Here is a 139,129-nt window from a genome sequence, read left to right as displayed (position 1 = left end):
CAATGGATTATAGTCACCTGTAACACCTTCTACTGATGTGCTTATTACCATTTGTGATACAGCTGGGCTGTTGGTGGCCAGACTTCTTAGTTTGAGCCAGAGTCTGCAGTCATAAAACAGGAGTCAAGAGTTGGCTCGGTCAGGCTACTGGGAGATCAAAAGCAGGAGACATACAGGCAATAGGAACTATGAGTTATGAACTAGGATCAGTGGCAGAAAACAAACTGGAGGTCAGGAACCACAACTCAGATGCTAGGAGTCAGGTCAACTCAGACTGCCAGGAGATCAAGCCGGGAAGCAAAAGTGGATAACAAGAAGTAGGTAGCACAAGACATGCAGTCCGGGGCCCAGTTGTTTTGACAGCCTGCTGCTGGCTTACGTAGGGCCAGTGGGCCAATCGGCAGCTCTGGGACTCCAGCAATCAGACCTCAAAGGCAGAGCCTCACGGTGAGGCTGGGATTTGTGGGTCTCAGGTAAACTATTGCCAGCAGGCTGCCAGGTAGATGGTTGGAGTGAGGCCTGAGTTTGAGTCCCATAGATTATGACACACCGTCTGCCCTAGGAGCGCCTCTGGGCAAAGTGAACCCAGGTTTCTCAGGATAGCTCTTACAGGAAGCCCAAACTATGTCAAGAATATGAACATTTTCAGCTGCTCCCAAGTATGTTCCTCTGATTGGCAAGATTACAGCCCAATCAGGTACCTTAATTTGTTCCACTTAATCTTAGAATCTTTTGACCTTGCACTTGCACCATTGCGGGAGGGGATTGAGTTCTATGGGGAAATGTGTTCTTGGTGTACAGCTAAAGAAGAAGTGAAACATGGAATACAGGGTGGATTCTAAAATGATCAGGGGAGCTGGATCTTGAAGGTGACTGGGTTGATTTGTCACCAAATCCAGTATGAGTCAAGGAACGGATAGTCTAGTTTCTGAGAGGGCCTGTATATGCAGAGGTGTTCTGTTGAAAGCCATACCTTTTGTCTAGTGGAGTAAATGTGCTCCTGTTGTCTACCTTTGTCTGCATGCCTTTTGTAGCCCTCCTTCACGTTTTCAAGGCGTCAACCTCCTTTTGGATATGATGCGTGTGTTGTATTAGGTCTGAGGCAGATGGGTTGTGGAAGGATGTGGGTGAAAGCAGGGGTGGTATCCATAGTTGATAAAGGCAGGGCTGTGGATGCCTAGTCCTCATTATTGTATGTATTATCTGCATAGGGTAACAGTGAAGACTAGCCGTACTGGTGATGGTTGATGGAGCATCTTATGTATTGTTCAAGAACTTGTTTGATTCTTTCTACTTGGCCATTTGAAGACAGATGGTAGGCAGAAGACAGATATGTGTTGACTCCTAATAAATGCCTCATGCCAGAAGCGTGCAGTAAACTGAGGTGACATGATCTGGGAGTCCCGAAGGGAAACTATGTTGTTTATTGAGAGCTGGGCTACTTCCTCCAGGGAGGGTAAACGCATGCAGGGAATGAAGTGAACCATCTTAGAAAAGTGATCTGCCACTGTTAGGATGGTTGTGAAACCGCTCAAGTCTGACAGTTCCACTATAAAGTCCAAAGTAATAGCCTCCCAGGGCCAAGATGGGGCATCCAGAGGCTGGAGGAGACCACAAGTTCTCTGGCCAGAGCACACACTTTGCAGGAAGCTTCAAAGGTCTCTATCGTGAAGTGCATTCAGGACCACCAGTTGAAAACATTGGATTTTATGTCACCAGAAGTGTCCCTCAAGGGTGGAGTCTGGCAGTTCTTCAACTGTGCCATCTCTTACAGGTTCTGGGGAAGCACAGATACAGTCCCTTATGAATATGATCCTCCTGAGTGTTGTGCAGTACTCTCATTTGATAATGGCTCTCTCATCAGGTGGCCACTCTGGGACTCTGCCAGTCAGATCTCGGGGCAGACCCTGACAGCATGACAGGGCTTCGTGGGTCTCATGTAAGCTGCTGCCAGGTGGAGGGTTGAAGTGTGGCTGCTCTCATGAACCTTGTGGGACTAGGTTTGAGAACTGTTGGTCATGACAATCTGCAATGCAAACTCATGTCTGTAACATGCTTATAAAAAAAATCTATGAAATACCTATTAACCTTTTAGAAACCATTTATAAACAGACCCTTAACTTGGTTATACTTTATTTTAATGTCTTTGGAAGAGGTCCATGTGATGTGCTCTTCAAAGTCTGTGTTCAAGTCATAGGCCACAAGAGAGGCTGCACCACAGCCAGGTAGCTCTAGCAGAAGAGGAGCTATAGGTCTCTGACACCACCATCACAGTCCCTCTTTCCATGGATAAATACAGCCAGAGCCAGAAATAAGGAGAAGTGAGATCCTGACCCCAGTCTCTGTGCTCGTCCATCCCTGCTTTTTGTTCCCTGCATTATCTCCTCCCCTCCACCCACCGCACGTGTGCCCCCACACACAGATTTTTTCAAAGACCCAACAAAATGATATCTTCTGTGGGAGCCCCTTCTCCCTAGAATTCCCAGTGACTAATAATTAAACAATGGCTTATGCCCTTCCTAGAATGCTGGGATATAAATGTAAACGACAAATATAAATAAACAAATCTTACATGTCTCTTAGCACATTGCCTTCCAAAGTTCCCATAGCCATTTAAAACTATACACATACATCACCAGGGAAAAGCACCTCTCTGTGGGATAGAGGGATCCAATCACCCAGTTAATAGCACCCTTCACAAATTGTTTGGAGGAGGCAAAAGTTTGCCCAAGCCCCTAACTTGACCAATAAAGCACAGCTTATTATAGCCAGAAATTATATGAACAAATTGCCACATGCCAGAAATAATTTTCTGCTCTCATTACAGAAACCAATTTTCAAAGAAAACAAATCTGTTGCATGTCAAAAAGTGATAAACAAAGAACTCAGTTCATATTAGACAAATGCCTTTTCAACCATGATTCCCAGGGATACAAAAATTGGAAGTAAATGATAAAATAAAGTCAGATTTGGTGGAATTATGAGGAAATCCATTCATGTCTATATTAACCCCTTGGCACTGGTAGTCCCTTTCATACATGGTCTTCAGGAAATCCTGGCATTAAGAGATTAAATATTGCAAATGAACTAATCAATGGTACACCCATGTTGCATTAAACCACTTGAATCTTTTGGACCAAAGAAACAGAAAGGATAAAGCATACATGGATTAGTCACGCCTGAGTGTGCCAGGAATTAACATTACAACTTTCATTCCTGTTTACATTTTCTGTACAAAAAGAAATGTGAACATCCACCCACTCTCTGACTATTCAAAGAATAAAGTGTTGCATCTTCAGTTGTCATCTGTATTGTTAAATGTGACAGTGAATGTGTACAACCATTTTGTAAAGAACAACACTTTATTTTCCAGAATTCTCACCCTTGACCTTGACAAAGACTCAATTATTTCTGTTACTAGTCTTATAAACCCTACAGGGACATTCATTATTTCTGGGTTAGATATGACAAAATGCAACACCAAGCAAAATTCCACCTTATAAACTCAATTTTATTAAAAAATATGTATCAGTACAATTAATGACTAAAAATGGACATAACTGCCTCTATTGTTTTTATTCTTTTATGCACTCACTAAAAAAGAGCATCACTTTTAATGTTCGTTCTCTGAAGATATATCCCTGGATTTGATCTCTTTCTGGTTGTTAAATCCCAGTAGTGCAGATCCTATGCAAATGGTATCTTTGGAGAAAGTCAGCTTTCACAAACACTGAAAGCAATAGCATTCTCGTCCCCTGTGCCTGTGAGGGTTGGGGTGTATAATTCCTCAGGTTGGGGTGTTCACCCCCCAAAATTAGCAGAACTGTCAGGATCTGCATACATCTCAGGGGATCTAAGAAGGCACAGAATCATCTCACAGGCCCCTTGGTAGCAGGGCTTCTGTAGAGTGGTGAGATAAAATGATTTCTCTCTCTAGCTACTGCCTGTGGGATCCCTCCTCCAGGTGGGTTCTGTGTCACAGAGGAAGAAATTAAAGCTAATAGGGTTAGTATTAGCATATTCTACAGTATGTTGGGAGGGCTACATTGCCACAAAATCTTCCTGAAGCCATGCTTCCTCCTAAAATATGGAGGCAATACCCCATGGAATTGTTTCAAAAGGATCTGAAGAGGATGCCACTGAGGCAGTAGTCTCACTTTCTGTGCTCCTCCCTCCTGCTTTAATAGGTCACCTGTGGAAACCTGATATGACCCTTCCACTCACTTTTCAACCTTAAGGTCTCAATCCTGATCCTCTTGGAGTTGACAGGACATCTGCTATTGACTCCGAGAGGAATATCAGAGCCTAAATTTGGATGCTCAATTCGGAGTAATCAAACAGGCATTAGATCCCTTGAAAGTGCAGCTGGGGGCCTAAGTGCCAATTTGAGTATGCAGATGTAGGATTTGAACTAACTAGGATGTCCACGTTTGAAACCTGGGCTTTTCATTCTGAGCTAATTTAAAGCAGCTACCTTAAAACACAGCAGCAAAGAGGATGGAAAACCAGTGTTACCATCTTTTGTGGGGAGGTAAAGTAAAAGCAAGATTTATTCTTGTGCCTTTCTTTTGCATATTTTCTCAGAAGTTATTAAACTTAAGTTTTGCAAAGCAATTTTCCAAGTTGCACTGTAAAACAAATCTGATTTGAAAAATCTTACTTCAGCAGGGTTGGTTTGCAGATGTTATTTGCACCATTTATTTATCAAAAATAACTAGAAAATGTTTTTAAAACATCATTCCAAACTGTACAAATAGAAATGTGACATGCTTGGCATGGCTGTCTGTTTTACTTATACTGTTTTACTGTTTCATATTCTGAGCAAACAGAGGCTATTTTCCCCAAGGGTTCAGGAGGGCATACTATTTCATTTCTTCAGAAAATTGTTTCTCAGGATTTCAATCTTTTTAGCTAGATATGACAAAACATAATAGCAAGAACACATGCTTTTTATCAGTTCTATTTTCAAAGCATAAATAATAGATCAGTATACATTTAAGTCAGGTGACCAAGACTTATCTAGGAAATCAGATCAACAATTCAGAATGCTTAAATGATATTGTCCATTTTCATACTACACCTTGTAAAAGGCCTTCAAAAGACCAATTTATAAGGATTGAGCAGTTCCGGAGATAGTTCATACCCCATTCTAGTGGCAATCAATTTTTTAAGTCTTAGGGTTAATGAGGCAAAAGAATAAAAATTAAATTGGCCTCACATTTTGGTTTAAATATTTTTGTATCTGTCACATTAGTAAAACTAAGGATCCTTTTGGTATCATTCACATTGACTTACATTATTTTGGCTCTCGGCATCATTACACTTCTGTTTATAACAGATCTTTTGAAAACTTTAAAATCTCAAATGCTTTACGAAGAGAACAAATCAGGCAACAACGGGTAGATGAGCATAATGCCTTTCTACGATACACTAGGAGTATCTCAGCTAGTTGCACACAGCTTTAGCTGAGCAATTCCCATTAGCATTAATATAATATACCCCTAAATTCCTACTCTCCTATCACTTATGCAGCAATCTGAGCATCAGCTCAATTTCATGGGGATTTCACTATTATAAACCTTTGTAATTCTGCATTGAGACTTCATAAAACTTCCATAGATTTTGAAAGGTAACTGAACAAAAAACTATATTAAAATATCATCAGGTTTGAGACAAGCCTTCAAAAGACAATGCCTTCTGCACCCAGGCTAGCACAACCTCTCTCTTAGCAATAGACACACACACACTCCAGAGATACTGGATATAGGATCTGTAGCAAAAGACCTCGTAGTGCTGCACAGTCTTACATAACCAAAGGAGTCCTTCACAAATAATACTGCAGTAGGAATGCTGAAGCAAATATCTATATGAATCCCTACACTTAATACATAAGAGCATATTAAAGAAAAATACTTGTCCAGTGTTATGTAACACTTCTGTAAGACTTCCATTCTTGCAAGGCCTCCTCTGCCTCAAATGCTTTTTAAAGTGGTTTATATTTTATGTAGTTATCTATAGGACAGAAGAATTAAAGCTGGACAGAGTCTATAAAAAAGTCACTCATTCACGGTATGCAAACAACTAAAATGAAATATTGAGTTTGGCAAGTTCTCCAGCATCAATTGCCTTTTGCAATACAACCTTTTCCAGACAGTGAAATGCAGTTGTCTATGCTAAGGATATGGTTGCCAACTGTCTAATCATGCAAACCCAAACCCCCTTGCTCTGCCCTTCCCTCAAAGCCATACCTCTGCCCCATCCCTTTTCCAAGGCCCCGCCCCCACTCACTCCAGCCCCCCTGCCTACATTGCTCACTCTCCCCCACTCTCACCGAGCTGGGATTGGGATGTGGGCTCTGGGATGGGGCCAAGGGGTTCAGAGTATGGGAGGTGACTCTGGGCTAAGCCGGAGGCATGGGGTTGGGGTGCAGGCTCTGGGAAGAGGGTTGGGGTGCAGGAGGGGTCTGGGATAGGGGGTTCTGGTGCAGACACCGGCTGGGCAGTGCTTACCTCAGGTGGCTCCCGGAACCAGTGGCATGTCCGTCAGTGGCTCCTAGACTCATGGGCGACTGCATACTGCCCGCCTGCAAGCATCATCACTGCAGCTCCTGGGAGTAGCACAGAGCCAGGACAATTAGGGAGCCTGTCTTAGCCCTGCTGCGCTCCCAGACTTTCAGTGTCCTAATATCTCCTGGTCTGACTTCAGTAGCCTCCGGGAGATTGAGCCCAATTTCAGGAGACTCCCGGCCAAACCAGGAGGGTTGGCAACCCTAGCTAAGGATCAAGGACCTGCACTATTTTTTCCCCTTTTAAAATGAATGCAATCTTGAAATTGACCTTCTCCAAAATAAAATGAGTAATAATCCTTCATAACTCATTATCATAACAAATGTAACATATTCTCTTTGTTAAACACACACACACACACACACACACACACACACACACACACACACACAGCAGCATGGTCTGAGACCTTAGGGTTTGGGCCGTTGAGATGTTGGGCACTTTCCACTATTGTTTCCAGTCATTTTTACTTTTCACTCACTCACTCACTCATGCCCGTCACCCCAGTCGGGGTATGGGCCACCAACCACAGATCTCCAGAGTCCTCTATCCTGGGCCATTCACTCTAGCTGGTTCCAAGTATAGCCCATTTTTTTGCTATCAGCCTGAAGGTCGCGTCGCCAGGTGTTTCTTGGACGGCCTCTTTTCCGTTTGCCTTGGGGGTTCCACCGCGGTGCCTGTCTGGTGATGTTAGTTGGCTGCTTACGTAGTGTATGTCCTATCCAACCCCACCTTCTCCTTCTGATTTCTTCCTCTGCTGGGAGTTGACAGTTCCTCTCCAAGAGGTGGATGTTACTGATGGTGTCTGGCCAGTGGATCTGGAGAATCCTTCTGAGGCAGCTATTAATGAAGGTCTGGATCTTCCTGATGGTTGTTTTGGTTGTCCTCCGGGTTTCAGCTCCATACAGTAGGACTGATTTCACATTGGAGTTGAACAGTAGAATTTTTATTGCCAAAGACAGCTCTCTGGAGCTCCAGATGTTCTTGAGCTGTAAGAAGGCTGCTCTTGCCTTACCAAGCCTTACTTTGATGTCTGCGTCTGTGCCACCCTGCTGGTCGATGATGCTACCTAGGTAGGTGAAGGACTGCACTTCTTCCAGGGGGCTTCCATTCAGTGTGACTGGGTCATTGCTGATGGAGTTAATCCTAAGGATCTTGGTCTTGTCCTTGTGAATGTTGAGGCCAACGTGTGATGACGTGGCTGCCACTACGTTGGTCTTCTCTTGCATCTGCTGTTTACTGTGCAAAAGGAGCGCAAGGTCGTCAGCAAAGTCCAGGTCATCAAGCTGGGTCCACAATGTCCACTGGATTCCGTTCCTATGCTCGTAAGTGGATGTCTTCATAATCCAATCGATGACGAGGAGAAAGAGAAGTGGTGACAACAAGCATCCTTGCCTGACTCCAGTTTGCACCTGGAAGCTGTTAGTAAGCTGCCCTCCATGGATCACTCTACAGTGTATACTGTCATATGAGTTCTTGATCAGGTTGACCACCTTTGCTGGGATGCCGTAGTGCCGAAGGAGCTTCCAGAGGGTCTCTCGATCCACGCTATCGAACGCTGTCTCATAATCAACAAAGTTGATGTACAACGAGGAGTTCCACTCCATAGACTGCTCGACTATGATGCGAAGAGTTGCTATCTGGTCCGTGCATGATCTATTCTCCCAGAAACCTGCCTGTTCATCTCGTAGCTGTGAATCGACGGCATCCTTCATTCTCTCTAAGAGGACTCGGTTGAAGACCTTCCCTGGCACCGACAGGAGTGTGATTGAGGAATAATTGGCACAGTTGCTAAGATCTCCTTTCTTGGGGATTTTGATGAGATATCCCTCTTTCCAGTCTACCAGAATCACTTCTTCTTCCCATATCTTCTCAAAGAGGGGGTACAGCATTTCCACTGAAGCATCCAGGTCTGCTTTCAGGGCCTCTGCTGGGATGTCATCAGGTCCAGCTGCCTTCCTATTCTTCATCATGGTGATGGCTTTTCTGATCTCATCTCTAGTTCGTTTATCGCAATTAATTGGGAGGTCCTCATTGGCTGGGTTGATATCTGGTGGATTTGGTGGTGCTGGTCTGTTCAGGAGTTCCTCAAAGTGCTCCGCCCATCTGTTCATCTGTTGTTCTATTCCTGTTATAGACTTTCCCTGCTTGTCTTTAATGGGACATTCTGGCTTGCTGAACTTTCCAGACAGTCGCTTGGGAGTATCGTACAGCTGTTTCATATTATCGCTGTATGCTGCCTGCTCCGCTTCTGCTGCCAGTTCATCCACATACTTTCTCTTGTCCTTCCTGATATTCCTCTTCACTGCTCTATGGGCTTCACCATACTCTTTTTGAGCTTTGGCCTTTGCTGCTCTAGTCCTGCTGTTATTGACTGCTGCCTTCTTCTTCTTTCTGTCTTCTATCTTGATCAAGGTCTCTGCTGTGATCCACTCTTTCTGCTGGTGTTTCTTAATTCCAAGCACTTCCTGGCATACTGACCTAAGTGTCTCTCTCACTTTCTGCCATCTGTTTAGTACACTGTCTTCCTCAGACCGATCCTGTAATACTGAAAACTTATTCTTCAGCGTCATTCCAAAATCCTCCTTGATCTTATGGTCCTTCAGAAGGCTGACGTTGTACTTCACTCTTCTGTCTAATGCGTCTATCCAGTTCTTTTTCAGCTTCAGCTTCAATCTGGCCACCACTAAGTGATGGTCGGACGCCGTGTCTGCTCCTCTTCTAACTCTAACATCCTGCAAGGATCTTCTGAACTTCTTGCTAATGCAGACATGATCGATCTGATTTTCTGTCATGCCTGCTGGTGATACCCAGGTACTCTTGTGGATCCGCTTGTGAGGAAAGATGCTACCTCCTATGACCAGGTTGTTAAGTGCACAAAGATCCACAAATCTCTCTCCATTCTCACTCATCTCTCCCAGAGCGTGGGCCCCATGACTTGTTCGTATCCTGTGTTGTCAGGTCCAATTTTGGCATTAAAGTCTCCCATAAGGATGATGATGTCTTTGTCTGGGAGAATCTCTAATATTTTCTGGAGTCTGTTGTAAAAATAATCTTTGTCCTCCTCTTCGCTTTCATTAGTTGGAGCGTAGCACTGAACAACATTCATCTTAATCCTCTTCATTTTAGTTCTGAAGGATGCTGTGATGATCCTGGGACCATGTGCCTCCCAACCAATCAGTGCTCTCTGTGCCTGCTTGGACAACATGAAGCCTACTCCCTGTGTGTGGGGTGCGTCGCTCTCTTCATGTCCTGAATACAGCAACAGCTCTCCTGTCAGCAGTCGTCTCTGCTTGCGTCCATCTTGTCTCGCTAATGCCTAATAGGGTCAGGTTGTTGCTCCTCATCTCTGCTGCAGCCTGCGCCGTCTTTCCTGACTCGTACATGGTCCTCACGTTCCATGTGCCTATGGTAATCCTCCTGGTTGCAAGAAGGGTAATCGGCTTAGTGGCTTCCTCACGGCTTTTACCACCCAGCGTCATGCATCTTCGAGTTGAAGACCGTTCTTTTTCCAGGGTAAAAGTCTCTGTTGTCTCTATTGTTGGCGTTTCTGTAGCAGGTTGATTTTTTACGAGGTGAAGTTGCTAGCCCCACGCCCAACCCTCCTCCTTTATCCTGACTTGGGACAGGCAGATGGCCCCAAAGGACCTCTCTGGTGGAGTTATTTTTACTTCCGGTTCTCATATATCAGCAGGATGCTTCAGTGTCTGGATTGTAAATATTGTGTGGACAAATTATTCCTTTGCTTTGTGTTTAAACAAAATCTAAATTGGGGCCTAGATTGTCATACTGGAACCCCATTAAGAATCCTAGCTGCTAAAACAGACCCCAATCCTGCACACTGCTACATATAGGGACACCCCTGCACCCAGACTTTATAGGATTGGGGCCTCAGGGCTAATTTATGCAAATGTAATGACATGCTTTATCATCTCTTACTCTCCTTTCTTCCCAAGGAACAAACAATATTGCAGGAAAAACCTATTTTCATTAGCATACAAACTGCCCTCTGCCAGGAAGATGTGCTGTTAGGGGTCTGAAGAAACAGACAGTGAGAATGTGCTGTTGCCTCAGGAATAAAGAGCAAACATGGACAGCAGCTGTGAATACTTACCAGCTGGAGCACAGAAAGAAACTACCATCACTTATGCAATGACCGCTTTAGTGCTTGGCTCAGCCAGATTTAAAGGGCCACTCCTCTGAAAGTAACACTGGGAAAAGTCCTCATAAAAGGGAAACTCTAGCATAGGGAGACCATGGTTATTGTAAAAAGAACATGAGTACTTGTGGCACCTTAGAGACTAACATTTATTTCAGCATAAGCTTTCGTGGGCTACAGCCCACTTCTTCGGATGCATAGAATGGAACACACAGACAGGAGATATTTATACATAGAGAGAACATGAAAAGGTGGAAGTATGCATACCAACTGGAAGAGTCCAATCAATTGAGATTATTGTGTGTGACATACCCAGGGTAAAATCTAGCGCAGTGAATAGCTGTGACTGTCATCCCTTCCTTTTAACCTGCGGTGCCCTTTACACTGCTTTACTGTTGTTGCCTTCATTTCAGGACTGCTCACAAGCAGTCTCCAGCATATAAGTTACTCCCAGCTATGTCTGCCTAAGACTGCAACCTTCCAGCCTGAAGGTGACCCCAACACCTTCCAGGCCCAGATTTCCCCCAGAAACATTTATCTTGTACTGTCCAGCCCTCCCTTGGAAAGTACAATCTCATATGAAGTCCATTGTTTCATTAATAGAAATTATATGCACAAATCCTGTTATTCCCAAATGGAGTTTCCCAAACCCTTCAATCCAAATACACTGGTTTAGATAAAACAATAAAACAAGTTGATTAACTACAAAAAAAATCTTAAGTGAACACAAGTAATGAGATCGAAAAGTCAGAAATGGTTACAAGAAAAATAAAAATTAAATAACTAGTGTCTAACAAACTATGATAAATTCAAAGTGAAGTTTTTCTCATCACATGCTCTCAGCAGTTTTACTGGCCAGGACCCCTTCTTCTGTGTGATGGCTGCTTCTTTTGTTCCTTCTGGTGTAGTGCCTCAATGGACAGAGAGTGAGAAAGGAGAAGAGGTTCTTTGGGATGTTTTCCCTTTCTTTTTATAGTTCTCTTCCCCCTTTGATAAGCATCTCCAGCTGGGATCATGGCAACAAGCAGTCTGTGTGGATGGGAACTCCATGCTGTTTCTTTGCTAAAATGTAGACTTTTCACCCACACCCCCTTTCCTGCCAAAGAATGGCTATTTAGCAGATAACGATCCATTGACTGTGCTTAAATTGGCTGAGGTGTCAGCTTGCCTTGTGTCTCTGAGGAACTGGTTTGGCTTGGGACAGGTTTTAGTAATGTCAGAGTGAAATCTTATAACTCCACATACAATGTTGCTATACATATTATACCAGGACAATGATCGCATATTATGAGTTTTCAAATGATACCTCACACGGCTTGCTTTGTACAAAGATTATTACAATGTGTGCAAGGAGTGAATACAGGGGTACAAATTATTACTATTATTTAATATCTCCTAGAGGACAGTTTTATAAAGCTTCACACTTAACACCCAGATTTGTCCACTCTTAAGCAGTTACCAAAAATAGCTGCCTTCAAAGACTCATTGTTTTACATAAACGCAAATGTGGATTTATTTTGTTCAGCGTCCCAAGGGTTGCATCCCTCCTTGTGTGTTCTATCCTATCCCGAGTCCTTCAGCTTATCATCAGTGTGCTTTGTCTTCAGTTTCATTTTTGCCACCCCCTCCTTTGGGTGATGCCCTGCGCCCACTGGTTTATAGGTAGGGCCCTACCAAATTCAGGGTCCATTTTTGTCAATTTCATGCTCATGGGATTTTAAAAATAATAAATTTCATAGTTTCAGATATTTAAACCTGAAATTTCATGGTATTGTAACCATAGGGTTCCCAACCAAAAACCAGGGTCATGGAGGGAGGGGTTGCAAGGCTAGTGTAGGGGGTCACAGTACTGCCATCCTTCTGTGCTGCTGCCTTCAGAGCTGGGCACCCTGAGGGTAGCTTCTGGACAGGTGTCCAGCTCTGAAGGTACCGCCACCACCACTAGCAGTGCAAAAGGGTTGCAATACCATACCATGCCACCCTCACTTCTGTGCTGCTGCTGGTAGCAGCGCTGCCTTCAGAGCTGGACTTCCAGCCAACAGCCACAGAGCTTACTGCAGATTTCCAGAGATGGGTCTGACCCAGCCTCAGGAGCGACCTGTGCAGAGGAAGAGGAAGTCCGGGACTAGCAGCTGGAGCCCAGCGCACACTAAGAGCCCTCGGCTGGGGCACCATCACCCTGCTCCTTCCCAGTGCTTGGTAAACAGGCCTTGAGCTGCCTGTGTGTGACCACAACACCCCCCTGACCACGAGGCCCTGGGAAGTTGCCTACTCGCCCACCTGTAAGGCCAGCCCCACCCCGGGGCATTTTTTATAGCCAGGAGTGTGATAGAGTCCTACTTACGGATGATTCATCTGTGCACAGATGCAGGATCCAGGTCTTAGAGTTGATACTGTAAATACTTACATATGAGCTGTGTGTTATGCACAGCAAGTAGTAGATCTGAGGTAATAATAAAGAAGTGTCTTATATAAAGGTGTGCTTAGGCTACTTACTGTGCATTGAATGTAAATGTTTTATTTTCTTTCTGCAGATATTATGCACCCAGGGGCAACTCCAAGCACCAGCACTCCAAGCACATGCTTGGGGTGGCAAGCCACGGGGGGCGCTCTGCTGGTCGCCGTGAGGATGGCAGGCAGGTTGCCTTCGGCAGCATGCCTGCGAAGGGTCTGCTGGTCCTGCAGCTTTGGCAGACCTCCCACAGGCAAGCCGCCGAATCCGCGGCACCAGGGACCTCCCGCAGGCAAGCCGCCGAAGGCAGCCTACCTGCTGTGCTTGGGGTGGCAAAATACCTAGAGCCACCCTGTAAGCACCAAAGTTATTTGAACCACTGTGGAAAGGGGACAAGTTTGGATAGGTTTGGGGTTAAGGTTCTGGACTAGAATTCAGGGGGTCTGGATTCAGTTCACAGTTGTATCAAACTCCAAACCTCTATTGAGGTTGATGAGAATTTTGCAATTGAGTTGAATACAACAAGGATTTCACTCAGTGTGCGATCTTGGGCAAGGCACTTCTCTCTCTGTGCCTTAGATCCCAATCTTCTACTTATACAATGTATTGCTTTCAACCAGTCTTTGTTGTGTTGATTTAGAATATAAGATTTTCAGGGCAGAGACTGTCTTAATATGGGTTTGCATAGTGACTAGCATGATGAGCTCTCATTTTGGTTGGTGAATTTAGGTGCTTCTATCTAAAAGTATTTGAAGGCCATCACTGAAAAGTTCAATACAGTTCAGATGTGCCTGTAATGCTGAATGCCCAACTGGTGAAGGAACAGGCAGCTCAGGAGACTGATAACACTGCTCTACAGCCAAAATGCTTCTGAAATAAATGTAGTCCAACTTTACTAATTCTGGGTCATTGAGAATGAAAATGATGCTTAAAATTGTTGATTGGCTCTAGTTTTCAAGATATGCTATTGGGTCAGTATATATGACCCTTGACTTGGGAATGGCAGAGGATAAGTGAGTTATAAAGGGAAGGGATCTCAATTTAAACCAGAAATGACTAAAATACATCTTTGACTGGATCTAGGAATAAATCTATGACTGGGTTTGGACAGTGCTTGCTTTTTAGGCAAAACAATGAATGATGCAATACCAGCTTCAGATTGCATCATATATGATATGAATTGCATCATGTTATTCCTAGAAATCATGGATGATGCAATCATAATGAAGCTTACATCACTCTGCTGAACAAATTGCCCTATATCAGCTCTAGAAATCCTACAGTGTCGTGCTCTCTTATTTGTCAGTGTTTGATTTTGCAAAGGGATACATTTCTGTTTGGCCAAAGTGAGCAGAGATGCCTCGTACTTGTGTGAACAGTGCAGATAACTTCTGCTGTTTGTGGTGAAGTGACTTTTGCATCACAAAAGTGCAGTATAACCACTATGGTTAAGGAAGCCTATCACCTTTATTTTGACTGCAAAATTGGAGATCAGGACAAGAGGTGGGCCCCACACATATGCTGCAAGACTTGTGCAACAAATCTTCGCCAGTGGTTGAACAGGAAAAGGAAATCTATGCCTTTTGCAGTGCCAATGATTTGGAGAGAGCCAACAGATCATACCAGAAATTGTTACATCTGCATGGTGCCTCGAGCTGGGAAAGGTGTGTCAAAGAAGAAAAAGTGGACTGTGCATTATCCAAACATTCCATCAGCTATACGCCCAGTACCCCACGGAGAAGGACTGCCGGTTCCTGATGCACCAGAATCATTCTCACTTGAGTCAGACGAGGAAGAGGAAGAGGATGAAACTTCTGGTCCTGAACCATCAATGTCACAGGACCCACATTTTCTCCCATCCTCCTCCTCTGAACCACACCTCCTAACCCAAGGTGAACTGAATGACCTTGTCAGGGATTTGGAACTACCCAAGAGTAAGGCAGAGCTGTTGGGCTCCAGACTACAGAAGTGGAATCTCCTGGCAGGCTATCAGGGCATATGGAGCCCATCAGTGCTTGCAGACTATTGCTGGACAGTGACAAGAGATGCTCCATTTAATGAACACAAGAGACAAGCCAAGAAGCGCTGAGTAGACACTGAATAGGACTAAACTATGTAAAGAATAGTTTTTTGCCTTTTGTTTCATAATACATTTTATTTATATAACCCTTTTGCTGATTTTTAAAGTGTTACATAAAGAGGACCGGTCAATTATCATCATGTAAAGCAACCATAAACACATGAAAAGATCTAGGTTTACAATTTATGATTAAAACTCTACTATCTACACAATATACATAGACATAAAATGTAAAAACTGAAATATCTTAGAAACAGTAGCCAATCAGTTGTTTTAATTGTCATATTTGAATTCAGCACATCAAAATACATAATAAATATCACATTTTTATCTCTGAAGCAGACAACTTCTCAAAAATTGTAGACCAGTGTAATGGGATTTTCTTCTAGATCATCACTTTGAATTTTGTCCATGACAGTAGTGATAGAAAGGCACTGACAGTTATTCAGTTGCTTGTTTAAAATGACCTGGTGATCTCAGCTTAATTCTTAGTGGACAGGTGTCCACAGTATAGAAGCCACCCCGGCACTCATTTTAGAAGTGTCTAGAAACGGTTAACTCTTTGGGGCAGGACTAGCTTGTTATGTATAAACATACAGTACCTAACACAGAGGCACTAGGACCAAGAGGCGCTATCACAATACAAAAATAGGTTAGGGAAGGAATAGACACAGACATTAAACTAGCTTCCTCCTGGTTGGGGTAGGTTAAAGATGAGACGTTGCTGTGGCAGCTTATAGTGCCCCCGTCTATGTTTTTCTTCAGTCGATCATTGAGTCCTAAACATCACTTAAAAAATGAAATTCACCTTAAAATAAATAGGAATTGGTCTTTGGAAACGTAAGGCCTTATCCTGCAAACACTTGTGTATATGAGTAACTTGACTAGCGTGAATCATTCCATTCAAGGCATACTCGGGCAGCTAGAATTGCAAGTGTACGTGCTTGAAGGATTGGCTTAGCTGGGAACCAGAGTATGGATAACACTATAGAGCTTTTCACTGTATTGAAACAATGGCATTAAATAGCCTAGAAAATTACCTCTCAGAAAACAGTATTGCAACAAAATGCCAACTGCACAGGAGCAAGAGCTCACATCTTTCTGCTACTGAACTATGTTAATTTAAAAGCCAGGATTCTCTTGAAAAAAATTCACCCTCACATTATGTAAATCAGAAAGTTTCCCAAGATTGTACCCATTTCTGCATTTGCAAAATATATTTAACTTAGACCCTCTTTTTTTTCCTGACATAATTGGTTACAAGAGGAAAGCTGAAACACAATCTCAAGTGTAGTAAAGGTAATTGCTGCACTTACTGCTCATGTCATGTTGATGTATTACTATGTATCAAAGGTCACAGTTCTGTACTCATACATTATCAAATTTGAAAGAGCAATATTCGGTTCTGACCAACCTTTAAACTGCTCACAATGTGTGTGAAAATGGATGGAAGGCTGCCTTGGGTTTAGAAAAAAAAATAAACCCCATGTTTTGAAGCTGAGAGGTCAATGAGCCAGACTGACAGGGTTAGATGGCAGTACTATGAATCTAATACTCTCTTAGATTATCAATGAGTTGCAGTGCAATGATCACAAGCTAAAACGGCTACGCTAATGAAAATGAAACAGCCTACAAAAATTAGGTGTTACAGGCCTGTGACACAGGGCAGAACCTTGTGGACAATAATGCAGAAATAAGGACATAAATCACCATTTAGAGACAATAAAACTGATAATACCTACCCTGAAATGTTTACATGTCTATTGAAAGAAATATCCCAGGACAAAAGCCTGCAGCTTCACAGTGCTGTACTTTCTTGGGAAGTTCCGCTAAATAATCAAGGCAGGTGACGTTCTTGAATGCCCCTACCCCATCACGCACACAAAATTGAGCAGTTTTTTTCCCATTCTTACCTAAGAGGGTAGGGGGCTGTTCATGCCATGATCCAACAATTTTCACAATTGTTTGCTGTACAGATAAATTGTCTTATTAGAATCTGCTCAACCCTGAATAATTTCTGTATTCTACCTATACCTCCAATGCAATGGCAGTGGTGTGGGATGGGGAAGTCAAGGGGAAATCCCCATAACTCTGTCAATAGCACATATAGTCATTTTAAGACATGAGATCTAATTGTATTTGATCACACACAATTAGAGGAGAATGGATTATTAATAAAGAACCACATCTCCCCAGAAAGAGACCACAGATAATGTGAAACCATTGAAAGGGGAACTAAATAATATGCCTATGAAAAATGTGGGCAAATCCCTTATTTTGTAGCACAGATAACTATTAAGCATGTACAGTGCATCAGTTTTGTTTCAACTATAACCATAATTCAGATCAGATAAAACTTTCAATGGCCTTTCCAGAATCTTTGTTCCTACAGTAAGATGACAGAAAAAGGAGAACACACATTTACACAGTGGACTAAATAATTCTACCAAGCTATGCATAGGGGGATAGAAAACCCTGTGGCTGGCCCAGGCCAAGTGACACGGGCTCATGGGGCTCAGACATAGGGGCTGTTTTATTGTTGTGTAGACTTCTGAGCTCAGGGGTCCCAGAGCTTGGGCTCCCGCCGACCCTAGAAGTCTACATAGCAATGAAACAGCCCCACAGCCCGAGCCCCATCAGCCCACGTCTGCTGGCAGAAGCATGTAGGCTGATGAGATAGCAAGTGTCAAAAATTGGGCCAGGAGGTGGGGGTAATAGGTGCCTATGTGAGAAAAAGACCCAAAAATCGGGACTCACTCTATAAAATTGGAACATATGGTCACCCTATGAGCATGGGCCAGCCACGGTTTTTTTCTTTGCTGTGTAGACATAACCTAAGGGGGGACTGCTCTGGGCTACCTGGGCCTGAAGGTACCCTGAGCTTTGTTGGGGCCTGATAGAGGATAGGTGTTCCCTATAGAAAGCCAGAGAGGAACAGGTAATAGGGAGAGCCAGCTAGCTAGGCTGAACTGGCTGGTCAGGGGAGATGAAAGTGATACATTATACTGAAAGCAGGCTAGAAGATGTGGACAGAGAAAGTATTGAGGATAACTCAATGCAAACAAGGAAAAAGAAAAGGGTAGATTCTGTAGAACCAGCAGAAGGAACAGCAAGTGGGAAGGAAGGAAGGAAGGAAGGAATGGGACATGCAGAAAGTGATACAGTAAAATCCCTCGCTAAGGACATAAAGCTAGGGGATGTCAGCTCCTGAGGATTGCAGAGTGGGTAAAAAAAAAAAAAAAAAAAAAAAGCATTGGAGATATAATAAAAGCTAGGAAACTACCTGGTGGAGACTTGTCAGCAGAGTTCAAAACCAAAGAACAAGCAGGGAAGCTCCTTAAAAGAAAGGTGCTAGGAAAGCTGAAAATAAGCTGTCAGTTCTCTATGTTCCCAACTGAAATGAGAAGGGTAGTATATGGTGTGCCACCTGAAATCTCAGAAGAGGAAATAATGCCAGGAGTTGGTGAAGATGAGGGGATATATGCTAAGAGGCTAATCAGCAGAAGTGGAGGTGATAGCAAGCCCCCCACAGTTATGCTGGTCACATTTAAGACAAGGATGGATCTAGATTCTCCAAATTATCTGATACCCTAAAGTTACTAAGATGTACATACCTCCTCCACTGGAATGCTCTAGGTGTCAAAGGTTTGGTCAAACAGGAAATAATTGCAAAGGGAAATTAAGGTGCAGCAAGTGTGGAGGAAACTATTCATACGATGGATTGTGAGGAAGGGTCAGAATAAAAATGTTGTAGCTGTGGAGGAAGACACAGCTCAGCATATAGAGGATGTACTGAGGCAAAGCAAGCTAGAAAAATTCAAAAAACTAAAATTAATAACTTCTCAGACGCAGAAGCTGCTAGGAAACACCTTACAGGAAAGAAAAGGAGGAAAAAAGAAAATGCAAGATGAGGACAGGGATTATAAAGCAACAAATTACTGGGAAGAAGGCAATGAAGGACATCAGGGTAAAAGCAGATGACATGCTACTTATAGAAAGAGAGACGTTGCATTTATGACTGAAGTCATAAATTGTACTTAGACAGGAAAGAAAACAGAAAATGAGAATTATAGGTAAGGCTGCTGAAAAGAACCTACAGGGGAGCAACCTATCAGCAGAATAGTTTCCTAAGGAAAGGAAGTATTCAAAGTTAAGAGAATGGGTATGACTATTTTTTAGCTGGAATGCACATAGCATTATAGCACATGGGCAGAAATTAAAGACCCATATTACTGATATGACAACAAAGCTTGGTATAATACGCATACCAGAGACTTGGCTAATACAAAAAAAACCTATGGATATAGTATCGATAGATATGATAGAGAAATAGGACAGTGCATGGGCGTCTGTACCCTAGTTTGGGAGAACCAGAACTACCTTGAAATAGATGTTAAAAAGCTAAATCTCAAGTATAATGCTGTTGATACACTGACACAAAACAACTCTGCATCTCTTAAACCACATAATGCTTCTAACCCATGCAGAAAACTAGAGGCTACAGAACTGAAAGAATTAATTGCAGATGTCACACTCCCATACATTATCTGCAGTGATCTGAACAGACACAAAAGATTGTGGGGAAACAGAACAAATGATAAGAATGGAAAATGTCTAGAGAATATTTTTTTTTGAAGATAATGTAGTAATATTAAATGATGGAACATCTACTAGGTCCAATGCAGTGGATGGAAACCTCTCTTGCCCAGACCTGAGAATAGCTTCTAGTAACATAGCAAGCAAATGCTGCTGGGTAATTTACAAAGAGGAGGGAATGGGTATGTTAATTACATATCCAGGAAAAGGAAATACTGAAGACAAGAATACCACCCTCCCACCGGGAACCTAAAAAAAGAAAACTGGAAACTCTTTAGACACAAAAGTGAAGAATATGTGGGCAAGCAGTATGTAAGTGAGCATATTGAGGAATTCTGTAGTAATATTACCAAGGGAATTATAAAGAGACAGCCTGGCTATTCCTAGGATACCAACTTTAATTAAAGATAGGAAAGGTGTACCGTAGTGGAACAAGGAATGTGACAAGGTAGTTAAGGGAAAGAACAAGGCTTATGAGAAAGCAAAAAACTACACTATATGGTGAGGAGTTAATTACATATAAAAAAGTAAGGTAGTTGCACAGCTGGCTATAAGAAGGACGAAAAGAAAAGCTGGAGGCAATACTGTGGAAAAATAAATAAAAATACCAATACATCAGAGGTATACAAGCAACTCTGGAAAATGAATGGAATAAAGCATGAAAGCAACACAATACCAAGCCTTGCGGTGAAAGGCCATGGAGAAGATAAGCTCCAGCAAAGAAAAAGTGGAAATTCTGACCACTGTGCTTCAAAAAGTCAGTAATGACAAGGATCGAAGGATAGAAATTAGGGAAAGGAAAAGAACATCACTTAATGATAATTCTGAGATGAAGAGCTGGGAGGCCGATGTTGGATCTTATTTTAAATGAAAATTTCAGTGTGAAGGAACCTCAAAAAGTGAAAATAAGGAGGAAAAGCACTGCCCCAAGCAAGGACGAAATAAGCTTTGAAATGCTTGAACACATAGGTGACGAAAGTCTGAGGGTAATACTAAAATTATACAATAGCATATGGAGAAAAGGGGAAATACCTGAAACATCATCATGGTTTCAGTGAGGAAACCAGGCAAAATGCACTGCAGGTCTTTAGACATACAGGCCAACTGCCCGCACAGCATGTTTTGGTAAAATGGAGGAAAAACTGGTGACAGAGATTAGTAGCCTACTTAGAAGGAAAAAGGTTCATAGATGGAAGTGGGTTCAGAAGAGGTAGGAGTGCAACTGACCACACTGCAAAGACACACAGAAGAAAAAAAAGATTACATGATAGTGACCTTCCTGGACATAGGAAAAAAACCTACGTGTTACAGAGAAAGGGATTATTATATAAACTGAAAACCATGGGCATTGTAGGAAGAACGTACATATGGATCAGGGATTTCCTAAGCAAAAGAACTATGCAAGTCCAAGAAGGGAAAGCCTTTTTCCAATGTATATCCCATTACAAATGGAACTCCATATGGGAGTGTCATTAGCCCATTCTGTTTAACATCATGATAATGATCTTCCAAAGGGGATGAGTGCAGGAATAGGCACCACATTATTTGCTGATGACTGTGCCATACGGATCAAAAGCTGAAACCTTGAAAATGCCACCAAATGAGTCAAAGATGTCCTTCAGGGGAATACAGAAAGAGAAAGCAGAAGTGCGGCTTCAAGTTCTCCATTGATAAAGCTACGGTAGTGATCTTCACAACTCGGAAGATTCAAAAAGACATACAATTATATCTATATGACTAGCAGATAAGCAGGGGCGGCTCTAGGTATTTTGCAGCCCCAAGCACGGCAGGCAGGCTGCCTTCAGCAGCTTGCCTATAGGAGGTCCCCGGTCCCGCGGATTCGGCGGCAGCCTGCGGGGGGAGGTCTGCCAAAGCCGTGGGACCAGCGGACCCTCCGCAGGCATGCTGCCAAAGGCAACCCGCCTGCTGACCTCGCAGTGACTGGCAGAGCCCTCTCCGTGGCTTGCCGCCCCCAGGGACACTCTTGACGTGCTGGTGCCTGGAGCCACATCTGCAGATAAGGGTAGTGAAAAGGTACAAATTCCTAGCTATAATATCTGATAACAAGCCCATTTGGATGGAGCTTATTGCAAATATTATAGGTAAGTGCAAAGGAAGAATCATCTTACTTAAAAGTACATCTGAAATCTCCTGGAGAGCAGATAAAAACAAAATCCAGTGATAAGGCTATACAGAGTGCTAATCACAACTATTAGTGAGTATGGCTGCCAGGGCTATAGGTCAGCATCAAAAACCAATCTGAGAAATCTAGACTCCATCCAAATTTAGGCATTGTGTATAGCAAATAGTGTCTTCATTACTGTGCCTGTGCATGTAATGCCTATCATGTTTAGAATGAAGCTCCTAGACTTACCTTTTATGCCGAAGTACTAGGTAGTAGTGATGATAACACACTGAGCTAATATATACTGATTGCTGAGAATTAAGTAGAGAGCGGGTAGGACAAAAACTCAAAAATCCTCCAGGTAAGTGGGGTAAATAAGTGGATAAAAGGTGCTCAATGAAAAGAAAAGCTTGAAAGAGGCCACAATCAATAGCTATGGGAAACCATCCCCCGCCCCTTAGATAGACATGGAATTATATAATAAAATAAACAAAAGGAGAAAAATGATGATGATACATGATATAGCAAATCAATACATCTGTGTCAGATGACTACTGTAAGTGTACATACGGTACTGTATGTAATGATGGTTCCAAACAGGAAGGAACAGGGAGAGTGGGAACAGCTTTGTGTGTGCCTGCATTCAGACTCACAAGAAAGCTATAACCTAACAGGGACATTGATGGCACTAATCTGGGCCTTAGATGTAGAGTCAGACAGGACAGCCATGGCAGCCGATTCCTTATCAGGGCTGCAGGCACTATACAATGGCAAGTCTGACAGCAGAAACAGTATACTTAATGAAATACTAATGCTAACAACTGAATTGGCACAACTGGGTAAGACCATAGTAAAAGCATGGCTCCTGGTGCACATAGGGACAAGTGGTAACAAATTGGTCGATAGGCAAAAAATCCTATTAAGCATGAATGAATTGACCTAGAGATCCCCTTAAGTAAATGGGAATTTAAACACTTCATCAAAAATGAGCCAAGGAAGGAGTGGCAAGAACTGTGGGCACATGAAATGAAGGGGAAAAAATTCCATGAAGTATGCTCAATAGTTGAAAATGTTAATGTTATCCAAAGCCCTGAGAGGAAGAGTGAAGTGGTTTTAATTCAGAATTTAAACAGGGCACTGTGGATTAAAGTAGTAATCTATTTCTAATCAACAAGCATAAGGATGGACTTTAAGAAACATGTAATGTCCAGGGAACAATAGATCATCTCTTATGGAATTGTTAAGACTGGATCAGTGAAAGGAGATATTCATACGGGGAAAAAAAAAAAAAAAACTTGGAAACCTTAAAAGTAACATTTTTTTCTTTGTAACACCTATACAAAATACAAGGAAAATGGCTAGTCTGCAATTCTTTAAGAATACTGGGAAATTACAAAATCCAGTGAATGGCGGTCATAGACTCAGGAAGCGAGTCTGCTGCACCACCCCCAAGAAGGGCCAGGGAGAGGAAGCTTGGGAAACTGCAGAGAGTGAGAAAGACTCCTGGATGGATAAAACAGCAGGAGAGTTCGGAAGGCAGAGCCAGAAGGCTGAGCTCCAGCCTGGGAGAGACAACTGAGTTCTGTTTTGACTGTTTCTAACCTGAGTGGAATGGGTGAAAGGCACATCAAAGGGACCAGGGAGAAGAACTGCTCAAACCCCAGGAGAGCTATGGGTTCCATTAGTCAAGAGGGAAGGGTTTGGGTCTAGTGGGCCACTGGAGACTGTGAGCAAGATTAAATAAGTAGATCCCACCCAGGAGATGTAATTTTATTTGAAATACTGTGGGCTCTGTAGTTCTTAAGAAGCCTAGATCAGGAGGAAACAAAGGCAAGGTGCTTCTCTGGCCATATGGAGGCAGCTGACCCTATTACATAGAACAACTGAGCTTTACTGAAATATACCAGATCTCAACAGGTAAGAAAAGCTTAACATTTTTGCATATTTCAATCCACAGAAACTAAGAGACAGAGGTATTTCATGGTAAGGCACATCTACTTTGATGATACATTCAGAGCATGTGCTGGCAGATCCCTTTGCAACTGACTTTATTGGGGCTCCATTTGAGCACAGACGTTCACTTGTATATGATCCACTCGTATATAAGGACTGAGCGCCATAGCGAACCTGAATTACTTTTCTGTCGTGTTGAAAAACCCCATCTGATTAAAGCTATTGTTTATATAACGTTCTTTGAATGCACAAAACTCATACTAATGCAATGTAAAGGCTATTACAGCAACATGACTGGGCCAAACTATACATATCTTGTATTTTCTATTCCTGTTTCTCTGGTTAGAGATATAGCTCAATAAATAAGTGTTTAAGTCCATACCATCATATATCCAGAATGTGTAATATAGTTGACTTAACATTGCACTAGGAACCTTAATATTTGCATTTCTTGACTTTTTATCCTAAACCAGGCAACTTCAACATTATAGAAAAAAATTAAAATTTGATTGTCTTGTTTTATTAAAAAAGTTCATATGCACAATATTAATAATTAAATGGCTCTAATTAGGCTTTAAATGAATTCACAGCTCATTAATGTGAATGGGAAGAACAACTTTCCTCACGGAGCTGAATGGAGTGGGGCAGCATAGAAGTCCAGTCTTCATTCTTCCCATTTTACCTGAGAGTCTTCTACAAGTTTAGGTTAATGAAAGAGATGCACATCCATTTTCTTTGGAAATGAGACACAACCAAATTTCATTTTTAAGTTTAACTTTAAAATTTACAGAATGCAACAAAACCGTGGAGAAACCTCACAAGGTCTTAGGATCTCCAGTTTTTACAACCTCAATTTTCTCTTATCCTGACTATTTAGAGATAATTTTGCTGGGTATATTTCAGTCAGCCAGTTGCAATCACTCTTGTGAAAGCTGTTCCAGCAAGGCAGGGAGAATGCCTAATGATATCACAAAAGTGGAAGGCTTTGTTAGGCTGCGCTGGAAAAATATTAGTGACTTCTTACTGAGCATGCTCCCAAACATAGCATGGAAGCTTATAACCATCTAGCCAAATATTAGAAGTTTGCTTATTTCAAATACAGTGCTCACTGTGCCTTGAAAAGGAGAGAGAAATGCATATAATGGGAATTGTAGTTCACATAATGTACTACTATTGACCAAGAAGTGTATCAGCTTTTATTAATTCTCTTTGCAGTCCTGCAGAATCTCTTTGCTGTTTTGGTATGTTCCAGAGTAATCCTGAAACATGCTAGTCTTATACTGGTGGCAGGCCTTATGCTGAGTAAAAAACGTGTTAGGATTAGAAATAGTATTTTATTTTTATTTTATTTTACAAATAAAGAGACTGATTGTAAAATATTATTATATAACCCAGAGATGATTAAAGTACAATGAAGTGATTTAGGTTTTGCAGTGTCGCCAACTCAGGATTTTATCATGAGTCTTGAGAAACTTCATTTTTTAAACTGTCCTAATATTCTGAGGTCTATCTGACCTGACTGTGCACAAAAGTGTAAATTAGAATTTTCATGCCAAACCTGTGCACCTGCATACTTCATTCTCAAATGAGAATGAAATCAATCTTAACGCATTGGTTTTATCATCCTACCTGCTGTGGTTTTTGTGCAGCAAACAAAGTCACTAAACAGGTAATGGGATCAGTTTGACCCTCAATATTAATCAATAGGGAAAATGAAAGTACTATGCTACCAAGATCTTTTGAAGTCTCTTGGACCCCAAACAAGTACAAACATTTAAATAGAACATAATAGTCTTAGACTCAGACTTTAAGGCCAGATGAGACCATCATGATCATCTAGTTTGATCTCCTGCACATTGCAAGCAACAGATCACCACCTATCCAATACTGAAATAAGACAAAACCTCTGGCTGAGTTACTGGAGTCCTCAAATCATGATTTAAAGACTTCAAGTTACAGAGAATCCACCAATTACATTAGTTTAAAGCTGAAAGTGACCCATACCCCACTCTTCAGAGGAAGGTGAACCCCCACCCCCCTCAGGATCTCTGCCAATCTGACCAGAGGGAAAATTCTTTCCTGAACCCAAATATGGTGATCAGTTAGACCTTATGCATGTGGGCACATCAAGACCCCAAACACAAATATTTAAATAAAACATAATAGTCAAACCACTGTCTCTTCTAAGTGTTCTCAAGCTATAATGAGGACAACTAGTCAGTAGTGGTTTTGTCGGTATAGCTGTCACAATTTTAATATAGCAAAAATGTCACTCAAAAGATATTGGTGTCAGTTAGATCCCAAATTAATTACTGTACGTATTCCAACATCAGATAGAAATGATGATAAAAACAATGTTTTTTGTTTTTTCAAAAATGTGCCAAAAGGATCTCAGGGGACTGAGATGTCTGATAACACTTGCCTCATGTATCATCACAATTGTTCAGCAAATTGAGTTTCTTCGAAGATAACGCTGTCAAATTGAGTTTCTGGGATGCCTATACTTGCTATGAAGAGCTTCTGGGGAAGCCACAATTGTCAGATACGTTTTCTGGCAAGCCCACCCTTGACAGCTACTGTTGCTGGGGCAGAGTCATTGCATTGCACGTGTACACTGCATGTCTGAATGCACACACAGTGTTTGGATTTTGTTGAATTACACACAGCATAATAAATACCTGAGTAATAAATCTCAGTGACCTGGATACCAAAATGGTAAAACCACTGGTGCAGGTAAGGAACACTGCAGCTGTGCCTCAGGTTTCCAGGGAAGCAGCATCTAGTATGCTGGGTACTGAACCAGAGCTTAAGAAACCGGAAGATGTTACATCTGTTTCAGAGAATGAGACAGAAAAACACAACAAAAAATGTTCAAAGTAAAACCCCAAAGTAAGACCTGTGTACATTCAGAACATGTCACCTGTCATTTGTTCACAGTAGAAGACCATTTACTGCCACTTTGCTGTTGCCATCTAGTTTCATTGTCTAAACCTCGGGTCAATTAGACCTCAACACTTGTATAGTGTATAGCATTTTTAAAATGTGTTTGATCATGGGGCCTCTCTCTTTCTCTTCTTAAATTGGGGTTTTCCCTCTTCATGACTTGGCCCTCTGGCCAGGTCACTGATATTGTCCTCTCCTTCTAGGGTAAAAGTCTTTCTGGACCAGCTGTCCAGTGGCATTTCCAATGCTCCTGTGCCTGCTAGGGGAACCCCCTGCCCGCCACACCGTGTTCCATTCCAGGGACCCTATAACAAGCAACCAAGATCTGTGCAGTCCTATCAACTACTTTGTTTCCACGTGCTTCTTGCTACCTTGCCCTCAGGTTTTCTTTCACCACAACTCTTCTGGGAGTGACCCTTCTTCCAGGGCTAGAACCACAATGTTTATTCTCCCTCTTGGGTTTTCTTCTCCTCTTCTCTCTGCTCACACAGAGTTGCTGCAGACTCTCTCCCTGCAGTCCCCTTCCTCTGCAAACACTTCCCAGGCACTTTTGCTGACAGTATGAAGGAATTAATGGGCAAATTATTCAGTGATGCCATTGGGACGGGGTAAAGTACAGTACTAAGAAGACACAGGATATATCTACACTGCAATTAAACACATGCAGCTGACCCACGTCAGCAGACTTGGGCTCATGAGGCTCGGGCTGCATAACTGCAGTGTAGACGTTCAGGCTCAGCCTGGAGCCCAGGTTCTGTGACCCCATGCGGGGAGAGAGTCTCAGGAACCTGAGCTCCAGGCTGAGCCTGAATGTCTACACCACAACTTTACAGCCTTGCAGCCCAGGTCAGCTGCAGGTGTTTAATTGCAGCATAAATATACCCAAAGGGCCCCTCTTTTATCCCTGTAAGACACAAAGTAACTTGTAAAGAGGAGTTATTTTAACTTCCAATTTTCTTTCACGATTCTCATTTTACAGAGATCAGAAACAACTGCATGATGGCAGCAACTGAAATTTTTTTATGAAATAAAATATTTAAATTACAAAATAAAGGAGGTACAGAGTCAAAACACACTAAAGGAGAGGTAGTTGTGTTTTTTGTACACCTGAAACTTACACCGGAACACCACAGCAATTAGGACTGTGGACTAATTACTTTTTGGTATTGAAATTTTTCTTAAAGTTTTCAAACAGCCAAAAGCCATTTTTTTCCAAGCTAAATATCAAAGATGTTTGAGCTTGTTTTTTCAATGAAAACCCAAAAGCTTTCATTAAAAATTGACATTTCCCTTGCAAATATCAGTTTAAATGAAAAAGCCATTTTTCTTAAAAAAAAATTTTAATGAAAAATTTCAACCAACTCTACTTTTTATAACTATACCTCCAACCTTCAGTTCCATGGACAGGCTGTGCATGCAGCCCTAACAATTACTATTTTAAGTAGTTCTAAGACACCAGGTAAGTGCTCCATGAGAACAGGCACCTGCAAGAGGAATTAGGTACTTTGCATGCAAGGACCTAAATGTATGTCATTTTAACTTCTGAAACGCTATCAACATTCACCTGTTGGCCACTCCACTCATGAGGGTTATAACCAAAGCGCAAACAAAATCTTACCTGTAACAGTGCTAAAGGAAGCTAGAGAAAATGTATGTCTCAACTTGGTTAATTAATTTGTTATACCTTGAGCTTCCTTTCTGAAAAGTAAGCTTATATATATATATATATATATATATATATATGTTTATTTTTCCCAGTGGCTTGTGTATAAAGTAAAGCAGCAGATATAGGTATGCACTTGTGCCAAGATAACACACTTGTATTTTTAGATCACTTTCAGCCAAATAGTTCCCATAACACTTTACAAAAAATTAATTGATATTTTAGGATGGGAAATTTAGCATGTTGAACATATTACTAGTAAGATGTATGTGTATCCATCCCCTTTAGCACTTTGCTTGTATACTGTATCCCTTTTCTTCACGCTCTGGTCTGAGGCAGTACATTCTTAAGACAGAGACAGTTTCTCTTATTTGGGAGCACATTTTGGATGCCAGCATAGACTAAATCAATATCTGCATATTGTGTACATGTGCTAGTGAAATGACGTGAAGCCAGTCATATGACAAACATGTAGTATGTTGACTAACTCATCTGCACTCTGCCCACTGGGCCTACTTCTAACAATCCACAAGCATCTTAAGGCAGCTGCAACTAACATGTTCCACAAAAATATTTCCCCGAAATATGGAGCTTCCCCTCAACAAAACCCCTGGTCAATGACAGGTTCAAGTTTGATATCTTTTTACCATGATCATCAAAAAATAGCATATAATTGAAGACGGAAAATTACCAGCTTTCAAATGAAACTACTTCTGTCTCTCTCACTTGTCAATATATGAAACCTAAAATCATATTTAGCAGAAAAGTACACTGTTTTTTGGGATAATTTAATTTATCCTCCTGAGGTGTACAATTGGTTAAAGAGAAACTGGTTTTGCAGACAGAAAAAGACATAAAAAAATGTTGTTTGCAGCACTGTTGTGTTGACCCCAAGATACGAGAAAGACAAGGTAGGTGAGAGAATATCTTTTATTGGACCAACTTCTGTTGGTGGACAGGACAAGCTTTCAAGGTTCACAGAGCTCTTTCTCAGGTCTGCAGAAGGTAGCAGAGTGTCCAGAATAAATATAAGGTGGGACAGATTGTTAAGCATAAGAGATTCTCACATGATGCAGGAGACCACTTAAAATGGAGTAGAAAAATGCACCACGAAACTAACAATATACATCAATGACATTTTAATCCTCTGGACAGATGACCTGAACTCCCTCAGACTTCCACCACAAGGACAACCACTACCACCACCCTCCAATGAACTCTCTGGAATACTCCAACTCTAGCATCAACTTCCTGGACACCACAATAAAAGCTTGAGCAATGGAACACTACACACAACTATATACAAGAAACCCACGGATCACCATACATCCAGTGACCACCCCAGATACACCAAGATATTTTATGTACAGACAGGTACTCAATTTGCTCAAAAGAGGAAGTCTAGGGTACACACCTAAACTCACTAAAAATCACCTCCACCGAACAAGGACTCAACCACCAGAGAAGTAGATCATATCATGGAATGGCCACCAAATACCCTGTGAGAACCTGCTTCAATACAGAAAAAACCCCACTGACTGCACACCCCTAGTTGTCACCTACCACCCCAAAACAGAACCCATACAGGGTATCAAATAATTACAATCCATACTTGATAGGGACCACTTCCTGAAAGAAAATTTTCCCAAAACCTCTTGTAGCCTTCAAACAACTGCCCACCAACCTGCCAAGTTCATCATCAAAAGCAAGCTTCACACAGACCAGGACATACCAACTCAAAGTGGAACCAAACCCTACCAGCACAAACAGACACAACACCTGCAAGCCTGGACACAAAAACTGCTACAAGGATTAATTACTCCCCCTGCAAAACACAACTTTCAGGATCCATGGGTCCTACACATGCCTATCACAACATGTGGTGTACCTCATTCAGTGCATCAAATGTCCCAACAACTACTATGTGGGTGAAACTACACCATCACTAAGCTCTCAAATGAACTCTTAGAAAAAATGATAAAAAAGACAAAAACAATTGCAATACCTGTCAGCGAACACTTTTCACAAAGCAATCACTCCATGTCTGACCTCTCAGTCCTCATCCTCAGAGGAAATCTGCACATCTTCAAGAGAGCCTGGAAATTTAAAATTAGTAACTCTACTAAAAAACATGGACCTAACAGAGACACTGGCTGTATGGCTCATTATAACAATTTGTAACACGCACTACTGCCTGCTAACACTTAATTGCCCACTTCATTCTAAGTTGTCTCCTATAGCATGCATGGAACCCCTTATGCCTAACAATATGTCCCAACTTCTATTTAATTTGGACACATTGATTACCTTCCCCAGACCTGAAGAGGAGCTCAAAAGCTTGCCCCTTCTACAAACAGAAGTTGGCTCAATAAAATATATTACCTCATGAAAATATTAATATTTTAACAATACTTGAAAATATTTTTTTCTGTGCAATGAGGCATATGCAGAGTACATGATGGTGCGGAAGAGGTTGACTGACAATTATTTGGGATGGCCTGCATTACTCTGTGTCAGACACAAATGGTTTATTCAGGCCATCCCAAACATGTCAGTAAGACTTCTAATATAAGAGAATACATAATAGTCATACATTCTGCGTACACAAACCAATGAAATATCACCACCTCCGAGGTGAAATGGGACATTAGCTTAACAGTGTAAAGCAACTAATTAAAACTCCAAGGATAATTTTAGGCAGGTAGAATATAACTAGCCAATATGGAAATTGGTTAGGCTGATGTGGATCAAAGTACTTTCTGCAAGTAGTACATGGAATTTTTAAAGACCACCAACTACCAGGATCTCTGTTTTACATGCCACTCTTAGGAGGGCAGCTCCAGCAATACAATCACTCAATTGTGCTACAAGGTTTTTGTTTTTAAAACATAATGGCAGCTCTGCAGTAATCTGCTAAGTGGAAACAACAAAGGCCTTGTCTACAGTACCAGGATAAGTTGACTTAAGTTATGCTACTCCAGATACTTGAATAACGTAGCTGGAGTTGGCATAGCTTAGGTTGACTTACTATGGTGTCTACACCATGCTGCATTGACAGGAGACACTGTCCTGTCGACTTACTTTATTCTTCTTGGGGAGCTGGAGTACTGGAGTCGACTGGAGAGCGCTCTGTGGTCGATTTAGTAGGTCTTCACTAGACCCTCTAAATCGATTGCAGCAGCATCGATCCCTGGTCAGGGTAGACATGGCCTTAATAATTCAATGTGCTATTAACCAAAAAAAATGGAATTGTAAACTAGGCACATTTAGAAAACAGTGGAATGTACTAACATAATTCTACAAAAAGTTTCTAGGTTAATTACCAGCCCAGTTCAATTCTACCAACAAATTCACATAAGTACTAAAATACATGCTCTTTATAAAGCAAGTTGACATATTCCTTCAAGAGTCTCTGTTATAGTTGCTATATAGCACACAGTTTTCCCATGATTTCTGGAAGATACAAAGCAAATACTGCTGCTAGATAGTCTTTATTTTCCTTTAACAAAAAACACAAAGGCACAAAATTCACTTATATAATGTCACTATTATACAGGTATAAATAATGCTCAGTATTCAAGTACAATCAAGTGCAGAGACTTCCTATACCATATGTAAACACAAACTAATTTTGTATATCATGTGCCTTCGGCCCATCTGCCAAAGGAGTTACCGTGCAGCTTAGTGCTGTTTAACTGCATTCTGTCAAAAAAAGTTAAGATAATGACTAAGCTGTTACAGTTATGACGACACTTTCATACTGCTTAAGCTGAATGCCTAAAGACATTTTAGCCTGTAAACATCTAGATATTTAAAAGTCACTCAATCCATTTTAATGGGTAAACATTAAAAAAAAGAATACTAAAAGTTCACAAAACCAAAACTCCACTAGACAAGTAGTTGTCAATTACTGTAGCTTATGTTCAATAACCTAAAACTCAGTATGCATTTGGTTAGTATGCAAATAGAAAATAAACCTGTAGGTAAATTTTAGTTTTCAAATATACAAAACTAAGCTAAAGCGACCTGTGATTGTGTTAGACTTCAACCAGCTGTACATTCTGCAGGGCATTAGCTCACTGAAAGAATACATGCTTTATCGTCAATATCCAGTAGTGCACATAGCTTCGACGTACTGTGGTAGTGAGGCAGTCTGAGCTCAAGAGAGATTTTAATTTGCACCATTTTCAAAAAGCCCACCTGAAGAGTAACAACTGGCATGAACAAAGCTAAAAGAACTAGCTAAAGAAGGCACTTGAAGTACTTATTCTGCTTCTGGGACAGACTCATCACTTTGTTCAGTTGGAACAGCAGAATCAATTTTCGTAACTGAAGGTTCACTTTCATTTGTTGTTCCTTCTTTCACAACCTCTTCAGATAACTCAACCCCTTGCTGCTCAGTACACGATGCCTTACCATCAATCTGGTCAGCCTCAATAATACGTGTAACTTGTTCTATGAGTTCTGAGAAAAAAAATAAAATGATTAAATCAATCACTTGATCACTTCCAGAAATACTGAGTACACAGTTGACGTTTGTAAGGAAGTGTGGGACTTAGACTTGAACATTTTCTAATCATAGGTTTAGAGTACTGTCATTGTATATAAGTTCTTTATAAATATCAGGACCAACTTGCAATGGGTTGATATTTCTCTAATGGTAAGGCCAAAAGTAAGAATTTGCAGAGTTTTGTGGAGGGAGAGAAAAGTAGACAATGAGAGGAAGAGATATTGAAAATTCATAGCTATCAAGGTAGGCATTTATATATTCTAGCATATTTGATACAAGATTACACGCAAGAACGTTATTATAATTGCAAATTTAAGTACTCAGAAGTTAAGTATCAGAATTAAGGTTTTCCATGCAACCTTAATTCAGTACCCTTGTGCATATGCATTATGATATAGTCTTTAATTACATGTTCACATACCATTTTTTCCACAGGACCCCTGCCTCATTCCATGGACAGGACAGCCCTACTCTGGAACTGAATCAGAGCTGGGCAATGAAGGAGGCTGTTTGTAGGACCCCTTGCAGCTTCTGCAAGAGATGATCTGATTTTTCTGTGTTCCCACATCATTTTTTCCACAGGATCCCTGCTTCATCTCTTGCAGAAGCTAGAAAGGGTGTAATATTTATAGTACTGGAGGCAGAGGTGGATTAGGCCTGCCTATAACTATAGGCCCAACCCCTCAACTATGGGGGAGGAACCAATGAGCCCAGACTACAGTTGATTTCTGGGGATAACAAATGAAAAAACAGGCATGGGAGTGAGGTCAGAGGTAAAGAATAAGAGATTCAGAGGGGGACACAAAGCGGAGAACCCCAGACAGCACCCACTGCTTCTCTAAGGAGTTTAGGGAGTCAGTGGACACTGCGCCCAGAGGAACTCTGCCCAAAGACGTGAGTCGAAAAAGGACTGAAAATAGGTCTCACAGTCACAGAACACCCCTCTGTCTAGCTTCCTCCTCCTGGAATGATAGATGGCCATCTTGGCCAGTACCAGGAAGAGGTTGATGAGGAGGTCCTGCAACTTTGTTGGGCCATGGATGCGGTGTGCATAGATCAAGAGGTGCTGGAAAAAATGTGGCCAGAACCAGCTCCTTCAGAGCCTCTTGCTGAGGAAGAGGGGCTGCAACCCGATGTACCCCACAGAGATGTGCACCAAGGTCTCCTCCTCGTTGCAGAAGGGGCAGGCATCATGGGATTTTGTGAACTGCCCCAGGTACATGCCTGTGATCACAGCTCTGCAGAGGAGCCACCAACTGATAACCCTGCCAGCCTGTGGGACCAGACTGGAATATAGGCTGGCCCACCAGGGTTCCTCGCCCTCCTCTGGTGGCAGCAGGTCCTGCCACTTGGTATCACGGCAGGTGTCATAACACTTTTTCCCAGATCTGGACCTTAGCGTCCAAAATATGGGTGTTAGCATGAAAACCTCCAAGCTTAGGTACCAGCTTGGACCTGGTATCGCTGCCACCAGCTAAGAATTATACAGTGCCTAGCTCACTGTGGTCTCCCCAAAACCTTCCCTGGGGGTCCCCAAGACTCAGATTCCTTGAGTCTCACAACAAAGGGGAATAAATCATTTCCCTTCTCCCTCCTCCCCTCCAGGTGTTCCCTCCCTGGGTTCCTGGAGAGATATACAGAAGGAAGCTCCGTGAATCTAAACGGAGGGATTCCACCCTCCCCGTTTCAAGTCCTTGAAACACAAGCACCGAGAGCACTAACCTCTCTCCCCCCTCACCCAGAGGGTATGCAAAGTCAGGCTTAGTAAATCTAACACAAAGATTTTCCCCCTGACTTCTTCCTCCCATCAATTCCCTGGTGAGCTGCAGACTCAATTCCCTGGAGTCCCCACTAAAGAAAAACTCCAACAGGTCTTAAAAAGAAAGCTTTATATAAAAAGAGTGAAAAAGGATATAATATATAGTCTCTGTATCAAGGTGACAATATACAGGGTCAATTGCTTAAAGGGAAAAAATGAATAAACAGCCTTATCCAAAAACAATACAATTCAAAACACTCCAGCAACTACACACACGTAAATACAAAAGAAAAACAATATAAACCTATTGTCTTACTATCCTTGTACTTACAACTTGGAAACAGAAGATTAGAAAGCCTGGAGATAGAAAAATCACTCTCAGAGCCGAGAGGGTCAGACCCAAGACAAAGGACTCACACCCAAAACTTCCCTCTACACAGATTTGAAAAAGTCTTGTTTCCTGATTGGTCCTCTGGTCAGGTGTTTGGTTCCCTGTGTTAACCCTTTACAGGTAAAAGAACATTAACCCTTAGCTATCTGTTTATGACAGCAGGACATAAAGGTGAGGATGTGGACAGTATGGAGCACGAGCACATACAGATGTTCTCTGGGCAGGGTTCGGAGGCAGTCTAACTGGATGTTGTGCAGTTAGCTCAAGTAGTATGTTGGGAGTGGCTGGGGAGGCTTGCAGAATAAGGGTCCAATGATGAGTTTTGGAGGGGCAGAGGTGAGGGACTCACTTGAGAAAAGCGAGAGAAGCAGGAAGCAAGACTGCCCTCAGCTCCTGGAGTGCACAGCAGTTAACGTGCAGGATGGAAAGCCCCATGCACTGGCCAACGGTTGCAGGGTCCACCTAGCCTCTCTGATCAGAGTCCAGGTGTGTTATGAATGAGGCAGGGGATGCAGGAGGAGAAAGGGTGGTCTCACAGTTAAGAATGCTGCCCGGGAAAACACTGCATTCTATCCCTGCCTCTACACAAAGTTCCGGTGTAGTGCTAGGCAAGTCACTTAAACCAACTTTTCACAAGTGGTTATTAATTGTGTGTTCTTTATTTTCTGTATGCACAACTTGAGATCCAGATTTGAGTCTGATTTGCAAGACTGAGCACTCACAGCTGCAACTGAAGTCACAACTGTACTTTGATCATATGAAACTGTTAAGTACTCTGAAAAAAATCAGATCCTAGTCAGCTAAAGTTGAGCACTGAAAGTTAAGGTCAGAAGTGTCCATTAATCTCCAAGCTTCCCATCTCATCTCTCACAGGCATTATGAAGATACATTAATGTTTGTGATATACATAGATACTATAGTGATGAGCACCACAGAAAGGCCCGCAACCAAATTAATAATTTTGTCTTCAGAGGAGAGTTTCCATACAGCACAGTAAAGGCATGGGGACACTAACTGAACAATGAGGAGAAAACAAAATATTTAATACTTCTCATTAGCTGGGCATCATTTAACCTGCACATTGAATGAAGCAGGGATCCTCTGGACAAAACTATATGGGATCATATAATAAGGATATCACAAGGGAGCAAATTAAAGTTGGACAGACAACCTTAATTCTGGCTATCATAACCTAGTCCCAGATTTGGACCTTAGCGTTCAAAATATGGGGGTTAACATGAAAACCTCCAAGCTTAGTTACCAGCTTGGACCTGGTAAAGCTGCCACCACCCAAAAAATTAGAGTGTTTTGGAGCACTCTGGTCCCCCCAAAAACCTTCCCTGGGGTCCCCAAGACCCAAATCCCTTGAGTCTCACCACAAAGGGAAATAAACCTTTTCCCTTCCCCCTCCAGGTGTTCCTGGAGAGAGAGACAGAAGCAAACTCCGTGAATCTAAACAGAGGGAGTCCACCCTCTCTATTTCCAGTCCTGGAAACACAAGCACTTTCCTCTTCACCCAGAGGGAATGCAAAGTCAGGCTAGTAAATCTAACACACACAGATTTCCCCCTGACTTCTTCCTCCCACCAATTCCCTGGTGAGCTGCAGACTCAATTCCCTGGAGTTCCCCACTAAAGAAAAACTCCACAGGTCTTAAAAGAAAGCTTTATATAAAAAGAAAGAAAAATACATAAAAATGGTCTCTCTGTATCAAGGTGACAAATAAAGGTCATTTGCTTAAAAGAGTATTGAATAAACAGCCTTATTCAAAAAGAATACAATTCAAAGCACTCCAGCAACTATAGACATGTAAATACAAAAAGAAAAACAATTGAAACCTTACTGCCTTACTATATTGTACTTACAACTTGGAAACAGAAGACTAGAAAGCAGGAAACAGAAATCACTTCTCATAGCCGAGAGAGTGCAGGCAGAAGACCCAAGAACAAAGGACTCACACACAAAAAACTCTCCACCCAGATTTGAAAAAGTCTTGTTTACTGATTGGTCCTCTGGTCAGGTGTTTCAGATTACTTCTTTCCAGGTGAAAGAGACATTAACCCTTAGCTATCTGTTTATGACACGCCCCCCAAATTGCAGACAGTGGGGAAGCTCACTGGCGGCGATTTCCTTTTAGAACTTGAAAATAAACAGATTAATACAACACATGCACCTTTACATATACCACTAAGTATATAACTAACAGACTTCTACATTTTAAGAACACTTTTTAACTACTGGATTCTGGGAAACTCTCACAGGAGAGTGCATCCGCTACTTTGTTAGAAGCTCCTGAGATGTGCTCAATTTTAAAATTAAAATTTTGGAGAGCTAAACTCCAACGAAGAAGTTTCTTGTTGTTCCCCTTGGCAGTATGAAGCCACTTTAGCGCAGCATGGTCAGCTTGTAGCTGGAACCGCCGTCCCCAAACATATGGGCGTAGCTTTTCAGGGCGTACACAATGGCATAGCATTCCTTTTTACTGACTGACCAGTGACTTTCCCTCTTAGACAGTTTCTTGCTGAGAAACACGACAGGATGGAAGTTGTGATCTGTTGCTTCCTGCATGAGAACGGCTCCTATACCACGCTTAGATGCATTTGTGGTTACTAGGAATGGCTTGTCAAAATCCGGGGCCCTGAGTACAGGGTCAGACATGAGCGTTGCCTTAAGCTGGGTAAAGGCCTTTTGACACTTATTAGTCCACTTAACTGCATTTGGCTGGGTCTTTTTGGTCAGGTCGGTCAGTGGGGTAGCGATTTGGCTGTAGTGTGGTACAAATCGCCTGTAGTACCCGGCCAAGCCTAAGAAGGATTGGACCTGTTTTTTTGACCTTGGGATAGGCCACTTTTGGTTGCATCCACCTTGGCCTGTAGGGGGTAAGTGCCCCAGGTAAGTCACTCTGTTTTGGCCTATTTGACACTTTTTGGCCTTAACAGTTAGTCCGGCCTGCCTGATGCGCTCAAAGACCTTTTCCAGGTGTAGTAGGTGTTCGGGCCAGGAGTCTGAAAAAATGGCCACATTATTGAGGTAGGCAACTGCATATTCTCCCAGTCCTGCTAGTAGACCATCTACCAGCCTCTGGAAGGTGGCGGGTGCATTTCGAAGGCCAAAAGGAAGGACATTAAATTCATACACCCCCGCATGGGTGACGAATGCTGACCTCTCCTTGGCAGGTTCATCTAGCGGTACTTGCCAGTACCCCTTGGTTAAGTCTATTGTAGAGATGAACTGGGCCCGTCCCATCCTTTTCAATAGCTTATCGGTGCGGGGCATTGGATAGTTGTCCGGACGAGTTACCGCATTTAGCTTACGGTAGTCCACGCAAAAGCGTATTTCCCCATCTGGTTTGGGTACCAGAACCACTGGAGATGCCCATGCACTGGTAGATGAGCGGATTATACCCATCTGTAGCATGTTCTGGATTTCTCGTTCTATAGCAGCTTGGGCATGAGGAGACACCCGGTAGGGTGGGGTTTTAATGGGGTGAGCATTACCTGTGTCAATGGAGTGGTATGCCCGTTCAGTCCGTCCTGGGGTGGCTGAGAACAATGGGGCGAAGCTAGTGCACAGCTCCTTGATTTGTCGCCGCTGCAGACGTTCCAGGGTGGTTGAGAGGTTCACCTCTTTCACGCCACCGTCTTTTTTTCCGTCGTAGTAGACACCGTCAGGCCACTCAGCATCATCTCCATGGACTGTAAACTGACAAACCTGTAAGTCTCTGGAATAGAAAGGCTTGAGAGAATTAACATGGTGTACTCTGGGCTTTAGTGAGGAATTGGGAAATGCTATGAGGTAGTTTACAGTTCCCAGGCGCTCTTGGACCGTGAATGGTCCTTTCCATGATGCTTCCATTTTATGGGCCTGTTGCGCCTTCAAGACCATAACCTGGTCTCCTACCTTGAAGGAACGTTCTTTGGCATGTTTGTCATACCAGGCCTTTTGCTTTTCCTGAGCATTCTTTAGGTTCTCTTTAGCAAGGGCTAAAGAGTGTCGGAGGGTGCTTTGTAGGTTGCTTACAAAGTCCAGAATGTTAGTTCCTGGAGAAGGCGTAAACCCCTCCCATTGCTGCTTCACCAACTGTAATGGCCCCTTAACCTCGTGACCATACACAAGTTCAAACGGTGAAAACCCTAAACTGGGATGTGGTACAGCCCTGTAGGCAAACAGCAACTGCTGCAACACTAGGTCCCAATTATTGGAGCATTCGTTGACGAATTTACGTATCATGGCCCCCAAAGTTCCATTAAACCTTTCCACCAGGCCATTGGTTTGATGGTGGTACGGGGTGGCAACCAAATGGTTCACCCCATGAGTTTCCCACAGTTTTTGCATGGTCCCTGCCAGGAAATTAGATCCTGAATCTGTAAGGATGTCCGAGGGCCAACCTACCCTGGCAAAGATGTCTGTTAGGGCCAGGCACACAGTGTTAGCCCTGGTGTTGCCTAGAGCGACTGCTTCCGGCCATCGGGTAGCAAAGTCCACAAAAGTCAGTACGTACTGCTTTCCCCTGGGTGTCTTTTTTCGGAAAGTACCCAGAATATCCAGAGCTACTTGCTGAAATAGGACTTTAATTATGGGAAGTGGCTGGAGAGAGGCCTTGACCTGGTCTTGGGGTTTTTCCACTCTTTGGCATACCTCACAAGACCGGACATACTTGGCAACGTCCTTGCCCATCCCCTCCCAGTGGAAGGACTTCCCCAACCGGTCCTTGGTTCTGTTCACCCCAGCACGGCCACTGGGATGATCATGGGCTAAGCTTAAGAGCTTCCCCCGGTACTTAGTTGGAACCACCAACTGTTTTTGCAGCTGTCATTTTTCCCGGTGTCCACCAGAAAGTATCTCCTTGTATAAAAGTCCTTGGTCTATAACAAACCGGGATCGATTAGAAGAGCTGAGAGGCGGTGGGGTGCTTCGTGCCGCCACCCAAGCTTTCTGAAGGCTGCCATCTGCTTCCTGCTCAGTCTGGAACTGTTCCCTTGAGGCTGGGGTCACCAGTTCTTCTTTAGACTGTGGACTTGGGCTTGGACCCTCTGGAAGCGATGTAGGTGATGGGGTTGTTTCCGTTGCTGGTGAACTGCTCTCCGCTGGTGCACCTGAGGGTATTTCAGGCTCTGGCTGAGCCTTTTGGGTATGGCTGTCTGTTGCTTTTGCCAGTTTTGGCTCGCTGGCGCGCTCTGGTGTTGAGTTTGAAGATGTGGTTAAACTTGCTGGTGCTGATTGCTGTTCCAGTTCCAGGCCTGGGACTGGAGGTGCTGTGGCTGTTTCAGTGGTTGGCATGGTATCCAGGTCCACTACCTCTGTCTGGGTCTCTGGTAACACAGACGGGGCGTCTGTGGACGGCTCAGGAACAGGAATGGGTCTGGAAGCTTGTCTGGTTTGGCTGCGTGTAACCATTCCCACTCTCTTGGCCCGCTTCACCTGGTTGGCCAAGTCTTCCCCCAGTAGCATGGGGATAGGATAATTGTCAGACTGCAAAAGTCCACATTTCTGACCAGCCTTTGTACTGGACAGGCAGTTCAGCTGTAGGCAAGTCTACAGCTTGTGACATGAAGGGGTAAATTGTCACTTGGGCCTTTGGGTTGATGAATTTGGGGTCTACGAGGATTGGTGGATACCTGACACTTGTGCCCCCGTGTCTCTCCACGCAGTAACCTTTTTTCCGCCCACTCTCAAATTTTTCCTTCGCTTCAAGGGTATTTGAGAGGCATCTGGGCCTAGGGATCTTTTGTGTGATGGTGGGGTAATGAACTGCACTCAGATGGCGTTTTTTGGACAGTTAACCTTGATATGTCCCAGTTCATTACACTTAAAGCATCTTCCATTTGATGGGTCACTGGGTCGAGGTGAGTTACTGGAGACTGGTGAGGTGGAAGAATAGTGTGTCTGTGGCTTTACTTGGGTTGTATGTGGGGTCTTTGGCTGTCCTCGGTTGTAGGGTTTATGGTCAGTGTGCCCCCTGGGGTATTCGTTTCCCTTGACAGTAGCTTTCTTGCTTTTTGCCACTTCCATCCATCTGGCTCCAATTTCCCCCGCCTCAGCGAGATTTTTGGGTTTTCCATCTTGTGTGTATTGTGTTATGTCCTCAGGAACACCATCCAAGAACTGCTCCATTTGTATGAGGAGGTGCAGTTCTTCCAAGGATTTAACATTGTGTCCTGATATTCAGGCCTCATAATTTTTCCCAACGTAGTAGGCGTGTTTGGGAAATGACACATCTGGTTTCCACTTTTGAGTTCTGAAACGCCGACGGGCATGATCCGGGGTTATCCCCATTCTGTATCTGGCCTTGGTTTGAAAAAGTTTATAGTCATTCATGTTCTCCTTAGGCATTTCAGCTGCCACCTCTGCTAAAGGTCCACTGAGCTGTGGCCTCAATTCAACCATGTACTGGTCTTTAGGGATGCTGTACCCAAGACAGGCTCTTTCAAAATTTTCCAAGAAGGCCTCAGTGTCATCACCTGCCTTGTAGGTGGGAAATTTTCTGTGATGTGAAACCATAATTGGCGAAGGGTTGTTAGGATTGGCTGGCGCATGCAGCCCAGCTTGCGCTAAGTCCAGTTCATGTTTTCTCTGTTTTTCCTTCTCTTCACTTTCTTTTTGTTGTTTTTCCATTTCTCGGCGGTGGGCCATGTCTTCTTCTTCTTGTTTCCTTCTGTGGGCCACCTCTTCTTCTTCTAGTTTTCTTTTGTGGGCTGCCTCTTTGGCTGCTTGTTCTCTTTTGTAGGCTGCCAGTTTGATGCTTTCTTCCAGCTCCAGTTGTCGCCTGTGTTCAGCTTCTTTGATTTGTTCTTCTGCCTCCCTTTTTTCCTTGGAAGTCATGGTTCCTGTTTTCTTCTGTTGGGGTGCCCTCCGGTGTTTATCTTCTGAACTGCAGGTTCTGTTGCCTCCTGGGGTCTGCCTAGCAACAGTGCCTTTTTTCCTGTCTTCCTCTAGCTAATATTTTCAATGTAAAGGAAACCAGAAAAACCACTTTATTTGCATGTGTATAGTGCTGGTAATGACTCTCAATGGGAGTGCTATTGTCACAAAAGACCCTTAATGGTTGCTTGCTTAATATGCAAGCCACAACTGCCAGAGAGAGCAGAGAAAAAAAAAATTCTCTCTGGTTCCTTTTAAACCCAAACCCTCTCTGCTAAAAAGCCCCTAGCAGAGAAAAGAAAAATATAATATTCCTACTGGCTTCTGGATTCTATCTATTCCACCACTGCACACCATATCATAACCTAGTCCCAGATTTGGACCTTAGCGTTCAAAATATGGGGGTTAACATGAAAACCTCCAAGCTTAGTTACCAGCTTGGACCTGGTAAAGCTGCCACCACCCAAAAAATTAGAGTGTTTTGGGGCACTCTGGTCCCCCCAAAAACCTTCCCTGGGGTCCCCAAGACCCAAATCCCTTGAGTCTCACCACAAAGGGAAATAAACCTTTTCCCTTCCCCCTCCAGGTGTTCCTGGAGAGAGAGACAGAAGCAAACTCCGTGAATCTAAACAGAGGGATTCCACCCTCTTTATTTCCAGTCCTGGAAACACAAGCACTTTCCTCTTCACCCAGAGGGAATGCAAAGTCAGGCTAGTAAATCTAACACACACAGATTTCCCCCTGACTTCTTCCTCCCACCAAATCCCTGGTGAGCTACAGACTCAATTCCCTGGACTTCCCCACTAAAAAAAAACTCCACAGGTCTTAAAAGAAAGCTTTATATAAAAAGAAAGAAAAATACATAAAAATGGTCTCTCTGTATCAAGGTGACAAATACAGGGTCATTTGCTTAAAAGAATATTGAATAAACAGCCTTATTCAAAAAGAATACAATTCAAAGCACTCCAGCAACTATAGACATGTAAATACAAAAAGAAAAACAATTGAAACCTTACTGCCTTACTATATTGTACTTACAACTTGAAAACAAAAAATTAAAAAGCAGGAAACGGAAATCACTTCTCATAGCCGAGAGAGTGCAGGCAGAAGACCCAAGAACAAAGGACTCTCACACAAAAAACCCTCCACTCAGATTTAAAAAAGTCTTGTTTCCTGATTGGTCCTCTGGTCAGGTGTTTCAGATTACTTCTTTCCAGGTGTAAGAGACATTAACCCTTAGCTATCTGTTTATAACACTGGCATTTCCTAACTTTTGAGTGTTAAACTTTGCAATCTTAATATTCTTTTAATGTAGTTCTTTTAAAAATATAATTCATTAGGTCTTTAAGAAAGCCACCTATAAAAACAAATTCCATTATATGGCACCATACTGACACTCATGAGGTTCACCAGCAGGGTTGGAATCTTTAAAACCACTACACTCATCGCTGCCACTTGAGCTAATGTTGTAAATGGTAGCAGTAGAAGGCTGTTATCCTCTACATGGATCAGCACCACAGTGGTAAGACACACTGATGAGGGGTTCACAAGTATTTGCTGACAGCAAAGGAATGGGGAGATTCAGGCATCTTGGATTCCATTCCAGGTTCTAGAGGGGAGTGTGGTCTAGCAGGCACAGGCTTCTGCACATTCCCTCCAATTTGACTCTTCCTGCTCTGTCCCTCTAACCAGTCCCTATCTAGTCTCTTCTCCACCCATCTCACCATCCCAGCCTCATTCCCTAACAAGTCTAAGACTCCACTCCTCAGGCTTCTCATCCCAACTCCAGTTTCCTGGCCCAGCCAGTCTGTTTCATCTCCCAGCTCCTCATTCAATCTGTCTCTCTGCTCCTCCTTGGCCTCTAGTCCTTCTCACTTGCCCTGGTTTCCAGTCCCAATTATTGTCCCCAGACTCCTCATCTAGTCTGCCTCTCTTACCCCCATCCACCCCCTGGTTCCTTGCCCCAGTCAGATTTTCTTCCATACCTTACCTCAGTCCCTGTCTCAGACTCCTTGTTCCAATCTATTCCTTTTTTTGCTCAGTTCTTATCCTTTCTGCATTCAAGTCAGGTACCTTTCTTCTGCATGGGCTCTGGCCCCAGGCTGGGTGGGAGCGCCACTGAAAGCAAAGGAGAGACACCCTTCCCCTGCTTTCAGTTCCAGTGCCCAGCTGCACCGTAGCCTGGAGATTTTAGCAGCTCCATCAAGAAGTCTGAGTATGTGTGAACTGCAATTTTTCGAAAGCTTATAGCAGCCAAATTTGGGTGGATTTTCAAAGGGAACGCAAAAGGCACATTCTTGACACAGAGACCACTCCCTCGCCAAATTTCAAGCCCCTGAACTGAAGCAAAGGGGCACACCAGAGGTCTCAAAAGAAGATTCCAAGAATGTGAAAAGGTAAGTAAAAAAGTTTTTATCATATAAAAATAATTCTGGCAAAGGGCTGAACTGTTTGGGCTGAAACTTTCAAAAAATATTCAACTTGAGGACACACTATGCATAAAAAATGTCAGCATAAATGCTTAAAAGTTGGCAAAAGTTACATGCAACTAAAAACAGGGTCTTATAACAGCTCCACCTATTATATAACAAACTCTGATGTTTAAAGCTTTTATGTGCAAATACAAGGTTTTAATTTTACATTATAAAAATTGGTTATGATTAATGTAAATGTCTAATATTTAGATATCAGTAACAATTTAAATGTTAGGAAAAGCTGTAATTATAGAGGGATAAAACTCTGAAAATGAAATTGAAAAGGACAAAACATTACAATGCAAATATCTTATTTACTTGAAGTCTTTGGGTATTAGCAATTAGCCTTGATTGATTTAATTGAACGAAAATACACCTACATATATCAGCCTTCCACACAACTGTTATAGACCATTTAAGATGGATTTTAATGTGTCAAAGTCATTACCATATTATAGCGCTCTTAACAAAAACCTGATTCCAACAGCCATGCATTTCTTAACATCCTTGCTTAGCATTTAGTATTTAACAAAAACATGTAAACAGAGCCTTCTTCACAATCAGCTAATGAAGTCAACTGTCCTACCTTTGCAGTACAGAATGTTTCCCACAACAACCAGCGAGTTAACAATAATATGATTTCACAGTTTGACTAAGGTGGTAGGCATCTGTTATTAGGGAGTTCATGAAAATCATGTAAAAAGTAAATACCAAGGGGAAACGAATCCCCCTACAACCTAACATGCAACTAGTTATTTTTTAAGAAGCTGTGGTAGCAACACATGAAACCAGATTCTTAGATTTTGAGTGTGGGGAGGAACAGCAGGAGGAAGGAGAGGGAAAAAGGAGAGAACAGAAAAACAACCCATTGCCTAGTCTCTCAAATTCTAAAGCAAGAGACTTTTTTTTTTTTTTAATAAACACTTCTGCAGCAGTGATGGCATCCAGCCACCTGTAATTCTACACTCAAGGAATCCTAGCAGCACTAGCAGCAGAATTTCAAGAATTCTGGCTTTTCATAACTCTGTTCACAAAGGCTTAGAAGTAAGGGAATTTAACCCTTTCTGAACTAGAAAAATCTGTATATGATTAAATGGTTTCAAATTCAAAAATTCTCTGAAAACTTGGGTTATCAAAAGTGAAACAAGTTTATTTAATTCAATTCAACCTAGAACTCCACAGGATATCAATTCTGTATGACAAGAATGGAGCAGCAGAATTACAGTTCAGGGATATACATAAAAGATATGTGAACAAGTTACTGTATACACAAGCTTTTCTGCATTGTACTGTGCTTTATCTGGTATTAACAGTATTTCACGCTAAATAATATAGGTCATCCAAATAGTTAGAGTCCGGGGATGCATGTGTCTTACTCACCAAGGGTGAAGTGTGACACAGGAAGGTAATATTTGAAAGTTTTCATCTAGTTACACACAAAGCAAAAATGTCTATTTTCAACGCAGAATGCCAGGTTTCAGTTTTATAGACCACGTGACATCAGCATTGTGTCATGTAGTCAGCTCCATGGTGTCACATTTAGATCGACTGGCAAACCTCATACTACCAAAGTGCACATTTTGGGGAGCTGTATGGAGTCTCTTTACTAAGTGAATTTTAAATGTTCTGAAGAACCAGCCACCGGTTAAATAAGGATTACTGGGTTAAATCAGCTCTTCAGCTCCCAGCTTTAAAGTGTCTCATACCCTGACTTGCAAACTACAGAACTTTTACTAGTAGTAAAAGGATGAAGGGCAGTGCATGCGTCACCTAGTTTGGAAACATTCTGAAACAGAGGCATAACACTAACACATACCCCAACCCTCTAATCATTTCTTTAGTTGTTCCTTCCACTGACAGAAGTGATCTCAGAAACTTCATCTGCTCTTTGGCATTGGGCAAACTCATTGTTATTTTTAATATTCTTGGTACAATGCAGGATAGCTTAGCAACCAAAGGTCTTAAAGTAACTTCAAGTTTTTGATCTTTATATGAATTTTCTCAAAGGCTAGGTTTTCTTCTCCACTGTAGCAGACCCAGTGAAATAATCTGACTTTTAGAAATGTGCACTAGTGAAGTATGCACTTTCCAGTGTCTCAAATACCTGCCTGAGGGATATTTGTCTCACAGGTATTCCATGTGCATGGCTTTTATATCATGAGGAAGGAAGGAATACATGCATTTTAGTTTTTCTTGAGGGAGAAAGCCTAACATTTACACAGCAATTGCATCCATATGCCCTCTACAGTTCTGCCAAAGAGGTAGATGAGAGCTCCTCAGCAATTCAGACTGAACTGAGTGAAAGGGTCAACAACTTAGGACATTTTTACTCTGAAAGAGTCATATTAGAAGTAATTGAATCCAAGAAAAGCTGATTCATCTCCTCAGTCCTCTGTACCAATGTCAGGAGGTTTGAAGAAAAAAAGCACATAAGACATCTGGGGGCAGAAATGCTATTCTTCCAAAGAAAATAACTTACGAGTTTAAGAAATGGTGCCATAGTGCTATTCTCTTACAGAGCTAGAGGGGATGTTAAGCCTAACTGGTTAAGAGACAAGTCGATTCTTTGCCAACAAATTTTGCTTTCAGATCCAGTTTCTTGATCAGTCATTCTGAGCTGTCATTCAAACCAAGCTAGATTTATTCCCCTATAGTAGTTATGTCTCTGTTGCAAAGTATCTCAAAAAACATCTGACATTTGAACCAGTGTCTATTCTTCTAGAGCATCTGGTGGGTAGCCAAATAATGGGGTCAGCAGTTTTAGAGACATGCATGGTGGTCTGCTGAACTTCAGTCTACATTTCTGAATCTCTCTTTTGAAGGGTAGGACTTTTTTTTAAAAAAAAAAAAACAGGTAAAATAGATGAGTCTGGAAAAAAAAAAAGATATCAGATCATCTGCCACATTGGCCGATCTCCTGGCCTGCCCTAACTGCCATTAAAAAAAAAAAAAAACACACACTTTGATTGAGCATCTTTTTGTTTCTAGCAGTCACTTCATGGAAGATAGTCTTCGCGATCTCGAAACATCAGATACCCAAACCATGGTCCCCTTTGCAGTGAGGCAGGATTTCTGAACTTTGGCAGTGAATTGTATGGGATGTGCCCATGTGTGGGCGTGTATACAGATTTTTGAATTGAATGGTTTTTATTCCACTTTTGATATGTAAGAAAAGCAACAAAATCTCTAAGGAAAAAAAATTTCCATCCTAAGATAGGATAGGGGACCTAGAGCTCATATGAAACTCCTCGACTTTCTCTACCTTTCTGGATTTGTTCCAATATTTTCCAGCACTATAATCATCTTTGATAGATAGGTCTTGGAAGTTAAAGTTTATACTGAGTTAATGGCACATCAAAACCTAATCTCCTTTCCGGGATCCTTCTTATAACAAGTTTCTAATGGATAACTCATGTCCCTGTCAGACAGAAGCCATGGAACTAGAGCCAAAGCTTTATTGGGGCAGAAGTTTTACTCCAACTGTCTTCAGAGAAAAAGGTCTCTGTCCCATTTTTGAGCACTGAAAATGGAAAAAACAGTGAAAAACGGAAGTTTAGGACAGCTTCTCAGCAGCTAGTATGGCTTATCTGCTTTCTCCCATCCCTTAGTAAACTGACTCATTTTCATCTCCCAATTTATAATCCTATCAACCCTTGGAACACTTGTACGGTTCTCATTAATTTTACATGTTTCTTTCAGACACATTAACAATACTACTAAGATTACTGGGTTCTTCTTCAGCCTTACACTATTTTTCCTAAAGACAACATGGCTTTAAATCCTCAAGACACATTTTTGTATCCAAGGTGGTCAGAAACTTCTACATAAATCAATGTATTTTGCTTCCACTGTTTCTTCCAAGACATGATTTCCTTGGGGAGAGGAGATTAGATCTCTGTTGTTAAAATGACTCAATTTTGTTTTATTTAAAAACTCAAATTTAAAAGACTGTCCACCTGGGGCTACGGGTGCCTTTACCATCAGCTAAAAGTACAATACAAAAGCCAATTATAAAAAGAAAATCAAAATAGCAGAATTCTTCCACACACCAGTCACTAGTCAGCATATTACATATTATCGGCCAAACAAAAATCCTACAATCACAGCTCTACCCAAATATCAACTCAGAGGAACTTTGTAGGATGCTTGGGTCAGATCTGAGTTATTTTAGAATGAAGCTGTGTACCGGCAGGGTTGAGAGGCGGATGCTTTCCCAAAGGACTTCAGAGAATGCCTTGCCAGCAGCCTGTTCTCTAAAGGTTCAAATTGAGTACCTAAGCAGATCTCAAATTGTGGCAGTATGGTATAAGGAGACAGGAAAGTCCTTCGCCATTTTGGTTTAGGTCCTTATAGGTCAAAACAAACACCATAAACTCTGCCTCGAAGCCAATAGGCATCCAGTGCAGATACCGGAGTACAGGTGTCATGTGTTCGCCACGAGATACCACACTTATGAAGCATGCTGATGAACCATGCACTAGTTTCAGCTTCCAAACAAACGTTAAGTATGACCACCTTGAAGAGCACATTACAGTACACCTCCACCCCAATATAGCGCTGTTCTCAGGAGCCAAAATAAATCTTAATGCATCATAGGTGAAACCACGTTATATTGAACTTGCTTTGGTCCGCCGGAGCGCGCAGCCCCGTCCCCACGGAGCGCTGCTTTACCATGTTATATCGGGGTAGAGGTGTAGTACAGGTGACAAAAACATGAAACAAAGGACAAGGTCAGCATCAGAGAGAGGACTTCTATCTCTTGATCAAATACAGAGAGGAAAAAAAAACCCTTATCACTGCCACTAGTTGATCATCCAAAAGCCGCTGGTAATCTAATCAGACCACCAAACTACAAACCTTGGTTACAAGTTTTGTAGATTCACACTCAATCAGGGGTACTGATTACTTCCGCCAGCTTGTCTGCTTCCTTATTGCAACTTACCATTACCACCTGAGTCTTCTCAGGACTGAGTCTCAATCAGCACACTCGCACTGCACCCAGACACTAGGAAAAACACTGAATTGCACTCCCTGGATTGGTGAAATACAAAGTTGGGTGTCACTAACTCTAGCAGCCTCATATATGCAATGAATAAGAGGGATGAGAATGGGGTGACCAGATGTCCCAATTTTATAGGGACAGTCCCAATATTTGAGGCTTTTTCTTATATAGAAACCTATTACCCCCCTACCTCCTGTCCCGATTTTTCAAACTTGCTGTCTGGTCACCCTAGATGAGAAAGTAGATCCTTGTGGTATACGATGACAGCACTTGGTGGGAGGGGGGGAGGTTAAGAGCAAATCCAATACTATCTATCAAGAACAAACAAACTAAGGCTATGAAATGCAGCCCTGTCCATTCCCTCCAGAGATCCTGGGCATGTTCATCATCACCTCATGATTTAAGGTACTGAAAAGCAGATTGAGGCCTATCTTACAATGAACACCTGATCTGTTTGCATCAGGTGGTTGTCAATGCAATAAAGCATTCTGTGCCACGCTCAAGTTGAAATCCCAGTTGCTCAAGGTCAAGTAAATCAGAGCCACAGATCTTTCAAGATTTGTCACATTGCTGCCTTTCTACATTTTTAATTGATATAATGCTCTATTTTTGGTTATCAAATATTTTCAGCGTCAGGATTTGGCTTTTTCTAACAGGGACTAAATATGATGCACTCAAAAGGAACATTTGGAGACACAGAACAACAGCTGCTGATCCCAACTGACAGGAAAAAGAGAAGACTACACATGATTACTTTAAAGCACTCTGTGCTCAGTCTTCAAATGAAACCAGATGAGCAAAATGGATAAAACTGTGCTCTGTAGCTTCTTTTCTGTTGGAGATTTAGTACTAAAATGACTCAGGTTTTAATCTACTAGAGGGAAGAGAGCTACCATGGTTTCCCTAATGAATTACTCAATTACTGAGATATATTGAGGCTGCCATTTGGAGTTCAATTCAAACATTTACTAAGCACTAGTCTTTTGATTCAACTGCAAGATAAGATGGTAGGCATGTGAGAGCAATTTGCTCAACTAGTTTTCCTCAGAAACATCTCTGCTGGCTAATCTCTATCGAGTTGAGATCTGCAGAAGCAATTTCATGGAGAAAAGAAGAGCAATCACCTTAGTGTTTCAGTGTCAACAGGTACTTTAACTCCATCCTCCTATGTCTGTGACCATAAAAGATTATGCAGTAGACTAGTGAATACTTGGACCTGGTCATCTTTACTGAAGGTGGTTAGTCATTTTGCCCATGTGACTGTGGTTTTGCTATGTTGGTAATGACATTAGCCTTACTCCAAGGCTATGGTTTAACAAGGTTACTGATCCAAATCATGTTTCTGAATGGTGCCAACATTTTGGTAGAAGTTACTTTCCTGTTGCCAACATCTGTTGTAATTATAATTAAATATGCCATTTTTTGCCAGGACAGAACCATCTTAATAGCTGATCTGTAAAAGCCTTGCTTACAGTTTATACCTCATTAAAAGGAAAGCTTAGTAGTTTAAGTTTACAGAGTCACATTAATTAAACCCTTTAAAACAAGTATGGGTTAAAACTACCTGTAAGCAGAGTTTATGCTATAAATTAGATCTGACCAAAAAAATGGCTTATTGAAAATGCTTTTTGACAGATTGAGAGTATTATTTTCACAAGACAGGGCTGCTCAAACAAAATGCCTTGAATCAAGTCATGGTCAGTTTGTGCATAATGACAAAATTACAAATTAGCATCAACCTATAGTGAACCATCTAATATGGATACAAGAAAACATTTTCTTTTGGCTAGTACAGTTAGAGAATTAATATTTTGTTTTATACATTATAATGTATTAAAAGACAGTAGGTACAGTATTTATCTAGTATATTATGTCAGAAGATAAGCAAATTAGATGCCCACATTCCAGTAATAGTGGGTGTTGGGAACCTAACTCCTTTCTTCTGTAAATCCCAGCCTGTTTTAAAAATTTAGTACGGTGCACATATATTATACTTTCATACTTCACTTATTGACAATTAACTTATTGACAATCTGGATTGCATGTTTGGTTTTAGAACACCTTAATCCTTTTTCAATTATATCAATGACTTCCCTGATTATCTGCATTCTACACATAGAGAACTTTGGAAAATAAGACATGGTTAATACAAGGAGGGATACTTTACAATTTTATGTGCAATAGCAGCAGGAAGATCTGAGTCTGTGTTCAAGAACGAACTCAATGTTTAACTAATATAACTCAAGATCACACTAGTAAAACCAAACTGATGGCCATCATGACTTTCATGATCAAAAAAATCAATTGAAAGATGATCCATATTTAATACATTTCAGTATAATACAGGGAATATTAATGTAACATACCTGAGAAAATGCAAAGAAAAAATACTTTTCAGAGAAGCAGAATTACAAGGTACTATCTTTAAAGACAGTTTGCTTCACCAGCAAGATTTTCCCTCTTTGAAGATTGAGTTCACAGATAAGAGCAACTACACCCTGAGCTGCTCTAATCTGTACTTGGGACAGTTACAGTCCGCTTCAAGAGCAAGAGGGAGCTGTAAACAGCTACTTTGGAGTTCCTTCACTTTGCTGCATCCAGAGTTTATTGGGTGCAACTAAGGATTGAGCCTGAAACCTCTTGGCTAAAGAGATTAAAAGGTAGGAAAGCTAGGAAGACTAATAAAGCCAATATGGCTCCATCAGGCACTCTTTAATTATATGAAAAATCAAAAAAGTATCCTACACAAAGTGAAGAGATGGACAAATTGCATGTGTTTTTTTCCTCCTTGTTGTTAATGTTAATTGGTAAGCATCTGGCCACAGTTACCCTTATTAGTGAATGCTGAAGCAAAATAGGCATTAAACACTTCAGCCTTTTTGATGTTACCAGTTATTAGCTCTCCTTCCCTGTTAAGTAGAAGGCCTACGCTTTCCTTAGAGTTCATCTACACTGCAACGTTAAGACCATGCTTGAGCCCGGGCTGAAGCCTAACCTGACCAATGCAAAAAGGTTACAAAAATTTGGCAAGTTTGGCTCGAGAAAAGAAGACTGAAGGAGGTTCTAACAACAGTCTTCAAATATAAGGACTATTATAAATAAGATGAAGGTTCCTAACCATTAGAGGAGTGAAGTTCTGGAACAGCCTTCCAAGGGGAGTAGTGGGGTCAAAAGACATATCTGGCTTTATGACTAAGCCTGATAAGTTTATGGAGGGGATGGTATGATGGGATAGCCTAATTTTGGCAACTGATCTTTGATTATCAGCAGGTAAGTATGTCCAGTGGTCTGTGATGGGATGTTAGATGGGGTGGGATCTGAGTTACTACAGAGAATTCTTTCCTGGGTGCTGACTGGTGAATCTTGCCCACATGCTCAGGGTTTAACTGACTGCCATATTAGGGGTCAGGAAGGAATTTTCCTCCAGGTCAGATTTGCAGAGGCCCTGGAGGTTTTTTTGGCTCTCTCTGCAACATGAGGCTTGAGGTCTTCAAACCACAATTTGAGGACTTCAGTAACTCAGACATAGGGTAAGGGTTTGTTACAGGAATGGATGGGTGAGATTCTGTGGCCTGCATTGTGCAGGAGGTCAGATTAGATGATCATAATGGTCCCTTCTGACCTTAAAGTCTATGAGTCTATCCAATTGTTCTCCATGTCTACTCTCTGTCCCCTCTTCAGCTTAATCTGTAGTAAGGGAGATTTAAATTAGATGTTAGAAAACCCTTTCTAACTATAAGTGTAGCTAAGTTCTGGAAGAGGTTACCAAGGGAGCATGGGAAATCCCCATCATTTTTAAGAACAAGTTGGATAAACACCCGTCAGGGACACTGTAGGTTTTCTTGGTCCTGCCTCAACTCAAGGTTTCTTCCAGCCGTGCATTTCTATGACTTTATGATTAAGTAGGATTGACTAGAAACTGGAGAACATAACAAGGACCTGAATAAGGGCTAAAGCAGCAAGAGGCACTCCCACATCAGAGCCAGTGAGCAGCTCCTTCGCTGACCAATCAGAAAGGAACTGTCTGGAATGTTCTGGAGCCTCTAATAAGGTTATGTCTACACTGTGAAGAAACACTCATAGTGCCAAATCTCAGAGCCCAGGTCAATTGGCTCAGGCTGTGGCAGTGTAGACATCCCCACTCAGGCTGGAGCCCTGGTTCTGGAAGTCAGAGAGGGTGGATGGTGGTAGACCCTGTGTCCCAGCTCGAATGGGATGTCTATACCTCTATTTTTAGCCCCACACTCCAAAGCCGAGGAGCCCGAATCAATTGACCTGAACTCAGACTCCATGCTTCAGGTTTTCCTTTGCAGTGTAGACATACCCTGAGGTACCTGAAGTTGGAGCATACTAGTTAGAGCTCTCAAGCCAGCCTGCAGGTGCCTCACTGGATCAAATTTCTCAAGACCTAGAGGCAGTTTCTCACATGACTCATGCTGAGGCAGGAGACATCAGTAATGAGAATTCTGTACAAGTGGTATTTTTAGAGAACTCGGGGCACTATTAGCAAGTAATTAGACACTAATTGTGTGCATTTTTTACCAGTTTAAGCCATTAATGATCTTAATACACCACTACAAAAAAACCCCACATTTATTAATCTGTCCTCTGTGCAATGGCAAAGATGATCACCCTGCCTCTTCATGCCACATACAAAGTGAAAGACAATGCCACTCTGTCCCCAACATGAAAAGATTACAACGGAACGGAATTTTATTTGTTAAACTACTAGAACTATTTCCTGTAGTCAACTGCCTTTTAAACCTCTTCAGCTAATCACATAGTGACATGAATTGCTCCGAACTCCCCAGCCCTGCATGCTTTAGAACTTGTCTGGTTTGAACCGAACTGTAAGAAATCCATACCTCTATAGACTTGACTTTGATTACTTACTAACTGAAGATTCTTTGGTTTTAATTACAACTATTTTCTAAACTCTCCTGAAAACATTGCATCTTCTCGTTGGCTGAACACTAGACACTTACTGTATTTGCAGACTATAAAACTTCTCAAAAGGAACTTTGTTAAATTAAAATTGACAATTTGTCTTTGAACTCTTGATTTTAAGCAAGGCAGTTTTACTAGATTTTCCTGCCCTAGGGAAAATAGCAAAACTAACTTAAGGAACAAAGGCAGGAATTTCAACCCACCTCAACCAAATGACCTGCTGAAAAAACAGTGAAATTTAACCACTTAGGGACTTGTTAACTTGTGTTAACTATGCACATAATATACAGTTTAGGTTTGCTATTTGTTTATCAATGATTTAAAAAACAGGGATTTCATTAGGCAGTATTTTCAAAGGGAAAATAAACTTGCCAGACATGAGTGAAGTAAGACTGAATTTTAAGGAGTTGTATGGCTAAAAACCTTTCAGCAATGCAGATGAAGAGTAAACTACAAACACTAAGGAACAAACAATACAAAATACACACACTACAGGAGAACAAAAAAGTCAGAATGCTTTAAAAACCGCTGCACTTTAAGGAAAAAAGGCTGAACCAAGAAGAGCAATGACAAAAGGATTTCAGTGAAAATTAATAATGGCAAGCTTCATAGATTAGTACACACCTTCCCCTGGTGGATTCTCTTGTAGTTTTACCCCTTCAGAATGCAAAGGTCCAACCGTAGTCGGCAATTCTGTTGGCGGCCTCTTTTCACAACTGAAGTCTGGGAGTCGTGGTGCTTGCGGTCTAGTTTTTCTTGCAGGATTCAGGAAAAAGCAGTATGCACACCTAAATGCTGCACACAGGTTTACAAAAGCATACACAATAATAGTCTCACTAAGCTGACTTCAAGTCTCAACATACTAGTATTCAGATACATATTTCCCAAGAAATAAAACTTTGAGTTTCCAAAAAATAAAGCAGCGTGACAATATTAAGACACTAAAGGACTTTTGTTTTTAAATTAAAAAAAATAGTGTTAAAAAAATGGTTCATAAAGCTATGTAGCATGTCTTCCAACTTCAGGCCTAAGAGCATCACCACCGAACCTACTTGGGCCCCTCTATACTTATCCCATTTTCCTCTGTGCACAGTTGAAAGCATGTTCCCTTTCACCTCTGCTGCTGCTACTTGTGAACACTTCTGGTAAGCATTACTAGGGCTGCCACAAACATCAACAAAACATGCACCTCATGATACACAAAGTATTGCCAAATGCATACACTGAATCTTTTTATCTGTGATTTGGAGTCGCTGACAGATTGTGTATGGAAGAAAAGTATACTTAAAGATTTATAATACAAGACCATTCTTTTGAGGTTTTTTTGTTGTTGTTTTTAATAGTCCAGTATGGATATCCATTGCCTTTAAATTATTCTGTCAATTACTACTCAGTCATTTCCTTCCCCAAGGGCTACACCTTGATGTGGTGGGAAGACTTGAGAGTTCTCATGACCTGGAGAGCTATGCTAGCAGGAGTTTAACTTCTGGTAGGACCACTCCAGCCAGCCAGGTCAAAGACTAGGGACCAGACAAAAAGCAGTCTGCTGCTGGAGTAGACAAGACTCCTAGCCCCAGTAGGCAGCTTGTCTAGGAAAAGACATACTCTGTATTAAAACTGGAGCTAGCCAGTCATAGCCCACAGACTTTGGCGGAGCAGCCACTCTTCTTCAGGCTGCAGTGACCTTAGCAAGTGAAACTGGCACAGCCCAGGCTCTAGGCCCTGGTCACTTTGGCCATCAATGGGATCTGCATATGATTGTCTCAATTATTTCTCCTGCACTTCACAAAGTGCTGCATCTTTGTTTGACCGACCATCTGCACCAGCAGACAAAATGACCAAAAAGGATGAGAGAATTACAGCCAACTTGCTACCACTTTGAAAAATTATTTGTGTACGTCTACATTCCTTAAATGGAGCTCATCCATCAAACTCGATGGAAGACTACATTATTACTTGAAAAATAACCTGCTCTTGTGGCATTTAGTAAGGAACACCACATTTGTGTTGGAAAAACATGAAATGCTGTCCAATAATTTAAAATACACTTTTACAAAAGACCAAACAAAAGTCCCTTTCTTGCACATTGACTGTTTGTTGCTCAGACTGATACATAGCATGCATGCTGTAATATCAATCAGAAACAAAGTAATTGTTGCCTATTGTGCTGTATATTTTCTCCCAGAGAGACAGGCCCCCATGCACCGTGGAAAGAAAAGATAAAATGTCTGAAACTATTTCTTACACATCAGACTTACTGTAGTTTTATTTTGCCTCTTTTGTACCTCATCTTGTTCAGTAAAGAACTGTGTCTGTCTTAAGTTATTGTCAGCCATAAATTGACATATAACCTCCAAGGCTTGTTCCTACTCCTGTTTTGATGCCTCCCTGAGATCTTCTTGCCAAAACAAGATTTTCTTTAAGTTCTGGTAAAGCGAAACACTTTAATGTCCGATAGTTTTTAGCTATAAAACCCTTCTGAGCACTATTCATAGCCTGTAGTGATTCTCAAGGATGTTTTAGAAGAGGCTTATTCCTCCTGAATAGTTTTACACACACAATATCCTCGGCCTGAAAGTTGTAATAAAGTACTTTTTTAAAACTTAAAATGTATCCAAAGCTACTGAATCGTAAATTACCATAAGTGGCATTTCTTAGCTTGTACTAAGTACTTAACTAGAATCAAAATGTTACAGTGCTGTAACAGTCTCTAATAAAGTACAAAACTTATATTTGAAAAGTAATTTTTTTTTTTAAAAGAACAGACTATGCAAGTTAGTTCTTACCAATGTATTCAAATTCCTCCTTCAGAGCCATACCATTATGAGAAAAACACTGTTGACATATAAGGGCATACCTAAAAAGAAAAAAAAGAAAAAAAAAAGAGTAAAAATACAGGTGTTAAGTTGAAGCTAGGTATTGAGACAACGGAACTGCTGTATAGTATTTAAGCTGAGCAACTTTTAATATATTTAAAATATTATTAACAAGTAATGCCCAATCCATTTATGAAAAATGTACTGATTAGCAGGGTCTCTTCACTTATACATCAGAAAAAGACAAGTTTTTAATCATCATCTGAAGAATTACACCAAGATGGCTAGCGCGTAACCTGTCACATAGCTGCAAATTAAGCATCTCACTGTTTCATACTAGACTCAATAGAAGTAACACCAAAAATACTGGTAATTCAACTTTTATGGTGAAATACAATGATCTGATTAATAGCTCCTCTAACAGAGTTCGCAGGCCAGCTCAAGTGGGTTTGGGACAGTTCAGCAGGCAATTAGTTATAAGCAATTAAAAAGATGACATATGAAAAGAAATTAAGAATCTCAGATGTTTTTAGGTGATAGTTTAATCCATTCTCCCACTCATACTTCAATAAGGCTTTTCTTTTTCACTAGAGCACTATCATTTTAAAACTGCTCGTGCTAGAGTTTACGCTCCTGAGAATGGGGTAAAAGAGTTCCAGTGACGCATTGGAGAACCACTTCATTAGGAAAACTGTATATAAAGCCAGCAACAAACATAAGCAGAATTCTAGAATATCTAATCCTGCACAAACAAAAACCAGACTTTCAACTCATTGTGTATGTGCTTTGTTACTTAATATCATTAGCAAAATTTTACCTGTTCTGTGGACCATCACCAACTAAGTATTCAACAACTCTATCCAAAGCTCCCCTTTCTCGAGGAAGAATAGGTCTTGCTAAAGGAGGGCCTGGAGGATGGAGACCTAACAAATGAAGTAAACATAGTGAATTGAGTTTTAACTACAAAGTCCTACTACATAATGCACTAGTTCTACTGTATATGCTAATACAGAGTATTAATATGTGCAGTATTTCTAAACTGTCACATTTGTGAAATCCACTAGGGAAGTTGTACCACTTCAGTTCAAGCTCAACATAGTTGGACTGCAGCTAGTATTCTTTCCTCCAATATGTCATTCTTAAAATTCAATTGCTCTTGCTGTTGGAATGTTTCAGTTTTATCAGTTACTAAATGTGGACTCAAAGTTATGATTTCTAAATCACTTATTTAAAAATACTGGTAAGTTTAATACTAAAGTTGCCGTTGTTCAAAAATCAAATCTTTGAGGAAAAGGATTATTAAAAAGAAAAAATCCACCCTTGTAAACTGAAGACCATTTGAAGGAATGAGTATGAACACACAACATGCCCAATTCTCATTTATCTTAAGCCCTTTAACACCATGCTGTCAGTGTAAAGGGGTGCTTACAGTGGGTGTAAATATAAGAGCACACACTGGTGCTTGTGTATTTGCTCGAACAAGGGATCTCACCTCAAAACACTTTTGCTCTCATTGCCTATTTTAGCCAGACTAGACAGAAACTAGGGGGAAAACGTTCACCTGCCCCTCAAATGTAGATTACCAAAAATCCAAAAGGTTAGACAAAGTCAGTCTAGATAGCCCAAAATTAGAATCTTAAAAATATAATCTTGCATACCAGCATCTTAATACCAACAATGGACAACAGATTCTCTCTTAGCAGCAAAATGGTACTGCAGAGAACAGATGAGGAACCCAAGATTAAACACAAAAATGCTGTTATAAAACAAAGAAACAAAGAGTGATCTCGTTTAGCAGTAGTTGGGGAAGGCTATTGGTGCATTTTTCTCTGTTAATTTAAAAGATGAAACAGAAAAAAATTACAGTGCATTTATGACTCCAAACTATTTTAGAGGGCAAGCCTTAACTTTTTGCATTGCCATTAATATTACTTGAAATTTATGAACACCTGTGGTAGAAAACCTATCAACCGTTGCTTCAATGAAGTTTCATCTCTAATAGAGATACCATATTATGGATCATTTCCCTCATTTAAAATCATGAAATCTCCCTTTTGGAAACTATAGCAGATGATGCAACATGAAAAAATAGTGAAGAGGAAGAATTTACATACTTTTAGTCATCTTTCAAACAAAATAATCTCACAATCAGATTTTGCTTCTTTTTGTTTCCCCTCACATATAGAAATAAGACCACCCAACTCTCCATAGACCAGAGTTTGGGAACAGCAGGTCTGCTGTACAAGACACACGCAACCTTTAAAAACCTGCAAATTTCCTGTAGCTTTAACTCTTCTCTTCCTTACTCGTGAAGTTGTCAGCCACATTATGGAAAAATTCTTGTCAAATTAACTTTTCAAATCTAAGTAGTCTCGATTATACAAAAACCGTCAAGTATTAAAAATTATTATTCCATCTCCCAAGCTCTATTATTAGCGGTCAAGAGTCAAAATTTGGCCAAGAGCTTAATGAATAATAATACACGGGTACCCTGTGATACACTGATAACAAATACTGAACAGATTTTACTATTGTCATTTCCAGCCACCTCCTCTCCCATTACTGGATGCCTACATAAACACACTGAGTAGCAGTATATGTTTTAAAGGGAAATTTTCCTTCAATCCAAAATAGTTCTATGCCCTGAAATTTGCAATTCTCTAATCCTCAGAAATAAATCTTACATTGCCATATCATTCTTCTAGTGTCCCATAAGTGAGTTTGAAAGTTTCCCCAGACTTTACACTGAAGATTTTTTTGTTCCAAAGTTAAGCAGTTCATCAGTCAGCAAAACTGAAACTGCTTTTGAAAATAGGGTAACAACGCAGGTGGTAAGGATCAACAGCTTTGGCTTAGACTTCATCCACACTTAACTTTTATGTTTAACAAATCTGAACTGAAAGCATTTATTAATAGGATTAAAGCTACAACCAAAATGTTGATTCATGAATAACCAATTTTAACGTAAACAAAAGATAACTAACTTTAACTACAATGTACTGTTACAATATCATTAAATGTCAAGACCCTAAAATTGAGACATCTCTCAAAATGCAACACAGGAAAATTTCTGATGAAGTTTTTTTGGTAATGATTCACGAAGAAAACAGTACTTTGAATGAAAACGGCTATTGAAAACCTACGTTTAAAGACAATAAAATATGCTGACAGAAAAGGGTTATTGTGTTTTCTGTAACTCCCCACTCCTGCAATAGATTAAGGGGTAGAAAAGTGGCATATGTTTACCGAAATATAGAATGAAGAATTGCTAAATGGTAAAATTAAGACCTTTGTAAGCTGTATTTTAATAATTCGTAATTATGGATAGTGAATGGGTTTAGATGAGGTAACACTTACGCCAAGGCCTTGCCTGGCATTAGTATGGTTTTGCCAATTCTTCTTTGATATAAATTGCTGTTTTGTTTAAAATGATGATATTGCTGGCAAGATACATAATGTGTCATGCTGGAAGATGTAAATAAGAGATACATAAATATGTCATGATAAATATAAAATCCCAGTTTTCTAGGAAAGCTAGGAACAAGGTGACACAGAATGACATGACCCCAAAACTGCAAAACCAGCAGGAAAAATGCGGAAGTTGGGTAACTGAAGTTTACGCGTGCATATTGTATGGGTTACAAGCACACACGAAAATGAAGGGGTAATGTGGTAAAAGCCTAATGGATAAAATTAAGTAATCTGTAATGTAAAAAATGTATAAAAGACTCAAGTGAACAAAGCTGAAATTAGAGAGACGCTGCATCAGAAACTGCAGGAATAGGACTGAAGGACTAGAACAACAGATCAGAGAAGGTGATGATCATCATGGAAGGTAAAAGAACTTTCCAGTGCCCTGGAATGCAGTCATTTGGGCCCATTTACCTATTCAATCTTGTCTGTTATTGGCATAAGCATACATTCAGACATAAGTGACAATACTTCTGTTTGAAATTGTATAAAGGCAAAAACTGATTAAGCCTAAATTGGGTGATTCAGTTTCCCACTTTCATATCCAACATTGGCATCTCTCGGTGGCATGAGTCCATGATGTCTTATCCTCGCTTCCGGCTCTTCAGGATTATGAAGTCTCCAGATACTATCAAGGCTTGGAAGGCTGTAGAGAACAGTGCCCTGACCTCCAGCCATGGTGTTGTCCAACACCAAGACAAGAAAGTAAGTTCTCATAATCATAATGGAAGAGTATGTTAATATATCAGAGGGGTAGCCGTGTTTGGATCTGTAAAAAGCAACAGACTAACTGTCCTGTGGCACCTTAAAGACTAACAGATGTATTGGAGCACAAGCTTTCGTGGGTGAATACCCACTTCGTCAGACACATACGTCTGACGAAGTGGGTATTCACCCACGAAAGCTTGTGCTCCAATACATCTGTTAGTCTTTAAGGTGCCACAGGACTCTTTGTTGCTATTAATATAATTTGCCACTGAGGGATCTGACAGAAAAGTCTTAGCCAAGGAAGAACCTTGGGACATAGTTAAAAAGACTTAAGAGTAAAGTTGGGAATAAGAAATATAAAAATTCCCATGAACTGTATATGGAAGTAGTATATTTAATGATTTTGTGTCTGAGGGACAAGTTAAAGAATGCTGCAAACAGTTAAAAGTACAGAATAGAGAAGTTGTGACCAATGATCAAATGACAAACTACAGTATTTGCTCTGGGTAAAAATCACTGAGCTATGACAGTGAGAAACTAAGCACAACACTGATTATTGCACAGTTATGGAAAGACAGAACACACGGTAATATGTCCAAGAATACAAAGTGCAATCAAACTATGGAAAATTTAAGGAAACGTAAGGACATTGGTACTAGTGAGGAGTTGTACCTTTGGGAAGAAGATAATGGCTACTCTGATTTGTATTCCCCCTCATCCTATAAACCTTTTTGCTAAAATGCTGGCCAGCAGTAACATTAAAGATTATAGACCTCTCTAATTGTTAAAAGTTTGTGTTAAGTCTCGAAAAGACAAATTCAGTGGTGGATGCCACCCACCACAAGGATCCATGAAAATATATCTGTTTGTGCTAGAAACAGAGAAAAAGGTTGGGAGGAGACAGCATGTGGTGGGGGAGGTGCTCTGGGCTAAGCCTGGGGCAGGGGGTTGGGTGCAGAATTGGACTCTGGGATGGTGCAGAATGGTAGGGTGCAGGGTGTGGGTTCTGGGAGTTTGGGTGCAGGAGGGGGCTCTGGTCTGGGGCAGAGTGTTGGGGTGCAGTAGGGGGTACAAGGTGCTTGCTCTAGAAGGGGGGGTCAGGGTTGGGGCTTTGGGTGCAGAAGGGTGTATGGGATACTGGCACTGTGAGGTGGCTCACGGCTGGGGGTTCAGGTGCAGGAGAGGGTTTTGGGTGCTGGCTCCGGGAGGGGGCTCAGGGTTGAATCCTGCTGGGCAGCACTTACCTCTGGCAGCAGGTGCAGCAAGGCTAAGGCAGGCTCCCTGCCTACCCCAGTCCCACACCGCTTCCGGAAGGGGCCAACATGCACTGTTCCCTCTGTGCGAACCCCACCCCACACAACTCTCCCAGCCAATGGGAGCTGCGGGGGAGGTGCTTTCAGGCAGGCAGCAGCACGTAGAGGGAGACTCCGGCCCCATCCATGGGGCTGCAGGCCACTTCCGGGAGTGGTGTAGGGCTGGGGTAGGCAGGGAATCTGCCTTAGCAGCAGCCACACTATGCTGCCAGAGATCATGATCAGCTGGGAGATCCTCTAGGATTGACCAGTCAATTGCAGTCGACTGATTGGTGACCATTGTTCTAGACTAATACATAGTCCTGCTTCAAAAGGCAGCTCTGCATATACACACAGACTAATGTATTATCATAATACATATATCTCATGCAATGTATTGTATTTTCCTAATAAAACAAGGATTTGGGGTTTTTTGTATATTTTGAATACAAAAGTAGGTTGAAAAATCAGAAAACACAAAATACTACTTTTTCTAAAACTCGGGAATTTCAGTAAAAATCTGTTTAAACTGAAAATGAAGGGGCTTATAAGTTATAGGTTTATTTTATAATTTTTTTGTTTATATATTGCAGGCACCTGTGTTTTGAAGTGCTCAAAATATAGGGGAAAACTTATGAATGGCTCAGTCTTCAAACCAAATACAATCTGAGTTTATATATTTGTGGCATAACTTGCCAATTGGGGAGCATCAAAAATCCACATGAATTGGTTAAAAAATGTTTAAAGGGAAAACATAATATTTAGCAAAATGGTTAGTGGAATATTTTCTAAAATGGTTTCTAAATTACCAAGTTAAACTGTATTAAAACCAACAACAAGCTTGTCTTGGAAGTTTATATCTGAATAGACAGAAATAGTTGCCCCTTCATATACTTTAAAAAGGTAGTAGTTGGGAATGGAACCCACAAGTGACTGAGGCAGTCACTAAATTGAAACAGGTATTAGCCTCAATTCCAGTGTTGGTTCAGCCTGACTATTCACAACCTTTTGTGTTGGAATTAGCTGCTACAGAAATAGCACTGGCAGTAGCCTTGGGTCAGCATAGGAATTCAAACTGAGGCCTTGGCTACACTCACACTTTACAGCGCTGCAAATGGGGTGTGAAAAAACACCCCCCTGAGCGCTGCAAGATACAGCGCTGTAAAGCGTAGTGTAATCAGGGCAGCAGCGCTGGGAGCGCGGCTCCCAGCGCTGCACGCTACACCCGTAAGGGATGTGGTTTACATGCAGCGCTGGGAGAGCTCTCTCCCAGAGCTGCCGCTCTGACTACACTCACACTTCAAAGTGCTCCCGCAGCAGCGCTCCCGCAGCGCTGCCGGGGCAGCGCTTTGAAATTCCAAATGTAGCCATACCCTCAGACCAACTGCTTACGCATTGAGATACTAGCTCCTACAGAACAGAAATATACCTGGTATGAAAGACATATGTTAGCTACATTTGGGCTGATAAGCATTTTGCTTATAGTGTGGGACCATCATCTTTAATTATCAATATACACCCCAGTACAATTCTGGTTCTTTGCCCAAGCATTAATGGAAACCCCGAAGAGGGCTAATCAGTCACAATAATGAGGAAGCTGAAAAATCACACTATAGCTATAGGTAATGTGAAACGCAATGGGTACATATATATTAATAGATGCTTGACAAGATTTAAAAGATATTCACAAAGGGAAAATGCATAGCCTCATTACCAAAAAAAATCTGCTGGACTGGTATAGGAATGAAACAACTAGTCACAGAGGTTAATATCCTCTGGAATCTAGCTGTGGTAATGTCACATCCTAATTATAATACTATACAAAAGGCTATTTTTTTGAAGTCTTTCCCCCGCACTTTCACTGCCAATAAAGCATCTTCAAAGACTCCAGTTTTAAGGAATATGTCCAGCCATGTACCTCACACACTGGAAGACACATGGATGGTGGCAAGTACCTCTTCTGGACTGCTGCACAGAGGTGCAAGTCAAATGGATCTGTTGATATGATGCCCTAGGGGCCATGCAACAAAGCTGTGGTATAGATCATAATAATGAAACAGAAACCCAAGAAAGAAATCATCTCAACTGCCAGTACAGCTGAGTATCTAGAATGGACATAAAATGTGGGAAATAAAGACTACTGTGTGGTTATAAGCCAGTAAAAATACAATCATGGAGGGAAAGTGTGCCCATTCAATCAGCTCAATTGGTACTTTATTCTTAAAATTCAAAACTACAATTGAATCAGCCAAAATTATACCTATACTCAAATTTGTTGAGCCAGTAATAGTAAAAAGTCAACTAAGCTTTGGCACTAAGGCTATGCAATTACTTCCTAAACTTTAAAATACCTACTGTAAAATTAAATCTGTACTCAAAAATCTTTATTAAAATAACATACAAACCACAGAATTCACATGCAAGAATAATTAAATACAATAGATAATTAGATAGTTTGTTACAGCCAGTTACTGGGACCAAATGAATACAATTGGGAACATCCAGATATAGCATTTAGTTTTAAGATAGTATTATGGATACAAGTGTTGATAATTGTAGTAATGCTTATAATGTGTTTAAGATAAAGTGGATTTGTGGCTCAGTTTCCCACTTGAAGCCCCAACAAAAATCAGTTAATCTGATGAAAGCGATAAAAATGAAAAGTTATGTTTTCTACCATCTTCAGTTGGCTTGAAGACTCTATCCCATCCTTATGATGACCAGTTACACTGTCTTTATTACCTCCTCGCTGGACTACTGCAATGCAATATACTTGGACAAGATGCCATTAATGCTTAGGAAACTCAGAGTATAGACTGTTGAAGCATGTTACCTAAGCAACATGGGTTATGATGAGTACATCCAACCTGCTCTCTGCTCTGACACTGGTTTCCCCACAGACTATCCAATCAAATTCAAGGTCTTGGTCCTTATCTTCAAAGTTGCTTAACGGCCTATGCCCAGAATATTGAAGAGACTGCCTAACACACAGAAGGAAATGCTCTCGCAACTACTTTGCTCCTCAGGCACAAAAGAACTTACTACCCTTTAGTATTACTACTTTAAGAGCAAAGCTCGCCTGTGCAGGAGATAAAGCCTTCTTTGGAGGACAGTCCCAGACCGTGGAATAAACTCCCACAGGAACTAGCTACCACCACAAACCTGAGCATCTACCACTAAGTGAAATGTACCTTTGCCTTACTTAACAAAACAAAGCAGCATGTATTCATTTATAAGTATACAATACTAAACTGTACAAGATTTCACCCTGGGGGAGAAGGTGAGAGAAGAAGTTAACCACACATGACAGATGTTCATGAGATTGCTCAATGCACTACTGCAAAAAAACTCAGATCCTACAGTGATGAGGGCTGTATAAGAACCTAAACAGACCACAATATGTGGAACAATCATATTAATTACATGCTGTGTCAAGACAGACAAGCACTATAATTATACACACTAAGGAGGGCAACCCAAAAAAGACAGTTACCTCTTTTTTTGGAACTAGTGTTCTTTGAGATATGTTGCTCACGTCCATTCCATTGTAGGTGTTGTGCTCACCACATGCACTAGTGCTGGAAGTTTTTCTCTCAGCGGTATCCATAGGGGATCAGCTCTGGCACCCTCTGGAGTGGCGCATGTATGCCATGGTATGAGGGGTGCTGCCAGCTCCCACAACCCTCAGTTCCATTTTGCCAGAAACTCCAACAGTGGGGAAGGAGGATAGGTCATGGAATAGACATGAGAAACATCTTAAAGAACACCAGTTACGGAAAAGGTAACTGTCTTTTCTTTTTCAAGTGCTTGCTCATGTCCATTCCATTGTAGGTGACTCTCAAGCAGTACCACCGGAGGAAGGTAGGAGTTCATGGACGTGTTGACTGCAACACAGCTCTGCCAAATCCAGCGTCATCTCTGGCCTACTGAGTGATGGCATAACGTGTTGTAAATATATGCACTGAAGACCATATGTCCACAGATGTCCTAGATGGGGATATGTACTAGGAAGACTGCTGAGGACGCTTGAGCTCTGGTCGAGTGGGCCTCCAATATAGGTGGCAGTTCAGCCTGTGCTACCTCATAACATAACCAGACACAGGAGGTGATCCAGTTCGAAATCCTCTGCAAGGACACTGGAAGGCCTTTCATCCTGTCCACTGTCCCAGTGAAGAGTTGGGTTGACCTTTGGAAGGGCTTGGTGCGCTCCAAGTAGAACGCTAGGGTGTGCCAGACATCCAAAGTATGCACCTGCCTCTCCTCTGAGGCGGAGTGCGGCTTTGGATAGAGAACCAGGAGATATCCTAGTTAACATAGAAGTGGCACCATCTTAGGCAGGAATGCAGGATGGAGTGACAGCTGGACCTTTTCTTTGTAGAAAACTGTATAAGGAGGTCAGGAAGTAAAGGCTTTAAATTTCAGATACTTGTCTCGCCAAGTTAATGGCTACAAGGAAGGCAACCTTCCATGATAGGTGTGACATGGAACAAGAGGCCAGGGGCTCTAAGGGAGGTCCTGGAGCCTCAAGAGCACAAAGTTGAAGTCCCACTGTGGAACCGGATCCCAGACCGGTGAGAAGAGTTGCTCTAGGCCTTTTTGGAACTGGATGGACATGTCCTGTGAGAACACCAATTTTCCCTGGTGTGGAAGGCCGATATGGCTGCCAATTGCATCTTGATGAAGGAAAAAGCAGGGCCTTGATGCTTAAGGTACAGCAGGTAATCCAGGATAGACTGCAAAGGACCTTGGTGGGGAGATGCCACATAGAAGAATCGCTTCCACTTTGTTAGGTGAGTCACTCTGGTGGAGGACTTTCTGCTTTCCAAGAGGACTTGCTGTACGTGGCTGGAGCAGGCCCTCTCCTCCATGTTCAACCATGCAGCAACCAAGCCATGAGATGAAGGAAGTGAAGGTTCAGGTGCAGTAGCTGCCCGAGGTCTTGTGAGAGGAGATCTGGGCAGCCGCCATAGAGGGGCCACTGCCAGATCCATGAGCTTGCTGAACCAGAGTTGGCAAGGCCACGCTGGAGAGATCATAATGACCCGTGCTTTGTTTTGACTTTTGCTAGGATCCTACTGATAAGTGGAATCGGCAGGAATGCGTACATCAGATCCCCCTCCAACAACAGAAGGCAGGCATTGGAGACTTAGGGCTAGTCTACACTGGCGGGTGAAGGTGGGGTTCAAACTAAGATATGCAACTTCAGCTACACTATTTGCGTAGCTGAAGTCGAAGTATCTTAGTTCGACTTACCTGGTCATCCTCATGGCGGCGAGTAGACTGCCGCAGTGCCCACGTCAACTGCGCTTACTCCTCCTGCCATGGTGAAGGACGGGTGTCTACTAGCGGATCGATTTATCGCATCCAGACGAGATGCGATAAATTGATCCCCGATACATCAAACACTACCCGCTGATCCGGAAGGTAGTATAGATGTACCCGGAGTCCCTGCCTAGGCCCTGGAAGGATTCATAGACTTTAAGGTCAGAAGGGACCATTATGATCATCTAGTCTAACCTCCTGCACAACACAGGCCACAGAATCTCACTCACCCATTCCTGTAACAAACCCCTAACCTATGTCTGAGTTATTGAAGTCCTCAAATCGTGGTTTGAAGACCTCAAGCTGCAGAGAATCCTCCAGCAAGGGACCCGTGCCCCATGCTGCAGAGGAAGGCAAAAAACCTCCAGGGTCTCTGCCAATCTGCCCTGGAGGAAAATTCCTTCTCGACCTCAAATATGGCAAATCAGTTAAACCCTGAGCATGTGGACAAGACTCACCAGTCAGCACCCAGGAAAGAATTCTCTGTAGTAACTCAGATCCCACCCCATCTAACATCCCATCACAGACCACTGGGCATACTTACCTGCTGATAATCAAAGATCAGTAGCCAAATTAATTGCCAAAACTAGGCTATCCCATCATACCATCCTCTCCATAAACTTATCAAGCTTAGTCTTAAAGCCAGATATGTCTTTTGCCCCCACTACTCCCCTTGGAAGGCTGTTCCAGAATTTCACTCCTCTAATGGTTAGAAACCTGTGTCTAATTTCAAGTCTAAACTTCCTAGTGTCCAGTTTATATCCATTTGTTCTTGTGTCCACATTGGTACTAAGCTTAAATAATTCCTCTCACTCCCTAATATTTATCCCTCTGATATATTTATAAAGAGCAATCATTTCCCTCCTCAACCTTCTTTTGGTTAGGCTAAACAAGCCAAGCTCTTCGAGTCTCCTTTCATAAGATAGGTTTTCCATTCCTCGGAGCATCCTAGTAGCCCTTCTCTGTACCTGTTCCAGTTTGAATTCATCCTTCTTAAACATGGGAGACCAGAACTGCACACAGTATTCAAGATGAGGTCACACCACTGCCTTGTAGAACAGTACTAACACTTTCTTATCTTTACTGGAAATACCTCGTCTGATGCATCCTAAAATCGCATTAGCTTTTTTAACGGCCATATCACATTGGCAGCTCATAGTCATCCTGTGATCAAGCAATACTCCGAGGTCCTTCTCCTCCTCTGTTACTTCCAACTGATGTGTCTCAAATTTATAACTAAAATTCTTGTTATTACTCCCTAAATGCATGACCTTGCACTTTTCACTATTAAATTTCATCCTATTACTATTACTCCAGTTTATAAGGTCATCCAGGAGCAGTACTGTTGGCACTTCCTGTTCTGCCTGGTGGCAAACAGGTCCACTTGGGAAGTTCCCCACTATTGGAAGAGCACTTGGATGATCTCTGGATGGAGGGACCACTTGTAGGGAGAGAAGAACCACCAGCTGAGATGATCTGCCAGCTCATTCTGGATGCTGGGGAGGTGCGACACCTCAAGGTGGATGCTGTACTGGATACACAATCAGAGCACTTCCTGGCAGAGAGCTGATGAGCGGGCTCCCCCTTCCCTGTTGATGTAGATCATCGAAGCTGTGTTGTCTGTGAGTATCCGTACCACTCGACCGGAAAGATGGGGCAGGAAGACTTCACAGGCTAGGCAGACTGTTCTGAGTTCCCTGATGTTTATGTGCAACATCAGTTCCTCTGGGGACCAAGTCCCTTGAGTTCGCAATATGCCGAGATGCGCTCCCAAGCCAAGGTCAGAAGCATCCAATATCAGAGATACCAGGGTCAAACAGAGCTCCTGCCAGCACCACCCTGGGGTCATTTCACCACTGCAGGGAGGCTAGTGACAACCTTGTCCAGATGGTCTCTGGACGGGGCATAGACTATGGTCAGTCACTGCTGAGGGGGTCACAGCCTAAGCCTCGCATGACAGACAACACAAGTACATGCTGCCATGTCCTTAAGTGCCAGGGACCGGCTCTTCTTCGGGTGCTTGCAGTGTTCTTAGGCACTGGTGAAGACAATAGGTGCCAGGGAGCTCTTGTAGATGAAGGGAGTGCGCTGCACCAAGCCTAAGGTGAGTGTGGTCCTTTTGGGTGAGGTGAGCGTGGTCCTTTTGGGTCCAGGGCATAGAGTCCTTACAAATTTGGCATGCATCTTTCCTATGCGCTTCCCCTAAGCACTTGAAACATCTCGAGTGAGAGTCACTCAAAGGCGTAGACTTGTTGCAATCAGCAAAAGATTTAACCCCCAGCAACCGGGTCATGCCTCGGCACTGGGACTAAGGACAGCTTCACTGCATAAAAGCGGGGTTGTCCAAACTTGTGGTTCTCAACCTTTCCAATCTACTGTACCCCTTTTCAGGAGTCTAACTGATTGTGTACCCCAAGTTTACCTCACTTAAAAACTGCTTGCTTAAAAAATAAAACATAAAAATACAGAAGTGTCACAGCACACTATTACTGAAAAATTGCTTACTTTATAATTTTACCATATAATTAGATAATACATTGATTGGCATATAAATATTTTACTTACATTTCAGTGTATAGTATACAGAGCAGTGTAAACAAGTCATTATCTGTATGAAATTTTAGTCTGTACTGACTTCACTAGTGCTTTTTATGTAGACTGTTGTAAAACTTGGCAAATATCTAAACCATCTATCTAAAACTACTTACATTATCTAAACTAAGAAACTAAAACTATTTACATAAATTTTGAGTAAAACCACTAAGGGAGGAGATTAGGATGACCAGACAGCAAGTGTGAAAAATCCGGACACGGGTAGGGGGGGTAATAGGAGCCTACATAAGAAAAAGACTCAAAAATCGGGACTGTCCCATCTGGTCACCCTAGATGAGATTGCCTAAGCAATAAGAGGTTCCAGCAACCATCACGGGCAGTAAGGAGGAACTGAAGAAGGGCAGGATTGGTGGGGCCTTATGCCACCACCCAGCTCTAAAGACAGCACTTTAAAATAGTGTTAAATATAAAAAATGTTTTTAATTTATAAGGAGGAGTCACACTCAGAAGCTTGCTGTGTAAAAGGGGTCACCAGTACAAAAAGTTTGAGAACCACTGTTTTAAGGTCACTGAGACAAAACACTCCCATTAAAAAGGAGTGGGCATAGCTGAATATAAAGCTTTAGAACACTCTGACAGCATACTATAGTTTGGAAGAAAAGAAACTGAACACCTAAAATAATCTAGTAATAATACTTTAGATGGAGGACTGAATTTAAGTATTATAAGACTCTCCATAACATTTTATACTGCAAGCACATTTACTTGCTACATGTTAATAGTAAATGCAGAGAAGTACATAAAGAAATCTAGAGATATTACATATGAGAACGTGCTCCACAAGAGTATCTTCAATCACTTGCATACTAATAACTCTCAAACCATGCATCAGTCTTCATACTGTTATGGACAACAGTAATTAATATAAACATCAAAAGCAATCATTGTAAGAAGACTGGTCATTTTTACAAAGCTTGGCAAACTCTCAACTACCTGCTGGTTATTAATTTTCAAACATATGGGAGCTCTGTTGTGGTTCATGTTAAATTGATTCTCTTCTACAAAATACAGTAATAAAAATGAATGAATATTCTTACTTTAGAGATAATTAAGCCCATTCATATTTGTTGCAAGTAATGCATAAACTTAGGTGGAAAGGTATTTACTCTGATATTGAATTTAGTTTAGACTAAAATGTTGTGGCTGAGAGTGTACATGCACACGAGTCAGGAAATCCAAAGATATGTCTTCCACAGTAACCATGACATAGTGTTTGTAATTTCTGTATATGAGAAATAAGTGAATTATCATATTATACATATACACACACACACACATATACAACCGAAACTACATATATGCAAAGGAAACATGTCAGTTACTAAAGGAAACAATTTGATGTGTGCATGTAAAATATTAGCCACAAAACTTGCATTAATAGTTTCTTTTTACTTAAAAAACCTAGCAACTGTGCATTGCAATACACCCATTAAATACCAATTTCACTGTTCTATACTTAGAAGCTCAAATTCAAATAAACACAATTTAGTTCAATGTGCCTACATCTTAATATTGCTAAGAAAAATTACACAGTTAAATAATTAAATATGAGCAAACATTTAACCAATTATTTCAACAATCCAACAAGGAGCATATGCTTTAGGTACATGCCAAGTTTGAACTTGTTAAACACTGCCATTAAGTAGAGTTGTCTCACTGCAATATATTTACTGGTGGGAAAACTTCACTTTGGTAACTTAAGAAGCTTATCAGGATTTACTAAAAACTTCCCCAACACCTCAGGGCTTGGCTACACTCACACTTTACAGCGCTGCAACTGAGGTGTGAAAAAACACCCACCTGAGCGCTGCAAGATACAGTGCTGTAAAGCGTCAGTGTAATCAGGGCAGCAGCGCTGGGAGCGCGGCTCCCAGCGCTGCAAGCTACACCCGTAAGGGATGTGGTTTACATGCAGCGCTGGGAGAGCTCTCTCCCAGCGCTGCCGCTCTGACTACACTCACACTTCAAAGCGCTGCCAAATGTCCAAATGTAGCCATACCCTCAGTTTTGGACTCAGAACCAACACTGGAAGTTTCACCATAAAGGTCATTTTCAAGTAGTTAATTGTTTGAGAACAGGGCATTACAATTAAAGTGCCTTCTCTAATCATTCTACAGAATTTGCTACCATCATAGGTCAGCATGAATTAACTTGATATGGTGAGACGTTTAAATCCTGCTCCATTTAAAATCTTAACCCACTAAGTTGTTTTAAAGTATAGTAAAAATCCATTTCAAAATTAAATTGCCCAAGTTTCTCCTAAGAGAGAGGGAGAAAGATCATCAATGTACAGATATTTTATTACCTAATGTAAGCCAAAAACTTAAAATAATCACTATAAACCTTAAAACTCAGGGGACATAAGTCACAGCTAAAAAAAAACTTCTTGGCAACAGTATAAAGACAACAAAAATAACTCCACAGAATATGGATTAAACTGCAAAGAATGATACCAAGTATTTTTCATGGAGAATTTGCATTCTGAGTTTTGAACCAGAACTAAGCTGAAAAAAGCATCTGCGAAGCAGGAGACCCATTCAGAAGTGAACAGTTTGAAGTATCTTGTGTAACTCACTATTTTTTTTAAACATCACAACTGTTGCTAAACCCCCTTTTATTGGACTACAGTACAAAATTAACATGCTATTTTTAGAAAAATCCATCTATCAGAAAAGATTTTTTAGGGTACGCAGTATTTTACACTATAACTTATGCTGCATCAACATCCCCGCTAGAATAAAAATTTAAATAAATGTCAAGATGCATAATAAAATATGTGCAGAGTTTAGTGAGAAACGAATATATACTGAAAGCATTTTCCTTTTTACCTGATTTATATAAAATCTAGAGCTTTCCTAAACCATGAACATAAAAAGGTATGTTATACTGTTGACTACAGAATACTGCAAAGTTTTATTGCCATTTAAACAAAGAAGCCATAACAGTTAAATGAGCTCAGGCAATAGGTTTCAGTATAACAAGGTGCCAGCTGTAAAGAGTTATGGCTAATTGAATATGGAACTCCTGCTTAATCAGATAACTGCTCTGCTATTTCCAAATGAAATGCCATTTCCATACTGTCTGAAAATGGCCTGTTTTATTGGTAACCAGAGAAAACAATATAAAGTGTAAATAACATTAAGTGCTCTGTTTACCCATTCCATGCATCGAAGTAGCAGGGGATCCAGGACGTCTTGGTAACACATTTGACTGCAAGGCTGCTGCAATGGTTCTTTCTGGAGGTCCACCAGGAGCTGAAGCGTCCCTTTGCAGACCAGGAGATGCTGCTAGTGGACCTGGAGCTTTGGGAGATCCCTGTTTAGGGCTTACTGGGGCAGCTGCAGAGATATTTCTTTGAGCTGGGGTCCGCTGACGAATTTCTGACAGGAACATGTACACACTGAATTTAATATTCAATACCATATTGCAAGTAACAAAAACACAAAGTATTACTATTCTAATCAGTAAGAGAAGTAATAAGCAGGAAGTCAAATACCTGTATACAAGACTACAAAGACCAATCATACTCTGATTAAGCATGCTCTTCAGTATAAGCAGTTTGATCAAAGACACAATCCTATATTTTAATACTAGCATTTGATTAACAACTGGTATATACTCAGAACAAAGTGGCTCCAAAAGTGCACTAATAGAGAGGTAATTGCTTAGTATACATATCTTAGTGTGCAAAATGAGACATTAGTTGCTAGAATTAACTTGCTATACTCAAACAGAAGATCTGAACACACTAACTGATCACTAAATTTACCCTACAGTTTAAATGCTTCCAAATATTGTTTCAAATTCTACGGAAGACTAAGTCATTTTGCCTGCAACTAATAAAGTATTCAGTCTGAATTCCCCAGCAGTATTGGTAGTACACACCCTTAATTTTCCAAATTAGAAAATCTAATGGTTCCTTCTTGTCTTAATCTATAATTTCAGTTTGCCCAGTTTCATCCACCCTACTCTACCACCTTTTTTTTTTTTTTTTTTTTTTTTTTTTTTTTTTTTTTTTGAGTGTGTGCTTGATTTGTTATTGCAGCAACAATGCACTGAGGGGGAATGATGTGCTATGGTGCTCCCCTCTTGCCTTTTTAAGAAAGAGAAAAGCATGCTCAGACTGAATTATAGGCTGGTCATCAATATGCCAAACAAATTTAAGGGGACCTCTTCAGTCTTCCTCACTCAGACAAAACTCCCATTTACACCAATAGGAATTTTGTTTGAATAATGCATTGGGCCTTGGGCAGTTACAACTATTTATGGCAGAACTGAATAGCCGCTGACTTAGCCATCTAGAAATTTGTTAACCAAACAGCTTTAATAATGAAATAGCATTTTTCTCTCACACAATTCTCTCCCTACTGGTTCCTAATTACCACTGGCACAATCATCTTCAGGCATCAGTGCCTGTTTCAAATACCTATGAAATAATGTACAACACTTGGAAATCCACCCTAAACACCAGGACAAACTCCTTCACTCCATTCTTCCCCACAACAATTTCACATTATCCATGGGCAGTAGGACAGCTCGCCAATACGCCAACTTCTTCCTGGGCCATCTCAAGGAAGAACAACTGGAAAAATGTGCCATGAAACCAACAATATACCTGACATACATTGATAACATCTCCACATGCCTTTCACAACATGTGATGTATCTCACCCAGTACATCAAATGCCCCCAACAAAAACAATTTGGGTGAAACCAGACATTCACTATGCTCTCAAACGAACTATCACAAAAAAAGGATAAATGACAAAAATACCCCATCACCTGTGGGTGAACACTTTTCACAAAGCCATCACTCCATATCTGACCTCTAAGTCCTCATCCTCAAAGGAAACCTGCACAACACCTTCAAAGATGATCCTGAAAACTTAAATTCATAACTCTGCTAGTCACTAAAAAACAGTGTACACATAGGCTCAGACAACAGTTGTCAGCCTCCAGTGCTGGCCAAAGGTTAACTAAACTCTGTTCACTCTCATTGGGTGGTATAGGGGCTTACTGCTCTAGAAAGTATTGATCATTTTTATTATAAGTTGGTGCAACTAAATTAATTTTAACCACGTTTTACATTCAAGTGCTTCTTCACCTTGTTACACAATTTTTACAGAAAAGGGCAGGTCTAGATCAAGAGGTAACAGTGTCCCTACTGCACATACTGTATGGCAAGATCTCATTCTCCTCTAAAGAGTGGAGACAAAAAAAGTCAGAGACTAAATGGAGAACAGACATTAGAAAAGACAGCTGTGATAAAACATCTACCAGGGATCAACCAGCTTCTCCCACTAAGCTCTCCACCTTCCCATCCCTCCTACATCTCCTTTGTAAAATCTTAAATGAAATATACAAGTATCATATTTCAGCCTTCTCCCATCTCTCTATTCCATTCTTTTAGTGCAGTGGTCCCCAACCTTTTCATCTGGCGGGCGCCAGATGAAGGACCGTGGTGGCCGTCAAGCATCCACCGAAATGCCGCCAAATTTCTGTGGCATTTCGGCGGATGCTCGACTGCTGACCAGGACACAGGTGCATTTAGATGCCCCTGGGGGCACCATGGGGCCCATGGGCACTGCGTTGGGGACCCATTTTAGTCTTTCCCTGCTAGTGTCCTTTTGTCTTGCTTCTACACTCCTCCTTAGTCCAAAATCTTTTTTTTTTTTTGTAATTATCTTTTTCACCATCCTCCACTATACAGTCCTTCATCCCTCGCCACAGATAATACTTTTTTCACCACATATGCAGAGCAAGGTCAGTGGGGCCCTTATTGTCAGGACTGCATTCTGCTTTGTGCTGTCCCAGGGGTTTAGGGCTCAGTCTATCAACCTCCAAAGGTTTTGCAGAATAGAAGCAAGAAGGGAAAAGAGGGAGAAGTACTGATAGCTCGGGATACAGAAGGCAGTAAAAGCATCTGGGATAGAGAGACTGTCAAACAATGCATAAGGTGCGCAGGAGGAGAATTCTTTTGCTAAAGCAGTTTCGCTGCTCTTGTGCTGGTCTGCAGGCTTAGGGAGGACAAAGGGACTGTTCAGACTGCAGACAAAGCCATCAGAAAAGGGATGAAAAAGATAGAACAACAGAATAAAAAAAAAAAAATACTGTTTTCAGAGGTGTGCGTATAGAAGGACTGCTTTCATCAGCTCTACCTCAGTCAGCAAGAACAGGGCAGACAATACTTATATGCCTATCCTAGACCAATCACCACTTCTCTGCTAAACTTCTGAATCTTCTATTCCTAAAGTACATGCCATAGGCAATTTTTTCTGCAAGGTTTCGCAAATGTTTGTTGATTTCAGTGAAAACTATTCCCACTGGGAGAAGAGAATATTTTAGTAGTTATAGTATTTAAGTCACATTCACCTTAAAAGATCATGAAGTAATTTAATGCATGGGAAAAAAGCAGGAGTCCCCTTTGTCCAGCAAACAGATATACCTCCGACGGTGCCAGTACAAACTCTCTCACATGTCTAATCTGCTTCATCTTTCTAGAAATACAAACGTTTCACTAGCCATTCAATTCTGGGTGCTCTGAGATTTAAAACTAAGAGGACACACTTCCATTATGAATACTCCTAGGCTCACAAGCTCAATAGCTATCAAATTGGGAGGCCTAAATTCTAGCAATCTGGAGTTGCATCAAACCTTTCAGGTGCATATTACTAATTCCCTAATGTTGGGTTTTAGGTTTATTCGCCCTTCAAGGGGCTCATGCGATAGACTGGTCTCAACAGAAGACCTAGTTATGGTTGGGAGTGGTCACCCCTTAGCGGTCGGTCTACAACTCCACTGGCAATCATACAGATACACAGGAATGAGATTGATGAACTCTGACAGGAGAACTGCCTCTACCCCAGGAATAAGTATGATAACATGTTAAGCCTGTGTGCCAGAAGGACCAGAATATTTCTGCTCAAGAGCCAGTGATATATTTGGTCAAGCAGAAGTGTTTTCTGCTGAAGTTTTAGGGACAAAAAGGAAACTAGAGTCCTAATAAAAACAGTTCCAGCAAATAACTGGACGGGGGCAATTAAGCTGGAAACAGCACATGTTGGCATATAGTCTTGCCTGTAGTGAGACCTACACCCAAATATAGGGTAACTGCCAGAAGGAAGCAGAACTATAAGACAGACTGGACTCTATATACTCAACTAGTCTTATTTTGAAAATGGAATTTATCAGGGCTGAACTACATGAACACTTATTCAAATGCCAAATTTCTATTCATCCAGAAAAAAAGTTCCACAATTTAATGGAATGATTGTGTCACCTGGACCCCACTTTTAATATGGAAGATAGCTACAAAACTTTTTCCTTTATTTGAATATCTTGCAATTAATCAATTGAGTTTCTTCTGGGTATATGTGCAAACCAGTTATATGAAAACTAAATTCCACATTGGGAATTATCTGTTTTAGGTCACAAAAAGACAGCCTTGGTTTAATTTTTTGGTCTAGACCACTTAGGTCCAAATTCTGCAGTCACTCATGTTAAGTGGTACCCAGACAAGTAGGCAGGCCAATTCAGGGTGGATGTGGTCCATTCCCACTCTATTGGTATTGAAACCTCCTCCTCTATTATTAGGAGTGGACCACATCTACCCTGACTGAACTGACCTTGTTAACACAGATTCTCAACTCCCTTCCCTTCACGTGTGTCAGTATATTTATGCCTGCATCTGTAATTTTCACTCCATGTATCTGAAGAAGCGAAGGGTTTTACCCACGAAAGCTTATGCCCAAATAAATCTGTTAGTCTTTAAGGTGTCACCAGACTCCTCATTGTTTTTAATCCTACTGTTTAAGACTAGAACTATTTATTTAAAAAGCAACCGGCATTGCATTATTGCCACACATTTAGATTAATTACTTTCTCCAGAGAAATGACTGCTATGTAATTGTGGATTCACTAGATCTTTTAAGTAAACAGCTCTTCAGCTTTATAGATAGAAAATATTTGAATAGATGAAAATGGAAACTTTTTTTTAAATCTGTCATGAGTGCTACATTAAAGTTGAGACCAATCTGGCCATATTTTCATCATTACTTAACCTCTTTTTAAGGGGACAGAATTCACAAGTATTGACATTTAAATGATAATTGAGTTTCTAATATCTACTGCACTTCTGATCAGTTTAAGTGAATAGAAAACTTAATTAAGGTTTGGACATAATTTAAATACGTTGAATTAAATTACATTCATGCAGACTCACATTTACCATATGGATCAATTTGAAATTGATATTTAGTTGCACCAATAGTGAATTATATACTGCACAAACAAGTAGCAGATCCGGTTTTGGCTCGGAGTTACGACCTAATTTGAATTGTACTACCCAAGCCAAACTTGAGAAACTAACAATATTCTTCTTGACGGCCTGACCTATAAGGTGAAACACATCTATTAAAGAAAATCAGAGATTAACAAATTTAATACTGGGCTGGTAGCAAAGTAGTCCAATTTTCACACAGCACTTTGAGCAGCAGTGCTTATAAAGAGGCTAGGAATAGGTTTCCAGGCAGCTTCACTCTTCATCCAGCACTACTCAAATGCTCATCTGCTGATCTAACTCAAGAAAAAGAATGAGAACTAAAATGATAAAAGATATGAGGTAGCTCAAAACAGAAGATAGGGCTTGTGACAGGAATCACACTGAAATTCTATGAATGGTGTTATTCAGGAGATCAGACTACATGATCATAATGGTCCCTTCTGGCGTTAGAATCTAGGACTCTAGGATTAGGACAGATAAACATAGAGCAGAAGAGAAGACAAAGACTGTTGCCAAGACACCAGGAAACCAAAAGGAGAAAGCTGTTTGTGAAAACAGCACACTGCAAAACTTGCTCATTGTCACAACAATGGCAAGCAAGGATGGACTAGTAAAAAAAAAAAAAAAAAGAAAAGAAAAAACCATGATAATTTTGGAAGACTGAGCAAAAACAAAAGAAAAAGTGGATTTTATTCAACTGGATGGAGAATTATACAAACAGCTTTAGTGGCAAATTATCTATTTCAGGCTGTACAAATATTATAACCAACATTCCAGAAGCTGTGACATGTGAGAAAGTGACTTGAAATAGCCATGCTGGTTTAAAATTAGGCTTCCTCAAGCTCTTTCCTTCTTCCCAAACTCAATAGATCACAAGCAAGTGTGGGAAAAGGATGAAAACTAAATAATGGTTTGACTATGACTTCCAACCAGACTCCCACAAAAGCAGTCAGGGCTACCATGCAACCACCAAAGATGTGGGAGCTTGGCAAGTCTTATATATGTGCTCAGCTGGAAACATGAATCTATTACTGAAAATCATATCCCTCTGGTTCTATAATTACTTTTAGTGAACACTAGACCCTGTGCATTCCCATTGAGTTGACTTGCTTTAAAAGCAAATTAGTCCATAAAAAAATAATTTCTGGGCAATCTATCTTCATATATTCATCCAACGACACATTTAGATTTGAAATAGTAGCATTATTGCATTACCATTGTGGCATTTCCTATTTACTTAATGTTATCAATTTTAACCAGGAGAATAACTTAAGTTTTCCAAAAAGACTAGTGTGTTTACAGCCCATATTTCTGAATTAGAGCCATTCCACTTGATGTGATAAATTTTACCCTCTCTTTTGGGATGGGAGAGTGCATGTTTCTCAGCATAAACCTTTTCCTTAATGATTTTTAATACATAATCGTTTTCTATTTCACTTGCATGCATAGTAGTACAACCTTTAAATGGAAAGGTCTAAGACAGTTAAGAACCGTCAGGTTTTAGTATTCCATAAAATATTCAGGTGATCTCTGCATTAACTTTTATCTCTAAAACATTACCCTGGGAGTGTTTTGACTAAGTAAAGAAAAATACAAATGAGTTGGTAGGAAATCCAAATCAGTCATTACACAAAAACTCTTGACCAAACTCTTGACTGCAAACTAGTATTCTGAGGGATTGTCACCCAGAAAAATCTCACATCTGAAGATACAGAAGACGCACTCTGGAGCCAGATTCACACTATATCAACATCAAGCAGCATTAAACATTAACTGGCTGAAAAATCATTAAATTCATTCACCCAATAACAGACCCACTACTAAATAAAGAGCAACTAATAGGCACAACCTAATGCCAACTCCCTCCATACCCCCAAAAATTTAATCCCAGTTTACCACACAATTCCCATTAAAAAGAAGACAGACTCCTCTAGCGGAATTCGTTGCTATAAATACTGATCTTTCATAAACAGTAGCAATTTCACAGAGCTAGTACCTTGTCCAGGTCTCGGAGTTGCAGATGCTCCAGCAGATGGCAGTTCAACCTCCTGTCAATTATAGTAATATTAGAAAAGTGTAGCATCAAGAAAACATTTTATAATAAATTAGTATTGATACCAGATTCCTACCTTTGCCTTCTTAGATTCTGGATCAAACCTCTCAAGAATTAATTTAGCAGTCTTATAAGTTTCCTTTTCCATTACTTCTTCAAGCTAGAAACAAAGGTTTCACAGGTCAAGACAGAATTCTTTTAAAAAAAAGAAGATTTCAAATGTTTACTTTTCTATTTACAAGCATCACATTAAAATTTGCAGAAGAAGTGCAAAGCCTAGTCCAACCAAGCATTACTGTGTTCAGCTACATTGATTAACTGCATTCAAAGGAAACAAAATCTAGTTCTAAAAAATTGTTTCTAACTTCTAACTTGTACTCAACTGCTTTATTGCAAGGAAACACCAAATATTGTTAATTGTTTACATATAATGAGGAGAATAATTACATGCACCAACTTCAATAATGGAATGTGCAAAAATCTATCAGCTATCATTATTGGAAGTTATTAGACATGACAAGCAAATGACAGGCAATTCCTCAGATTTATTTCCTCATAGCACTTAATGCTATTAATTTAAAGAAGGTCGTTAGCCAAGTGCTTTACAGAATAAAGTCTCTGTGCCAATTAACTGCTGTCAGCATCGATTTTAGATTATTTATTAGCAGAAGCAATTAGCTTGCTGCAAATGCTGTGAACACTCACTAACTGGGAGAACAGCCATGGAATTTGCTCAAGTGACTTTAAAGGCTAAACTCCATCTTTACAGTTATATTCAAACTGCTTTTCAGAAACAACTGAACATGTTAAGAATTTAAATAAAAATTTACTGAGTACTATGCATACTTTAGGGAGCATAATTAAAACACTTCATTATTACAGCATTTTATTTACAATGCACTCAAGTGACTTTATAGCTAATACATGGGCTTAATTAAAAAAGTAATCACTAGTAAAGTATCTTTTTAGCGGTTAATAGCCAACATCAGAAGAAGCTGAACTTTAGAACACAGATACGCATAGTTATGACAAATGGCTAATATGTACAGTGAATATAAAGTATTTTACAGAGTCTTAGATGGACCTCATTCCTCAGATATTCCGGTATCAAATAATATTTTGTTTAGAGTACTATAGTATTATATGATGTTTGGTTGCTGGTGTGAACAGTTGGTAATTTAAAAGGTCAGTGGCCACAAAATTAAGTTCTGTCAAACAGTCATTTATCGCTGCTAAGAAATAAATTTACTGAGACTTCAGGACCACTAGTTTGTAAAATGTGGGATGGCTGCAATTTTCATTTCTCACCTGCAGATTAGTGATAATGGCTTACAACATAATAGTGCTCTCTTATCCAGATAGATCCCAGAACATGTGTAAACAAAATTCACTTCCTTCACAATGGAAATACAGCATCTGTTTAACACCTCACAGCAACACTCACAATGGTTTAAGACAGGAAATGAAATATTATCCAGATTGTACATTAAGCACAACTGAAACCATTAAATGATTAGGAAAGTAAAAAGCAATTCCCTAAACTGAAATTTGAGCAGGATATTGGGGTTAGCCTACCATCCTTGCAAAAGTGCAACGGAGCTTTAATATGAGATCAGAAATAAGGATCTAGAATACACATCCCTCAATAATATTTCTAAGGAGGAGAGGCCAGAAGGGAAATCTCAAAGTGGCTAAAAGATCTGGGAAAGGAAGCTTGGGAAGGAGCCATTTATGGTGAAGTATCACTTTAGGAAGGTCTAATGAAGGAGCACCTTTGTCAACCTCTGGCTCCTCCCCCAACTCAGAAGCCCTGAAACTGGGCTAATTACTTGTTCCTGTTCCTGCTACTGGAGAGCTGTTAAAAGAGGGGTGTCATGTTTTCATTGTTCTTTGGTAGCCACACAAGGGAAGAGGAAACTGAAGGCAAGTAGTTAGCACCACAAAGAAGGCCTTTAGAAAAGTCTCTGTGCACCTCCATTTTCCTCCATCAGATGACCTTAGGAGAAACTCCACAACTATTTCGGCTCTCTTGTAAAACTGACCCAGCCATGAGAGCTAGTACACACTAACACTATCCTATCACTAAGGGGAAGTAATATTCTCTCATTATGCCTCTCTGCTTTCCTTTGGGGAGCAATAGGGGGCCAATCTGAAGGGTGGTGAAGAAACAGCACAGACTCTCCATGCAGTCAAAGGGTTGTAGTAATCTTCTTCACTCAGACCTCTTGCTGGGCGCACTGCCACTGCAGCTCTAGATTGCTGAAAAGACACTGGGAAAGGTTGATACCTTTCCAAGGACCTCCCTGCCTTCAGTCTCGATCTCTACAGCCACAAAAATTAGTATGTGAGCAGTCTAGCTCTGCCCCTCCCCCAGCCCCCCGCAACATCAGTAGGGCACTGACAGGTAAGCAGCCTTGCTCCAAAGCATCACAGTGGCTTATAGGTAGCAAGAAATATCTGCCTAGTAAAGTTTTTACATGGTTCCAGTAGACTACAAACCTGGAAGTCCATTTTCAGTGCAAGTCTCAGTTAACAAAAGTCTGGATTAACAAGGCTCTATTGCAATCTTTTTATGGACCAAGAAGAATTCCCCATTCAAATGATCTGATGCTTTTTCCTTACAGCCGGTTAATGACAATCTGCCAAATAAAATAAATTCTATACCATTTTAAGATTAGACTCTCACCTAGTTATCCTGTGCACTGTGTCTGAAATGTATTGCCTGCAAAACTGCATTGCAAGCCCTCTAGATATGAAGTGTAGTGTTAAATAGTGCTAAAATAAATGAAATATTGCAGAGGATCTTGCAAGAAGTCAATGAGAAGTAAATTTAAACAAGGATATAAGGAAAATTTTGTTAAGAGATCAAACCTAATAGCTTTTATTTCTTGATTTCTCTATACACATTCCATTACTAATTGCCCCAGATCCTAGCAGGACCCAGAATCATGAAAGGAAGCTGCTCTTCATCTTCAAGAGCACGCACATGTAATTCTATGTTCTCCACACCTCCCTTTTAATGTAACAGGACATCTTGGAGAACCTGCAATAGGTCACAGGTTCTATTTTCAACAATATGGCTATGACATCCACTTCATCTCCTTTTCTGTTAGGCGCAATCGATGGTGTCACCAAGGTGTCAGTGTCCGCCAAAGATTAGCACATGGACAGACTGCAACTAACTCAAACTGACCCATGCAAGAATGAAGCAATGGGTGAAGTGAAGCACTTCATAGAGCTAACCAAGACATTGAGCTCTCTCCCCTAGGGTATTTCACCTTCCATTCATCAAGGTAGTAGAGTCAGGTTCCTCTTCATCATCCACATGGCAACTCATTGGTGAGAAATCCCATTCACCGCCAGCTTTTCCTTTCTTATAAGAATTAAGACAAAGATATACTTCACATTTAGGCTAGATTACTGTAATTAAGTGCATTTAGGACTAAAGGTGGAGACTACATGGAAAATCCAATTTGTACAAAATGCAGCAGCCCAACTTCTCAGTCACAAAATAAGTGAAATTTCTATGTACCTTGATACCACCCTACAAACAGGGGTTTTCAAACTAATTAATCATGATAAGTATCTCTCTCCTATTCATAACTGCATGGATGGCCTGCTCTCCAACTGGCAATCAGAATTCCTATAGCAACTACATCAGTTGCATATATGGAAAAGGATTATTATCAATTATTTTAAATCTTCTTTTAAATTTGATTTAGTAACTGAAAATTTTGAGAACCAGCAGCACACCATGCCAACAGCTAACATGGCATTCCACCACAAATGGTCTAAGTAGTTCAGTTGGAGAACTAAAAGAATCTTATGTTCACAGAGCTGTAAGATTAATTCACATCTTTTATATAAAATGTATGAGTTAATATAGCAATCCTGTATTTAAAATAGGAACTAAAATGCATACATTAGGTCACAACAGTCTGTACTCTGAGTAGATCATCTTCTGAGCTAATAGTATAGTGAACAAATCTAGCCTTTTTTGTGGACTTTCCAACAATAAGCAGACAAAAATGCCTCCAATTTATTCAATTGGAATTAAAATGAATTTTTTTGTTAATTTTACTCTACATATTAAATGCGAACACAGTTCACTATAAATTTAGTACTCTATGAGATGTATTGTTTAGGACTGTCTCACCCACGCTGCCTGTTCATGCAAAATGTTGCTGCTGTGTTGTCCATGAGAACATGAAGAGTATGTCTACACTACCCACCGGATTGGCAGACAGCGATCAATCCAATGGGAATCGATTTCTCGCATCTAGTCTAGACGCAATAAATCGACCCCTGAGCCGTCTCCCGTCTACTCCTGCACTCCAGTGCTGTGAGAGGTGCAAGCAGAGTCAACGGGGGAGCAGCAGCAGATTGACTTAGTGGTGGTGTCGACTAAGTACATCGATTTCAGCAACATTATTCACGTAGCTGAAGTTGCGTAACTTAGATCGACACCACCACCCCCCGTGTAGACCAGAACAAAGATTCTGACCCTTGATGTGTGACAGAAAAGCTTAACAGGTCATAGCCCGCAATTCCTGAACATTTATGTGAAGATCCAAATGTTAGTGGGTTCACAGACCTTGACTTCATAAGTTTTCTAGGTGAGCTCCCCAACCTAGAAAAGAAACATCTGTGACAAGGGTCACTGTGGGTGAGGGAGGGGCAAAGGAATTGTCTGGGTCCATCCACCAGTCCAAGGAGGCTAACATTCCTGCAAGGACTCAAAGCAGAATGTTCAATGGTTGATGAGCCAGGGAGTACAGTGACCTTAACCAGTCCTGCAATTTCCTGAGATGAAGTCTGGCATGCCGAACCACATATGGCCCAGCAGTCCGTGGCAATTTCTCACTGTTGTAAGCGGATGGACTCTGAAGTCTATGGAAAACTTAACATTATCTTGAATTTGTCCTGAAGTAAGAACACCCTGACTACTATAGAATCCAGAACTGCCCATATAATTCTATTCTCTAAACTGGGGGGATATTTACCTGTCCTTGTTTATCCACATATCCTGAACACTTAAGACACACCATATCTTGGAGAGACTGACTTCTGCTTGGAGCATGGATCGACCTCACACAAGGTAGTCATCCAGGTAAAGAAATACTTGTAGAGCTGCTTTCCTTAGGAATGCAGCCACCACCATCATGCATTTTATAAATACTTGCAGGATCATAGACAGGCCAAAGGGCAAGACCAAAAACTGATAATAGGCCTTGTTGACCAGATATCTTAGCAATCTCCTGTGGCTTTGATAGTTAGCCACATAGAAACATGCGTCCTTCAAGTCGAGGCTAGCATACCAGTTGCTGTGATCAGGGGCGGAGAGGATGATTACGGATGCCAGGGTAACCATGCAAAACCTTATTTTCTTTATATATTTGTTCAGATTTTGCAAGTCTAAAATGGGCCTGAGATCAGGAAGTAACATGAATGGGAAGCCTCTTCTTTAGGTCTCAAATGGAGAAGAGACTGGACCTCCTGGAGAACAATCTCATGAGAGTGATCCCTGAAAACGGGTAGGAAAGAAAGATGGGAAAGAGCATGGAAATAAAACTTCAGAGTATCTTTGTTCCACAATACATAGGACCAACTGATCTGTGGGACTCAGCAAATAGGAAGTGGGACAACCTGTTGGAAAAAACAGGGAAGGGAGATACTGCAACGATATGATCTGGTACTCTGTCCTCAATAAGGCATTCATGGCCCGCCATACAATTTCCATACCCCAATATGGTCCTCAGGCCAAAAAGTCTGCCCACCCATCCAAGATCCTCTGCTAGACCTACTGAGGTATACCCAAATGTCTGAAGCCATGAACATCTGCACAAAGTTACTGAGGATGCCTTAGCTCCGACTGCCGAATCTGAAGCAGCCTGCATAGAGGTCCTAGCCACGAGTTTGCTCTCTTATAAGAAAGTCTTGCCTGGTATCCTCTGGCAATTTGTCTGAGAACTTCACTACATTGCCCCAGAAGGCTTGCTGGTTAAAAAAATAAAATTGTAGGCTAGCTGAGAAATAAATCTATCAAAAAGGTCTAGTCTCTTTGCACCCTTCTCCTTTGGGGTAGGAGAAGGCCAACCCTGACGCACTTTTTCATATACTTTTGAGACAACCAAGGAACCTGGGAGGGATAGGTATAAAAATGCTCTCAGCCTTAAGAAGACACATTGTACCTTCAAGGAGTGCCAGAAAAGGTGGGCCCAGGGAGCCATGGCCCCATCACTTTAAAAGTGGGATGACTATGCCCTCCCATTTTTTACAAGCCATAAGGGCAAGCGACAGGGGAAGGAGATAGAGAGAACTGAGCAGGGGGGCAGGACCTTGGGGAGAGGGGCAGCACGAGGGTGCAGTCTTAGGGGAGCAAGTGGCAGTGGCCTCTCCACTTTTAGGGAGCTTCCACCACTCCTAGTCCTTCTTTCAGATCTCTTGGCTGTCAGAGGCAGAGAGAGGATGGTGTTTTCCACAAGGCTCTTATAGGCTTGAGTCAGCTGACAATTGTGGTGTCCCACATCTCATTAATATTAAAAAATTTAGCATGATTTTACCCTTCAAATATTCTTTATGGAATAAAAGGTTACTCTTTAGAGGAGTAAGCATTCCAGAAGTAAAGTACGACAAAAAACACTATTTTTCACACTTAAAATATTAACTAAGTATAATTAGTTAAATATACACAAAGTATAATTTGAACTAGGATTTGCTAAATCTTGTTAAGGGGCTACTTGAATTTAGAGGTGAAAACCAAGTTAGAAGCTATTTATATGCTGTGAGGACATAAGAGGGTAGTGAATCAGGGGTGATGGCTTAGTTAACAGAAACCCCTGCTTGAATTTCTTGGGTGCAGAAGGGAGGCAGCAGTCTGCTAGGTAGAGCAGACTGATCAGAGTTAGTTCTTATTCCCAGAGTTCCATGTGCCTGTGTCATCACAACTTGTATTTCATTTTCCTGTCTGTAAAGCTAAGGGGTTGAAGCTTCATGACTGAATAACACTAATGCCCTTGGAGGAAAGAGGTTACAGAAGCATAAGATATCAATCAACAATGCTTTCCCAGTTACACTAGGTTTTTCCAATTCTAGTTTTAAATTACATTTACTCACACTAGGCCAATTTTCTTGACTAAGTACATGCATGATACCTTAGAAATCAATCCTTTCTACCATTGCTCAGTCTCAATTTCTATACTGGCTGCAGAACATGTGTCTTGTCACAGACACCAACCTTAAAGAAATGTTGCCTTGTTTGCTGAAATGCCTAGATTTCAATTGTATTCCACGTACCCACCATTCCCACCTCATTCCTGCATCTCAATAGCATACATTCCTTATTGAATGTCTCCTTCAACAAAAGCCAGACTTCACTACAGACCCGATTCTAAACCTCGTGTACTAAATAGACTACTCCTATTTTAATTTGTTGTTGTACCTTCATCAGAATAAAGTGAATAAAACTACACACTAATCAAAATTCAGCCTCACTCGTCCTTTTACCACGCTAGAATTTAAGACGACTACTTGCTTCCAGGAAGTCAAGCAGCTTTACTGACGTTTAGACATCTTTACAGTGAAATTAAGTGTTCAGAAACTGTCCTGTTATTTATTTGTATCTACTAGCACTTGTTTGGACAGCCCACATGTAATGTAATCTTCCTGAGGTGAGATTTTAAAAATGTAATGGTCAGTCACATCTATTTAAGCCATTCTGAAGGAAAAAGTAAATTCCCCTTTCTTCCACCACCACTCTAATTTAATGGATACCTTACCAGCGTCAGTTTACAAATGCAGATCACTAAATATGCAGAGGAGGAGGATTAGATGTGATGTCACTGCAAAATTGTGACCGTTATCTTTAACTTGTTTTTGTTCAATTTCAATTTAACCCCCACATCAGTAAAAGGTAAACAGAGTGGAAGATTAGTAAGGTCACCTTTCCCTGTAATAGCAGTACCTGTCTGTTTTATGCTGTTTCCCTCCAAACAACTGACTGTCTTACAGATCTCATTGCAGGAGTAATTAGTCCAAAACACACTTTTGGAGATCTTGCCTTAATACAGTATGCTAGTAACATGTCCTGAAACATTTAGGCTTCCTTGATGATTGATTTCGAAGTTGGAAAGAAAAAATATGGATTTGGCCCTCCCTCTGTCCAGCATAAAGTGATATAATGCAGCAAGTTTTAGGATAATCTGTTTCAAACAAATATTCACAGCTTTTGCAGTTTCATTTCCATATTTGGTTGAATTAAGCTACCAAAAGGTAAGGAAGCATTTTTGTAAGGACACTATTGTACTTACAATGACACACATATGGAGAAAAGATTTGGGGGTCTAGTTCTGCCACCTGCTTGGCTGCTGTCATATCAGATTGGACCACATTAGAAGAATTCAAATAGTAGAGAGCAATTGAAAAGAGGGTCACCTCACATGTTTAAGATTATAGAAGTACTGCTGAGGCTAGGGGCTTGGCTACACTGGAGAGTTACAGCACTGGTGGTGGGTTTACAGCGCTGCAACTTAGTAACTGTCCACACCTGCAAGGCACATCCAGCGCTGCAACTCCCTGGCTGCAGCGCTGGCTGTACACCTGGTCTGCTTGGGGTACAACGATTGCAGCACTGGTGATGCAGCGCTGCTCATCAAGTGTGGCCACCAAAAGCACTGTTATTGGCCTCCAGGGTATTAGGAGGTATCCCAGAATGCCTGCTCACAACAAACCAGAAGAATGGCTGAATTCCAAGCTCCCCTGAGCAGCTTATCTAAAAAACAAACACAGCTCCTGTTTGCTGGAGCGAGTGGAGGAAGGCAGGGGAATTGCTTTGGAAGGTTCACAGCTGTTTGCCTGAAGAGAGAAGTCACATGGCAGAAGGGGAGGGTGGAGTCTGTGTTGAGCAGCTGCTTATGTGGTCTGAAGGCTATTTAGGAGTGCATAATTTGCATTTAGTGAATAAGAGGGGTGCGAGAAGGGCTCGAAACTTTTAAATTGATTGCAGGTTGGTGATGTGTATGTTCCAGTCCTTAGAACTTGCAAGGCAGGGAGCTGACAGATCCAAAAATCCACCCTCTCTCTCTCCCTCACGTTCCCCCTCACCCCCCCCTCTTTTGAAAAGCACATTGCAGCCACTTGAATGGTGGGATAGCTGCCCACAATGCACCACTCCCAACAGCGCTGCAAATGCTGCAAATGTAGCCACACTGCAGCGCTGGTAGCTGTCAGTGTGGCCACATTGCAGCGCTTTCCCTACACAGTTGTACGAAGACAGCTGTAACTCCCAGCGCTGTACAACTGTAAGTGCAGATATACCCTGCATCTCCATACCTTTGGCATAAAGTCCACAGGAGCAAAAAGATTCTAATTAACTTGGAGAGTAAAATACATGAGGACCAAACTATGGGACTCTAGTGACTTTGGGCGACAGACTCTTTCCAAAGCCAAATGATTAGTACTTAAGTGTATGCTTGACAGCACAAGGTAGGAGAATGAAGCGTAATCTTTGCATAAAAGTGAACAAAGAGCTTCTGTATTATATTATAAATCAGAGTAGAATGGTTCCCAACACTGCACCATTGTAATGAAAGAAAGAGTTCCTGAGCTTTAAGAATTCTTTCAACTCAAAATCCAGGCTACTAAGATTAAGTGTTGATCCAGGTGAAGAAAAGTGCTTGTGAGTGCCAGTTTCAGACTTATTTGGACGTGTTGTTTGAAGAGCTACATAAAAAAAAAAGTGGATGAGCTCAGAGAGGAAGAGGCTGATGGGATAGACAAAAAAACAAAGTATGGAAGAGAGATTTGGAGAAGAGGAAATGAAAGGAAGGAGATAGAAAACACTGCAGGGAGAAAAAAGGAAAAGAAGAAACTGTCAAGGCAATGCAGGAAAAGATGCACTATAATCTATTACAGAAAAGAAAAATAAGAACAAAGCCAGAAAGAGAAATAACATTTTTTTAATCTCAAATAAACAAAGTTAATTAATGATATTACAATTAAATACAATTGTGTACTCTATTTTTAAATTATTGGGGTGTGGTTTTAGAGACATAGCAGCACAGATATTATTCACCTTGACTAGTCAGCATAGTCCTCATGCCAGTGGGCTTCAGGAAAGTTTTTCATTCCCTGATTAAATGGACCTACAAACTGATCCAACAGTCCCAAAACCACTGGCTTGATGGGATGTCCAAATAAACTAAAATGAGATTGATTTTCAAATGCAAGAATTAATTTCAGTTATTTTTGGTGTGGGACAAGACCTCAAATTACGAATTGTAAACACGTTCCTTTCTTTCCCACCTTATGTTCTATAGTCAATCCTAGCTAGAAAAACTGTAGAGGGAATGTTTAAAGGACACAATGGATACAGATTTATTTGAAAAAAAATTACTCACTATTTTCTTCTTTTGGGATTTTAGCTCTTCTAATGCTTCACCTAAAAAAAACCCAATAAGATTTATGTTGGTTTTTATATTAAAAATGTGATAAATATATTTCAGCATAGATTAACTGAATACTTCTCACTTGTGAGAGCAAACAATATTTTCATTCACTGACCCCAAGTAATCCCAGTACATTAGCAAATCCTTCTTGTGCTCAGTTTATTTTCACGTAAGAGTTTTAAATAAGCCACCTAAACTTATTGGCAGTTTCAAGTTTTAATTATAAAACCTTTTAAAGAACCATTTAATTAAACAAACTAGTACCGCCCAAGTCCTGTTTTGACATATATTAAAATTGGTGCAACAATAGCAATGTTTGCTTAAATATGTGGATTCAGTTGACTTTACAGAAAATCTTTTAGTTTGAATTTTAATACATCTGTTTGATTCCCAGATTCACATGTTTAATACACTTTCTACAGTGCTGTTGTAGCTGTATTGGTCCTATTATATTAAAGAGACAACGTTGGTGTGATATCTTTTACTGGACCAACTTCTGTTGGCAAGAGGGACAAACTTCAAGCTTGCCTAGAGCTCTTCTTCAGGTCTGGGAAATGTACTCAGAGTGTCACAGCTAGATAAGAAATGGAAAAGATTGTTTAGAATAAGGAATTAACACATATTTCAAGGGACCATTCAAGGTGAAGTGGCCTGTTAACAACTCTCCAGTCATGAGGGTTAGGGGTTGGTGCAGTGATCCCCAATGCGGTGCCCACAGGTGCAGTGGCAGCCACCAGGGCATCTATGTGCGCTGTATACTGGCCGATGGACAAGCATCCGCCAAAACGCGGCATAATCAAGAGGCGCCGCTGCCAAAATGCCACTGATTTTTGGAAGCATTTCGGCGGCGACACCTCTTGATGATGATGCTTTGGCGGCGATGCCTCTTGACGTTGCTGCTTCTCAGCGGATGCTTGTCTGCTGGCCACGGTCTTCGGTGGCTCGTTGTTCGGAGCCTGACATCCGGAAAAGATTGGGGACCACTGGGTTAGTGGATTACAGATTGTTGTAATAAGCCACAAATCCAGCGTCTCTATTCAGTCCATGATTTTTAGTGTTTAGCAAAGTTTGTCTCTCTCACCATTTAATACAGGGGTCTCAAACATGCGGCCCGCGAGGTTATTTTCTGCGGCTCATGAGCTCCTCGCGGGCCCCCCGCCCTCCCCCAGCGTTTACCTAGACCAGCTCCAGATCAACGCGCACCGGTGGCAGGGCAGGGCAGGGCAGGCTAGGCTCCCTGCCTGCCTGTCCCCACGCCACTCTGGGAAGCGGACAGAACCTGGGGGAGGAGAGGCGCAGGGGTGGGTTGATATTGCTTCAGGCACCGCCCCAGCAGCTCCCATTGGCTGCGGTTCCCCATTCCCAGCCAATGGGAGCTGCTGGGGGTGGTGCCTGAAGCAACAGCAACACACTCACCCCTGTGCCCCTGCTCCCCCACGTTCCAGCTGCTTCCCGGAGCGGCATGGGGGCAAGGCAGGCAGGCAAGAACCCTGCCCTGCCCCCGGTGCCTGTTGGGCCAGATCCCGCCCCCTGAACCCCTCTTGTGGTGGAACCCTCTGCCCTGAGCCCCCTGCTGCACCCTGACCCCCCTGTCACACCCCTCCTACACCCCAACTCACTGCCCTGAGCCAGCCACACTCCAGCCCCCTGCCGTACCCTTTACCTTGCCCTCCTGCCCTGAGCCCCCTGCTGCACCCCTCCTGCATCCCAACTCCCTTCCCTGAGCCGCCTGCCACACCCTGCACCTGACCCCCTGCCCTGAGCCCCCTGCTGTCCCCCTCCTGCACCCCGACCCCCGCCATACCCCTCAGCCCTCCTGCACCCCAACCCACTGCCTCACCCCTCCTGCACCCCACACCCCAACTCACTGCCCTGAGCCCCTGCCACACCCCACACCCCTCCTGCATCCCCTGGGGGCAGGGAGGGGGTAGAGTTGGGGTGGAGATTTTGGGGAAGGGGTTGGAATGGGTGCAGGGCTGGGCCTCATGGAAGGGGTGGAGTGGGGGCAGGGCTGATGGGGGTGGGGGGTTAGAGGTCAGTAGTGTGGCCCTCGGGCCAATGTACTAGTACGCATGTGGCCCCCGTGGTCATCTGAGTTTGAGACCCCTGCTCTAATATATTTTATGCAAGTCTCATGCATGCTAGTTGCAAATATTAGATCATTTCCAAACTTATCAATGGGATCTATATATTTCATCCTGACAGCATTTCCAAAATACAACAAAACCCCAGTTTTATAAGAGAAGATATGACTACCAGAAGATCATCTCATTACTACAGAATAGAAGGGACAGTGTTACAGCCAGTAAGCTCAACATCTAACCTTTATCTCTAAGAGAAAAAAAATTAAGTCAAATGCATGTGGGATTTTTCCTGAAAGTCAATACAAGTAGTTCAGTACTTATGGAAAACTCACTGTAATAAGCCAGAATGAATTCCCTGGATACTAGCAATTCTCTGCTACCTCCTTTATAGTTGAACAATGCATTCTAACAAGCAAAAAAATACAAAAGTATTTACAGTTATTTTTCCGCCCTTAGTGTTATTTAACAGCTTCCTCGGTACAGCTCATTTTGTGGGCTCAAAATTTATTTTGTCAGCATCAGTTTTTCACAAAGATAGTCCATAAGTGAGAAAAGGCTATAGTGAAGAAAACTAAAATTATGGAATTACATAACCATTATTTAGGCCAGGAGTCGGCAACCTTTCGGAAGCGAGGTGCCAAATTTTCATTTATTCACTCTAATTTAAGGTTTCATGTGCCAGTAATACATTTCAACGTTTTTAGAAGGTCTCTTTCTATGAGTCTATAATCCATAACTGAACTATTGTTCTATGTAAAGTAAATAAGGTTTTTAAAATGTTTAAGAAGCTTCATTTAAAATTAAATAAAAATGCAGAGCAGCCCAGACTAGTGGCCAGGACCCAGGCAGTATGAGTGCCACTGAAAATCAGCTCACATGCCACCTTTGGCACGCATGCCATAGGTTGCCTACCCCTGATTTAGGCCATCGCAAATTCATAAAAGAAGAAGACTGGAATAAGTTTGCATTATCTATAAATTCTTATTCAAAATTTAATAGTTTACATTAGTGTTTGTGTTCTCAGACAAACATTTCAATTCTTGCTGATTTAGTAGGCTTTTCATCAAGGCAAAGAGATTTTATTTGTTAATTTATAACATGCACCACAAATGTATTTAATTGGGCATACGTACATAATTTAAAACAATTTATACAAAGAGACAGCTATGACCAATCCAGTAACCTTGATAGGTATGCTGCAAGGCCTAGAAACCCACTGTTGGGCCAGCTGGGAGGAGTAGTTTCCAGAGTCATATAGCCCCCAAATGATTAAATATTGCTCACACACTGACAGATTAGTGAACTGGTGTAAGACCCATAACAACTTAACAGGAGGCACTGAATGGTAAACAGGGTCAGTTCTTGTAGATAGTTATCAAAGCCATGTTAAGTAGACTTGAATCTTTAACATGTTTGCCTGTATTGTTGTAGAATCAAGAGTAGATACTAACTGTGATTTGACTGTGTTTACCTACATCATTAGAAGTTTAATAATGTGATCTAATTAGTTTGTAGATGCTAAAATCCTGTTTATCTTTTAGTGATGTTACTGTATTCTACTGAATCAAAGACCAAAGATATAATATAGAAGATATTGTAGGAACTAAATGTTATTTACTTTGTCTTCAGCTTACACTGTCTATGCCATAATGAACTGTCTTTATAGTCTGAATGGTTAATTGCCCTATATTAATTAATACAAATAGTTACCTATGTATGCATAGGAAGCATAAGATTAGCTTCAAAGCAACAATATACGTTACCTAGTCTTCATTGAAGGAAGGCCCTTCTGTGACGATTGCTGTCAAGAAGCTATCAGCCTGCTAAAGAACTATAAAGGAAGCTTTGGGCCTGATCCTTTTTAATCTCACATCTGCTTAAACTTTGACAGGGCATGTCTAAGCCACAAGACCTCTGAGGCCTCTAGATTTACTCTGTGTTCACCCTGGAATTCTCATGGAAGGAAACTCTGCACTTGGACTGCCTATTGGACTATAATAAGCATTATTAATTTTACATTAATTTTAAAAAGAAAGACTTTTACAAATCAGCAGTCTCACTGTCTCTGCTATGAAACAAACATAAGGTTTTTATACACATTTGTATGTATATTGAACTATATACAACTCTCTTCTTTTAGTAATAAGTCTTAGATCTAGTTAATAAGGATTGGCTGTAAGAATGTATTTGGGCGAGATCTGAAATATTCATTGACTTGGCGGGCAATGTGTCCAGTCTTCTGGAATTGGTAGGACTATGTATGGTAAATACAGTTTTCAGTAATCTCACTATATTAGACTTGGCTGTCTGGATAGGAGCCAAAGGGTGGATTGCTTAAAGGGGGAGTTGTATTTTGGCTTCTTGGTAACCAGTGTGATATTACAAAAGCTATTTGGCTACTGGCTTAGTGAATCTAATTATAGAATAAACCACCAGTTTTGGAGATTGTTTGCTCTATTCCTTGCCGTCTGCACTGAGAAAGCATTCTCAGTATGACCCCTCCAGGCACCATGATCACACACACATCATCACTGAATTTGACTGCCACAGCAAATTACTAGAGACGCAGCCTCCCAGATAGCCCACATCATTTAAGAACTACGGATCAATGACAACAACTCAAACTGCACCCAGAAGCAATATGATGCCAGTACATTTGAACAATTGGAAAAATGTTCTAGTAGTTAATACTATATAACAGACAAGCAGCTACATTCTTCACCAAGTGCAACTTCCCAGTGGTCTTAAACTGCAGCCCCAATGAGCACTACAGTATTTTTAAAACAGAATCATAGAACTGGAAGGGACCTCGAGAGGTCATCTAGTCCAGTCCCCTGCACTTGAGGCAGGACTAAGCATTATCTATACCATCCCTCACAGGTGTTTGTCCAACCTGCTCTTAAAAATCCCCAATGATGGACATTCCGCAACCTCCATAGGCAATTTATTCCAGTACTTAACCACTCTGAAAGTTACAATGTTTTTCCTAGTGTCCAACCCTAACCGCCCCTGCTGCAATTTAAGTCCATTGTTTCTTGTCCTATCCTTACAGGTTAAGAACAACAGTTTTCTCCCTCCTCCTCGTAACAACCTTTTAAGTACTTGAAAACTTATGTCCCCTCTCAGTCTTCTCTTTACCAGACTAAACAAACTCAATTTTTTCAATCTTTCCTCATAGGTCATGTTTTCTAAACCTTTAATCGTCTTTGTTGCTCTTCTCTGGACTTTCTCCAATTTGTCCACACCTTTCCTGAAATTTGGCGCCCAGACCTGGACAATACTCTAGTTGAGGCCTCATCAGCACAGAGTAGAGCGGAAGAACAACTTATTGTGTCTTGCTTACAATACTCCTGCTAATATATCCCAGAATGATATTTGGTTTTTTTGCAACAGTGTTACACTGTTGACTCATATTTAGCTTGTGATCCACTATGACCCCCAGATCCCTTTCCGCAGCACTCTTTCCTAGGCAGTCATTTCCCATTTTGTATGTGTGCAACTGATCGTTCCTTCCTAAGTGGAGTACTCTGCATTTGTCCTTATTGAATTTCATCCTGTTGACTTCAGGCCATTTTTCCAGTTTGTCCAGATCATTTTGAATTTTAATCCTATCCAGCTTGGTATCATCCGCAAACTTTATAAGTGTGCTCCCTTTGCCATTATCTAAATCATTGATGAAGATATTGAACAGAACCAGACCCAGAACCGATCCCTGTGGGACCCCACTCGTTATGCCCTTGAATCTCCTTTTGAGTCATAAGACACAGAGCCAAATCTGAATTCTCTTTACATGTTTTGCATACGTCAGTAAGGAGTGTTGAAGACAATCTCGCCTTTAATGAAGAGGTCTCTTCATGAATTCCAAATGCTATGGACAGACCCGCCACCACAAATGCCTGTTTTTAAATTTTGCCTTAGAATTTATCCTTTTATTAGAACTCTGGCCATCCCTTTTGAACATTCTGCATTATTCTCATGCCACTTATCTGTACTACTTTTGAAAAAAAAAAATCAGGAATTCCCATTGCAGTGGATAGGCAGCTCTCAAAAGGACAACATATTAATATTGCATCAAGAAAATGATGCTTGTCTGTCTCACTTTTCCATTTAGAAGAACCTGCCGCTTTTTAACAGCATACCATTACAGCCGTGCTACAAACAACGACGACGACTGCAGTAGTCTCTTCAAAAGAAGGACAACAGAATTTATTTCATACAAACAGTCTCTGCCCTTACTCACAGCATGAGAAAGTTAAGACAGTCAAAATACTGCCAGAGTACTTGCAGTAACTTTTTTGAAGCCTATATTCAATCGAGCTTATATTCTAGTCAGGGGGCCATATGAGTCTCTCACATAAAGTCAGAGAGTTTAAGGCCAGAAGGGAACACTAGATCATGTATTCTTATCTCAAAAGTAAATGAAACCTGAAGGAGATTGGACTATTGTACGCCGCAGGCAGAGAATAAGAAGGATCAAGGTGCACCAGTGCTGAAGGCCCCTGCATTGATCTATTACACTTCACAACACCTCTCTATGGCAGGGTATTGCCATTCTATAGATGGGAAGAAAAGAGATTAAGGACTTTCCAAGGACGTAAGTGGCAGAAACAGAATTTAAAAGTCTACCAAGTCCCAGTTCTGTGCCTCAACCAAGAGGTCATCATTCCTCTCCTGAAAGTTAATACAAGTACCTGTGTACCATTATACTGAGTCTCACTCCTACTAATTAGTTCCACAGGATTTGAAATAGACTGAAAAGATACTTACTGTTTCTTTCTGTTCTTTTGGAAAAGAAGAAAATGAGTACTGTTCTTATAAACCAGATTCTGTGGGGGGAAAAAAGAAGTTATTTTACATTAAGACTAATAAAAACTGAAAATAAATGAATTTGTAATGGGAAGCTAATTACACCCCAATTATGGAGTGACTAGCACTCCTCCAAAATGGTTTACAAGTAGCCTATTCTGAAGGTTTAATAGAAACTCAAGCTTCACAGAACAGCTAGCATCAAACACTTTCACAAAAAGATGGCATTGTTCCCCTCCAACATCTCTTGCAAATGTTGCAAAGGACACCAACAGAAAAAAAACATTACTCCTAGGTCACATTTCCCTTGTAACTAGGGTGACCAGACAGCAAGTATGAAAAATTAGGACAGGGGATGGGCATAATAGGAGCCTATATAAGAAAAAGACCCAAAAATCAGGACTGTCCCTATAAAATCAGGACATCTGGTCACCTTACTTGTAACACCTAGTTTTCAAAGTAGATTATCTATAATCACTTCCTTCAAGGAAAGCATCCTTAGCAACTACGCAGAAAATAGTGAAAATCTTCACAAATATATTAAAAAGTGGGAAGTTATGAATGATGCTCCAGCATTTCCTCCCATCACAGCACTGATTTACATAAAATCAGTAATGTTTCTTTTAAAATATAATGAAACAAATTATTTCTATGTGAAGAGCTAAAGAAGAAGCAGCCACAATGGCAATGTCGTATTTCATGGGGAAGTTTTAATATATACCCTCCAAAAGTAAAGCAATAAAACGTATAATAGTAAGAATTTTAAAAATAAACTACTGACGCATATTTAGTCACATATTATAATATGTAAGGATTCAAGCAATGATTGATTTTCATGTAGAAAAAGATGGTTACTCACCTTTGTAACTGTTGTTCTTCGAGATGTGTTGCTCATATCCATTCCAGTTAGCTGTGCGCGCGCTGCGAGCACGTTTGTCGGAAGATTTTTACCCAAGCAACACTCGGTGGGTCAGCTGGGCGCACCCTGGAGTGGTGCCGGATATATACCCCTGCCGACTCAACCACCCCTCAGTTCCTTCTTGCCAGCTACTCCAACAGTGGGGAAGGGGGGGGGGGTTGGAATGGATATGAGCAACACATCTCAAAGAACAACAGTTACAAAGGTGAGTAACCGTCTTTTCTTCTTCGAGTGCTTGCTCATATCCATTCCAGTTAGGTGATTCCCAAGCCCTACCTAGGCGGTGGGGTCGGAGTGAGATGTGGCAGAATGCAAAACTGCTGAGCCAAAGGCTGCATCATCTCGACTGTTGAACCAGAGCATAATGCGAAGCAAAGGTGTGGACCGAGGACCAGGTAGCTGTGCGACATATCTCCTGGATAGGTACATGAGCCAGGAAGGCGGCAGTTGAAGCCTGAGCCCTGCTAGAATGCGCGGTGATGTGGCTTGGGGAAATACGAGCCAAATCATAACAAGTGCGGATGCACGCCGTCACCCAAGATGAGATCCTGTGAAGGAAACAGGTAGGCTTTTCCTTCGGTCTGCTACCACGACAAAGAGTTGGAGCATTTTACGAAACGGTTTTGTCCGCTCAATATAAAATACGAGTGCTCTACGGACGTCCAGGGAGTGCAACTGTTGCTCCCGTCACGTTGAGTGTGGCTTCGGGAAGAAGACCGGGAGAAAGATGTCCTGGTTAACACGAAAGGCCGAAACTACCTTAGGGAGGAAAGCCGGGTGTGATCACAACTGCACCTTGTCTTTCTGAAACACAGTGTATGGCAGATCCACCGTAAGAGCCCTAAGCTCGGAGACTCGTCTGGCCGATGTAATGGCTACAAGGAAAGCTGTCTTCCAAGACAGGTATAGCAGCGAGCAGGTTGCTAACGGCTCGAATGGGGGAGACATAAGTCTGGTTAAAACCAGGTTGAGGTCCCAGGTCGGGGCTGGGCGGCGTACTTGAGGGTATAAGCACTCCAAGCTCTTGAGGAACCTCGAAACCATATAGTGTGTGAGAACACGGAACGACCACCTTCGCCTGTGTGGAAGATAGAGATGGCTGCCAAGTGTACCCTCAGTGAGGATACTGCTAGACCCTGCTGTTTGAGAGACCAGAGGTAGTCCAAAATAGAGATCTCAGTGGGAGTAAGATTAAGCGTTTTGCACCAGCAGGAGAAACGCTTCCACTTGGCCAGGTACATTGACCGGGTGGAAGGCTTCCTGCTACCCAGGAGAACTTGTCATACTGATTCAGAGCAACGTAACTGACTGGTTTAGCCACGCAGCAGCCACGCCGTGAGGTGAAGAGCCTGCAGGTCCAGGTGGCAAAGCCTGCCGTGGTCCTGAGTTATGAGGTCTGGGTGGAGCGGCAGGGTAATTGGGTTGGCTATCGACAGGTCGAGCAACGTGGTGTACCAGTGCTGCCTGGGCCACGCTGGAGCGATCATGATGATGCGCGCTCTGTCCCTGTGGAGTTTCAGCAGGACCTTGTGAACCAGCGGGAACGGTGGGAAGGCATAAAGGAGCTGGCTCTTCCACGGCATCAGGAAAGCGTCCGAGATCGATCCCGGGGAGAGACCTTGGAAGGAGCACAACATCTGGCATTTCCTGTTCTCGCGGGAAGCGAACAGGTCTATGTGGGGAAATCCCCACTTCTGGAAAACAGAATGCATAACGTCCGGGCGGATCGACCACTCATGAGACAGGAAAGACCTGTTGAGTCGATCCGCCAGGGTGTTCTGAACACCTGGGAGAAAGGAAGCTACCAGATCTATCGAGTGGGCTATGCAAAAGTCCCAGAGTTGGATGGCCTCCTGACAAAGGGGGAGGACCATGTCCCTCCCTGTTTGTTTATGCAGTACATGGCACTTGTGTCTCAGTGTTTACAGACAACACAACGGCCACGCAACTGTTGCTGGAACACCTGGCAGGTCAGGCAGACTGCTCTCAGTTCTTGGATATTTATGTGTAATGCCAGCTCCTGAGAAGACCAAAGGCCTTGAGTACGAAGGTGACTGAGGTGAGCATCCCAGCCGAAAGATGATGCGTCCTTCGTCAGGGAGATTGAGGGTTGGGGCGGATGGAACGGCATCCCTGCACACACCAGGGAGGGAGCTGGCCACCATTCTAGGGAGCCTAGGGTGCTCGGGGGAATGGCGACTATCGTGTCTATCAGGTTCCTGCCCGGGCGGCATACCGAGTTGAGCCAAACTTGGAGAGGACAGAGGCAAAGCCTGGTGTGTTTAGTTACAAACCTGCAGGCAGCCATGTGACCCAGGAGACCGAGACAAGTGCGAGCCGAGGTCGTCGGGAAATTCTGTAGACCTCAGATGATTGTTGCCATCGCCTGAAACCGCGGCTGTGGTAAGCAGGCTCTGGCTAGACTGGAGTCCAGGATAGCTCCTATGAAGTCTAACCTCTGCGTGGGAACCAGACTGGATTTTTCTATATCGATCATCAGGCCTAGACGTGTGAATAGGTCCTTGACGATGCCCACATGCTGAGTGACTTGTGTCTCAGAGGCTCCTCGGATGAGCCAAACGTCCAGATATGGAAAAAAGTGTATCCGATGTCAGCGGAGGTAGGTGGCGACTACGGCCATACATTTTGTAAATACCCTTGGGGCTGTAGAAAGGCCAAAACGGCAGGACCGTAAACTGGAAGTGCTGACGGTTGTCTACAAAGCAGAGGTATCTCCTGTGCGGAGGAAAGATGGCGATGTGAAAGTACGCGTCCTTCATATCGAGGGCGGCATACCAGTCTCCAGGATCCAAGGACGGGATAATGGTCTCCAGGGATACCATGCGGAACTTCACTTTATCATAAACTGGTTGAGCCCTCGCAGATCTAGGATAGGTCTGAGACCTCCCTTCGACTTGGGGATTAGGAAATAAATGGGAGTAAAACCCCTTACCCCTTTTGTCCATCGGTACCTCCTCTATAGCTCCTATGGCAAGGAGCATCTGCATCGCTTGTAAGAGGAATTGCTCGTGAGAGGGGTCCCTGAAGAGGGACAGGGTTGGAGGGTGGGCGGACGGGGTTCAAATAAATTGGAGGTGGTACCCATACTCCACCGTGCGTAGGACCCAGCGATCTGCAGTTAACTGGGACCACGCCGGGAAGAAGTAGGAGAGATGGCTGGAGAAGGGAGGAGAGGGATCCTGGCCTGTAACTGGTACGCTGCCCTCGGGCGCACCTTCAAAAGTTCGTCTTTGGTCCCGGTGGTGGTTTCGAGGGACCTTGTTTTTGGCCCCCTTAGGGTCCTGACGGTCGTCTGCGACCATCTCGGCCGCGCCGCCTGCCAAAGTCCTGTCTTTGTCTAGGCACAGAGTATGGGCGGTGAGGCTGGGGACGGAAAGGCCTGCGTTGGGTCACCAGCGTATGCATGCTGAGAGGGCGCATTATGACCCTGTTGTCCTTCAGGCTTTGAAGCCTGGGGTCAGTCTTTTCCGAGAAGAGGCCTTTACCATCAAATGGTAAGTCCTGAATGGTATACTGCAGCTCCAGTGGGAGGTTTGAAACCTGAAGCCATGAGATGTGCCTCATGGCAACACCTGAGGCCAGAGTCCTGGCTGCTGAGTCTGTTGCATCCAACGAGGCCTGGAGGGAAGTTCTGGCCACCTTTTTCCCTTCCTCCAAGAGGGCAGCGAACTCTTGGTGGGAGCCTTGAGGGAGAAGCTCCATAAACTTACCCACCGCCACCCAGGTGTTATAATTATAGCAGCTAAGCAAGGCTTGTTGATTTGCCACCCGGAGCTGTAGGGCCCCTGCCGAGTACACCTTGTGGCCGAGTAGGTCCATTCGCCTAGCCTCCTTCGATTTTGGGGCTGGCACCTGCTGGCCATAGCATTCCCTCTCATTAACAGACTGGACGACTAGTGAGCAGGGAGGAGGATGGACATACAAGTACTTGTACCCTTTAGAGGGCACCATATATTTACGCTCGACTCCCCTGGCCGCAGGAGGGATAGAGGCTGGGGACTGCCATATGGTATCAGCATTCGCCTGGATGGTCCAAATAAACGGTAGGGCCACTCTAGTGGGGGCATCCGCCGACAGAATGTCCACTACCGGGTCCTCTACCTCCGGGGACCTCCTCTACCTGGAGGTTCATATTGAGTGCTACACTCCTTAGGAGGTCCTGATGGGCTCTCAGGTTGATTGGAGGAGGGTCCGAGGAGGATGTTCCTTCCACCGCCTCATCTGATGCGTGTCTGGATGGCCGTGGAGGTGCTGAAAAGCTCTGGGCAGAGTCTCTGTCTCTAGTGGACCTTGCCCTAATCGGCACTTGGGATCGGTACCGGGAACGAGATCGGGACCTGCGACCGGAGCAGTGCCGGGAGGTTGACCGAGATCTCGAGGCTCGACGTCGGGAGCAGCTACGTGAGTCACGGTGCCTGGAGCAGTGCCGGGAGCTGGAGCGGTGCCGCGAGTAGCGGGCCCGCGAACAGGATACCGACCAGTGCCGCGAGTGCGACCGGTACAGAGGAAGAGAACGGTACCAGGACTGCGAGCGGCGTCAGGAGCGCCGACGGGACATGGAAAGTCTGCGGGACCGTGATCGTGAACGGTGCCACTCTGCTGTGCCAACAGAGGATGGTCTTATCAAGGCAGGCTTGCAGATAGACTGTATTACCCACACCAACGGTGCCGGGGGTTGAGGCAGCGTCGACTGTCATGGCAATCGGATCCCTTGCCGTTGAGAATGTCTCCGGCGTGGAGCGAATAGTAAGCTCAACCACAGCGCGTGCCAGGGAGCTGTCAGACACCGGACTCAACAGCCCTCATGGGACCGGAATCGACGGTGCCGACGTCATCGGTGCCGGGCAATCTGACTTAGACAAGCTCTCTGGCTAAGGTGCAGGTGGCACAGAAGCAGCAGGAGTCTTAGGCTCTCTCGACCTCGGGGAGAGGGAGAGGTGCCGAGTCGACTTTGGTGCCGGCGACGGCTGGTGCTGAGAGGCCTTGGCAGTTCCGGAGCGGTCCGGTGGCGAGGAAGTGCTTCTGCCCACCGATTGACCAGCACTCGGTGCCGAAGGCGGAGGGGTAAGAGCCGCCTCCATGAGGAGCCGCTTTAGCCGAAAGTCCCGCTCCTTTTTTGTTCTCCGCTTAAAAGTCTTGCAAATGCGACACTTATCTGTCAGGTGAGATTCTCCGAGGCACTTAAGGCAGGAGTCATGTGGATCTCCTGTTGGCACAGGCTTATGATAGGCCGAGCACGGTTTGAAACCCAGTGAACCGGGCATGGGCCCCGGCACCAGGTGCGGGGAAGGGGCTAATCCCCGAACACCTCTTAACTATACACTAACTATGAACAATAAAAACTAACTATAACTATATAACTTTGAACTATATACACAACAAAATAACTAGAGAACTACGAGTAGCTAGTGAGGTGGAGGTCAGTGAAACAGCACTCCACTGTTCCAACGACCGACACAGGCGGTAAGAAGGAACTGAGGGGCGATTGGGTCGGCAGGGGCATATATCCAGCGTCATGGTGGTGCCACTCCAGGGGGCGCCCAGCTGACCCACCGAGTGTTGCTAGGGTAAAAATCTTCCGACGAACGTGCATGCAGTGCGCGCACACCTAATTGGAATGGATATGAGCAAGCACTCGAAAAAGAACATTATAAATTCAAGGACTATGCTGCTCAAGTAATCTGCTGCAAACAATTTCATTTGCAGGTTACTCCTTGAAATATTTATCAGACATATACTAACCTGAGGACTAGACTTACCAGTTATACCCAAAAAACTGAAGATTTGGGAGGTTAATGGGGAGGGGTCGTACCAGGAAGGTCCACAGAAAACAGCTATTGTGCACTTGCTACATTAAATCTTTTTCCAAGCAGAAGAGTAAACTGACATTATTCTTGTCAGAGTCCTGTAAAATTGAATAGCAGCAGCGATGCTGACCCACCTCTTGTCAGTTTTATCCTGCTGCTTCATAAGACTATGAATATTAGCAGAGACAATGGAGCAGGTTATCTGCACTCTTAGGAAGAAAAAACTGCACTGATTTACATTCATTTTACATTAATAAGGTTCTCCTTTCAGGCATAAGGATTAGAAACTATTATTTAAAAAAAAAAACAACAACAACAAAAACACAACTTAAGGGCCACACTTGCTTGTCGTAAGGAAAATCTACTAACTCCCTAGTGGCAAGTAGATTTTCAAGCCTCACTGAGAATTTTATATAAAACCCTGTTTGTCATTGGCACTATATAAAAATCTAAAGGCAGACACAGAATTAAATGAAGCCAATAATAAATATTAGAGGTCTACATGAGGTTAAAGCACAGAGTTACCAAAAATCATGTTCAGCATCACAAAAAATAAGCAAAATTCCACAATGTTTTAACACAACACATTAATGTCACTGTTTAATAAGTGCATACTTAGCATTTATATATAGCATTATTAAAATGCTTGCAACGATTGTCACAAAATCCCTAAGAGATAAGTTAGTTAACTACTATCTCAATTTTCCAGATGCAGATGTCAAGGCACGTAGGTGAAGTGACTGCTAAAGGTCACAGACAACAAATCATTGACAGAGACAGGATAACAACAGCATACTATACTGACATTCCACTTTCAAATTCATGGTTTAATAACTATTTTTAAAATAGTTGTAAAGTAGTATGATTGCTGATATATTCCTTATACGTCATGTGAGTGGCACCTATTCTCTATAAAGGGATGATACAATGATGCATCATATGTTTATAGGGTCTAAAATTGTTTTTGAGAGTATGCTATAAACTCAGAAGCATTATTTCCTTTAACAATTATATATTTTTTCCCAAGTGAAGTTTCTTTCCCCCAACCCCCACCACCTAGTACTATATGTTGAGTAATCAGATAGTGCTATTAATATTGAAGTTTCCACTCTAAATTCTCTTTTTTAGGACTATAAAATGTCCACTCCAGCTCTCAAATTTACAAGGTTAAATGAAGAATCTTGTCAATTTAATTATCAGAGAATTAAACTATTTAAAGTTTCAGCTGAAGGAATGAGACAAAATCATTCTGAATGGAAATAACTGCAGTTTCAAGAAGCGAGGCCTTCTTATGTGCCACTGTTTTTCCTCAAGTCTTCAGTTACTAGCTCACTGTACCAGCATCAGTAACATACTCAGATCTTGTAACACAGTAGTGTTAGTGAGTGACTGCAGGCTGGGGGAGGCAGACATTTTCCAGTTTGCTTAAGGAAGAAGAATCTCTAGAGTTAGTTCTGGAGGGCACCAGGCATTCAACATAGGTCTACCTCTTGACTGAGAGAGAAGGCATGCTGGCAGCTGCTTGCCATTCATACCTGCCAGAGAAAACTGAAGTGGATGGAACTGGGGGGGGGGGGAAGGGGTTGAGAGAAATCAGACACATGCTTCCAAGTTTTAAGAGCCTAAATTTAATTTTAAACATTCATATGCTTGGTGGTTGCCTGACCCAGGATCTCATGGAAGCTTATCATTCAAAAATGAAGTGTGTACTGAACTTAGAAAAACAGGAGAACAAAAGATCCATTAGCAGATCAGAGAGTAGTAGAAGATGACAGGCCCTTGAACAATGGCAATACAGTAACTCCTCACTTAACGCCCTCCAATTTAACGCTGTTTTCGAAGTTACGTCGCTGCTCCATTAGGGAACTTACTCGCTTAAAGTTGTGCAATGCTCCTTTATAACGTCGTTTGGCTGACTTTACAAGGGAGCACTGCACAAGCTCCTCTTCTCCCTCTCCCTTCCAGCACTTCCCGTTTGGCGGTGCTTAGAACTTTCTGGGAGGGAGGGAGTGGGCTGCCCCTGCTCCTCCTGAGTCCTCCAGCCTGTGCTCACAGGGCCACATTCCAAAAGGGGCTTTAAAGCTGCAGGCCAGGGCCCCGGGGTCCCCTTAGCCCAGGGCCCTGCAGCTCCTAAAGTCCTTGAATTCAAGGTAGCCCTGCTTGCCGGGGGAGAGCTCCCAGAATCACAGCTCCCAGAATCACGGCCATGGGGGCGGTGCCACACTGCGCTGAGCCACCTGCACACCCCCTGCACCAAACAGGAGCTGCCCCAGGTAAGTGGTCTGCACCTCTTGCCTGCCACAGCCCTGAGCCTCCTTCCCCATCCTGAGCACCCTCCCACACCCTAACTCCCTCTCAGACCCCGCAACCCCAGCCTTGAGCCTCGGGGTAAGCCAGGGGCACCTCCCCACCACAGTACAGTACAGTACATAATGCCTTTTGTCTGCTCCCAAAAAATTTCCTTGGAAACTAACCCCCCACATTTATATTCGATCTTGTGGGAAAATTGGATTCGTTTAACATCGTTTCACTTAAAGTTGCATTTTTCAGGAAAATAACTACAATGTTAAGTGTGGAGTTACTGTACTCATTTCTATACTCATTTGCCATATTTGAGTATAAGAGAGAGGCTGGCATAAATAGAAGGCTAGCTAAAAAGCCTGTTTCACAATACTATTAGGGAGGAAAAAAACAAAACCTATTCATTCTCTTTTGTCAAAGCCTACTTGAGCCTTCATTTACAGATCAGTTCAGTCAGTGTATTGCTGTATATGTATATTGGTCTACGCTTTTTATTTCAGGAAATGCATGTCCATTTTCAAGTGAACATCAATATTGTATAGTAATTTAGTATACATTTGAATACATGTGCAACAAGCATTTTAAGAGACTTCTGCATGTAGTTTTGTTGTCTATAATCTGCACAAATCAGTCGTGCTATAATATCTGTATTAAAGCCCCAAAAGGCTAAACAGACTTCATGCTGCTCTGCTCCCAAACAAAAGGTGATCCAAGGTGAAAATCCTGTCAAGCCTAAGTTCCAGCAGGGGTAAAATTTGAAGCTAAACTCAAAAAATTGAAAACAAGATACTTAACAAGCAAAGTAATCAGCTCAAACAAACCTAGTGCACATTCAAAGAGTTAACAGCATTCTACGATAAGAAAACTCTGTCAAGAATACTCCAGTAGAACAGCTCTTCATGTGAGACTCATCCATGTTAAAAGGACACAATCAACTTTTAAAAAAAAAAAAAAAATCAATTCAACATGAACTTTCACATAGTTTTGTTAGTTGCACCTAAAATGTACGTAAACTGAAAAATCAGAACATTTCTCTTTTCCAGCTTTAGTTTCCAGCATTCCAACTACCTACAAAGTATTTTGTTTGTGCAACTGTTTCAGACAATAGGGTGAGAAATTTTTGTAAAAACTTAAATGATAATATATTAAGCCATAAAAATGGTCCAGGAATTTTAGGAGTAGCTGCAGTACTCTAATGATTTAAATATTTTTTAAAGGACTAGATTTTGAGTTCACGATATCACTTTAAAAACCCTCAGAACAGGAGTATAACTGATCTTGAACCCAAATGTAAACGGATTTTAAAGCTGTTCAGATTTACATAACTCTATTGAGTATCATTCTGATAAGCTAAGCATCTTCAGATGTTGACACTTTTTCAACAGAAAAATCTTTCCACTCCAAACCCAGACCTAGCAGAGACATTTCCCTCAAAAAGATGTGCCTAACTACTGAGATTTATTTTAAAGGGAAAATCCAGCAAGTTGTGATAACTCAAGGATTGTCAAAAACAAATTCAGACCCCTGCTGATATTCACTTTCCACTTCCTTTCAACAAAGATACAGCAATTAGGAAAAAGGTATATTTTACTTACATCAATGGAAATGCAAAAAATGGAAGCATCATAATCAGCCTTGCTGTCCATTCATCAGGAAGATACCACAAATATACAATTAAACAAGTAATAAGATAAAGAATTGATGAGTAGAGAAGTAGTCTTCCAACCCATAGCTTCTGTAGCCTCTGATTTTTTTCTCTGAATTCTTCTAATGCCTGGATTTCCTGTAATAAAGGATTTTTAAGTGACTAGTGGCTGAAGTTAACTGATGCTTTATTAGGTTTGTTGAGGCTCTGCATTTCAGTGTGACATTTGAAAACATTACAAAAGCAATCAGGCTTTCTGTGCTTGACACTGTTTGTCCAACAGATCTAACAGTTTTCATAGCATGAACTACACTTTAAAACACTGGTTGTGGCATGGATCAACTGCCCTTCTTTCATGAGCAGATAACATTCCTTGGGCAACTACAGCAACTCAAGAGTGATATTAAGAATATATGTATTTTTAGTTGTCTTAATGGAATATAATAACTTGGAAACCAGGGGGAGAACCAGCATCATAGGACCAGGCAGCTTTTTGTGTTCACAGCCAAGTGTTCCGCAGTCCAGTTTGAGTACTGTTGCTTTAACAGGCATCTGTGAAACTTCAAAATATGTTTTTATATTTTAATAGTACCATCTCCTCCTGTGACAAAGCTGAGTTATTGCAGCCACTTGAACTATATTTCTGTTTTAGTACTCCCTCCTATTAATAATACAGTCCTGAATATTTTAACACTGTTTTGTTTTGGGGTTTTTGGCAGATGGATGAATGATCTAGCAGTGCTTGGTACTTTTAGTGGTAACAGGATTACCCATACCTTCATTAATTTGGCCAGTGAAAATACCAACTGGATATTTCAAAACAGGTCACTGCTCCATGAACAGACATCTTTCACAAATGCTGACCAGAATCATACTAGATCACTGAACTGTCCCTTCAGTTATTCCATCCATGGTCTTATTTTACCACCATAATAAGAGTTGTAACAACCTATATTGAAGCTTTTCGAATGAGCCAAATGAATAGGGCTTTGCTCTAGTGACATTTTCTGGAGAATATAAAAATGAAGGCCTAACCATTAACCTTAATTAGATTCTCCAACCAGGCCAATTTAACATTCATTCACTTTACAAGTTGTTGAAATGTAGACTTAGACTATAACTTATGTAGCTATTTCTCAAGGAAGTACTAATGTTCAAAATCATTTAATGTTGGGGGTCTGCTCTGTTTTCCTTCTCCTGAAACTCCAAGTCTCTAGTACATCAGTGCTCAAGTCTGGAATCAGCACCATTATAATTTTAATTCCATTACAATTAGGTTTGGAAGGATTTGATTTTCTTTACCAGTAAATGTCAGTTAACACTGATTTCATCGTATGCACACAAACCAACAAAAAATTATTTCCATTGATAATAATCAAAATAGACAGGCAAAGTAAAAAAACACTGCTTAGATTTTGATTTAATGATATTTACTTCGTATATATTGATATGTGATGTTGACAATGTGTGGTTTAATGGTTATAAAGCTTTAACTTTCTGAATCTGTCTACTGAGATTAAATAATTACCTGATCCTCTGCCCATAACTTCCTGCAACTATAAAGATTTAAATAAATACAAATTTTAAAACATTGACATGACAAAATTCTTAAAAAAGTTAAAATTGAGTTCTGTCAATGCTAATTAAAATGTATATAACCTCCTCTCTCCCATATTTGTTAAAAGCTTGATGATTTTAAACAACTGCCCAGATGTTATATGTTTATTTTTAAAGAAAACAGAACAGGGATAGTGCAAAGGCAAAATACATACCTTATCAATTTTCTCCAACACTTCTACTGTCAAAGGCTTTGCCTGCTTAAAAGGGAGGGAAAAGAGCTGTCATTGAACTCTACAGTGATACCTGAGTTATTCTATTTACAACATACTGCCAGCAGTACTCATGTGTGATAACAGATTCAGATGTTTTCATTCAAAACCAAAAAATGAAGTGTACTTCTATGTTGTAGTATCGAAAACCTACTCATTTTAATTGACTAGTTATCCACTTTCCATGCGCATTTCTTACTGACATTAGCTGCTCAGAAAGGCTCCTCTCCTAAGCCACACACTAACAAGGATGTGCATGCTAGAAATCGACCTAACATAGGTCGACTTAAGTCTGTAGTGTAGACATGCCATTAGAACAGGGGTCTCAAACTTCATTGCACCGCAGCCTACTTTTGACTACAAAAATTACTACAGGACCCCGGGACAGAGAATCGAAGCCTGAGCCCATCCAAGCCCAGCTGCCCCGGTTGGGAGGGCCAAAGCCCAAGCACCACCGCTCAGGGGGATGAGGTAGGACAAAGGCCTGTAATCCTGGGCCCTGCCACCCAAGGCTGAAGCTCTCGGGCTTCGGCTTTTGCTCCAGGTGGTGGAGCTTGGGCTTCAGCCCTGGGCCCCAGTAAGTCTAACACCAGCTCTGGCAACCCCATTAAAATGGGTTTGAGACCCACTTTGGGGTTCCAAACCACACAGTTTGAGGAACACTGCCTTAGAAGAATCTGCTTCAGTATTTAATTTGTGCCAGGACTTTCCAGGGCTGATCCCTGGCACCTCCAGGCTTAGCAGTTCATAGCCCCGACACCTCTGGGCTTGCTGCCAGCGTTCCCTCTAATTTTTCCCACCTATGTGCGAAATGAATTTTGTTACATGCGCCAATATGGAGGCGGTGTGTGATACATCACCTCCAAATTGGTGCACATAATAAAATTCATGTGGCAAGGTGGGGCCAAGGGGCTCGGACTGTGGGAGAGGACTCAGGACTAGGGAAAAGGGTTGGGGGGGAGTGAGGGCTCCAGCTAGCTGAGGGTGCAGGCTCTGGGGTGGGGCCGGAGTTGAGGGGCTCACGGCAGGAGCAGAGGGTTGGGATGCAGAGGGGTGAGGGCTCCGGCTGGGGGTGCGGGATCTGGGGTGGGGCGAAGATGAGGAGTTTGGAGTGCAGTGTGTCTCCCCTGGGCTACAGTGAGGAGAGAGGACTCCGCCCCAGCTCTCTCCCCACAGCACCACCTGGGGTAGGGGAGAGAGGTGCCTTTCCCCTGGTCGCGACAGGTTCAGGGCAGGCTGTGGAAGGGCACCTGTCCCCTGGCTGCACCAGGTTCAGTGCCAGATTGGGTCTGGGTACCTGTCCCCCGGCCACAGCAAGTTCGGGGCAGGCTGGGGGACGGGTGCCTGTCCCCCAGCCGCAGCAGGTCCAGGACTGGGCTGGCGCGGGGCTGGGGGAGTAACACTTGTCCCCCAGCTGCAGCAGGTCTGCGGCTGGGCTGGGGAGGGGTCTCTTGGCAGGTCCAGGGCTTGAGAAGAGGCACCTCTCCCTGCCGCAGCCCTGAGTGCCTGAGCGGCGCTAAATAGGCAGCTGCACTGCCATGCAACTTAGAGGAAACTTAGCTTGCTGCGTCAGTTATGAAATAAAAAAAAATTGATTAAGCTCCAGCACCCAATTGCTTGAGACCCAGCAACTTCTTCATTACAAATTAAGAACTCTGCTGTGCAGGAGAGCTGCCCTTCATTGTTCTCTGGGACTCACCTCTCCTCTACCCACTTCCAGTGCTAGTGATCTGGTGTAAATACACAGTGGCAATAAGGAGGGAAGTAGACAAGACTTAAGATGAAGATTGAGAAAGAGAGAGAGTGTATATGTGAAAGGCAGAACACCTGTGTACGATGGGAGGCAATTATGAATGTAGAATATGGAATAAATGAGAGGAGAGGAGAGGAAGGAAGGAAAGGAAATTATTAATGAAGAGATGAATGAAACAAGGGAGGAGATGTGAATAGCAGAGACCAACCTCACATTCCAACAAAAAAGTCATGTGAACATTGCTGCCTGTGTGTATTTGTTTTAAATAAAAATTACTAGCAAACAGACAGACAATTTTTCTCTCCCAGGAGGATTCCTTTCAGGAATAGATTCCATCTTCCAAAACACTGAGTTTTGAGAAAAGAACATCTCAACCTGTTCATTATCTTGTTTGGATCCCCCTCAAACTCAAGTAGAGGTGGCAGCCAAATGGCACAACATGAGCAGGAAAGTTATATTTTACCTTTAAGGGCCTGGTGAAACATCCATAATACAAATCTGACAGGTTAAATCTTTAGAGGACTAGATTTATGCGGTATTATTTGGTTAAAAACTCAAGACATTCTTTGGGCATGCAACACATTTGAAAAATATACAGTGAATTTAGATTAGCTTTAAATAGTTTGCAGCTTACAAGTGCTCTGTAAAGGAAGCTTTCACTCTTAGATATGCCAAAAAACCAAGAAGGACCTATACTATGGAACCTACTCCTGCAAGGGCAAGAATGACCAGACTTCACTATTCATGTATTTGGCCTTACTTTGTCATAAGTTCCTCACACATCCCAACAACAAATGTGTAAACTAAGACACTAGTTTTCCTGCAGACTGGGAAGGAAGGGAGACTCACTTCTATTTTTAAATATTGGGTAGGCACTCTCATACTAGTACATACATGTAAGTCTCTTGACAGATAAAGGTTGATACTCTCTCTGATTTATCCATTAGTACCTAGGTTAAAAGGCTTATGTACTGCTACATCTGTCCTGATCCAGTGTTAAGTGATTATTTAGATCTAGAAAAGGATGTCTGAAGGAATCCCTGAAGAAACAGCCATCTTCACCACATTTCCAATAGTTACAAATTCAAAGCAAGGTCCAAAGGCAGGACAAAGAAAGCAGTAAAAGTTAAGTAAGACAAAAACAGTCTATTAGTAAGGACATGCCCTAAGTGGATTCTGAACCCAGGCCTATGCAGCTATGCAGTTTTCCATTTGGGTAGCATAACCAATGTTTATTTGGTTATTGGTTTTCAATCAGCACATAGATTAATTACTAGCAATTTCAGATTCAGAACAGTTTTTTGACTAAAGTACCATGAACACAGAATTCTACTCTAAACCATATCAAAGTATTTCAGTCTTCTGAACTATCCTTAAAGATTTTTATATTGTAATAAGATTTACTTACCCGCCATCGGGACACTAATCCACCCATTTTTTTATTTGTGGAAATAAGTTGTTTTGGTTGCTTAGAACAATCTTCTGATGGAATTCACAGCTGGAAGTAAAGCATTACTGTTTAAGAATACGCCAAAAGTATATTTTAAGATGCTTAAGGTGATATTTCAAAATTGCATTCTAGAATATAAATTAAACAACACTGCATACAGGTGTCTATCATCTCCAAATTCTTCACACTATCCTGCACTCCAGCCACCAGTTTTAGAACCTCTTTGTATTGTTAAGTCATTCTACTAATTAGCTTACCAAGATTGTGGGCAAGTTTATGTTTTGCTTTGGAGATATCTATCTACAAGTGAAATACAAAATAACTAGTAGTCAGAGACCCAAGCCCTTGTCTTCATTTAAGTGCTACAAAAGTTATAATTTAGCAAATGAGAATTATTTAAGTGCTATATAATTTAATTACAATTAAATAAGCCCTAAATTAATTCCAACTGAAGATTATGTAAAATTCAGACCACATTAAAAAAATATCTAATTTGTCAAATTCAAATTTAATGTGAATTGAATATTCTTGTGAAGTGTCAGATTGGCCTCTCTTTGTGCTCAAAAGATATACAATCCAGCCAGCAGCAGTGCAATTGCCCTTTAATACTTCTAATGATCAGTCTCCAGGTCCAGCTGTCTGCCAAGACTGACAAGGATTCCAATCAGCAAAAATCGTAATGTAGTTTTTACTATATGGATGCTTCATTGAAAAACGGAATAACCACCAAATTACTTCAGAGACCAATGAACAGCAATCATAAACCAACAACCTTCAGCCATGATCTTGCTGAAATGGGTTCAGACAGAATTTACAGATAAAGATTATATATTTTGTTACCATTTTAGTCCCTCAATTTAGAATTTTTATCTATGAATAAGTTACAAATTCCTGTTTGTAACAACTAGGGATTCTAGAAATTCCTTTGCCATGGAAAAACATGGAATATGCATTTTTACAGAGAATCTTTAGTTTCTACATTTTGTAAAAAACAAACATTACATATAGTAAAACCCCATTTATCTGAGCCTCCATTATCCAGCTCTCTGTGTTAACGGAACCACCAGCCACCCAGGGCTGACAGTGAAGGGGGCTTGAGCACCTATGGTTCAGTTAACACAGAGAGGCAGATAATGGAGGCTCAAATAAATGGGGTTCTACAGTCTATCAATAAAACATTGTGTTCAACATATAGACCTATCTATATCATGGCTAAGGAAACCAAAATTCAGCATTTCACTTTAATTGTGGAAAAATACAGATTTGTATGGGGCTTTTTTAATCAGAGAATTTGGGGGAGGATAATCACAGAAAACTAGGATCCCTGGTAATAATCCAAACCTCAAAACAAGGGTTTGTATCAAGTGTTTTGAACTCAGGAAATTGAAATGACACTGTCTCTAAGAGAAATATTCCTTCATTTTAGCAGAGGTATTAAATTACTATTACTAATTATCTTTGGCCAAATTAAAGATACAGAAACTCCATGCAGATCCAGATTTCTTCTCAAAAAGTTTAAGAGGTTGTCAGAACAAGGTAACAACACAGTACACATAGCACTAACTACAGCTAATACTGCTGTGGCTAAGTACCTCTTCACCATTTAAGAAAACCAAAAATTTCCATCAAAGCCAGAACTATGAGAATGCAGTTAAGTCTTATGTTTCTGAAAACAATCCTTAAAGATGCTAAGAAAAATCAGTATTTTAACTACTGCCAAATTAATGCAAAGAACAGATGGACAGATCAACTTTGCTGCTGCCAAATGATTAATCAAGAGGGTGAGCTGCAGACAAGGAAAAGCACAATTACTTTCTGGGTCCCTTAGATTTACCCTGTGAACAGCCACTACTACTAGAGTCCACAATGAAAGAAGAATATATTTGTTTTTAACAAAAAACTTTTTAGCATTCAAGCTTATATAACATCTACTTGGCAGTCACATACAAGGCTGTGTACGCCAAATATGTATTATATATTTGGACCATTCTGAGCAGACACTTTGCTCTTGAACACTTCTAAAAAGAGATGCTGTTTTGTTGCAAAATCATATAAGAAGGGCTAAGCTACGATATGTCTAATTACTCACCAGACAGTTTGCATTCTTTAAAAAGACACAGACAATCTTAGTATATATTTAACTTAGCATTATTAGTATCACTTGTCTATTTGGAAACTTATTTGGCAAATATCTGAGAAAGAAAGCAGGCTTGCCAGAACGCGGGTATGGACACATGTTCATATGGACTAGAACTAGGACTTGCTTTACATGTACTGTTCTGAAAAATCAGACACTTTTAAAAGAATTATATCTGATATGAACAGCTAAATCAGGGAAGCAAGCAATTTACCACTCCTTATTTATAGGCCATGTATTATATTTAAAAGATTAAGCATTCCCCATTGTTTTGGTTTGCACATGAAGTACATTATCTGCCAGCCCTTCCAGTACCACTCTTCTTCCCCCATATCTTTCTTCTGCAGCTCTTTCACAAACCACCACAGGACAGATTTCCTCCAGCTCCTCCATAAATACAATATCCAAGGGTTTTGCTCACTCTACTTCACACAAACACCATTAACTTCCTAATATTCACCATGACAAAACTTCCCCTTCCCTAAACCTGCTTCCTTCTCATGCCCTGGTCAATAGCAAGCTACAGCTTATTTCTGCCTCTCTCTGTCTCCACCAGCCCAAGTAGACTTTCCCTTTTCACTCTGAGTGATGGTCAGTGCTGTGATAGAACCTACTTCCATAATCATCATCACATATTACTGAAAATGCAACTGTGTTACCATGTGCATGCAGTATTTGCTACCCCAATGCTGCAAAGCAATAATTTAAGTGTCCAAACCTTAAAGATAAAAGTTATGTGGAAACATTTGAAAGTAAATTCCCAAATTGAGATAAAAAATATGTTGACAGTATCCCTTAAACCCGATAAACTAGCTTCCATACATTACTTTATAGTACTCAAGAAAATTGATGTGAAAACTGAATGGTTGGGAAAATTAAAGGGCTGAATGAGGCAGAAGAGAAAGTTTCAGGTTAAGCTTGCTTCTTTTTTTTAAAAAGGGAAGCTGACCAGTCAGTTACTGAGCAGGAAGTCCCACCCATATGAAACAACTGTAGGAAAAACTAATAGCAAAAATCAGAGGAATATCCGCATGCTTAATTTGGTGTTCTGCTAAATTTGTTTCAAGAATTGTGCACGTACACAGAGTGCTTTCTTCAGGTAAGAATAAAATATGAGCATTTTGTCTTACTTTAGAACTCTAATAGAATGCTAACCTTAAAGCAAAGATGACAAAAGCATCAGACCCTCCAACAGCCCTCCGAGAAAAAAATGGTATAAAAAAAAAAAAAAGATATAGAAAGTCCTCTATTTTCAGCTTCAGGTTTCTCCAGACTGCTATAATAAGTGTTTTGTAAAATGCAGGTGATCTCAAAAATCAAGTTTAGATCCTTTAATTTTGCAACCTGAAACGTTTATGCACAATATTCAAGATTTAAAGTCACCTCAATTCAGATAATATATAAAGGGATGACTGTTGAGAGTTTACAAAACTGTATGCAAGAGATTCTATTAGATGATTGCAAGGATTTTTTTTTCCCCTCCAATAGTAGATATATACAGTTTTGTTTGCAATTTTCACCAGAAAACCATTTTTGCCCATAATTCATTGATGCTTTCTCTTGACAATTAATTGCCAATGCAACAACCACAAATGAAAAAAGTGGAAGCCCATTTTGAGTTGATTCCATTCTCTAAATCCAAAAAAAATCTTTTAAAAGACACCATTGACTAACAAAACATAATCCTCTTAGCCTTGACTAAAAAGCCGCAATATGCTTTGTAATTAGAATCACAGAATATGATTTGGTATTTATTCCAGCTTTTTTTTAAAAAAAATCTTCAAGTACTATAAAAACAGTTTAGTTGTTCCCCCCCCCTCAAATTTCAGGTTCTTATAGATTAGCATAAGCTCCAGTGTTTCGGATGCAAACCCTGTGTAGGAACATCTGATAAAAATCTTTTTATTGGTTAGTTTTTTAAATGTCATTGGAAATATCTGATGGTGTTAAGTTTTTTAAAATAAGATTTTACAGATTTAGTATCAAATTGGACTTCAAAGAGAGCAGTTAAGGAGTTTACTGGATTCACAGTATTGAGACAGATCTGGGAACTTCACTGTCTGATGCAACACCATCAACCATGGTCACTCTGGTTGGCAAAATGGTCCTTAGTAGACTATGCATTTGATGAAAGGTGAATTGTCAGGCTGGACGGAGGTTACTAGTGGAGTTCCTCAGGGATCGGTTTTGGGACCAATCTTATTTAATCTTTTTATTATTGACCTTGGCCCAAAAAGCGGGAATGTGCTAATGAAGTCTGTGGATGACACAAAGCTGGAAGGTGCTGCCAATACAGAGAAGGACCAGGATATCATGCAGGAAGACCTGGATGACTTTGTAAACTGGAGTAATAGTAATATGATGAAATTTAATAGTGAAAAGTACAAGGTCATGCATTTAGGGATTAATAACAAGAACTACTGTTATAAGCTTGGGAGGCATCAGTTGGAAGTAACAGAGGAGAAGGACCTTGGAGTATTGGTTGATCACAGGATGACTACAAGCCACCAATGTCATATGGCCATTAAAACAGCTAATGCAGTTCTAGGATGCATCAGGAGAGGAATTTCCAGCAAAGATAAGGAGGTGTTAGTACCATTATACAAGGCACTGGTGAGACCTCATCTGGAACACTGTGTGCAGTTCTGGTCTCCCATGTTTAAGAAAGATGAATTCAAACTGGAATAGGTTCAGAGAAGGCTACTAGGATGATCCAGGAATGGAAAACCTGTCATAAGAAAGGAGACGCAAAGAGCTTGGCTTGTTTAGCCTAACTAAAAGAAGGCTGAGGGGAGATATGATTGCTCTCTATAAATATATCACAGGAATAAATACCAGGGAGGGAGAGGAATTATTTAAGCTCAGTACCAATGTGGACATAAAAACAAGTGGATATAAACTGGCTATCAGGAAGTTTAGACTTGAAATTAGACAAAGGTTTCTAACCATCAGAGGAGTGAAGTTCTGGAACAGCCTTCCAAGGGGAGCAGAGGGGGCAAAAGACATATCTGGCTTCAAGACTAAGCTTGATAAGTTTATGGAGGGGATGGTATGATGGGATAGCCTAATTTTGGCAATTAATTCGTCTTTGCCTACTAGCAGTAAATATGCCCAATGGTTTGTGATGGGATGGGATCTGAGTTACTAAAGAGAATTCTTTCCTGGGTGTCCCGCTGGCGAGTCTTGCCCAAATGCTCAGGGATTAGCTGATCACCATATTTGGGGTCAGGAAGGAATTTTCCTCCAGGGCAGATTGGCAGCAGCTCTGGAGATTTTTTGCCTTCCTCTGCTGCATGGGGCACGGGTCACTTGCTGGAAGGTTCTCTGCACCTTGAAGTCTTTAAACCACAATTTGAGGACTTCAATGGCTCAGACACATTTGATACAAGAGTGGGTGGCTGAGATTCTGTGGCCTGCATTGTGCAGGTCAGACTAGGTGATCATAATGGTCCCTTATGACCTTAAAGTCTATGATGATGAATTAATGAGTGGTTTGGTTACGCACCTTTTTTCAGTCTATTTTTCTACAGCTGCCCATGAAAACAGACTAGCCAAGAGACACCAAAGCTGCAGTGAGGCTACCTGTACTGAGATAGTTGTAGTGGAAACTAAAGTAAGCTACTCACAACTACTTTTTGTCTGCAAATCAATTATGAAACATGCTCCCATAACACTGTGCCACCTGCTCCCTACTTTACAGGAGCAGGAATAAAACCATGGAGGCTTTCCCGGGGCCACCCCCCATGGCACAATTCCCGTGTGCTGGCGCATGGAGAACAAGCTGCTGTGACAAGCTGTAGCTCTCCTGTCCTCCTCCTTCAGTCTCCCAGGTCGCCCCCCGTGCCCTGGGAGCTGCACTAGCAACTAGTTCCCCTAAACAGGACAAGACCCGCCCCCTTGCCCAGCTCCTGCAGGGCGCAAGGCTGCGCGCCAGGGAGAGGGGCCCCTGTCCAGCCGGTTGCGGGGGAAACTCCAGCTGCTGAGCTGAGCGCCGCCCCCTCCCGCGGGGCAGGGCGGCCAGGACCCAGGAACGGGCCAAGGAGGGCACCCAACCCCCAGCACCAGGGCCGCCTGCGGAACCGCCCCCAGCCGGCCAGCGCAGAGCCGCGGGATACGCTGGGTACCCGAGCCGAGCCGAGCCGAGCCGAGCCGACCCCCCGTACCTGCCGTCGGCCTGCCCCGCGCATCCTACTGCCGCCTCCGCAGCCTCCCGCCGCCGCTGACGGGGCCGCAGACAGCCCAGCTGCTCTCCCATCAAACACCGCGCGCAGCCAATCGCCGCTCCCTTCCCTCCCCTCCCCGCCCCCCGAGCCCGGATCACGTGAGAGGGGAGCGCCGCGGAGCTGGGAACTGCGGGCGGCGCCGTTGTTGCTGTGCCAACGGCTGTCGTGGGGGTGCGGGAGCCTCGACCGCTCGCAGGGGCGGGCAGAGGATGGGAGAGCGGGGGCGCACTCGGCGCGGGGAGGTGGCGGCTCTCTCGCTGCAAGCCCGGGGCTCCCGCACTCCCCTGGCCTCGGAAAGGGGCCGGGCAAGGGGGGTTGAGGTGTTTCTCGTTCGCTCCCGCTTTTCTGAGCATGCGCGAGTGTCTAAGGAGTTCGGGGCGCTGCTTGTTAAGGAAGGCAGGGTCCACGCGTCGCGGCTGGGCGCTGCGTGATCCACGCGTGCTCGTGTTTATAGGCCTTTGCCTGAGAGTAAATACAGTGCACGTTCGTGGGTGGCGCTCGCATCCAGATTTCCGCGCCCTGCCCTGCCCATCTAATGAAACAGCTGTAAAGCGCTCGGCACCTGCACTTCCCGGGCAGATACGTTTGAGGCCAGAGAGCACGTCTGAAGAAGAAGAAAAGAGACAAGATAATTCAGGAGAGGCAGATTGAGGGGGTTGTGACTGAGCAAAATTAAGAAAGAGGAATAGCTTGCTGAGGTCATGCAGGGGGAGCAAAGGTTTGTGGAGTGTATGGACATGGGGAACGTTCTAGGTATGGGGCCAATGAGAGAGATAGGAACATATATATATATAAAGAGAGAAAAGGTCAGGAAAGAGATGAATGAGAAGAACAAGGGGAAGAAAAGGAGAAGTGCACAGCAGAGATGTAAATAGGGACTTTTTAGGTAAAGCCTTTTAGGTGAGACTGAAGCTTGAATTTGATCTGGTGATGGAGGAGGGATTGACATGGGAGGAGACGGAGATGACTTCAAAAACAGCATTTTGAACAGACTTGACCAGGGTGGACAGAGATGCAGTGAGGCCAGAGAAGAGAAGCTCACAGCAATCAATGGGAAAAATGACCAGCACATGGAGAGAGGAAGTTGGGGTTTGTAGGCAGTCAACTGACATTATCTAATGCTTGCACAAAACTTTGAAGATGTAAATTATATTAGTGCAAGTATTGTTAAGGAGTTGCTAATATATCTCTGGAGTGAATTGTTACTCTGTCTCTAATTGGGAGCTATTCATGAAAAATCATGCAGAAGCTTTGACTAGTGCAATATGTATGTGCACTAATTGTTGGCAAATATAATAGATGCTTTTCAGAGGCGGCATTTTCTTGTGGTTGTAATTCTAGTAATTGATTTTGAGCCAGAAATCCCTATGTCCTTTAGTACCTACTTACCCAAGAAACCACCTCTCTCCCTCACAGCTGCTGAAAGATTTAAGATAATTTTGGTAATAGCCCCTAAATGTCCCGGGGCTAGAGGCAGGGTATTCTTGGAGTTGGGACCTGGACTCTGGGATTTGCTTTTTCACTGCTATATCAGTCGCTATGGCAGGGATTCCAGCCTCTTCCCACTCCTGGTTCACTGGAAATGGCAGCAGCTAATGAAAGGATGAAAAAGTAATATGGGCTGTGCTTACTCGGCAGACGAGGATCACAAACAGGGTGACCTTTTGGAGAGGGAGTACTATTTCTCAAGCATTCTGCCAACTACAAAGCAGTTATGGTTAGATACCAATTCCAGCTTAGGGAGCTGGTGATATTTTAATTTTATCTCTTCCCAGAGGAACAGAAAATGACATCAAAGGAGCAGGTTGCTATAGGATGTGTAGTACCCAGTTGTCTTATAAGTCACTTACAATGCTTCCAAAATATTGGGCAGTGGGGTCAGTTATTTCAGTTGTTAGTCTTGCTTCAAGTCATCAGGCTTTTTTTTTCATCTGATGTTCAGGCTCATGAAAAGAATCTCCAATTCAGAGGGGTAGCATCTCTTCAGAGCCAAAATGCTCGGGAATAATGATAGTCTCCAAGGCTCTTACAGCTTTGTCGGAGGAAGAAGTCCTTCCAGTACCAGGGTATTACCCTAGTTGTACTCGTTTCCATCTGCAGTATCTAAAATAGCAGCCTTGTTAACAGGGTAGTGGGAAGCACATCAAAATAGGTCTGCTTTGATTTTACGCCCAACAATCCAGAGCATGTTTTAACATCTACTTTTCATCCTTCCTCTTCTTTCTTTGTGAACTGTTTGATCCTGGAGTATAGTGGATGTTTCCTTGGGGCATGGAGTAGAATCACTATGGATCTGTCAGTCAATTTTGCTATGCAATCCAATTCCACTCTGTGCTGCCTTCCAACCAATCTATCTTTTTTCAGAGAAAATGACTAGAGGACTCTACAATTCTACCTGAGGTTGATGGGGCCATGGATTCCAAGGCCGGATGCAGGATTATTGTGATCATCTGATCTGGCCTCCTGCGTAACACAGGCCATAAAAAATTCCCAGAATAATTCCTTTTGAATTAGACTGTGTCTCTTTACAAAATCATCCTGTCTTGATTTTAAAATTCCAGTGATGGAGAATCCTCCATGACAGTTTGTAAATTGTTCCAATGGTTAGTTACCTTTACTGTTAAATATTCATGCCCTAGTTCTAGTCTGAATTTGTCTAGCTTCAACTTCCAGCCATTGGATCTTATTATACCTTTGTCTGAAGAGCCCACTATCAAATATTTGTTCCCTAGTTAAGGTACTTATAAACTGTGATTAATTCACCCCTTAACCTTCTTGTTAAGCTAAATACATTGAGCTCCTTGAATCTATCACTATCAGACTGGGTTTTCTAATACTTTAATCCATACTTCATAAACTTGTCGCCTCAGTCTTGTTTAAAATTAATGCCGCTACAACACTGGTAAGTGGCAATTCTGTAGATGTAAAGGATATGGGAACACTGTCAAGCATTCCTCCAAAAATCCCAACAACCTTCTGTTTTTGTAAACTTGTTGTACTGATATTAATCTCTTTTTTTCTGTATTCCTATCTGTTGTGGTGATGTGATATACATACAAGATAATCTAAAAACTCTCTTCCACCACTGATCAAGAGTTGTGTGGTTCAAATGCTTATTTCTCACATCAGTGGATAAGGAGGTGCTTGTTCTCAGCTATTCTCAGATATGTGGTTCACTGAGTATATCCCATTGGCCTACATCTAGTTGTCAAAAAAGAATTCTCTAGCAGATATCAGTCACAGACTGCAGGGACAACACAAGATGTCTCTGAAATAGACTGCTGTATGATATAGCAGAAAGAATTGAGGAGCTGAATCTGTACAATCATTTAATAACCTTGGCTCCAAACAGGTGCCATAAGAGGATGCTTTCATGGCACCAGTGGACAGTGCTTTCCTAAGGATTCCTGAAGCTCTAATCCAGGAATCGGCTGAAATATTGGACTTTAAAGTTGTCATGCTTTCATATATAGAAAAACTAGGTCATTTGTAGAGCGTTTTTAGATCATCTGAAACCTGTACAGTTAAGTTAATGGTAATATTCAGTGGTGCAGTTTGATATATGTATACATTTCAGTTTTGAGATGGCTCAAAAATGCAATAGCATTAATGTACTGGAGGAGTTCAAGCCTTTTAGGCAAGGAGCTGGTTGTTTGTCTTGCTGATGTTTATTTAGTCAACACAATATAAGAACTAACTCTGGAGACTAAAATAGGGATGCTGGGTTTGATCTTCTGCCAGTCATTTTCCTTCACTGCTGACACTAGGGAACTCTTCCTTTCAGCCTCAAAGGGTGTTCAGAGCTAATCTTATTGCTCATACATGGGTGTCACATCAGTAGAGTACCAACTGACTACAGTTGGGCCCCATGAATAGGACATGCCTCAACTCAGAACTAGTGAAACAGTCCACAAAGAACTGTTGACCAGGGTGGATATGGGATGGGATCAAGCCCAGAAGTAAAAACAGCCTAGGCTGTATCTAGGCTTTCCTTTTTCCTCAGTGAGCTCTGGTCACTTCCTTGAGAGTAGTCTAACATTCCATTAACTAAGCCTTCCCTTCCCCAGGGAGGCCTCTTATCTCACCAGCTTGCTGTAGGCTCCAGATCTACTGACTAAGCATCTTCTAGAGCAGTATGTTCTGCCCTCTAGCCCATTCCCTCCTGATTACTACCTGCAGCTGCCGTGCACTCCCTCCTGGCTTGACATTTCTGGCAAAGGATTGTGATGGTGGAGCTGATTTAAGTTAGTCTCTAGGATAGGCCATTAACCTCTTTTTGCCTAGTTCTAGTATGGGTTTGTATGTCACATCCCCGATATAAATGTACACATAAAGTGAAGGTAGTATGTTTACAGGTTCTTTGGAATTCTGCAGCCAAAATGGTTTTTATGAGACCCTTCCACTTCTAACAGCAATACACATGTAGAATTATGATGGGTAAACAAGCAGCCATGGCACTGAAAACCATTCATATGTCAAGTAATACCATCCATCGATGTGTTGATGACCTTGTGTAAAATGTTCAGGACCAGTTAATAGAACACATGAAGAAGAGTCAATATTTTGCACTGCAGCTTGATAAATCCACAGTCATAGCCAATATGACTCAGTGTTTGTGTTACATAAGGTTTATACAAGCAGGTACAACAGTTGAAGAACTTTTATTTTGTAAAGAAATCCCAACCCAAACAATCAATGAGGAAATATTCAAGATCCTCAATAAATTCTTATTGGATGAAGACCTTAACTGGGCTATAGTTGTGGCAGGGCTGTACGCTGTGGGGCTGCAGCAATGATGACTAAGGAGGTTGCAATATGAGTAAAGAAAGTGGCACAAGCAGCAATTTGGACGCACTGCATGATTCAGTGCCAAGCTTCAGCATTAAAGTTGCAACCTGAAGTACAAAAGGCCCTCAACAATGTTATTAAAATTGTTAATTTTATAAAATTCCAGGTACTGAACACACACTGTTTTAATATGCTATGCAAAGAGATGGGCTCTGACCACATAGCTTCTGTTTCAGAGTAAAGTCAGGTGGGTGTCACATGGGAAATTATTTTAATTGATTTTGAATTGAGACAAAATCAGAATTTTCCACCATCTGATAATAGACCTTGCAGATTCATTATATATGTAAACTTTTTGATGATGTTAGCTTACCTGGTGGATACATCTGGAAAATTGAATGCACTGAATGTAATGCTTCAAGGTTGGAATAAAAATATACTAGATATGATAGAGAAAATCAAGAGATTCAAGAAGATTTATCTTTAAAGATGCCATATTGAAAGAGGGTTACCAAGATGATCAGACTTTTTTAAAAGGCAAGAGTGAAAGTAATAAAAATGTTATTATAGACCAAATATTAACTCATTTGTCTGGCTTGTATTCCTATTTTAATTAATACTTTCCTGGAGTTGAATACGAATCTATAGATACTGACTGGTTTCTAAACCCATTCTTGGTAACAATTAGCTCCATTCCAATTCTAAGAATCTCAGCTCAAGAAAATCTCTTAGAATTGCTGAAAACCAAGTTTTCAAATCTAACAATCCAGGAATTCTAGATTTCTGTTAAAGGAGACTACGAAGAACTCAGGAAGATATGAAAGTGCTGCTTTCAGTTATTTCTGTGAGTCTGCGTTTTCAGCAATAATTTTTCTGAAAAGGAAACTTAAAAATCATTTAAACTTGGAAAATGGCTTACATTTGGTGCTATCAGAGATTCCACCAAACATGCAATTATGCAGTTCAAAACAGGCCTATTCTTCTCATTAAACTGTTAGGCTCTGTCCAAACACACCAAAACAATCCATATGTTCAAACTATAGTTTTAAAACCCTGGATTAGATCAGATGAGATAATTAAACAAAGTGCATGTAATTGAATAAAGTTGTTCAGTCTTCCAAACTCTAGTGTCCCTCTTGACTCTAGTGTCCTGAGGAAGTAAAAAAACGGTATTTGTTTGTGGGGAGCCACCAAGTTTTAAAATATCTAGAAGGGAGCCACAGTACTAAAATGTTTGGGAACCATGGACCTAGGGCCATATAGTGGCATTGATTTTAAGCAGTTCTCTCCAATGAAGTTCTAATCAGAGGCATACAATTATACATCTAATTAACTTGTAGTTCGACAGCTGAGTCTCTAACATGCAAAATTAAGCAATACTTTTAAAGTGCATGGCTTTGTACACTGGAGCAAATAGGATGCTGTGTACTATCAGTCTTGATTTGTCTTTCTGTGAAATTACATCTTAAACAGAAAAAAGCAGTGTTATACTGCTAGTGAAGCTAATACAACTGAATACAGAATTATAATCTGAATCCAACCAGAGTAAAATATTAATCTGATTTAAAACTGCCCCCTAGAGAATATTTAAATTTTGTATAGCTAAATAAATACCTCACTGAATATAGCTTCTTACCAGTGAGGAATTGTTTAGATCTGTACTTCCCTAATGCTGTGTAACCAGCCTAATGCTAGCGTGTATTTGCATGGTTATTCAATTTGCATCATAAATAATTAGGACCCTATCAAATTCACAGTCATGAAAACATGTCCTGGACCGTGAGATCTGGTCTTTTGTGTGCTTTTACCCTATACGATACAGATTTCATGAGGGAGACCAGTGTTTCTCACATTTGGGGGTTCTGGCCCAAAAAGGAGTTGCAGGGGGGTCAGAAGGTTATTTTAGGAGGGCCACAGTCATAGGCACAGAGTTTTTAATCTGCCGGGGGGGCGCTCCCCCTGGCTCTGGCCAGGCCCCTCCCCTACTCCCCCCCTGGCCCCATTCCCACTATGTTTCTTCCCTTCCCCGCCCAGTTCCTCCCCTGAGCATGCTGCACCCTCACTCCTCCCCCTCTGTGCCACAAAACAGCTGATCCACAGCAGGTGGTAAGTGCTGGGAGGGAGGGGGAGGCACTGATCTGTGGGGCCCACTGGTGGGCAGGAGGCACTGTGGGGAGGGGAAGGTTCTGGTAGGAGGGCTGCCAGTGGGTGGTCAGCAGCCACTATTTTTTCTAATGGGTGCTCCAGCCCCAGAGCACCCACGGAGTCGCTGCCTATGGCCGCGGTATTGCCACCCTTACTTCTGCACTGCCTTCAGAGCTGGATGCCCGGAGAGTGGCGGCTGGTAGCCCAAGAGTGGCTCTGAAGGTAGCGCCCCACCAGCAGCAACAATGTAAGGGTGGCAATACCGTACCATGCCATCCTTACTTCTGCACTGCTACTTATGGCAGCTTTGTCTTCAGACCTGGGCTGCCAGTCAGCAGCTGCTCTCCAGCTGCCCAGTTCTGAAAGCAGAGCCACTACCAGCACCAGCAGGACAGAAATAAAGGTAGCAGTACCGCACCCCCCACCCCCGCCCAATAACCTCCATGATAAATGAAGGGAAAGGGTAGTTCCCTTTTATGGACACCCAGCCAGCAGCTATAAAATCCCTCTTAGTAGCTGTTCTCTAATTGTTCTACCTGTAAATGGTTAAAAAGTTTCACTGCATAGGTAAAAGGAAGTGAGTGGGCACCTGGCCAAAAGAGCCAATGGGAAGGCTAGAACTTTTTAAATTTGAACAAAGGCTCCCCTTTGGTCTGTCTATAGTTGTTCTCCCCGGGGAGAGGCAGACAGGGCAATAGCTATTCTATATGAAACTTTGGGCGAGGTATGAAAAATCCTCAGTATCATATCTAGAAACTACCCATTTGAAACCCCAGATATATAAGTAGATCGGGAAATGTCTAGAAAGACACAATTAGGTTTATCTCTTTTTTTTTTTTCTTTATGGCGTGTGGATTCCTCTGTGCAGCCTCTGGGGTCCTTTTGCTTTGCTTATAATCTTTAAGCTGGACTTCAAGAAAGCTATTCTTGGTGCTTAATCCTTGTAGTTGATGTATTTTCTCTCTTTTTATTAATTAAATGTACCTTTTTTAAGAACAGAATTGGATTTTTTGTGTCTTAAGAGGTTGTGCACATGTAGTTTAATTAGCTGGTGGCAACAGCTGATTTCCTTTTGTTTTCTGTCTCAGCTCTTCCCTGGAGGGGGAGTGATAAGGCTTGAGGTTACCCCATAGGAAGGAATTCCCAAGTGTGCCTTCCTGGGCTCTCAAAGGGGTTCTGTACTTGGGTGGTGGCAGCATCTACCAATCCAAGATCAGAGAACAGCTGTAACCTTGGGAGTTTAATACAAGCCTGGAGTGGCCAGTATTAATTTTTAGAATCCTTGAGGGCCCCCACTTTCTGCACTCAAAGTGCAAAAGTGGGAAATTAGCCTTGACACCTCCCAGCTCCTTTTTGGTTCAGGACCCCTACAATTACAACACCATGAAATTTCAGAATTAAATAGTTAAAATCATTAAATTTACGATTTTTAAAATTCTATGACTGTGAAATTGACCAAAATGGACCCTGAATTTGGTAAGGCTCTATAAATAATACTTCACACTTACAATTCTCCATGTTCAGAGTACTGAACAAACAACAACTTATGTTTTAAAAGAAAAACATTTTGAAATAAACTTAAAATTATCCGTAGCCTTTAAGGCAACGTCTTTGGAAGAATTTTTCCCCAGTAACTTAAGAGTTGAACTGTGTTCCTCCCCTGCTTCAACAAGGAGCATTTCCCTATATTCCTATATATGCATCAGCAATGTATGTATTAAACAGCATATTTGTTGTCTAAATAAATATATGGTCCAGTACGTCCTTAGAAAAATGCCATTTGGTTAAGAGAAGTTTAGCATTGCTAACTGGGATGTTTACTTAACGGTTTTAATTAGGCTGCCAAAAAAAATTGAGCAATCTCTTAAAAGTAGAGCCTTTTAGGCTTTTCTTTCTCCAGGTAGGGAAGGCCATATAGGTTTAACTCATTCAGAAGCAGAATAAGTTTTGATGTAGAACAGAACATGGGCAATCTGATGAAACACTAATCAATGAAAGAGCAATTTGATACTTACTTGCTACTGTATGCTGCATTTCTTGGACCACAACTGGAGTACTGAATTTTATTCTCCATTGTGCCAACAGGTGTCACGCTGCCACTCATCACTAGAGCTTCCACAAGGGGGAGGGCAGTTCTCACTTGCTGATAATGTATAGGAGCCCAGTGGTGAAAGTTCCCCAAAATTTTCAGGGGCACTGTTCATACCCTTCTACCTCAGTTAGTATTTTACTTTTGGAATGACATTGGAACTATGTCCACAAAGCAAAGGACCTGGTGTTGTGTGTACCTTGTGCTGCTACAGCCTCATCTGGGCAGACATTCCACTGTTAACAGAAGCCATCATAAATCAAATCTGAGTCAAGTCAATTATGTTAAATTTAAATTATATGTTCATCTGGGAGGGACCATGTTTCCTTCAGGCTCTTACACAGCATGAGCACACTGTTGACACTTAAATGATAACTAGTAATTCTGGTCTTGTCACAGAAGGACATTAGCTATGGGACTGGACATCTCAAGGAGACCCAGTCCTGCTCCCACTGCAGCCACTTGGAATTTTAACAGAGGTTTCAGCTGGAGTCTATAATTGTTGTAGAATCTGACACCTTTAGGTGAGTAGATAAATCTAACCCAGATCCAAGGTTCTCCACAAGCAGCAAAAGATGGCAACTCCACCACACATTTATTTTCTCCCCACATATTCCCTACTTTGAAAGCTTCTCACTGTTTTTACTGGACCTAAAACAGGGGCTTGATCTAGATGATCCAAGGGTTCCTTTCAACCTTATCCATCTATAAAGTTTATTTATCCCTCTTCCAAAGGAAAGTAGCATTATGTTATTTTTAGAAACAGTATCTTATGTAGCAGAATTCAAGAGTTCCAATCTATTAAAAGATGAAATATAACCACTTACAGTATAAAATTGTTTGACTTCATTATAGTGAACAAGATGCAAAACCATAATAAAAATATAGCTATTTAAAAGGAAAATCAATCATAAAATAAACACATTTATCGGTTTAGGATGTTTGGCAACAGTCATGCCATAGCAACTATTGAGTCCTTGCCCCAATGAAAGAAGGAGCTTGAGCTTAGGAACTGGGGTTGGGGCTAAGAAGCAATCTAGAGAGATCTTTTCAGAAAGGCTGGGAGGCTGGAGTGGGACCACAGACAGAGCCATGCAGTGAGACTGGGATCCTGCAGGTCCCAGAGAATACACTCTCATATAGCAGTACCTGGTAAAATGTATTTTATTGCAAGTGGATTGGGTGGGCAAAATAAATGGACTGCGGTAATTTGTGGGAAAACTCTTTAAAACTTTTAATACTTAAATTTAAGCAAGAGATAGAAAGAGATTTGATTTTAATTATAATAGGAGTTAAGTATTTTTACATAGTTTAAGCAAGATTTGTTTTACGCTTTTAGTGATAAAACTACATCTGAATTCTGTGTCTGTATAATTTAACTGACCTCTTTTTGGTTTGGGGTTTGTTTTTAATATGGGGAAATCTGTCTCTCTTGTGGTATTTGCAGAATCGAAGGTTTTTCCAGTTGGGAGTGGGATAAAAATGCAAGAAACAATGCGAGAGTGAGTGGGAATGGGTATTGTGGGGTGGGATTAAAAAAAAAATAGCCTGGTGCAGGTCTCTGCTGGCAGAGCTCCCTTACTTAGAGGGAACTGGGGAGCTAAGACCTCACACTCTGAAACAAGGGCAAACTCAGTGGCTGATTTAGAGTTAGCGCGGCCCTGTGCACAGCTTCATTTTTGGACACACCCCTCCCTGAGACCCAGCCAAAAAGAAAGAACATATTCTCTCTTATCTCCCCCCCCCTATTTTTTGTTCTTTTATTCTTCATCCTCCTCCTATATTTTATAGGTAATGGGAAGTAAATGAAAAGAGAGTACGTTGATTGGGGCAGGGGATTGGGGTGCAGGAGGAGGATGGGTAGCGGGCTCTGGGAGGAAGTTTGGATGCTGGGTGTGGGCTCTGGGCTGGGGCAGGGGTGTGCGAGGAGGGGTGAGGGGTGCAGGCTCTGGGAGGAAGATCAAGTGTGGGCTCTGGGAGGAAGTTCGGTTGCCAGCTCTGGGCTGGGACAGGAGGTTGGGGTGCGGGAGTGGGTGAGGGCTCTGGTAGGAAGTTCGGATGCAGGCTCTGGGCTGGGGCAGGGGAATTGGAGGGGGGCAATGGGGTGGTGCTTACCTCAGGCAGTGTGTCTCCCAAAACAACCGACACACACAACCCTCCGGCAGTGGCTTCTAGGCAGGGGAGCGTGGTCAGGGGGTCTCCATGTGCTGCTGCCTGCAGGCACTACCCCTGCAGCTCCCATTGGCCTCAGTTCATGGCCAATCAGAGCTGCAGAGTCAGAGCTAGGGGTGGAGGCAGTGCGCGATGACACACACACACACACAGGCTGAAAAATGATAGAAAAAAATTTAAATGGAACGTTGAACTGTCAAATACCAAATCAAATTTGCCCAGTTTTCAAATGAATTTCATGATTTTTCTTACTGTTTGTGCTGGAGTTCCACATGGTATCTAAAAATCAGCTATATTCTTTTTGCTTCCTACTGTATGGCCTTGTTTACAAGTGGAATTATTCCAGAATAACTATTCCACTTTAAATCCACACCCTAGCTTATTTCAGAGTAATTTCTATGTTTAGACAAGCTCCATCACTAATAATATTTATTCTTCCATCAGAACTTTGACCCTGATTCAGCAAAGTACCCCTATTCCACCACACTTAAGCAGGTGCTTAGGTCTCATTAAAGTCTATTTGCCTGAGGCAAAATAAAATAAAGTTGATTCCCATTAGTTCTTTTAATTTTGCTGTGCTGGTGTAAGCAGTGGATTTGTCCCACCATAGTAGGGAAATTTCTCTATGTATACAGTGCCCCAGGTGAACTGAGTGAGAAAAGGATTCACGTCAACCCAGTACCTACCCACCTTGACTCTCCCTCCTAGTATTGTGTGAACAGGACTCACATCATACAGGTAGGAATGAGCCCAGGGGTTCCTGGTTGTTTACCTCAGTCTCTCCCTGGGCAGCTTGGAAAGGAACAAAGATGCCCCTAACTCCAGAGTACTCCTATCCTTACTCATTATCCTTTTAATTCATAATCACTGCAATTCACTTAAACATATATACAATTTATTTACAACAAAGACCTTTTCTTTGGATATTAAGGACATTTCATGATGTAAGCACTGTGAGGAAATGACTTGGGCAAAGTTCAATGCAGCAGTTTCTAAAGTGCAATAGACTTTACAGTTACAACACATCTATAAGTCCGGTGACTTCTTCCTGAACCTGGATGTGGTGCCGTGAGGCTGCTAGTGTGGCACTCCCCCAGGATGCATTTGGACTCTATGTGACAGAACCCATTCTCCTCAAGCCACAGCCCCCCTCTGGGTCTGGCACTTAGTGGTCTCTTGACTGGTGACATCCTCCTCTGTGTCTGGCACTTAATGCTGTTTCGACAGACTTGGGAAAGGCACCTGTTTCTGCCTCTCTACCTAGACCAGTGCATACAACTCTGCTGCAAGAGCATGAGACTCATCCCACCAATCCTTGATGCTCTCTAGCACTTCCAGGATGTTGGGGTATCCCAGAACAACTTCATTCACAGCTTCAGCATTGGCACTCCACCATATCCCTGAGAGTGACTTGGGCACTGGGCATCCCTTTGGTAGTGAAGCTATAAGAATCATCGAATGCCTGGTTGATGCAGAGAAAAAAATTGTACAATTCTTGGACAAATCCAAAAAGAGAAACTGCTTCAACACAACAATCCACGGCAGACTGGCCAACAAGATTGAGTGAGTGTGTAGCACATGATATATAACCAACAAAGCATTGCACTCTTATTTTTGTCTGCATCCCTGAATATTTGCCACTCATATTACTTGCATTGTCACAGCTTTGACCATGACAAAGGCTGATGTCAATCCCATTTTCGGTGAGGAAATCGAGTAGGTATGAGGCAAGTTTCTCCCCTGTGTGGCTGGTGATGTTTATGAAGGTCATGAAATGCTCAACTTGGACATTGGGTAGCACATAAGGCAAGACGACGGTCAGCTGATCTACACATGACACATTCAGTGTTGAGTTGATGGACACTGAAAAATATCCCACATATTTTATCTCATCTACAATGGCTAATAGCGTCGTCTTTACCAGCAGCGCAGTGAATTCATCACAAATAGTTTGTGATAGATATGATGTATGGCCTTTTCCACAATTTGCATGTTCATTTGGGTCAAACTTAGCTATTAGCTCTAGAATGCCAAGCTAATTGCCATTGTGTTTCGATCCAACAGTCTCATTTTAGCCACGGAATGGCAGACCACACTCAGCAAGAAAAAATATAGTTTCAACTGTGCTTCGGAGAAAGGTCTTCCAATAAGCACAAGCTTCCAAAAACTGATTTTCCATTTGGATATCAATTCTGCCACTAACTTTCTTTTGGGCATGATAGCTGCTAACTGACAATGTATGCTGCTCACTCATTGCATGATTGTTAATGTATGCAGCATTCTTCCATTGAATCATTGCAGCCTTTGCAGAACATTCCCCACTTTTTGGTAGCAGAAAACAGATGGCAATAAAAACAGTACACTTTCTTCTTAGAAGGCGAATAGATGAGCCATTCTCGCTTGCCAATCTGTTTGTTAGGCTTCACATGTTCAAACATTGGTTTGGTCAGATAATGATTTGGATTGGTGTACTCGCTTTGACAAAGAAAAGTCAGCATCTAGCATCTGACATTTCTGTGGGCCCTTCTCAGTCCAATAGGCAATGAGATTTTGAGAAGTCATGTCCCACTCACCTGGATTGTTGGAGAAGGATATTTTTGTATTACTATCACTAGGAAAGTCTCCAAAGGAGTGGGGTGAGACTGCAGCTAGAGAAGTCACAGGAGGCTGCTCCTTTTTATCAGACACAGGTGCAGCAGGTTCACTTGGGCTGGCATATGCCTGGATTTCCTCACCACCAGACTTAGTAGGAGGAATAAACATTAGGAGAGAAGAAGAAGTACCTTTCAGCACTACATCTTGTCTTTGCCATCTTTCTTCGGCCTACTTCAATTTCTGACGTCCTCCTTTCTTTGACATGGTTTCTACTGTCCAGTGTAGGCCTGCTGTGTATAAAGTTAAATATTGCTTGGGCCCACACTTACTCAGCCCACAAAGACAAAATCACAACCACCATAAATTGAATTCACAATCTTGATGGATTAATTTGTACAAGCAATATCTAATGAGACAAAACATTTCCAATGGCCCCGCTACCATCGCTCAGCTGTTACTTCAATATGGAATGGAGGGCCTACAGTAGGGCCTAAAAATAGGAGGGCCTAAAGTAGGGCCTAAAAATAGGCTTTAGCCTTATTAGCCAATCCGGCCCTGTGTACACTGCTTTCATTGGTAAACTAAGAGCCAAATTGTCCTTAAATGAGAAAACTTCTGCTGTCTTCCATAGGATTTGTACTTGATTAAAGACGACAGGATTTGGACCCAAGTAACTATGATGCTTGAGAGCCATTTCTCCCTGCTACTGAGCACGTAACAGGATTGCTACGTATGTGTATAGAGCACAGACAAGTATAAAAACCAGATATCAATTTTTTCACACTGACTATATTTTAATGCCTTACTAGTCAAGCTGGAGGAGATAGGCAATGAGAAGAAAAGTCCTAATTAGTTGAATATATTTTACTGTTAGCTTTTGATAAACTGTTCAAGCCTAGAAAGGTAGGTAGAAAAACATTAACATTCTGGGCATTTCATACTTGTTTCATAGAGTACAAAAGGTTACTTTTAAACACTGTTCTAAACTTACATATAAAACTGTTTTCAGCAAAATACTGAGAACTGGATCCGCTAATAAGCTTTGTCCTGGTTGGAAATCAGATGGAGCCATGCAGTACCAGAATGCCAGAAATAGGACAATAAATGTTTTTGGCACAGTTTCAAAGCTGCATAATACCAGACATAGACATGTAAAAGTAATGGCAAGAACTACAAAGATTATAAAAGAAATAAAATCACAGTTCGTAATTCATATGATCATGTTAAATTGCAGGCTTATAAAGCAATTTGGGTAATAAGAGCCACATGTAATTGTATCAATGTACTTCACTCAGTAAAAGATGATAAATATTAGAAATGCCCTTAAAAGCAAATTTACATTTTGAAAGCTGAAGAACAGTAACTGATTGCTTTGTATTTATATTTAGATGAATAGCTTCTGTTTGTCTTCTCACATACGTTGACATAAAATAAACTTTCTTAGGGATTATGAAACTCAAAAGCATGCTGATGGTTAGAAATGGTTTCAACTGTTGACTGTTCTGTATCACAACTGTTACTATTTAAAGTTGCAGATAATCTAAGGCCCAGTCTTGCAATTCCTTCACATGTGGTGCTTTCAATGATGGCAACAGGAGTTCCACATGTGGGAGGCTTCCAGGACTGAGCTCTTAATATATAAATATTTAATATGTGCCTGTGAATCAGAGCCTGATTTGAGGACTGTTGAAGCCAACACTCCTCCCCTTTTTTAAAACAAAACTATTTTATTAAGTATGGGTAGAGGATAGACCAAAAGAGGAATTTCCCATGTCAAAGTTTTTCACCTGAATCCTGGTCTGACTACTAAAGACAGATTTCAAATATTAGAACTGAGGGTCAGTTCAAGACTACTTTGATTACTTATAGAAATTTAACCTGGTTTAAGACTTCTAATCCTTGAATGCTTTAAAATATGTGGGGGGCCTACATGATCTAGCAGTATATGATGCTGCAACCTAGGATGGTTAGGTTTAGATTAGCAGAAGTTAGGATACATTTTATATGCAATGAATTCCGTTTCCATGGTATAAATATAGCACCCTTGTGCTCCCTTGCTGCCTGATTTATAAATTACCATTAATCAACCAACAGGGTGGGCTAGTGAAAGATAAAACCAAAGAGAAGGTGCTAATGAATGAAAGATGGAGTATAAGGCAGATGGAAAAGAGTAGTCTAAGATGAACTGTCAGTTCCTTAGGCAAGATAAGCCAGAATACTGCAATTGAAATGAAAAACTCTGGTTCATTTTTACGAGAGATTGAGTCCCACTGAGAATAAGGGAAATTACCAGGAAAGGTAATAACATAGGTAGATAAACAGAAGGTAGTGGCAACATTTAAGGACAAAATATGTATTTTGCATTAGGACCAAATATGTATTTTTGTTAAGTCTGAGTTACTTTATAAAGCAATATTTGTCAACATTATATGGTGGTATTTCTTTCACACCAGGAAAACAAATTGTCTTGTGATTCATGTGCACAGCTCTCAGCGACTTCAGATCTTTGTGAAGAATAATCTTGTTCTAATATACACATATATTTTTGTTAATTCCATGTGTAGATATGTTTTAGATATGTATTAATTCTGAAAATTAAAAGCTAGCATACAACAGAACCTCACTAATTCTCACTGTGCTAATCAACATAGGCAGTGGTTTCAACACAAAAGGTGGTAGTCTTTCTGATTTCTCAGCAAAGATCTAATACCAGAGTGCACTAGTGAGGTCTCAAGAATAAAACATCAATATTATACACAATATTAACATTGTTTCCTTGTGCTCCCCCATCTGTCTGTAAACTCTTGTCTTATACTCAGGGGTGAAAGTGGGCCAGCACGGTACTGGTCTGTGCTCAGCGACGTTAAAGCGCTGCCATGGCAGCTCTTTGAGAAGGGTCCTTTGCTGTGGCAGCTCTTTAAGGACCCTCCTTAGCCCTCGTCCAAACTAACCCGCGGCATCGGCGGGTTAAAATCGATTGCTCGGGGATCGATATATCGCGTCTAGTCTGGACGCGGTGTATCGATCCCCGAGCGCGCTTACATCGATTCCGGAACTCCATCAATCCGAACGGAGTTCCGGAATCGACGCGGAGAGCCGCGGACATCGATGCCGCGCCGTCCAGACTGGTGAGTACCTCGATTTTAGAAATTCGACTTCAGCTACGTTATTCTCGTAGCTGAAGTTGCGTATCTAAAATCGATTTTAATTCCTAGTCTGGACGTTATGTCGACATCACTGTCCCTTCCCCCCTCTCCCCGTCAGCAGCCCTGCCGGTATGTTCCCTACTGGCAGGTTCCCTACCGGCAGAGCCGCCGATGCCGGGGAGAAGAGCAAAAGGGACTGCTGCCCCGGAGCTGATGATTTAAAAGGGCCCAGGGCTCCAGGCTGCTGCCGCCACTACCGCAGCAGCGGCTGGAGCCCCAGGCCCTTTTAAATTACCACCGGAGCCCTGGGCAGCACAGGTCAGGCAGTGCAAATGGGCTGGCTGGGGAAAGCTAACCTCCCCAGACCTGCCCCTTCTTCCTGAGACCCCGTCCTTTCTGGGGGCCCGCTCCAGGCCTCCATACCAGTAAGAATTTTATATTCCTTTCACCCCTGCTTATACTTAGATTGTAAGTTTTTGGGGCAGGGACCGTCTTTTTGTTCTGTGCATGGGCAGAATCTAGCGCAATGGGATCCCTGATCTATGTCTAGGACTCCTAGACACTTCTATAATAAAATAAATAAAATAATAATAAATACATTATGAAGATGTACAAATTAATACTAAGCACTTATATAAATAAATTAATCATCCTGATTTTGTAATAGGAATTCTTACTTATTGTGCTTGTCTGCTTACTCATTTACCAAATCTAGAAATTCTCCGTGGCCAAGATTTTTAAAAGTGACTCATGATTTTGAGTGCCCAACTTGAAACACCTTAAAATATTATGAATCTCAGAAATTACTGAACACAGAACCTTTGAAAAGCAAGCCTCTTTAAAGTGTCCAAAGTTGGGCATCCCAAAATTAAGGCAGCCATAATCACCAATCATTTTTTAAAATCTTGGCTTGTGTGTCTCCTTGTCAGTTATATGAATTAGCAGAATTTGTCTTGATTTATGTCAATTATTTCTTTGCTATTATTAATAATGTTTGTATTATACATTCAAAAACAATAAAAATATGTTATCGCTAGGAAAACTACAGGCACCACATATATTCCTAACAATCTATAAATGCATTCCTACAAAATTGTTTATTAGATAAGTCTGGACATAAATTGGCCAGAAACACAGAACTTCATATGAAAAGGACAGAACATTGAACAAAAACAGCTTAAATCCAGAGTATTGGACTTAAAGTTAACTGCAAACTCCTAAACATATATCCCAAAATTCACTATCTTTACAATGTAACTTTATCATATAACTGTCTTAGACAGGCAGATCAGCGTTTATCTTGTTTATCTGTCAGTTAAACAAAATTCATGTGTCTCTGGGGAAGACAATGCTATAGCATAACTGTATAAGCTTTGCATATGAAATTCAATTTTAGCTTTAGTAGGGCCTGTCAAACTGAAAACTGTAGTATAAGGCCAATATCTTTAATCAAATTCTATCACACAGAGATCAGGCATTTGTTTTTATTCAGTTTGTCCAAGAGTTTCTTAACAGCTCCTGGGTCCTAAAATAGATACATTTTCCTTTGGTATTTTGCTTAGTTTTGCTGAGTACTTGACAGATATCACCTCAGTTTTTAATTAGAGAAGTCCACATTAATAGAAGAAAAACATACTCCATTGCTTGTATTTAGTGGTCCACATCTGGGAAAATCATGATTGTCTGCCCTTCTCTTTCCAGTAACAGTATGAATTCTTCTACCTGCTCCTTCTACCAA

General features: G+C 41.7%; 1 protein-coding gene across 3 annotated transcripts; it reads right to left on the bottom strand.

The window, feature by feature from the left end:
* Window positions 1–32,012: 32,012 nt before the first annotated feature.
* Window positions 32,013–120,499, bottom strand: LNPK (lunapark, ER junction formation factor). 3 transcript variants are annotated; one of them, XM_050969046.1, is made up of 13 exons: window positions 120,397–120,499; window positions 114,055–114,144; window positions 110,837–110,881; window positions 109,015–109,202; window positions 98,333–98,391; window positions 91,434–91,474; window positions 81,113–81,196; window positions 80,980–81,031; window positions 73,858–74,082; window positions 58,114–58,219; window positions 57,267–57,337; window positions 55,105–55,275; window positions 32,013–33,001 (listed from the first exon to the last, which is right to left on the bottom strand). In XM_050969046.1, the coding sequence occupies exons 2-13, from the start codon at window positions 114,079–114,081 to the stop codon at window positions 32,802–32,804; spliced, it is 1,269 nt and encodes a 422-aa protein (XP_050825003.1). In that variant the 5' UTR covers window positions 114,082–114,144; window positions 120,397–120,499; the 3' UTR covers window positions 32,013–32,801. The 3 variants fall into 3 exon arrangements, with proteins under 3 accessions (XP_050825003.1, XP_050825004.1, XP_050825005.1); XM_050969047.1 differs by having other exon boundaries at window positions 110,837–110,878; XM_050969048.1 differs by lacking the exon at window positions 73,858–74,082.
* Between the last annotated feature and the right edge of the window lie 18,630 nt (window positions 120,500–139,129).

This window comes from Gopherus flavomarginatus, chromosome 10 (assembly GCF_025201925.1).
Source record: "Gopherus flavomarginatus isolate rGopFla2 chromosome 10, rGopFla2.mat.asm, whole genome shotgun sequence".
NCBI lineage: Eukaryota > Metazoa > Chordata > Testudines > Testudinidae > Gopherus > Gopherus flavomarginatus.
Note: the sequence above shows the minus strand (reverse complement) of the source record. Positions and strands in the feature narration are given on the sequence as shown.

Coding starts and splice junctions, on each gene's coding strand:
- LNPK (XM_050969046.1), bottom strand. CDS start 114,081: ATGGGTGGATTAGTGTCCCGATGGCGG. Junction 81,197..91,433: donor AATCCCAAAAGAAGAAAATA/GTGAGTAATTTT, acceptor CTTTGTTTCTAG/CTTGAAGAAGTAATGGAAAA. Junction 57,338..58,113: donor GGTGATGGTCCACAGAACAG/GTAAAATTTTGC, acceptor TTTTCTTTTTAG/GTATGCCCTTATATGTCAAC.